This window comes from Apodemus sylvaticus, chromosome 12 (assembly GCF_947179515.1).
Source record: "Apodemus sylvaticus chromosome 12, mApoSyl1.1, whole genome shotgun sequence".
Taxonomy (NCBI): domain Eukaryota; kingdom Metazoa; phylum Chordata; class Mammalia; order Rodentia; family Muridae; genus Apodemus; species Apodemus sylvaticus.
This window is the reverse complement of record NC_067483.1, coordinates 38319623-38422431: the sequence shown is the minus strand read 5'-3', so window position 1 is coordinate 38422431 and position 102809 is coordinate 38319623. Positions and strand designations below refer to the sequence as shown.

Below are 102809 nucleotides of genomic sequence, written 5' to 3'. Positions count from 1 at the left end.
TCCCAGAGAGAGATGGGAAATTTAAATAAGAGAATCCTTGAAAGCTGATGGAGTCAGCAACCCTGGCACACCCTGTAGCGAACAATAAAGAGACCCTATTCAAACAACACCCAAGGCAAAGACCAACACCCAAGATAGTCCCCCGTCACGTGCAGGCCTGTGGTACACAGGTCCTCCCACCCACCTACACACATAAAGTTACAAAGTCACCTGGGACAAGGTTGGTTAAGTAATTGACCTAAGCAATGTAGCAATCATCTTTTTGACCTAATTAGTCCCGCCCTACACAGAAACCTTTTGGACTACGGCATAAGATTTCTTTCTTTCTTTCTTTCTTTCTTTCTTTCTTTCTTTCTTTCTTTCTTTCTTTCTTTCTTTCTTTCTTTCTTTCTTTCTTTCTTTGTTTTGGTATATTTTTTTGGGGGGATTTGTTTTTTTTTTTTTTCCGAGACAGGGTTTCTCTGTATAGCCTTGGCTGTCCTAGAACTCACTCTGTAGACCAGGCTTGCCTCGAACTCAGAAATCCGCCTGCCTCTGCCTCCCAGAGTGCTGGGATTATAGGCATGCGCCACCACTGTAAGCCCGGCGACTTTTTTTTTCAAAGATTTATTTATTTGATATATGTAGGTACACTGCACTGTCTTCAGACACACCAGAAGAGGGCATCAGATCTCATTATGGATGGTTGTGAGCCACCATGTGGTTGCTGGGATTTGAACTCTGGAAGAGCAGTCAATGCTCTTAACTGTTCTCTACAGCCTGGTAAAAGATTTCTAAACTCCCTTTCCTCCGAACCTGAAATCCTAACCCAGCTCTTTCTGAATTTTTATTCATCTCAACTCCTACCTTGAAAACTGCCTTGTTGGATGGGTGATGTTCACCTGTGAGCTCAGCTCCTGGGAGGTGGAAGCAGGAACACTGGGTCTAGCTCAGTGTAAATGGAGGTTTCAGCTGCATTTCTGGGATTGCTAAACAGTATTTTTCTTTCTGATTTTTTTCAGCACTGTAGATCAGAGCTTGAGTATTAAAAAAATGGTAAGTGCTCTACCACCGAGGCACACCTTGAGTCCCATCTCCATTTCCCGGGGTGAGTAGCTTTAATTTTTTTTCTCCTTAGAAATATAGGAGTAGGAGTTGGAGAGATGGCTCAGCGGTTAAGAGCACTGACTGCTCTTCAGAAGGTCCTGAGTTCAAATCCCAGCAACCACATGGTGGCTCACAACCATCTGTAATGAGATCCGATGCCCTCTTCTGGTGTGTCTGAAGATAGCTACAGTGTACTTACATAGAATAAATAAATAAATCTTTAAAAAAAAAAAGACATATAGGAGTAATTAAGGTTGTAGCTCAGTTGATAGAGTGCTTGCCTCATATGCATGGAATCCTGGGATTGATCCCAGCACTGCCTAAACTGGCCTCAGTCATATGTGCCTGTGATCCCAGCACTCGGGAGGCAGACACAGGACAACCAGAAGTTCAAGGCCATCCTTGACATGCCCCACTTCCACCCCACTTTTATACACTCAGGAGAAGACTGTCATCTTTTTAAATTTTACTTAGATCTTTTATCCCATTCATTTGTTCATATACACAAGGTTTAATGCTTTGTAGGTTAGATGCAAAGTCATTAAAACATGGGCCCTTCTTGCTGGGTGTGGTGACATAGGCCTAAGATCCTAGCACTCAAGATCACAAGTTCTAGACCACCTTGGGCCACTTAGTGAGTTCTAGGTCAGGCTGAAGGCCATAGTAAGACTCTGTCACAGAAAAGGTAGCTTAGTGGATAAAGACACTTGTCACCAAATCTGATGACCTGACTAAATTCCTGGGACCCACATGTTAGAAAGACAACCCTGCAAGCTGTCCTCTGACTTCTACATATTCATAGGTACACACACACACATGAAATAAATAAGTAAATAGTTTTCTTTTTTTTTTTTTTTTAAGGAAAACAATAGGGGTCTGGAGAGATGGCTCAGCGGTTAAGAGCACTGGCTGCTCTTCCAGAAGTCCTGAGTTCAAATTCCAGCTACTACATGGTGGCTCACAACCATCTGTAATAGGATCTGACACCCTCTTCTGGTGTGTCTGAAGACAGCTACACTGTTCTCATATTAAATAAATAAATAAATAAATAAATAAATAAATAAATATTAAACAACAAAAAAGGAAAACAATATCTACATATGATACATGTATGATTCCTTTCCCCATAGAAGTCAGTCAATTAGAGCAAGAGAACTAAACTAACAATTACACGCGCGCACACACACACACACACACACACACACACACAAAGAGAATATGTGATTTATAGTCACACCCCAGTTACCATTAGCTCCTACTAGCAAATGTTGGAAATTAGGATGACCATTACCATCCCTGAACTTTCACATGACCTTGCATGTGATTTTTCTGTGTGTGAGTGTAAGTCGTACCATGGCACACATATGGGGGTCAGAGCACAACTTTAGGGTTATTTCTCCATTCTCACCTTGTTGAGACCAGGTCTCTCGTTTCTACTGCACTACATATACTAGGTTAAGAAGCCCAGTAACCTCCAGCATCCTCTTCCTCCACCTCCTATCTCACTGTTAGAGTTCTGGGATTGCAGACACACCATCATATGAAGCTTGTTGTATTCCAGGGAACTTTGGTCATCAGGCATGAACCAGTGGTATTAAATTATGATTCTCTAGAATTAATCCCTATGTTTGACGTGAGCCATACAAAATCTACATGAAATTTATTATGAATTCACCAATACTCTCCAGTTTACTCGGAAGGATAAATGCCAAGATTGTTTTGTAAATGTCTGAAGAACAATTAGAAATACCTTGCCTGAAGATGCCAACATATAGTCAAAGACATTGCTATTATGCAATGTGCAGCACATTATTGACCATGTATGAGAACAGTGGACTGGAACACTTATTCTAGAAACACCCTTATTTAAACCTTGGGTTTTTTTTTTTAAAGATTTATTTATTTATTATATGTAAGTACACTGTAGCTGTTTTCAGACACTACAGAAGAGGGCCTCAGATCTCATTACAGATGGTTGTGAGCCACCATGTGGTTGCTGGGATTTGAACTCAGGACCTTCAGAAGAGCAATGAGTGCTCTTAACCACTGAGCCATCTCTCCAGCCCTAAACCTTGTTTTTATTGAGCTTTCAAATTAGATAGGAAGCAACAGAGTATTTGATGAACACTGATGGGATAATCACCTGTTTTAGGGAAAGGATCTCTTACTTAAATTGAGTAGCACTGGGGCACAGTTCAGTCTAGAGCACTTGCCCAAGAGACCCTGGGTTTGATCTTTAGCACCACAAAATGAAACACTGGGCCTCTCTTTCCTTCTTTATCTCTTTCTTACAGTCACTGTGAAAATAAAAACCAGTCTGCATGAGGTGCTTAGGAGCATCTGTGACTTCTAGCCACACCCGGTTACCTTTAGCTCCCACCAGCAACAGTTGCAAATTAGTTACCACCCCTGAACTTGGCAAACAAGCAATTGAGACTCTGCAATTCACTACATTTGATGGTGTCTCTCAGGACAACTGGCCACTGAAATATTGTACAAATGCCTGTAGTGCTTACTATTTAGGCTGCAGTTGGTTTGCCCCAAATTTCATAACTCTATCCCTCACACGGATGTGTCCTTAAGTGCAATATATCTTATATCTATCACAAACCAAGAGCTTCAAATCCTAAAGGACTCAGTTCTGTTTCTCTAAATGTCTGAGCTTAATTTCCAAAAAGGTTTTTTTGTTTGTTTTGTTTTGTTTTTTAGGCCAAATGTTTCCCAGAAACCTTAGTGACAGAGTAGAGCCGGGGAAGGAGAAGACGTGCAGTTATGTCTTGGCTCAATTACAAATGCAACCAGCTGCCTTGCAGTCAGTCAGATTTTTTGAGACATTTGTTCCCTCAAACATAAAATAGAATTGCTGTTGTTCTTATTTCAAAGACAGTTTAAGAGGCACACACACTTTGTAGATCTGAGTGACAAAATTAGGTATCGGTACCCAGTTCTGAGTCATATCCTGATAAATCATAAAACTCTTCTGACCCTCCTCTTTCCTTCTCCCTCTTGGTCTCCATCCAATGGAATCAGCTCATGACTTGAACGTGAACTGTGTGTGAAGGTATCAAAATACTACATGTTGTCCACTAGGCATTGTAAAGAGCTTGTGGATAATTAATTTCACGTTAGCTTGGCTAAGCCAGGGTCCAGGTATTAGGCCAAATGCTATTTTGGCGTTTCTGTGAGTGTTTTGATGAGATCACCATTTAAATTGGTAGGCTGTGTAAAGCAGACAGCCCTCCCTAATGTGGGAAGACCTCAGCCAATCAGCTGAAGGTCTGAATAGAACAAAAGGCTGCTTTCTTTCAAATATGAGAGAGTTCTGCCTGACAGCCTTCAATGAGACTGGAATAATGGCTCTCCTGGATTTTTGACCTTCAGGCCCACATTGGGACTTTTGGACTCAACAGCACTCACAGTCATGTGAGACAGGCCCTTATATAGGTATGTGCACTGTTATGCTGAAACTCTCCAGATGGTTCTGGAAACTACAGCAGAGTTTCTTTGAAACAGTCATAACTAGACATAGTCTGCACTTACTTTTTTTTTTATGTCTGAAATGAAAATACATGGAGAGTTCTTTTTTTTAAAGATTTATTAATTATATGCAAGCACACTATAGCTGTCTTCAGACACTCCAGAAGAAGGAGTCAGATCTTGATATGGATGGTTATGAGCCACCGTGTGGTTGCTGGGATTTGAACTCAGGACCTTTGGAAGAGCAGTCGGTCCTCTTAACTGCCATGGAGCCCCACATGGAGAGTTCTAATGCACGGTTTTCTAGTGACTTCTTACCTATTCCCACCTGCAGCCTTGGGAGGTATTTTGGGATGGTGCTGATGCTGATGGTGAACATGGTGGTGGTGGTGATGACTATTGCTATTGAGATAGGGCCTTTTCTTATAACCCAGACTGGCCTGGCACTTGCAATCCTATCTCAGATTCCTAAGTGTTGTTATAGGTTTATGATACCTGGCTAATCTCTGTTTAACCATGAGTAATTTACATAGTTGAAGAATCTTCTGGAGACCCGTAACCCTAGAGGGGTATGATGAAACAAATGACAGGTTTAAAAAAAGTCTCATGGGCTGGACATAGTGGCACATGACTTGAAGTTTAGGCAGAGGGCAGAGAATTCAAACTCTCTTAGAGTTTGAATCAAGTCTGGTCTACCTAGTGAGTTCCAGGCCAGCTAGCTACAAAGTAAAAAAAAAAAATCCTTAGATAGGATGGGTCAGTGTCCCAAAGATACAAGACAGAAGGTGTAAAGAATGTGTAAAGAATAAAGTTAATCTGGAGATAATACATACACCCGTGATTTTAGCACTTAAGATGTTGAGGCAGGAGGATTACTCAGAGTCTGAGGCCATTTTGGGCTGTATGCAGAGTTCCAGGCCAACCTGTGCTACAGATTGAGACTTTGACTCAAAACGACAATAAAAACAGGGAGGAGGGAAAGTTAAAAATGAGGAATTCAGTCATACTATACACAGTCACTTACAGAAGCCTCGTGGGACAATTCTGCCCAAGGCATGCCTGTTCTCAGCCATTGATTGGGTTTTTTAGAAGACATTGTGGAGTATTCTTGCCTTTTCTTATTGGCCAACGATTAGCTGAGTGATTGGAGGGGCTTTATTCTAAAGAATGTATCTTTATAAAAAGAAAATCCTTATTTTAAACAAAGTATCCTTTGTCTATCCCCGTCCCACTCCACTCCTCCCATACACCTCTAACATTTCCCTTTCTACTTCTTATGCCTTTCTGTCTCTCCTTTTTTCCTTTGGAAACCCAATGCGTTCAGTTAGTGCCGCCTGCTGAAAAGCTGACATCTAGTTAGCTTGATCTGGCAGGGTCTTGTGAGAGTAACCATAGCCACAGTGAGTTCACAAGCGCAATGCCCCTGCCTTGTCCAGAGACAGCATCTCACTGCACTCTTCCCAAGCCGCCAGCTCCAATCTTCCTTCTGATCTCTCTTCTTTGATGTTCACTGAGCCTTGCTACAGGACCAGTGGTGGTGTTGGTTGATACAGATGTCCTATTCGGGGCTGTGCACTCAATAATCACTTAATCTCAACAACTTAATAAGTTATAACTCTCTGCATTAACTGTTAACCACTACAGAGACAAACATCTCTGGCCAGTGTTGGAGGCAGCACTGATTTATGTGTATAAACATAAATATTTAGAAGGCAGTTTGGCGGCATGTCTGTCTATTTAGTGAGGTAACTGTAGATGGTTCCCCACTAGGGACTATGGTCTTCCCACGCATGTGCTTTTAACTAACTTTCCAGTATCAAACATAGATTTCCTCCTATGGAACAGGCCTCAAATCCAATCCAAAAGTACCCAGTTACTTCACAACCTTTGTGCCGCTATTGCACTGCAGACATGTCTTGATTGGCAGGCCAGTATTGTAGCGTGGAAGGTTTGCTGGTGGTTGTTCTCCCCCATCTGCCTGCATAGCGCCTCCTGGCACTGTGAAGGCTATCCAACAGGGAAGAAGACTTCAGTCAGTTTAAGTTTGGTTTGTCTATGTCCTGCAGTGAAAGTATATTGCATCGTTAGCAACAGAGCCTCGCAGTGTAGTTCTAGGGGACAACCAGGAGCAACGGCAGTGGCCTGTGTTGTTTTGGGGGCCTTTGGAGCCTTCCTAACACATAATTTATAGGGAGCTATCCCAAGTCCCGCACTGAGATTTTCATTCAGTCACTCACAACTTCTGGGAGATGCATCATCCATCCATGCAGAATACCTTTATCCAAACTCTTTTTTAGCCTATTTTTTTTCATTTCTTTTATGTGCAAAGTGTTTTGCCTGCAAGCACGACTGTAGATCACACCTATGCAGTACCTCTGCAGAGATCAACAGAGGGCATCAGATCCCCTTGGAATGAAGTTATGGCTCTTTGTGAGCTACCATCTAAGTTCTGGGAGCCAAACCTGGGTCCTTTGCAAGAGAAACAAATGCTCTAACCACTGAGCCACCTCTACAGCGTCTATGCTCAGTGGTTAAGAGCACTTGCTGATCTTGCAAAGGATCCAGTTGAGGTAGGTCCCAGAACTCACCTCCATCTCTGATTCTGTTCAGATTCAGGGGACAGATGTCCTCTTCTCAGTTCCAACGAAGCAGACATGCATGTGGTAAACACATACAAGAAGGCAAAACACTCACACCTATAAAAAATGAAGCATAAAAAAATCATATTTTAATTTGTTCACAGAGTGGCGGATTTCCACAGACTGTTAGCTTTGACATCTTCCCTCCACACTGTCTTCCTTACCAGAGGAAGCCTTGAATCCCCAGTATTTCCTCCTCCTATTTTCCTATCATACATATTCTATTTCTATTCAATCTCTCACAGGCCCTTTCTAGCTTCCCAGGCTCCACAAATCTAAAACTTCAAAGCTCGTTTCCACGTGAGATGAACACACATCGTTTGTCTCTCTGGGCCTGGTTGTCTTATTTGATATAGTATTCTCTATCCATTCTCTTGCAAATTTCATCTTTCTTTATAGCTGCTGTTTTGTCAGATAGAATAGCAAGTTTGGCTTGTTTCCTGGGACTGTTTGCTTGGAATACCTTTTCCACCCTTTCATTCTAAGGTAATCTCTCTCTTTTATGGTAAAGTGTGTTTCTTGGAGGCTCCTGCTTTTGAGACCATAATATTCACAATTGTTACGGAATGCTATGTGCTGGCTTCTGCCATATTGTTGACTTTGTAGTTGTGTTTTATAAAAAGAAAGAGGAACCAGGATATGTTTGGTAGCAGCGCTGTGCTATGTATGGTGAGGTGGGAGGGGGTGCCTCCGTGGGCCCGTGCATCCTTTCCCCTGGATATAGTATGAAATAGAGTTTATTTAGGGCATGAGAAGGGGTGTTGAGGAGGGGATAGAGACAGAGAAAGGAAGAGAGGCACACAGAGAGAGACAGAGAGAGAGACAGACAGAGACAGAGAGAAAAGAGGCTGGCCAGGAACATGGAGGGGGACGGAGGGGGAGAGAGGGCAAAGGGGCAGGGAGAGAAAGGGGAGAGAGTAAGAGGGTAAGAGAGTGAGGACAGCCCCCTTTTATCCTGAGTCAGGCATGCCTGGCTGTTGCCAGGTAACTGAGGGGCGGAGCCTAGAAAGGATGCTAACATTTGTAGTGTTCCTTTCTCTTCCTCATTGCTTGCTAACATGATTTATTTTTTCCTGTGGCCTCATTATGGATAGAATTATTTTTCCTCTTTAGTATAAGTGCTTTCCTCTTCAACTGTCTTCTGCAGAGCTGGCTTGGTAATCGTAAATTCCTTTCATCTGTTTTTATAATGGAAAGTTTTTGTTTTCCTTTCATTCTTCCAGCTAGCAGAGTATTCTGGGTTGGTGGTTGTTATCTTTCAGGACTTGAAATTTATCACTCCAGGGACTGGAGAGATGGCTCAGCGATTAAGAGCACCGATTGCTCTTCTGAAGGTCCTGAGTTCAAATCCCAGCAACCACATGGTGGCTCACAACCAGCTGTAATGAGATCTGATGCCCTCTTCTGGAGTGTCTGAAGACAGCTACAGTGTACTTACATATAATAAATAAATCTTAAAAAAAAAAAAAAAAAAAAAAAAAAAAGAACCAGGTAGTGGTGGCGCATGACTTTAATCCTAGCACTTGGAAGGCAGAGGCAGATGGATTTCTGAGTTCGAGGCCAGCCTGGTCTACAGACTGAGTTCCAGGACAGCCAGAGTTACACAGAGAAACCCTGTCTCGAAAAACCAAAAAACCAAAACCAAACCAAACCAAACCAAAACAAAAAAAAAAAAAAGAAAGAAATCTGTCATTCCAAGCTCTTCTTGTTTTTAAGTTTCAGATGAATAATGGGCTGGTCTTCTGGTGGGACTGCCTTTCTGTGAGACTTGGTGTTTTTGCTGTTTTCAACACACTTTCTCTGTTCTGTACTTAGTGCTTGCTTTAATTGTCGTCTGACAAGAGGAGATTCTTTTCTGGTCTGGTCTGTGTGCTGCCTCAGGTATCTGGACTGGCATCTTTTTTCTAATGCTAGGGGAATTTTCTGTTACTATTCGTTTGAAAATTTTTCTATGTCTTTAGGATGAGATTCTTTTTCTACCATTTTTTGTATTTATAGACTCCTTTAGATTTATATATCTGGTATTTTTCTTCCTTTTGCTTGGCTTATCTTTGTTATTGGCTGTATTGTTTCAGTTAACATATTTACAGTGTTCAAGTGGGACTTGGATGTGGTAGTGTTGAGTAAGTAGTTCAGAAAATAACTCAGCCCAGGAGCTCTGGGTGCGTGGTGTAACTCCATAGGATTCCCCGAGTGAGGCGTTAACTTGGAGAACAGCTGCATCTATGGGATGTTACCACTGTGCAGCAGAGCAGGCAATCAGCGACAGTGGCCCCTTTAGCGTCACTAACTCTCAGGGACAAGCAACTCAGGACAGTGTGGAGTAGATTCAGCAAGGAGGAGGATGAGTAAGGCAGAGAAAGTAGGAGATGAACTTTGATAATAGAAAAGGAAAATTGAGGTCTGTAAAATGTAGCTAGGAGGAAGTGCCTGTGGAGCCCACAGATTTTAGTGGTTGTTAAAGCTAATGGAAGGTTATAATTATATTGTGGAAAATTTTAATCCTAATCCAGTGTTTCTAACTGCCTTGATCATTCAGTTCCTGCAGAAATACACACAACTTTTATTTTTTATAATAAGCCTTAAACAACACAAGGCTGTTCAGATATCCACCCTCTATGCAATCACGATCTATTTTCCCATCCTAACCCTGAGTTATTACTGCCTATGTCTCATCTAGGCTGCTCTTAACTGGCCAGCCCTCAGGGCCCCGCTTTCATGACTCACATAATCCAGGGCGGCTTCTCCTCCATTCGCCTTCTTCTCCCTCCCCTCCTGGTTCTCCTCTGACCCCAAGACTGGAAATCCTAAACCCCGTCGGTGTCTCTTCTGCCCAGCTATGGGTTGTTGGCATCTTTATTCACCAATCAGAAATAACGTGGGGTCAGGGTCACAGAGTGTCAACTGGGTCGATGTGAGGACTCGTCTCCTCTCTGAGGCCACCAGGTCTTGAGGAGCCAGTATTAGAATCCAAACAGCTCAGGCCAACCCAGTAGATAGTTAAGCAGCTAGAAAAAAACAGTCTAAGGAACGAGAGAAAGAAGAATAGACACAGGAAGACGATGGGGTGTTTGAGGTGTGGTAGAGAACGGCCTACTGTGGACTGGTGGAGAAACACACACACCAGTCCTAAGACCTGACTGAGCGGCAAACAAACAAAAGCATTTATGAGACACCTGTGCAAGAGTAGACATTTTTTAAGTTCTAGAAAACAAGAGGTGAAAACAATCCAATGACTTCCTGGTGCAGCTGCCCTGAGTTGAAAGGCCAGGTGGCCATTTCTCTCCGGCTCTAGCAGGTTCCATGAGGCAGGGTGGCAGCCTCGGTGTTTTGGGGGTTCTAACACATTTCTGTTCATACTTTGGTCTCCTATTTGAGTCAGGGAGTGGATACGTGTGCTGTTTGGAGGGGAAGCTTGTCCTCAGAGGGGGACTATAGCGACGACGACTGTGTGTGCACACGAACACGGCAGTGACGACTGTGTGTGCACACGTACACAGGGGCTGGAGATCGGATGTCTTCTTGGCTGCTTTCCTCCTGACTCGTTGACCCAGGCCCTCTCGGTAGCCAGCCTGGTTGGCCAGCAAGGCTGAGGCACATGCTTGCTGCCTGTTCAGCTTTGTATGTGAGGGCTCAGGCCCTCAGACTGAAAAGCACATTAAAACACGTTAAAGACTAAGCCTCCTCCCCAGCCCAATAGTCATATTCTAAGTATGTTACCAAGCTGGTTAGTTTTTTTTTTTAAATATTTATTTATTATATGTAAGTACCCTATAGCTATCTTCAAATACCCCAGAGGAAGATGTCAGATCTCATTATGAATGTTTGTGAGCCACCATGTGGTTGCTGGGATTTGAACTCAGGACCTTTGGAAGAACAGTGTTCGTAACCATTGAGCAATCTCTCCAGCCCCTAGTTTTTGTTTTTTTGTTTTTTTTTTTTTTCCTTGCAACTTGACACAAACTAGGGTATTCTGGAAAGAGGGAATGTCAATTGAGAAAATGCTTCTATAAGCCTGGCCTGTAGGCAAGTCTGTGGGGCATTTTCTTGATTACTGATTGATGTGGAAGGGCCCAGGCCACTGTGAGCAGTGCCAACCAGGGCAGGTGGTCCTGGGTTGTCTGAGAAAGCAGGCTGAGCAAGCCCTGGGGAGCAAGCCAGAAAGCAGCACTCCTCCATGGCCTCTGCTTCAGTTCCTGACTCCAGGTCCTGCTTGAGTTCCCGCCCTGACTTCCCTCCATGAGGAACTAGAAGCTGCAGCATGGAATAAGCCTTCTCCTCTCAGGCAGTGTTTAGTCATGGTACTTATCGAAGCAACAGAGAGTGAAGCAGGTTTATCAGCAAGGGAGCAGCGCCACGCCTGGCCCTAATCACTTTTCACTACGCTATACCTCTCACACATAGCAACATTTTCTTCTAACTCATTTTAGTTATTTTATTTTCTTATTTATGAGTGGGACAGAAGAAAAGCATCAGTTATAATTGAGTTCCTTCTTTGAAGCAATATTTCTTCATCCAATCTTCGTGTGTGCACGTGTGTGCACGTGTGTGTGTGCACGTGTGTGTGTGCACGTGTGTGTGTGTGTGTGTGTGTGTGCATGTAGTGAGCATGGGGGAGGTCAAAGGACAACCTTTTAGAAATCAGTTCGTTCCTTGATTTTGAGACAGGGTTTCTGTCTTTGCACTATGTGCTCCAGGCTACCTGGTTTGCTAGTCAGCCTGCCCACTGTTTCCACCCAGCATCCTGGCATTCGAAATGCTGGAATTGCGGGTGGGTGCTGGGCTTTTTTTTGTGGGCTCTGGGGAGAAAATTCAGGTTGTTGCAGTGTTTTTACCCTCTGATCTATCCATCTTCCAGGCCCTCAGTTCTTTCTTTAGTGAGGATTAGGATTAGAATGTCTACCAACTATGAGAGACAACCTAGACAGGCTGTCAAGCCAGCATAGAACAATGCTCAAAAAGTCAGCAAATGGGAAGGAAAGCATTTCTATCTTTTAAAACGGTCACAGCCATGCTTAGTACATGCTTGCAAACTCAGCAGGAATCAGGAGTTTTAGGCAAGCTTGGTCTACATGAGACTCTGTCTCAAAAAAAAAAAAAGCACAAACAACAAAATAAAATGGTTATATCTTCAAGCAATATTTTTTTAAATTAAGAATTGAATCAGTAGCTGGGTATGGTGGTGCATGTCTTTAACCTCAACATTAGAGAGGCAAAGGCAGGAGTTTTCTGAGTTCAAGGCCAGCCTGGTCTACAGAGTGAGTTACTGGACAGCCAAGGCTACACAGAGAAACTGTGTCTTGGAAAAAAAAACTAAAACAAAAAAACAAAGAATTGAATCATCACAGGCCTAAGCGACCAGTAGTAATAAGTCAATAGTATTTACACTCCTTTAAAACAAGGTCTTGGGTTGAGGCTATAGCTCATTTGGGAGAATCTTTGTCTAACATGCATGATGCCATTGTTTGATCCCTTCTCTATAAAGACTGGATGTGATAGAACGCCCCTGAAATATCAGCATTTGGGAGGTAGAGGCAGAAGAATTAGAAGTTTAAGGTCATTTTATGGTTACATATCAAATTTGAGACTGGTCTTGCAAGAAGGAACCAAACTGAAGCCATTTTGAATAAAACTTCCATTTTGAATAGGACTCAAAGTTTGAGTTCCCAAGACTTCTCTGGGTAACTGGCATCCTGCTTGGCAGAGAGACATGAGTGCTAGGCATGTCTCTCTGACACAGTTGAACAACCAATGGGAACAGGACAAAGGTACCACAAAGACATGCTCCTAAGGGCCCCTCCTTCCCTAAATCTTGATTGGTGGGAAAATGTCACTGTAACTTGGCACAGATGTTTATGAATTTTGGGCTTAAAAACTCTGTTGCGTGGCTGGTGAGATGGCTCAGTGGTTAAGGTCACCGACTGCTTTTCTGAAGGCCCTGAGTTCAAATCCCAGCCACCACATGGTGGCTCACAACCATCCCTAACAAGATCTGACGCCCTCTTTTGGTGTGTCTGAAGACAGTTACAGTGTACTTGTATATAATAAAATAAATAAATTGTTTTAAAAAACAAAGCAAAACTCTGTTGCATTCTGGTTCCAGGTTGCAGTTCAGCTCCTGAGTCTGTTCTGCGTTCCTGATTGATCACTAGCAGCCTGAATACAAGAAGTTTCTGTCACCTGTTTACATATGATGAACATTTGAAGATGCAGTCAGCTCCCTGTCTGTACTGTTGTCTTTTTTTGCTGTCTAATTAAATTAAAGATCTTATTTCACTGGACTCTGGAGACCGCGTGTGTTGTTTTGGGTTTTTGGACCCCGGCAGTCTGATACACAAGACCATGTCTCTAAAGGCCAAACAAAAAAATCCTTTCCATTTTCCCAATACTCTTGAACTAATAGTATAAAACAGCCTGTTAACAGTTAGCACACACAGGTTTAAAAAAAAAAAAAAGAAAAAGAAAAAAGAAAAGCTTGCTGCCCCAGGACCCGCATGGTTAAATGAGAGAACAGACTCCCGTTGTCCAGTCCTGCTCAAATCTTTCCACCCAGACAGGACACATGAATAAATAAATGTGATTTTAAAAACAATAAAAACAAGCTCTCTGACCCTCTTTTCTCTCTCTCTGACCTTTCTCCCTCTCTCCTTCTCCCTCCCCCCTTCCCCCTCTCCACACATTCCTGGCTGGCCTCCCCTTTTTCTCTGTTCTTCTTTGTCCTCTCTCTCTCTACTCCCTTCTCAAGCCCCCCTTCCCATGACTCAAATAAACTCTATTTTATAGTAGAAAAATAGAATAAATAGGATAGGATAGGATAGGATAGGATAGGATAGGATAGGATAGGATAGAATAGAATAGACAGAAAACAAAGGCGGGATTCCAGAAGCCAACAGGAGAGGACAGAGGACTCGGTCTGGGTTTGGGGATGACATCTCTCTCCATCGCCCAGGCTGCTTCACTCTCCCCGTGCTCCAGTGAGACGCAAACACCATTGATGCCAGTTGCCTGGCCTTTGGGCTTCTCTCTCTCTTTTTGTTTTTGTTTTAAGATTTATTTATTTATTATATGTATGTAAGTACACTGTAGCTGTCTTCATACACCAGAAGAGGGCATCAGATCTCTTCATGGATGCCTGTTAACCACCATGTGGTTGCTGGGATTTGAATTCATGACCCTCAGAAGAGCAGTCAGTGCTCTTAACCGCTGAGCCAGCTGGGGAGATGGCTCAGTGGTTAAGAACACTGGCTGTTCTTCCAGAGGTCCTGAGTTTAATTCCCAGCAACCACATGGTGGCTCTCAACCATCTGTAACAGGATCTGACGCCCTCTTCTGGCATGCAAGTATACATGCAGATAGAGCACTCACATATATAAAATAAATATTATTATTATTATTATTATTGTTTTTCGAGACAGGGTTTCTCTGTGTAGCTCTGGCTGTCCTGGAACTCACTCTGTAGACCAGGCTGGTCTCGAACTCAGAGATCCACCACCCGGCTGTGTGAGTCAGTTCTAACACGTGGGCCCCTGGGACTGAACTCAGGTTTTCTGGTTTGGTGGCAAGTGCCTTTACTCACTTAGCCATCTTGCTGGCCCTGAGAATTATTTTGAAACCCAGATACTAGGGCTAGGATATACATCAGTAGCAATGTGCCTGCCCAGCATGTACAAGGCCCTGCGTTTAATCCCCAGCACCACAAAACACAATGCACAAGTGATAGTTTTTATTCCTTCCCCAAAACTCATCTTATAGTTGAGGAATGAGGTGCTCATTGTCACACAGGAAACACTAACTATAGTACATGGGGCATCAGCAAGTCACAGACAACACCTGGGAACAACACAAATGCACACAGGTCCCAGGTAGCCATTCCCAAGTCACAGTAGGGCTCCTTTCCAGGCAACTGGCAAGAGACAGGTCAAATATTCTCTTTTTTTTTTTTTTTTTTTTGATTTTTGTTTTTTTCGAGACATGGTTTCTCTGTATAGCCCTGGCTGTCCTGGAACTCACTCTGTAGACCAGGCTGGCCTCGAACTCAGAAATCCACGTGCCTCTGCCTCCCAGAGTGCTGGGACTACAGGCGTGCGCCACCACCGCCCGGCTGGGTCAAATATTCTCAACAGGACATTTTTATGTTCAACCAACAGGAAGAGATGGAATGACGCAGAGACCCAGATGGAAAAGGAGTCGAACAGAGCTAGCAGCACGTCCAGCCAGAGGAGGCCTTGGTCTGGAGACTGATGTAGTTCCCTTGGGTGGACAAAGACATTACATCTTCTCTGGAATTGTTCATCATCTTTTCAACGAGGACTCTTAAAAAAAATAACAAAAAACAAACCAGAAAACAAGAAAAATGAGCCCAAGAAGGTAGGTGGAGAAAGGATATATAGCAGACATTGTGCTATCACCAGGCAGCACTGCACAAAGCCACAAGGCGTAAGCACCTCTTTGTGCTCACTTATCTTAGGGAAGATGGCATCCCAGTGGCTTAATCTGTACATTTTCGCTCAGAAATCATAAGAGAGAACCCATGGGGCCACAGTGGACAACTGTTTGTGTGCCTGTCTCTGGAGCACTAGGAGCAACTCACCTCATGGCCTCATTAATATTTTTGTTCTCCTTGACTGATGTTTCTGTCCAACCCGTGAAACCGTTCTCTTTACTGAACCGGTCAATCTGGTCCCGGGTCACTGCCCAAGGGGAGAGATCACTCTGACAAAAATAAAACAAGTGGTAACACCGCAATCTTCATAGGAGTCTGTGCATTTAGAACAGTTTTCAACCAATGGCTGAGAACCCCAACATCTAAAATCTACAGTCAACTTCTTCCTTAAAAAAAGGTCACTCTCAGGGATGCCCAGATGGCTCAAGCTCTTCCAGAGGACCTTGATTCCCTACACCACCAAGTCAGCTCACAATGTCCTGTAACTTCAGACCCATGGATGCAACCCCCTCTTCTGGACTCCTTAGATGCCAGACACATACATGGTGCACAGACAGACATGTAGGCAAAACAATAAATTAGGGAGGAAAAAACAAAACAAAACCATTTCTCAAAATCTCTTTAAAAGAAAGAGGAGGTGACTCTTTCAACTTGAAAGGAACAAACAGGTATGCTCATGTGTTGATGGCCAGTCATGGGGTGCTAGTTATAGCACCTGGGCAAGAGAAGTGAGGTTATGCCAGGCAGTGGTGGCACACGTCTCTAATCCCAGCACTCTGGGAGGCAGAGGCAGGTAGATTTCTGAGTTCGAGGCCAGCCTGGTCTACAGAGTGAGTTCCAGGACAGCCAGGGCTACACAGAGAAACCCTGTCTCGAAAAAACCAAAAGAGAGAGAGAGAGAGAGAGAGAGAGAGAGAGAGAGAGAAGCAGGATTGTGAGTTCTAGGCCAGCCTTGGTGGATAACACAGGAGCTATTTTTAAAAACTAAACAAAACAAGGTGGACATGCTCAGAAATACAGGGCCTTTTAGATAACTTTACTCTGCCCACTGAGAGATGCCAGGGGTCAGTTACTTAAACTGGCCACACACCTTGTTGGCCAAGAGCAGGCAGGGCACTGGCTCCCCACCGGGCAGTGTGAGTTTGCTGTCCAGATCCTGTTTCCATCTTTGGCTGTTGCTGAAAGTAGTGGCATTGGTGACGTCAAACATGATGACACAGGCAGAAGCATCTCGATAGTAGAGTCGTGTCATGGATGTGAAACGTTCCTGCCCTGGAGAGAAGAGAGAGCTCTCAAGCAGGTAATTCTGAAGGTGAGCACCTCTGGGACCCCAGGACCCTCCCTTCACTGGAGGTAAGGCATCTGTGTATATGGTAGGGAAGACCCCTCTGTCTATCCCATTAAGGGATTAAACTCAGTCATTTCCACTGCAAGAGTCTGTATCCAAACTGTGATGTCCAAATCCCTGTCTGCCACTTCTATCTGTGTAACTTCAAGAAAATCTGGCTGAGCACTTCAAATCTGTCCTGTGTAGAGTAAGATAAAAGCTTTCACAACAGGGCTCGTGAACCAGTAAGTCTGAACTATGAAGAACAGCATATAATAAGGGTTCATCATAGCCGGACATGGTGTCGCACGCCTATAATCCCAGCACCTGGGAGGCAGAGGCAGGCGAATTTCTGAGCTCGAGGCCAACATGGTCTATAGAGTGAATTCCAGGACAGCCAGGGCTACACAGAGAAACCCTGTCTCAAAACAAACAAACAAACAAACAAAAAAACCAAAGGAAAAAAAAGGGTTCATCATTATCATTGTCCCTAGTCCCTATTTTCTGGAGATCTTGTTTCTCAGTAAAGTCAGCTGAAGATCTGGCACCCACTCTGCTACTGGGAGAACATCCACCTTTGGATAATCCACCACCTTAGAAGCTTTTCCACCCACGCACAGATGGCACTATGTCTCTGTCTTTGGAGCAATACATCTCCAAAATCATCTCAAAAACTCAGAGCAGCTCAAACTTGTAGCTTCAGGAAAGAAAAAAAAATGTCATCTTTGCCAACTCATATTCATCTTCCCCCTCCCCCCACTCCAAACAGCTTGCTGGTTAAATAATTCCTTCCCTCGTTACTGTCTGGGTTTCCCACTTTACCTGCAATATCCCAGAGCTGTAGCCGCACCATCTCTGAGTCAGACCACTGGAGAACCTTCAGAGCAAAATCCACTGAAAATATATGAATATTATACTTTCATAAAAACATGTCTTTACAGTGGTTCTGTGAGTGAGGTGAAGGTATTTGTCACCAACCCTGACAACCCAAACCTATAACTGTCCTCTGACATGTGTACATGTATGCATGTCCACACATACATGCGCACAAAGTAAATGTTTTTTTTTAATCCCAGCATAAGCTCAGATCAAATAAATATACAGTGACAACCCCAGGATCATGACACTCCAATTAGGTTTAAGCCTTCAGGAGATGGAGACGAACCCCGAGGTGTGTCCACACGGTTAGGACACACAATTCATACTCTCCAAAGGGGCTTCAGGGCTTTCTCGTCTATCAGATCAAATTATTTTACACTGATTATCTCCATGGCTAGGAACAAGAAAGTTATGGGAATGGTTATGACAATTATCCCTGTTCTCAGGTTAAATGGTTTCTAGGAGGCTTTTTAGGGACAGGTTCTCAAGGAAAGAACGAGGGGGGAGATGGAGGAAAGGAAGTTGAGGTAGATAGCTTTGTGTCTTCCACCTCAACTTCACTGTTCATATCTAATCAAATAGTATTATGAGAAAACACAGTGAAACCCTCTGTATCCTCCTTAAGGCTGTGCCAATTATGTCCGGCAGGTTCCAGTTAAGTAAACAAGATGCCAGAGGTCGATACATGGATGTTGCTTAAGAGCTATGCTGATTCCCCCATTGGTCTGCAGATGCCGAAACTTCTTGAGATTGGGCTGACCAGCTATTCCAGGGGAACCTCCCAAAGTTGTGTAGTACAGCCTAGCTTCTACTGGAGATCCTCCTGCCTCAACCTCTTGAGTGCTTGAATTAAAGGTAGAGTCAACCATACTATGCTGGGAAAGCTATTTGTTAAGGAGAAAAACAGAATCATTTCAGTATGGAAATATATTCTTTCTTCTACATCTATGACAGAAGACAAAACATGAAAGAATTTATAATAAACCCTGGGAAAAACAAACAAATCAAAACTTGCCAGAATCAATTATATTCATACTGTAGGAAAACTAAGACCACTGGTAAAAATTAATTTACAGGACATTTTTAACTGAAATCCATGAGATAAGGACTTGTATTTAGGAGGGGGGGGCAAAGTAGTCAGGAAACAGTCTTTGAAACGTTAAATCCTTAATTTTGCCAGATACTTCCGAAAAATTAATTAAAAATATTTTATAGTGTATGGTCGTGCCACAGGGCTCCCGTGGAGGTCAGAAGACAACTTTTGGGAGTCTCTCCCATCAATCTTGTGGGATTAGGGAATCCATCTCAGACTTGGCATAAAGCATCGGTACCCACTGACCCATCTTCTCTCCTTTGCCCTTTGCCAAATATCCTTTTCATTTCAAAGTAAAGAGTTAGTTTAATAAGTCTTCCATCTGTACACTGGCACCCACTTTCGAAATCTGTGTGTAATTAAGTGTAATTTTACTCTTTCATATTACCACCTTCTTAACTACCTTCTACTTGTGGTGGTGTGTATTTGTGTGTGTGAGGACTGGGGTCGGGGGAGGACGGACAGTTCAGTACTGGGAAATAAATGAATTAACTTTTAGTGCTTCTTTCTCTCTTCCTCCCTGCCTTCGCCAGTGTGAAAGAAGATAGACCACTCAGGGTGTATTTCACATTCTCTCGTGAATTCCTCACATTTCCCACGAAGTTCACGAATTACACCATAGGGCTCATCGGACCTGACCAGAATCTGTCCTCTGGTCTTCCCCACACCCGGTCCTTCTGACTGCTTAGCTCCTGGGCTTTCCTCCTTAGGTCAAGTCGGCTCTTTCCTCAGCACCCGTCCGATGCTGGTAGGAAGCAGGGTAATTGCCTCAGCCTGCACTTGAACCGGGGTTCAGCTGCCTTGGCTCACTGGAGAAATTGCTCTGGGCAGCGCATGGCTCCGGGAGGGCGCTGCTCTTTGATGTGAATAACCTCGGCTCAGACCTCTCCACCTTCACCATCTTTCACCTGCATACTTTGGCCCTAACTTTTGAAAACCCCTTAGACGCGACCTCATACCCAGAGACTACTGGCTGCAAGCCTTGAACCCTGCTCCTAGCCACCCGCGAACGCTCACCTCCCACAGTGGACTTGTAGTGCTTGCTGAAGCTGTCCTGGGAGTAGCGCTGGACCAGAGACGTCTTGCCCACGGCGGCGTCCCCCACCACCAGCACTTTAAACAGGTGATCTCGGCTGCCCATGGCTAGTGGTGGGGAGAGGTTTTTGTTTGTTTTTCCGGGAAGTCGCTTATTTTAACCCCTTTGGCTCCCGGGTTCTCTTCCAACTGAAGTCAGGCATCCCCACCCTCGGTTAGTTGAAGCTTCTCTGACTGGAAAGCAGAAAAGGAAACTTTTGCACTCGGCCTGGACGCGCTTCCTCCCCGAGCGGCCGCAGCCTGGGTGGGGCGGGTACGAGCTCGACCCCAAGCGGTTGGCACTTTCCCGTCAGGGACCTACGAGCAGCTCGCCAGCCTTGGACCGTGGCCAGCACCTTGCTTGGAGAGGTACAGATGGCCTAGACCCTTTCACCGACCGCACACAAAATTGGGGATGTGCAGAATCCTTGTCTCGGTCCAGCCTCTGGCGGCGCACTTTCCGTCTTCCGTCAAAAGTGTTGGCAGCCCCGCGGCTCAGAGTACTACATTTCCTAGTGTGCCTCATGGTAAGGCGACCAGACCAGTGTGGCGACTTGCCGCGTGCGCTCTTGGGAAATGTAGTTTCCTGGTTTAGCTAGCGCAAACTTACATAAAAGTTTTACGGTTTTCAAATTTTAAAGAATTAGAAATCTATTTGAAAACAGTTCTAAAATTCGGCGTGGAAGCGCAGTCTTGTAATCCAGGCCTTGGGGAGATGAAGACAGGAGGATCACAAAATCCAAGTTCATCCATCACCTTCTGCAACAAGTGTGTTTAAGGACCCCTGACCTCACCAGTTCTTCCCCCCCAGGCCAAGACAAGAGGTTGGAAGCAACTTCGGGCCACCTTGCACTACATAGACTATTCTCTTTCCTGTTTAAATCTGTCCCCTAGATGCTTGCTTTCTTTCTTTCTTTCTTTCTTTCTTTCTTTCTTTCTTTCTTTCTTTCTTTCTTTCTTTCTTTTTGTTTTGTTTGTTTTTTGATTTGGTTTTTTCGAGACAGGGTTTCTCTGTGTAGCCCTGGCTGTCCTGGAACTCACTCTGTAGACCAGGCTGGCCTTGAACTCAGAGATCCGCCTGCCTCTGCCTCCCAGAGTGCTGGGATTACAGGCATGCACCACCACCGCCCGGCCCCTAGATGCTTTCTTAAAATCACATTTTAAAGATTTCCAGATGCCTTTTCTTAACCATATTTTAAAGGTTTTATAATGAAGATAAGCTTCTCCATTAATAAAAGTTCAGGTTCCAAGTGAAGTCCATTTCCTGCTGTCTTAACTACAGAGTCAAATCTCGTGCCTTGTAAAGACGATCTCATATTTTCCATATGACCAATAACAGGCACATTCAGGGACATTTGACCAAGAGATCAACCTTTAAAAAAAATCCATGTCAAAAGTCAAAACACGTAATAACTAGCTATAGCAATAGCAATGCAGAATATGCAAGAGACAGTTCCTTGTTGACACTTCCACATTCTCACACCAGCCACGCATACCATTTGAGTCCCAGGGCATTTCATTTTGTTGCTGCTATTGTTTCTGAATACTCATAAAATGATTGGCAAATATTTTAATTTTCCTACCTGTAATTTTCTTCTGCCCTGCCTGTCCTTTAGATAGGAATTGTGGCTAGTAGAATAAGCTTCACATTTTTTTTTTTTTTTGGCTGTGTTTTGTTTGAGAGAGGGTTTTCTGTAGCCTAAATTGGCTTGACTTCCTACATACAACTTTGAACTTTTAATTCTATTGTAATACTATCCAGTTTTGTAGTTTGGGGGATTAAATCCAGGCATGCTAGGCAAGTCCTCTACAAATGGAGTTACATCTAGAGCCCTTTTCTCTTCTCCCTCCTCCCTGTTCTCATCTTCTCCCTCCTCCCCGTTCTGATCTTCTCCCTCCTCCTCTTCCTCTTCTTTCTCTTTTCTTTTGACAGAATCTCTGTAGCCAAGGCTGGCTTTGAGTTCCAAATCCATTTGCTTCTATCTCCACTTCTACCCCCTCCACAGGAGTACATGCACACCATAGCCAACTTGTGTGTGTAGGTGTGTTGTGTGTGTGTTTTGTGTGTGTATATGTGTTGTGTGTGTGTACATGTGTGTACTCACATTTACATGGGGGCTGGTTTCTTCCATCACTCTCTCCCTTCCCCCACTATTTTAAAAACTGAAAATTTAAAGTTAGTAAACAAAGAAATACTTTCATTACAACATTTCTCTCTCTCTCTCTCTCTCTCACCTATCTATCTATCTATCTATCTATCTATCTATCTATCTATCTATCAATATTGAAGTTCTCTGTTCCAATCACCACTTTTGCCAGCCCGGCTTCCTCTACTCAGTTTTTAAGGATTGCATTAGCTGTTACTGTTTTGACATGTTTGGCATTTATTGCCTTGTGCTTTTGTGCTGCTGTTTCCTCTTTCTTTGCTCCAATTCTCTGGTGATCACTTTTTAAATTTTCTTTTCAGGGATCTCCCCATCCTATCCCTTTACACATTTCCTAAAGATTGGTCTCTGGGTTGATTATTCTATAGTCTTTAGAGTAGTTCTCATTGCCTCAAGTATATCTGTTATCACTTTGTTTTGTATCTCCAAATAATTATGTTTAGTATTGAGAAAGGAACCTCCTAGCTGGGCGGTGGTGGTGTACACCTTTAATTCCAGCACTTGGGAGGCAGAGGCAGGCAGATTTCTGAGTTCAAGGCCAGCCTTGTCTACAGAGTGAGTTCCAGGACAGCCAGGGCTACACAGAGAAACCCTGTCTTGAAAAAAACAGAGAGAGAGAGAGAGAGAGAGAGAGAGAGAGTGAGAGAGAGACCTCCACTTGGAGAGATCCACCACAGACTTCCTTTTACACATCACTGCAAAAATCTCATTTCTTGTCTCTCCCACCATTACAGGGAGGCTACTAGCCTCATCGTTCATACAGAGTCCATATTTTGAGCATTATTAATTCTTTTTATATACATCCATTCATCTCAAATCTCAATCCTTCCTTTTAAAAAGTTAGTCACCACATCCTTATTCTTAAAAACTTTTCTCGATGTCACCTCTGAGGGTCTAAACCAACACGGGGAATCATTCCTGTTGTCGGTTGGTTAGCAGAACTAGATGTTAGGACCCACCCTATTGCTGAAGACACCACATGCTTTGATTGCAGTTCGTAGAGAAGTCAAGCTGGAACTGAACTGGAAGCTGCATCTCTGCCAGCAGGGGCGACACAGGCTGCTGGGGAAGGGGTGTCACTGATGGTGAACCCTATATGTGTGCTACACTCAACTCTAAGCACGGTGTGTCCAGTGGTGCAGTAAAGGTGTGACTGTTCTGGGGACAACCAGTCACTTGTATTGTTATTTTTACTTTATGTGTATGAGTGTTTTGCCTGCATGTATGTCTGTGTACCACATGTGTGCTGCTCTCCATGGAAGTCAGAAGAAGGCATGGGATCCCCTAGTAGCTATCATAACCAACTGTAGTTACAGATGGTTATGAACCTTCATGGAGTGAGGTGCTGGGAATTGAACACTGGTCCTCTGGAAGGGCAATAAATGTTCTTAAATGTTGAGTATTTTTAAATTGGATTTGAGGCCAGCTTCCTAACAGGCCATTCATATCTCTTACTGTAAACCTTGTCAAAAGCCTGTGGCTGAGGACACCTAAGGCCAATGGGAAAACTACTATTGTTGTTTTGCAAAATGGATAAGTTGTGCCTGTCAAACAGCCTTATAAGTACCTATATTTATTCCAACTGATTAGTGCTGTCAGTGTTGGTATGGGATGCTTCTTACAGTGGGTGATGGTTCATTGCAGAGATCTCTACCTGGTCAACGGGCTGAGAAGTGATGGGGTACCTATATTACCCCAATCAAGGCACAGGGAACACGCTGCACAAAAGGTGATAGAAAGAACAGAAAAACTAAAGGAAGAAGTAGGTGGGCCGTTGTGTAATTCTGTCTTCTAGCTGTTGTACTAATGAACACACGAACGGCAGCTGAGATCCTCTGTACAATACCCGCTAAGACTGGCCCCACTAACAGTCCGTATGGAGCAGGGAGCGACTCATGAAGTCCTTCCATTCCCCTAGGAATTGGCAGCTAATGGTGTCAGGGGAGAGGTGATTTGTTTGTTTGAGACTGGGTTTCTCTAGGTAGCCCTGGCTGCCCTGGAAGCCTCTATGTAGACCACTCAGGCCTCGATCTCACAGAGATCTGCCTCTGCCTGCTTCTGCCTCTAGAGTGCTAGGATTAAAGGCTGCCACACCCAGCAATGGGCAATATTTTTCCAGTGGTGTAGCCACTGGTAAGGTGCCCATGCTCCTGTAACTAAGCTCTCCATGGTCCGGCAGGTAAACCTGATTCAACCCTTGTGGGTACCACAAAGATGAAGAATGAAAATGGGGATTGACATGAAAGAGAAACAGAGTCAGTGGGAGTGAGAGTGGGAGTGAGAGGAGAGGAGGGGGTTATTATGACCAAAATAATGTTATGTATGTTTGTATGCATGTATGTATGTGTGCATGAATATACACACGTATGTATGTATGTATGTTGCACACATGCATGTATACATACATGTATGTGTATATGAATATACACATATATACGCATGCATGTATGTGTGCGTGCATGTATGTGTACAAGCATGTATGTGTGTATGTATGCATGCATGCATACATGTATATATGTGTGTATGAATGTATGCAGGTATGTACACATGTATGCATATATGTGTGTATGTATGTAAATGTTATAATAAGTGCTGGGGAGAATAGAGTGATTATTTAACATTCATTAGGCCATGGGTTTAATCCTCAGCTACCATAAACCAGCTGTGGTGGTACATGCCTTTAATACCAGCATTTAAGAGTTAGAGGCAGGAGGATTCAAAGTTTAAGGTCATCTTTAAGGAGTTTAAGGCCAGCAAAAAACAGAGAAAAAAAAACAAACAGAAAATGTCAGGAAAAGGAGATGAAAAGATCCTATCATCCTAGCTTTATCTACATGGCACAGCCTAGAGTCACCTCAGAGGAAGGCAGTGAGGATTTATCTAGATCAGATTGGTCTACCTGCAGGCTTGTCTGTTGGAGGACTGTCTTGCTGATTGGTATAGGAGGGCCCAGCACAAGAACCCCGTGGTTCTTGGGCAGTTGGATGTAGATGTAAGGCTCGCTATGCACCAGCCTGGGTGGGTTATAAGGCAGTGTCCCTACATAGTTTTTGTTGTCCTTCTGTCACTGGTAATGGCGAGTGGAATAGTATGCAGTCCTACTCTTGGGTCCTTGCCTTGACTGTGAGATGAATAAATCCTTTCCTCCCCTAAGCTGCTTTTGATCCGAGGATTTTATCACAGCGACAGGATAAAACTCAAACAGCCAGCTCAAATTAGGACAACATTGATACGGTGATTCTTTCAGTTTGAAATCACTTTAGGAACCTGAATCTTCAGGAAGTGCCATTCGATCAAGCTTTTCCTGTATGCAAGTCAGTCAAAATAGTCTTCAGGGTGGGCTGTCCTTCACAAGTCAAGGCTACGAAACAGCCTTGGTCACTAGAGACTGGTCACTAGGGTGGTTTGAGCCTCAATAAGCGCCCTCTGAAGCACCTTCCTTTCCCCCAGCGTCTCTGCCCTGGAGACGACAGCTCCTTTGCCTAGATACCCACTCATTCTCTCGCCCCTCCCCAAATGTGCATTGCCTTTTGTCTAAAATGAATACCACCTCCCGCTCTCATCAGTTCTTTGGCCCCTACTCTCTTGTTCACGTAAATTTCTATTCTTTGACTTTTGTTAATCAGCCTTTATATAAACTGGCCTCTCAGACCAGGTTAAGCTGTCATTGGAAACTCTAGTGGCACCGCTGGCTAACAGAACTTACTTAGAGCTGAGGTTGGGAAAACAGATGTGTCTCACCCATACTGAGCAACCCAGGGATGGGTTCAACACTCTCCATGACCTGAGGACGTGTTGTGCAGTCATATGTTTATTTTCTCTTTAATTCACCCCAGAGAAACTTCTCTAAAGCGTTATTGTTTCTTCATTGTCAACTGACCGTCTTTCCCAAACTGACCAGCCATTCCGGAAGTATTCAAAGTTTTCTATGCACAGGTTCCATCCTCTTAACCAACTTACCAACTTTATCTTGCCCAGTCTTAAGTGGGAATTGCCCTCTTCCCCAAAAATGAGGTCCTTTATGTTTTTTTTATTTTTAATTTTTTTGTTTTTGTTTTTGTTTTTTGAGACAGGGTTTCTCTGTGTGTCCTGGAACTCACTCTGTAGACCAGGCTGGCCTTGAACTCAGAAATCTGCCTGTCTCTGCATCCCAAGTGCTGGACTTAAAGGTGTGTGCCACCATTGCCCAGCTAATTTTTAAATTTTTAAAAATTTGTTTGGTAGTGTCCTATTATGTAGCCCTGGATAAGTTGGAATTTACAGAAATCCTAAGCCTTCAAGTGCTGAGATTAACTACCCAGCATAAACTACTACAGAAGTCTCCTTTATCCATGTTGTCACACACACACACACACACACACACACACACACACACACACACGTCTCCACCTCACCCCGCCCCTTCAGGTCTCACTATCCAGGTGCTTGCTGTTTGATAAGCAGGCACTCTACCACTAAGCCATACTCTCAGCTTCTAAAGCCCAGCTCCAATTTTGACGTTGTATATCTACCTAGGAAGTTTCACCCATTGAAACATTCTTCATGCTTTCTCTACACAACTAAATCTTCCTATACTCTGAAAGACTCAAATTTACTCTGCCAGTGGTAGTACAGGTCTTTAAATCGAGCACTTGGGAGGCAGAGGCAGGCAGATCTCCGAGTTCCAGGACAGCCTGGTCTATAGAACCAGTTCCAGGACAGCCCAGGGATAGTAGAAAAACCCTGTCTTCAACACCCCCCCCCTCCACTGCCCACCTGCTAAAAGAGAGTTTCAAACTTTAGCATGTTTAAGAATCCTCTAGGGTTTTGGTAAAAAGGCCTCTGATTCTGTAAGTATCTGTGATTCTCAGACCAAGTTCTAAATTGAGGAAGCCTCCGAGGGTCTGATTGAAGAAGCAGCTTTTCATAAATTGTTACTTTGGGGATAGAGAGATGTCTTAGTGGTTAAGAGCACTGACTGCTCTTCCAAAGGTCCTGAGTTCAAATACCAGCAACCACATGGTGGCTCACAACCATCCATGATGAGATCTGATGCCCTCTTCTGGAGTGTCTGAAGACAGCTACAGTGCACTTACATATAATAATAAATAAATCTTAAAAAATAAAAATTAAAAAAATTGCCTCTTGTTAGTGTAGCCAACCTTTCTACTTATGTCTTCTTCCATTTTGTTGCCATTCTGTTTGACTTTTGGTTACTTAACTATGTAACAACTGGGGTTTAGAAATGACTCAGCTGTTAAGAGCACCTGGTAGCTGTGCCTGAGGACCCAGGTTTTAAGTTCCAACACCTGCATGGTGGCTTAAAACCATCTGGTGGTGCAACCATCTGTAACTCCACAATGACTTCTCAGGCTGCTGTATGCAAGGTGGTGCACTTATGTGCAGGCAAAGCAGCCATACACATAAAAATAATAAAGTATTCAAGAATGTGTATATATATATATTTGAAATTATGTGACAGTTTGTAATTATTTGACTTACAGGTAACTAGCATGTTGCAAACTTAAAGCGCTCTTTAAAGGTTTGTGTTTGGGCCAGGGCATCTGGGAGAAGAACTACTTGTAGATTCATAAATAATAAAGGTTGGGGGGTCAGGTCTTAAGAGGGAATATATATAAGTCTGCTGCTCCCCAAAGTCACAGGGTTTCTGTCAAAAGAGAAATCATAGGCCAGGCTTGTAATCTCAGCACTTTAGGAGGCAAAGGCAGGAGAATAAGAAGTCAAAAATTCAGGGCTAGAGAAATGGCTCCAAAGTTAAGAGCACAGTCCACACTTGAAGAAGACCCAGGTTCTGTTCCCAGCATCCACCTGGCAGGTCACAAACTCACAACCTTCTGTGACTCTGCTTCGAGGGATTCAACGGCCTCTTCTGATGGGATTGGGTATTTTCAGGGTGGAATGGCCTCTTCTGGCCCCCACTGGCACCAGACACACAAGTGGCACACATACACTCGTGCAGGCAAAGCATGCGTAAAATTTTATTCAAAAATCAGAAGTTAAAGGTCAACTTTAAAGTCAATAACAAAAATGAAAGAGGCTTAATCTTACTTCTTAGATGGAGACAGGTGTCTTTCTTACTAAACTGTCATTCTGATTGAGAGTTGTAAAGACAAGACAGGAAAATACATTCAGGGCCTGGAAATCTGCGTTGCTCGTACAGTTCTGGAACAGAGTTTGGAACCAGGAACAGTGGTTGCCTTTGCACGGTCGCCATCATTCTTTTGATAGATGTCTGCATTCCTTGTTTCTCACTTTTTGCTTCTGATCTTTTGTTCTGAAATATGTTTTTGACTCTGCCAAAGAATACAATTCACACCAGCTTGTTCTTTCACTGGGTGTATCAAGGATGATGGCCTAATCTTGATGGTCAGCGTATGGAATTTAGAATCCCCATGGGAACATGGAGCAGGGCAGAGGTCCCCCAGCTCAGAGATAACATTAGAGAAACTGGAAATGTTAATAACAAAGAGTGTCTCCTCAACGGAGGAAATAAATACCCGTTTCCCACCCAGAAAGCTGCGAGTGGATGCTGCTAATGATCTGGTGACCTTTGCTATGGGTGGAGCCAGACCTCACCCAGGTCTACCAGAGTATTTATCTCAGATGCTCCCTCCCTAGATCTTTAGCTTTCAGCTAATAGAACTCATTCTTTGGGGAGATGTCACATACTTTATAGGCTGTTATGCTATCTCCATCAGAGACCACACCAGATCCTAGGCCCTTAAACTCTAGAACCTGTCTTCATGGTTAAATGTATTTTGTAGAGGAGTTTCTGTGTAGTCACTCTGTAAGCTTTCACTGTGTACCTGGAACTGTAATCATTATTGCCTGGAAACTTCTTCAAATTGTACTGTGTTTAAATACGCCGGCAATGTGCGGTTGCCTGGTGTCAGACTCTCTAGAACTTTGACCCAGCACCAAGTTGGGCTGAACTGAGTTTTTCCTTCTTGCTTCACCAGGTTCATTTCCCTGCCTGCCATGACACCCCACACCCCATGGTAGGAACAGACTTCTTGGAATGTCTTGTGGGAGTTTTCAGATTAGATTAAATTAGGTAGGAAGACCAAGATTACAAGTAGGTGACACCATCCTGTGGGCTGGAGGGCCAGAGGAAGAAGAGGGAGGGTGCTGAGAATGGCTGCTCTCTGCTTCCTGACTGTGGACACAATGTCACTAGTTTCTGTCACTCTAACTTCTCTGCTAGGATAGACTGTTCCCTGGGCCTTCCTGCAGAATCAAGGAAATCACACTAAATAAAATTAGTTTCAGCTCGATAGTGACATCTAATAGTATAGATTTCTCCATCTTTATAGGTTTCCAAATACCTTTTCTCATTTCTCCCTACCTCTGACTCCTTGGTACGGGTTCATGTATGGCGCTTGGTTATTATCTGTAGTCAATGTTTGTCTCCATGTATCTCTCTCTGCCTTTCTTCCTTCTTTTTACATTGCTGAACTGGAACCCAGAATCTCGTGCACATTAGGCAAGCATTCTGTGAACTACATCTTAGCTCTCTTAGGATTCCTTTATTTTTAATTTTTAATTTTTTTATTTTTTGTTTTTTTCCAAGATAGGGTTTCTCTGTGTAGCCCTGGCTGTCCTGGAACCTACTCTGTAGAACAGGCTGGTCTTGAGCTCAGAAATCTGCCTGCTCTGCCTCCCAAGTGCTGGGATTAAAGGTGTGCGCCACCACTGCCCGGCTCTCTTAGGAGTCTTATAACCTGAGATTATGCTGAGCTCAATATAGGATTCAGTAGCAAAGTGTTGCTATTTACATTAAAATTAAATGAAGTAGAATACATTTTAAGACAGTTCATCAATTACCTAGCCACTTTTTTTTGTAAAGTTTATTTTTGTTTTATTTGTATTAGTGTTTGCCTGAATGTCAGTGTGCTATATACTTGCAGTTCCTATAGAGACCAGAAGACAGATGGTTGCCCTGGGACTGCAGTCACAGCCAAGTGTGAGCCAACTTGTGGCTACTGGGAACTGAACCTAGGTCCACTGAAAAAGCAGCCAGTGCTCTCAAGAACTGAGCTATCTCTCCAGACCCCAACCTACCATTAAAATACCTTGGGCTAGCAGTTACTACATGGGGCAGCTCAGGTATTTTGATGGTTAATTTATATTTTAATTAATAGATGAATTATTTTGTGTATGTATGTATGCATGTATGTATGTGTACCTTCATGCATGTGGTCAGAGGTCAGTCCTGGGGACTCAGTTGGCTCCTTCCACTCGTTGAGTTTAGGGGATCAAATTCAGGTCATTCAACTCGAGTCACAAGCGTCTTTACCCACTGACTCATCTCACTGGCTTAGTTGATTTCTCCCTTTGTTCTTGCCATTCTGTTTTGGTCACTTAATTATATATTGTAGTTAACACAAGTAACTAGAGTATTGAGTGACATAACATCTCATGTTGCAGCCCATGCTTGCCTGAACTGTTTATACAAAATAAATAATTATACACTTATAAATATAGTTATATAAGATATTACTATATAGTATATAAATATAAATGCATGCATTTTATATATTATATAAATTACATATAAACATAATTATATATAAAATATATTTATATTATACAAGCATTATATTTTAATAATATTATTAAATAATAATATATTATTATAAATATTTTATATGAAATGTTATTATATATGAAACATATAAATACGTTACTATATGTTGTATACAGAAATATATTATATATAGCTACATTATATATTATATATACATGTATACATATATATATGTTTACATATATGACATATAAGGTGCCCCAACAACCTGGGTCCAGCAACCTAGAGGCAAAGGACAGACCCAGAGAGTGGAGAGGCTGTGGGTTTTCTGTAGGCATATAGCTTTCCTGATCATGTTTGTTTTGTTTATTTGCAGTGCTAGGGCTTAAGCCCAAAGTTCCCTACATGGGAAATAAATAAAAAATTACAATAAATAAATAAATAAATAAATAAATAAATAAATAAATAAACTAACCTGTTCTTCTGCCTCCTAGGCTATGGTACCAGGATTTGATTGGAGCCATGCCTAGACAGTACAGCATGTGCCTGGTGTGTCTGTGAGGGGTTTTCAGAAAGGAGTAAGGGGGAGAGTGGCGATGTACGTGAGGGGCGTCATCCCACCAGCAGAGGCCAGGAGAGAACAAAGGGAGAAGAATGCGGAGCCTGCTGGCCCATGACGTGTTTTAAAACAAAATGGCAAAGGTTCGATTTACCCAGTGATTAGATGCTTGGTGAAAGCCTGCCAGCTCAGAGAGGCCGAGAAAGCACCCAGCTGGCCTTCCTGCTCCACCGACTTCCCAGAAGGAAAGGGCTCCTTCTCCGGGCTGCCTAAATACCCTTCAACTCAAAGGCTCTCCTTTCTCTTTCCTCAGTTTTCTTAGGTTCACTCCCTGTCAACTGGTTGCTTGCTCTGTCTCTGGACATAAGGCTGACTTTATTTAACCCAATTTATAGAAAGCTCTTGGGTTAAATGTGTGTGCTAGGGCTGGGCCACACTACAACAGTTTTTTTTTCCAGTTTAAAATCTTGGGGTTCACAATGTGATCAAATATCCTGCAGCGAACTCATGCATCCTCTCTGCTTCCTGGTCTCCAGGGGTACAGCCGCTCTGCACCTCCATATTCCTGCCTCTGCCATGCAATGAAACCGTGAGCCGAACTAAGCCTCTCCTCTTTTAAATTGCTTCTGCCAGAAATTTTATCACAGCACAGGAACCTAATAGAGACATATACTACTTCTGTCACTACAGAAATTGCAGCAACTGCCACCCCAACCTTGGTTTTAGACAAACTTTCTGTTGGATTCCATAGCTGCCTGCAGCTATTACGAAGTGGGTAGCTGGAACAGAAGCTGAGGGATGGATAGGGAAGGTGAGAAAAGAAATAAGGGCTAAGACAATGTTTCACTGATCGAGGCCGGAAACTTTAATGGCGCCAGACCTTTTAACAGTTTGGGCAAACCCTTCCCCCCCCCCCCTCCAGACTCCAGGCTGAGTTCCGGTGGAAGTTGTCTAGCTTCACTTGGAGGTCCTCATTTTGACTGCTCCGGCAGCTGGGTGGGTCACCTGCTTAATTTTAGGAATTCCTAGACCTGGAGGAACAATGAACTTAACCTTCACTGAGCTTCTCCACCCTAGGATAAAAATTCCTGCTTTAACCTACTTCCCTATTATGTCCTAAAGGCAGATTCCTGCCTGAAGCCAGGGATTGTCCTTGACCAAAGTCAAACTCCGACCTAGTGCATGACTGCCCCAATATGGCTCTGTACAACTTTCACTCTGTAGCTTTGGCTGTCCTGGAGATCACTACTTAGGCTGGCCTCAGACTTAACAGAGATTTACTTGCCTCTGCTTTTTTGCTGGATTTAAAGGTATATGCCACCATTCCTGGCTTCCCTTCTTTCTAAATAACATTGCTTTTCTTCTTAAGAGTAAGCCAGCAACCTGGGCTAAGAAGACAAATTCTGTCTCCAAAAAAACAAACCAGACTAGTCCAGTCATCTCAATAGAAAGTCTCCCATCCAGGACTGTACGATTGTTTCCTCAAGATTAATAAAACCGGAAAGGAAAAACATTTTTGGCAAGTGCCTTCCTCCGAGGATGTGGTATGCATTCAAGTTGCTACTGCCAGGCAACTATTGGTGATGCCTACAGTATGCAGACAACCAACACTTGCCAAAGACATGACCTTGTACCAGACAATTGCCTAAGAGCATAGGGGTTTGACTTCAAGCATCCAGACCTTGGAGATCCACCGCTGTCCTAGAAACAAGCGAGGAAAAAATGCTTTGGAACTCATAAGGTGACCGACAAAAGGCTCAGCAGAGCCTGAAACGGCTGTGGGTCTTTTGCAAGCATATGGCCTAGGATCTCCTGATCGTGGGTTTTTTGTTGCTGTTGTTGTTTGTTGTGCCAAAGATCAAACCCAGGGTTTCCTGCAAAGGATTCAAGCACTTGACCGACTGAAACCAGTTCCAATCATAGTGTTTTGGTGATTGCTTTTGGGGAGAGGATGCAGTTTGGTGAAATGCCAGCCAAGCCATCACCCTGAGGCTCCATGACAAAGGTACCTAGGCAGATCCCTGAGAGAGAGGCTGTGGAGCTTAAGGGCTAGCTGCTGCCCTCTCTTCTGCCAGTTGGTGCCCAAATCTAGGGCAAGTTTTGAGCCTGGGTGTAGCTGGGAATCATTGAAAATGTTTTTACAACACTTGTTGACAGATTGACTCATTCATTAAATATCCTCCCTCTTGTTCCAAATAAGGACTAGAGAAAAAAGAGAGAGAGAGAGAAAGAGAGAGAGAGAGAGAGAGAGAGAGAGAGAGAGAGGCAGGAAACAGAAGCTAGAGAGTAATTGAGGCTTCAAAACCGAGTCCATGGCTGCAGCTGCCAGCAGGGCTTTGAGAGAATGGCACCTGTCGAAAGGTGGGAGGGTTCTGTTCTAGCTTCTGCTGTTCTTTGCATGAATGCATTTGCTCGGAAGTGAGAAAGCAGAGATGGTCTGTCCTGTAGGCCATCCACAGCGGTCCCTGAAATCACCCTGCCTAGGAGTTTGGATATACCAAAGGGCTATATGGGTTTATAAACATAGCCAAAAAAGTGTTGATCTATTTAGCATGGGTGACAAGAAGAGAAGCCTCTGCAGGCATCCTGGCCACACAACTTAGGGTTTCATATGGCAGAGGGACCATTCTTCCTGCAAAACTGGGTTCTCTTAGGTGTCTCTACTGCAGACTCGTGCAGCCAACCACCGCTGCCATTGAACTCTGAAGAACTGAACTTTCTGTTAGATCTCCCAGGTACCTCCTCATCAGCCGCTTGCCCGGGAAGTTTGTGTCTAGAGAATGATTGGCCTTTTCAGCCTAACATATCCGTTCTGCTCACAGACCACTGACATTTAGCCTCCTACATACCTTCATGACTTTACCAGTCTGAGTCAAACTCCCTATACGAAATGATTTCTAGGTGGGGCTGGGTTCCTGAGTTTTGGAAGATGAGGTTGGGCTCAAGGCCCTGGTGCATTTAACCAGTGCAAATCTCTGTGCAGCTGGTTGGTCCTCCTCACTGTGGGAGGCTGGGTGCCACTTCTGCTGCCCTCCTGTCTACTTCTTCATATTATCCAAGCTCTATATTTTGGATATTTTTTCTTTTCACTTTGCTTGTAAATATTCAACCAATTTAACCCATGTTCGATCATCATAATGGCAAAAGCTTCTGTTTGGGGAATTTTCTGTCTGCCCATCTGTCCCATGAGGAGGCACTGCTGCCCAATTTTGAGGACTTATAAACTAATTGTGATCAGAAGCTGGGATCCAAGTCTGTCTACCTCTAAATATTAGTATTTGAAACATTAAATTGTGACTGGGAGTGGTGGAGCGAGCCTTTATTCCCAGCACTCTGGAGGCAGAGGCAGGTAGATCTTTGTGAGTTTGAGGCCTGGTTTATAGAGTGAGTTCCAGGACAGCCAGGGCTGTTAAACTGAGAAACTCTGTCTTGAAACAAACAAACAAACAAACAAACAACCTCTAAGTTGTGTATGTGGGTTAGGAAGATTTCCCAGGGGAATGTATCTTCCACCTGTTCTCTGTGGAAGGAAATTCTGTTTCAGAATTTCCTTATTCTGAAAGTTGCAAGAAAACTCTTACTCACAAAGTTAAAAGAACAAGGGAATGATCTGACAGGGAAGGCAGCCTGGCAGTTGTTCCAGGATATTTGATTATTGTTCATAGAAAAACCTCATTGTTAGTAAAACATGAAAACCTAGAAAGGTACTGTGTTTGTCAGATGCGGCTAGGTGTGTCCTGGAGAGACAGTTTGGGTGTGCCTCTAGAAGCCTCCATTGGTAAGAATGCTAAAGAATGGAAATGCTCTGCTTATTTTAAGGCAAATTGCTTGGGAGAGAATTTCTGGTCTTTGCTCTATGGCCCGAGGCAAAATCATCTGGTTGGCCTTGTGTTGCCCCCACTGAGAAGGTGAAGCGGTTTGGGCCCCACTGACTTAGCTTGAAGCTCTGCCTTTGTGAAAGTGAAGTGGCTCAGCCTGCCAACGGTGTAGGACTGAGAGACTTTGATAGCAATTGGAAGTTTGAGAGCTCTGCACTGGATTGAGTTTTGGGTGTGCACTCTCTCTTTTGGTTTGGAAGAGTTTCTTGGAAGGAGCTCCAGGTAAGAGATAGGGATTTTCTCTTTGGGCTTATAAGAGCCACAGAGAAACAACTGGCAGGACCCGGGTGAAACAGGATTCTAGGAAAGAGAGCTAAGGAGCCCACTGGGTTTGGAGGAGCTCAAGAGAACGGTAGACTAGCTTGGTAAAATGACCCATATAGACTAGCAATTCAATTGTAGACTAAGGCTTGTAAATAGATACTTTGTATATAGTTAGGAAAACAAAGTTACTGCTGACTGAGCTAGCAGGTGTTTACATTAGCTCCCACCTCAGGTGTCATTTATTGGTATAAACATTAGATACATTTAAAAAGATCAAATATTATAGGCAGTCCTGTCTAGTTCGAAGTAGTGCTTTGGGTAAGCCTGATTCATCCAGAGAATTCTGGCTGTTGTCTTTCACCTTGATAGAGGAAAAATATAACCAAATGCTAAGCCAATGAGAAATACAGAAGGCAGAGGCGTGAATGGACACCCTGTGGGTTCTGTCCTACAGCATAGGAAGCACGGGGACACAGTGGTGATACTCTTGTCTTGGGGATAGGTCTCCAAGAGTCTTTGGGGCAATGGCTGATACCCTCTATTTTTCTGAAACCATTTAGCCTCTGCCTTTCAAATTCTGAGATTATAGGCATGTGCTACTGTATCTAGTTGGCTTTGTTTGTTGAGAGTCTGATATAGCCCCAGTTGGCTTCAGACTTGCTGAGGATGACTTCCAATCTGGAAATTCCTGCCTATACTTCCCAAGTGCCGGGGATAGCAGGTAAGACCACCACTGTGTCAGGGAGGGTCACATGCGTGCTGCAGAAGCACTCTACTGATTGAGCACACCCAGCCCTGGCCTTCTAACTTTTTTTTTTTTTGGTGGGTTTTTTTTTTTTTTTTTTTTGATTTTTTTTTTTTCCGGAGACAGGGTTTCTCTGTATAGCTCTGGCTGTCCTGGAACTCACTCTGTAGACCAGGCTGGCCTCGAACTCAGAAATCTGCCTGCCTCTGCCTCCCAGAGTGCTGGGATTACAGGTGTGCGTCACCACCGCCCAGTGCCTTCTAACTTTTTAAGAATGACAGCAATAACTAGACTGTGTAGTCATACATATGGAACTACACGTGAATACAATCATAACGTCTTTCAAATTATGTTTAAAAGTCATTTTCTTGATCAAACTGTCCTTACTTCTCTGCAGTTTCAGATTTATTTTTAGTCTCTTTTAATCTTCTAAGTCAGACATTTCCAGAGTAGTGAAATTAAAGCAGTTTATGTTTAGATAATGTAAAATGCAGGACAGTGCACCTAAAGTGCTGAATTTTAGCTGAAGGGGATGACCAATTTCAGGACTAAATTTAGAAGACCATCCCCTGACTGCTTGGCTGCCTGCAGGATTGGAAGGGTTGTCTGTAATTATGTTTCAAAAATATCATCCGAGATAGGCTGTGCCTGGCAGGTGTGTTTTTGAAGAATCCCTTGGGAATACTGTCTATTCCAAGAATCTGCTGGGAACTACACCAAGCCTGACCCCACAGCACATAGCATTATGTGATAAGAATCGCTGCTGAGTGCTTTCCGGTCTCTGAAATGATTCTTCAACAGCTCTGGTCCAGGACTAGTTGAAGTAGCTGTCTATCTTGGGCTAGACAGCGTGGGCCCCTCCCCCTCTCTGTGCATTTTATATTTGGATGGTTTTGAGGTGATGTCTCATTATGTGGCCATGGCTGGCATGGAACTCACTATGTAGACCAGGCTGACTTTGAACTTGGGGCAATCCTCTGGTCTTTGCTTCATGAGGGTTGGGATACAGTGTGGCATCACTTCTGGCCTGAAAGAAGCTGTGTTAAGAAGGCTAGTTGGTGGTTTGGTTTGGTTTGATTTGGTTTGGTTTGGTTTGATTTGTTTTTTCAAGACAGGGTTTCTCTGTATAGCCCTGGCTGTCCCAGAACTCGCTCTGTAGACCAGGCTGGCCTCAAACTCAGAAATCTGCCTGCCTCTACCTCCCAAGTAAGAGAGGACACGACCACAACGGAGCAGAGTCCAAGAAGCCTACAGCACCCAGTATTCCCAGGCGGTCTCCCATCCAAGTACTAACCAGGCCCAACCCTGCTTAGCTTCCAAGATCAGACCAGATCAGGCACATTCAGGGTGGTATGGCCATAGACCTACTTGGGGTTAATAACAAATATTTTGCAATTAATTTGTTGTCTGAGAAAAACTGAGCTAACACACACTTTAATAATTTCAGCAGTGTTTTATGTTCCTTATGAAGGGGTGCCTTGGCCAGTAGCTTCATCTGTCTACAACATAGTAGGAAGCACTGGACTGGGAGAAACTTGGCTTGAAACACTGTAGTTGGGCCAGATAGTTAATCTCTCTTCTTCTGTTTCTGTCTTGTAAAATAGTGATAATATCTCCTCATAGCTACTAGAAATATTAACATTGTAAATAAGCTTACTAGTTTAACAGTATACTGTATGGCACAGCATGATGGATGGTAAAAATAAACACTCTGTAAATTATTGACAAGCAATTATCTTCTGATTAACCCTTAACAGTCTTACTAACATGAGTACTTTGAAGAGCTAGTTCTAGAGCCCAGGGCAGATAGAGGTTGATTCAGCACAAGATTTATGCTATAGACTGTTGTGTGGTACCTTGTAGGGACCCTGTCCTTTATGGGTGGTGGTTCTCTGCAAAGGGCGTGGCATCAGATAGACCCAGCTGAGGTTATTCTCTGATTTTGCCTTTCTTTTCTTTCTTTCTTTTTTTTTTTTTGGTTTTTGGTTTTTGGTTTTTCTAGACAGGGTTTCTCTGTGTAGCCCTGGCTGTCCTGGAACTCACTCTATAGACCAGGCTGGCCTCAAACTCAGAAATCTGCCTCCCTCTGCCTCCCAAATGCTGGGGTTACAGTCATGCGCCACCACCACCCAGCTACCTTTTTATATCTGACTCATCACACGTCTGTGTCTACCTGGGGATGTAGCCCAGCTGTTAAGAGTGCATCTATGAAATCCAGGGTTTGATCTACAGCACTGCATACATTGGACATGGTGGTATATGCCTGTAATCCCAGAGCAAGAATATCAGAAGTCCAAGGTCATTGACGGACCACTGGTAAATTCAAGGTCAGGCTAGGCTAAGGGAGGCCCTGCTTCAAAACAAAATGAAACAAAAACAAAACAGAAACCATCCCTGTCTGCCCCCATCCTATAATATGCATTTCATAAGCTGTGAGGTCAGCTTCTAAGGCTTTTGGAAACTTTTTCAGTTCTCCAAAATATCAGCCTGACTTTTTACCCCTCACTCCCTTGTAAAATGGCTTTCTCTTCCCCTCCTCCCTGCTACTGTCTGACCTAATCATCCCTGAGGAAGAGGGGTTTCCATGAACCCCATGGCTCGATGAGGCCTTTCTCAGCTTCCCCTGCAGAGTCTGGACACTGCTCATTGTTGCCACATTGTTGTCTGCATTGTTGCCACTGATACGGTTTAGATAGGGAATGTCTATCCTAAAGGCCTATGAATTAGACTTGGCCCTCAGCTGGGCACTACTGGAAAGTACTGGAAATTTAACAGGTGGAGCCTAAGAGGTTGTTTTTAGGTCATTGTGGGTATGCTATGAAACAGAATTCCCCCTTGTCTATTTCCTGGCTGCCACAAGGTATAGTTGGCCCTACCCTGGGTTCCTTGCCAACATCTACGTCAGAAGTGAGAAACAGTAGGGCCTATTTACCAGGTCCTGAAATCTTCTCTTAAAAACAAAACTAATTTTTTAAGTGTGTGTATGCACATGCATGTGTCTATGCATGTGTCCATGGAGGCTGGAAGAGAGCATCAGGTTGGAAGGTGCCTCGGGTGGGGGCTGAAAACCACCCTGTTATCCTCTACAAGAGCAGCCAAGCAAAGCACTTAAGAGCCAGTCTCCAGCCCCTTCCGCTACTCCCCAACCCCCAGACAGGGTTTCTTTGTGTAGCCCTGGCTGTCCTGGAACTCACTCTGTAGACCAGGCTGGCCTCGAACTCAGAAATCAGCCTGCCTCTGCCTCCCAAGTGCTGGGATTAAAGGCGTGCGCCACCACCGCCTGGCTTTCCCTTTTTTTAAATATGTTATTTTAGGTTTGTTACAGCAATGGAAGGCTGAATAACATAATCCACTTTTAATATTTCATAGTACACATACACACACACACACACACCATCATCATCATCTCACACCTATCCTTATAAACAGGGTATAATTCAGGTTAGGAAACGTTAAGAAAGGAGCAATGATTCATGGAGGGTCATATAAAATCTAAGTACAATTCCTTTGCAGCCAGTACATGGTAAATACTCAAGGTTAAAGCATTTCTACACTGATTAAGGAAGGAATTCTAATCCGATGATGCTGGTATCACCTGTACAGTTAATGCTGGGGTGGTGGTGGGGGGCAGGGAAGAGAGCACAGTCTAATATCATTGAACACAATGTCTCTGCTGTCCCATAGCATCATGGCTTATTTCTGAATAGATGTGTGTTTTCTATTATATTCTAAGATGGTTCCTCACTTGTGGCACACTGGCCCCTCCCCACTTTTGAGGTGGGAGCGGGAACACAGAACAGGGTCCAAGGAAATGGCCGAGGCTGCTTTTTGATGAGACACACTGGGACACAAGCCATTGAAATAAACTTCCATTTTATTTTACCAAATATAATTTATCAGTTAAGTCGACATTTGTCAATTCAGTTATAGTAACTATAAATAATTCTCTTAAGACACACTTCTGTAACTTTTGAAGGATATGAAAGTAAACCAATTTTGTTTCTTCCACTCAGGCCAAAAGTACATGCAATAGGTGCAACCCAGTGGGAAGAGATGAATCTTCTCCTGAAGTCACTCTCCTGTCACTCCAGGCCCCTCTACTCACACGAGCTGAGCCTGGGTGTGCCTACCTTTCTGTTTTCTAGGCAAAGGAAGAAGGATGCTTCAGTTTCCAGACAACCTGATCCAACTCCAGATGTCAGGATAGGGCAAGTGGCTGGGGACCCTGGGGCCGCAGTCTTAGGGTATGATGCCTGTACTAGAGTCTTGAGTTTTGAGGTGGAGTTAGGCCAGAGGGAAGAGCAGAAGCAAGCCCAGAACGACACTGATCTGCTTGACACAACTCCAACTAGACACGCTTTATGAATCCGTCCAATGCTAAAGTTCTGAGTTCAGGTGATGTCAGGGAAACGAGGCTCAGAAGTCTCTAGGTGTAGGCACAGTATTGGTAGACAAAGGGCTCTGCTTAATCCTTTCCTTGATCTTTTAGGCTACACAGGGGGGGGAATTTACGGGTTCCTGACAAACAGCCTGCACCCCATTGGTTGAACAGTTTGGGGCACGTGTAGGGAAGGGCTCTGGTTTTCTTCTAATCATGGACAAGGCAGATACTGAAGCAGCCTACTGGTACCCAGCTTGCTAATTCCAAGCCCTCTTCTAAGTGTGTCGTGAAATGTGGACAGGAGAAAAGCTGAGGGAGGGTATTTGAGGACATGATACTGCCGGAGCAACGGGGCTGGCAAGCACTGCAGTTAGGGGCTGACCTGGCAGTTACTGGCAGGTCAATGCCTGGCACTGTACCTAACACAGTAGGCACCCCATAACGACTGCTCAATGAAGAATTATCGCAGGCTGGTGCTGTGGAAAAGGCTCATCTGGCAGAGGCTGAGATTTGCTGAATGAGTGAATGGTGGATGCATGTCTGTGGGCAGAAGCTGAGAGAAAGGCCAATGGAGCCCTGGTGTGATGGAATGAGCGTGTTAAGGAAGTAACAGAGGCCAAGACTGACTACGTGGTTATGTCACGAGAGACAGTGGTTAGACACCCCCCAGATTACATCGATCTCCAGGTCACTTGCCACAACCCATTGTCCTGTCCCCAATCTTAGAAGCCCATCTGGCAAGCTGTGCGGATATGGAGTACATGGAGAGAATTGAGAGGAGGCTTGAACTCAGTTCTCTAGACTCAGGGGGCACGTGGACCTTTGGAAACCCACGGATGACGTGGATCTGTGAAGGGCCCAGGCCACCACTCATTTGGCTGGAAAGCAATCAGGCAGTCGGGCAAGGCACGTGTGTGCAGATGGGCCCGACTCTGCGGGCAGGCTGGTTTGGAACAGGGCTGTGATTACAAGAAGCTGAAGCAACTTTCTCCTGCCCAGTGCTGTGAAGCTGGTCCACTTCTATAAAAGTACACGCATGTGTGGGAGTGTTAATTATCCCGCCTCCCTCTGTTCAACCAAACCCCAAAACAACCCAGAGCCCACTTAGAGTTTCTCATTAGGGCCGAGGCTGAGGTTGCTAAAGCTAATTGCGAAGGTCCCCGGATGCTAGATGGGATGCCAAGGTCCCAATCTACCTCCTCTGGAGGCACCCACCGTGGAATTGCACTTGGTGATTGTCTCGAAAGACTACTTTTACTGCTTATGTCAGCGCACCTGTCCTTCCCGAATTCTTTCTATCCAAACTTGGCTCAATGTATAAAAATTCCCATTGAAAATAATGAGAATCTGGTATCAAAGTGAAGTCCCAGAAAGACGTGGGAGTGTAGTATAGGGTCGGGTAGGGAACCAAAAGGGAAAAAAAAATCCAAATAGAAAGTGCAGAGGGATGGGGGAAAGGCTGAGTGGCTAAGCTAGTCCCCAACATCTGTGTCTCTGTCCCCAATGAGCCAGAGGACATGGAAGCTGAGTGCCAGGAGTCCGGTGCCAAGCAGGTCCCCCAAAGCAGTCAAGTACGGGATGGAGAAGTTGTCAGGGTCCAGGCCCCGGCCCCACATCCAGTGCACCATCCAGTCTGCGATGTACAGGAGAATCAGCACCTGGGGAGACAGAAGGCTTCTGCCTGTAGCCACCCGCTTTCTGCAGGGGGAGCCAGAGGCCAAACGATTGGATCTGCACAGTGGATCATAAGGCTTGGCTGGTCACCTTTTTACCAGGATAGCTCACAGTAAGCCAGGAGCTTTCTAAACTAAATCCTGCCCTTACAGGAAGGCTGCCCTTCCAATTCTGGGTCATATCATTCTTCAGTTACTATAGTTCCTACCATGTTGGCCTCTCCAGGAGCCTGGCAGGTAGAGCTAGTTTCTTTTACAAGGCCCTGGGTATCAGCTGATTATACAAGCTGCTTTCTCTTCACCCTTCCCACCCTGCTGTTTATTCTAACACTCATCTGTAAAGCAGGTTTATGAGCAAGTCAGCTAAAAATGTCAGTTATAATGCATAACAGTTCAAAAATACATTTTGGGTTATCTACTACGTTGATTTATTTGCTCCCTCGCTTCTGTTCTGTAACTATAGATGGTTGAGAATAAGTGAGATCACAGTATAGTTACTGGGCCCAGGACCAGTATTACCTATCGCCTGCAGTGGTGAGTTGGTCACAAATGTACAACCTCAGGCCTAACACTGAACCTTGTGAATAGGAATCTGCATTTTAGTAAGAATTACATGCACTCTGCCATGGGAGCAGCCCTCCATCTAGGACATTAATACCTGATTTAGGGGTCCCCACAGGACCATGTCTATATGACAGTGAGATGCTTTCTAACCATTAGGCTGACACAGTCATCTAGTAGGGTTTATTCTTGACTGTATTTTGTAAAGACTGTAGTATGAAAATTCTGCCTTAAGGGACTTGGGGGAAGAAGCCAGTGCCAGTCACTGTTTTTAGGTAAATGCGGTTATTTTGTCCTCTTTGTAAGGAAACAAGAGATGACTATTCTAGAACCTTTCTCACACACACATACCACCACCCCCACCACCCCCTCTGCTCTGCACACAGCTACTTTGTACTCCTGTGGCCTTGGCCCTGGGTGCCACCCAGCTACCCTGGAACCTCACAGCCTTTGTGACAGCTGCAGAAGAGTGTGGCCTTTTGCCTTTTGCATATGTACTAGGGTGGAAACAGCTGTCTTCACATTTTAGCCTCCTGAGTAGTACAAGGACACATACTGGGACAGGTGGCAAACGGACCCGGCAGAACTTTACAGGGAGTGACTGTCACCACACTGCCTCTCCACAGTCGTAGAGAAGGAAACACAGCTAATGACCACAGGGTCATGAGCCCCACGATGGGCAGAGGAACGGGGGTACGGCTTTCAACCCGGGGAAGGGATCAACTGAGACGCCACACAAAAGGCCTTTGGCTTGCCCATGCTCCTTCCCATCAGCATTTCACCTGACCACACCTGCAAGGGAGCCTGGGGAACTGGGGAGCGGCTGCTGGGGGGCAGCGGCATACGGCTGATTCTCAGCCTGGCTCTCGCCAAGATTCTTAACAAACAACTTTTCTAAGTCGGGGTTTTGGAAGGAAAATTGCTTACGGCTAAATTAACAATGCCATGGGAATACCAGAGCATTACAGGAAGGCAAGGCTGGATGTGGATGTCTTGAAGGTGGATTTGTCTTGTACGATGGCTTTGATGCTTGTTCTAGCTGTGAAAACCCTTATTTTAAATGAAGCCCAGCAGAGGACAGGGTATAGGTGGCTCAAGTCCAGCTGCTGGGCACCCTGCGGCTGGCCTACTCCTCTCACTTTGAAAGTGTACCACCGAGGCGGAGGAGGGACACGACCAGGCTGAAGTCACAGATGGCAGGAATTCTTCCAGAGCCACTGTCTATCCTCCTAAGTCCTGGCCAGAGAAGAAGTAGCAAGAGACCAGGTCCAAACCTGGGGTTCTTACTCCATGTGGCCCCTGGGCTGTCCCCTGCTTCTGCTAGGCCATACCTGGAGCAGTGCAGCTGTCATGTAGAAGATGATGAAGATGAGGGTGAGGGTGGTGTGCCCGCCCTGCATACAGCTGATGGTGTAGAGAAACACCAGGTGTCCTGGGACCACGAGGAGGAAAAGGACCCGGGCAGAACGTGAATTCACGTCTGGAAGAGGAGAGAGGAAGATGGGAAGAGAGGCATTAGCCCCAGGAGGCCACAGGATGGTCAGTGCCGTGGTCTAGGTCAGCACACAGCTATCTCTCCAGGGTGTTTTGGGAAAAGTCAACGTCTCATCTGGGCTTCACTCTTCAGATGAGCAGGCACCACCCAGCAGAGGAGAACCTTGAACCTGGGCCCCAGCTGGCTCTCTGGTGCCCTCCCCCTCCCTCTAAAGCAGGAGTGGACCTGGGGAGGGTGAGATGCTATGGTTACCGGGGCTGAAGAAGGTGGTGCATGGGCTGGGGCAGCGGCGAGGAGTTGGCTCAGAGTTCTCCCCTGGTGTGCCGTTCATGTGGAGGAAGGTGGAGATGCGGCTAGCCTGCACAGCCACCAGATTGCCCCCGACACCTGCAGAGACACACACAGGACTCAGACTTGGAGTAGGAAGGACCGGGAGGAAAACACCTTGTTCTTTGTCCCGTATCTGTAGAGGCCCTGTCTTCTACCTTCACTAGGGTTGTGCTGACATCACTGCGTGGCTTCTGAGGGACTTTCTATGGAGCATTCAGCTTCCCTTACATGCAGGTGCAGTTGTCCCACATACCCTTGAAGTGGCTCTCAGAGCATTGGCAGGGGCATGGCCTGACTGCTGCACGTGTGTATGTGTGTGTGTGTGTGTGTGTGTCATGGACACACACCTACTACACAGCAGGCTCCAAGACTCTCCTTACCTTCACTTAATCTGGAGCTAACCCAGGCACTCGGCACTCACATACCCACCCAATAACCAACCAGCTTTCAGTGTTGAGTGTGACCTCTAAACTGGCCCTGTGCTGGTAAACCGCTGGTTAGTTCGCCTTTACCGTCACCCCCCCAACCTAGCCTCTGTACCCCACGGCTTTACCCTGAGCCCTGAGAGGTGAACTGTGTTAGGCCGCACACCAGTCTCTCTTGCTGGAGAGACTATTTAGACTTGTGCAGTGGAAGGTCCCAGCAGGTAAACAAAGAGAGGCGTTTAGTGGGTTTTTTTATTTTCCCTCTGGATCTTTTTGTGCTTCTGGCAGGAGCTTGGTCTTGCAGGGAGCAGGGTGAAATTCTAACTGGGTTCCCTTGGCCCTTCGGGGCTGGAGGCTGTCATGTTGCTAATTTCTGGGTTTCTCACTGTCCCCTGTTGGTCCTTTCTCCCCATCTCTATCTTTATTAGGTCTTGTTCTCTCTGGGCTAGATTCTCTGGCCTGCTGGAGCCCTGAGTGACACAGAAGCCAGCTCCCCTTTGCCCCCCAGCAGCTGATGCTAAGGGCTCACCATTAATCACAGGTGTGAAGACAGCCATTCCTGCAAAGTTGGGGTCCGAGACAGTCTTGTCCAAGATGAGGCCTCCCACACTGTAGAAACACGAAGACAAAACGACATGAAAACCACTGAAGGTTCTGCTCCAGTCTCTGGGATGAGAGGCTTAGGTAGGCCTAGCTAACCTTAGGGACGGGGACAAGGAGAGCAAAGCGTCTTCCGGGAGTCTCCCCTTTCAGTCCTTAGTTCCCGTGCATGCAACAGTTGTCACTCATAATCTCCTGACTTGGCGCAGTACCTCTGGTTAAGAAGGGTGAGCACAGCGCCTTCCCGGGAGGGTCCCTGTCTCCTGCCTGCTCAGCACTGATTTCCTCTATGGTAATTGCACTGGCTCCTCCCTGAGGGGACCAGCTCTCTCGAACCTGGTTACTTTGCTTCAACTGCAGCTAAGCCTGGGCCATCCAACCAGACAGCTGCATTTCTAACACTGATTCAAGGACAGAACTGTGACCAACTGAAGAGGAAGCAGTGACACTCTATACTGGGTCCTGGTGCACTGTTGGGGGAAAGCCTCTCTGTCCTCTTGCTGGAACTGGGAGGAGTCAGAAGAGTGAGAACTTGGACAGCTGACCCCTACAGAGAAGGCAGAGCCATAGAGAGTCCCCGGGTCCTGATACTGCGTGTGTCTCAGAATGCAGTTGCTTTTTAGTTCCCAAGGTCAGTATGTTCTGCTTTGGAATGAAACCTAGTAGAGAGAGCACCTGTCACTTGCAGTAGGACACATGGCTGACACTAGTGATGCATTCCCAGTATTTCTCCCCCTCTAGGGGTTCAGATGGGGGTCTATGCTGAGGTAGGAGTGGTACAGGGGATGAGAACCCAGGACCCCCAGCCTACCTGCTGATGGCCATAGCAATGATGACAGGCTCCCAGCCTGAATACAACACCTCCTTTGTGGCTGGGCTTCTTCGGGCCAGCACCACCCAGACAGGCAGCAGGGCCACAAAGAAGGCACACACCAGGGGATAGATGTATCGCCAGTGCTCTGTGGGGGCAAAGACCAGAGGAAGATAAGCACCACGGCCCTAGTACCCAGCTTCCCCCAGCGTAGGCTGTAGATGTCCTGAAAGACCAGCTCATCCACAGATATTCTACCCTAAATGCCTGGATGCAGATCACCTCTCCTCATCAACCTCATACTCGGGACCTGATGAGGCCAGCTTTCCCATTCTGTAGAGGAAGAAATGAAGCAGAGAGCTACCCAGGCACTATATAGTTTTTGAGACAAGGTCTTGCTATGGTGTCCAAGTTGGCCTCATACCATCTTCCTGCTTTCCCCTCTTGAGTAGCTAGGATCATAGGTGTGTGCTCACTGCCACGCCCAGCTGAGGCAGGCAAGTTAACAGAGGCAGAGACCAGACTATGTCTCGAGGTCTGATCCCAGAAACCCCCACCTCCCATCCTCCTCTCCAGTTTGCAAGCAGATTCTAGTCTTCCATTCTTTCCTTTCCCCTCCCCACAGCTCAAGCAGGGATGAGTTCTGATTCTGCCCCTCCTCCGGTGCTTGCCTACAGGAACTGACATCAGTGTCTATCTAGCCTTGCTACCCTCTGCCCCGAAGTTGTCACAAACTGTTCACACAGTTAACAATACAGAAAAAAAATCTTCACACGCTTGCAAAATGGTCCCTCTCTCTCCCAATCGCACCCACGCCGTTCTCAGTGGCCGTGGCCTTACTCAGTTCCAGGTAGAGTCCCCAGCTGATGCCTGAGAGGAGAGCCAGGGTGATGAGGTCGCCCAGGCTGGCAGCGATGGGCGTGGCCACATTGTCTGGGTTGATCCCAATCTTTCGAGACCCAATGATGACTCCGATCATGATCATACCTAGTGAGGAAGGAGAGGCAGGCCAGGTAGGGTGAGAAGGGAAAAAGGACATTAATAAACAAAAGGGGACGCGGGCATGCAAGGCAGAGTCAACACCTTGGGAGTGGCATCCTCCCCACCCACCCCCTCAGCCTTCCCTTCCTTACCCAGGACCAAGGAGGCAATGAAAGCTGTAGCCACACTGCTGGCGCACAGCAGGAAGGCATGTGGGATGCTAAAGTGGCCATCAGGGATCCAGCCAAAGACCACGGCTGCGATGGAGGCCAGGAAGCCCACCACGGTGGCCTGTACCTGGGGAGAGGTGTGGTGAAGTGAGCAGAGCTCCTTAGCCCAGGTCACTGAACACCCAATGGATAGTAGTAATTCCTAGCCCTTAGGAGGCATGCAGGGCTGGGCTCTCCAGTCCTTGCAGGCTGGAAGGATGACTCTCTTTAGTTTTAGTGCTACCCTAGAACAGGGGAACGTACCCTACAAAAAGCCAGACATGTTACTGGCTGGTTGGATGTTTCTCTGGAGATGGGGAGAGAATCAACAGCCCAGAGATCTGTCAGAGTCAATACCCGGGATTCAAGGGGGAAGACATTTGATCTGTGTGACCTCCTGGGAAGATGGGACAGCAGTGGCAGAGGACACTCTTAACACTTGCAAATCAGATTCTACTACTGCAAAGATTGGTGGAGGCTCAAAATCCCCCAAACCACCTAGTGCCTGGACACGTGATGTGTAAGCTGCTGGAGCTCTCCCTGTCTTGGCCATTTTCCTGAGTAACTAGTCACCTCCTAGCCTACTTTGCAGATGCCGGAGAACCACTTAGGATCCCGCTGGGCTGACCCAAGCCTTTCAGGGATTCCTGACTAAGGGGATGCTTAGCCTATTGTCTCTGGTCTATGTTTTCTTACCTGGATAAGGGCCATATTCCCCGTGATCATCCGCCAGAGCTCCTTAGGTGTGTCCATTTGTCCAATGTTGGCCTGGAAGAGGAAGGGGGAGGGGCTGGAGCAGGCTGCACAGGGCTTGGGGCTCTATCCGTTAGACTGGGTCAAAAAGCAATGCAGACAGCCTAAGGCTCTAAGGCCAGCACAAGACAGCATCCATGATAGGTGCATTCCAGGGCGTGTGTGGGGGCGTGGGGGGGGGGCTGTGGCAGATCCCATCCTGTCTTGTTTATCCAGGCAGCACGTTCCTGCATGGGTCTGCAGGACTCTGTGCTGGCTCTGAAGCAGTTTGTTCTCTTAGAGAAGGCAAGGTCAGTTGCTGGCCCAAGGGCTGAGGCTGCCAGCATTTGGAAAGGAAGGAGTGGGTTGCACCAGCCAGGAGAAAGGAAGAACAAGTTGGGGTGGGTGAGGCTGGCTGCCCTCTACACCATCTTCTCCAGACTTGGCCACAGGGGGACATGCCTGGTCCTGAGTTTTAACACCTCTTGCCTCCGGCCCATGGCTTTCTCATTGGGCTCAGTCCACGAATGTCTGTGGCTGATAGAAAGGATTTCGGGAGGTGGAAATGCCTATTCTCTTGAAGAATAAGCTGCCACGGGAGGTGGGGGGTGGGGGGAGGGGATGGTTTGAAGGGATGTGGGGATGGCCTGGCTCTGCTCCTGCCCAGCTGCAGAGTAGGGCTAGAGATCAGAGGAGGCCCCCACCTGTGTGGCTGGAGGGACCAGCATGATGCCTGCCTGTCAAAGCTGCACAAACAGTCACGAGGCAGGTTGCAAAGCAGGAGATGGGGCAGGCATCCAGGGATGGCTGGGACATCCAGAGCCTGAGCCTGGGAACCATTCTGGGCAGGGAGCCCCTGCCCGGGGACAGGACACCCAGTCTGGGATCTCCCTCCACGGCTTCCCGCTCCTCCCCAGGCCCAGGCAGTTGTGCGGAAACCTACTAGTCTCCATGTTGCCCGAGATCTTCTCCCTGCCCCTCTCCCCTACTGCCCATAGCTAGGACACTCACTGCAGTAGACAGTCTTGACGCCAGGGTCATTTCCAAGTTCCCTTTGAGCCCCAGCAGTGCAGGCACCAGGATGAAGACCTCTGTCACCTTCTGGAAGACCTCCCAGTGCTATAAGATGAACACAGAGGCCAAGAATTTCAGTCCCTCAAAGGGGCAGGGGCAGGGGCAGAAGAGGGAAATAGGGCCACCAGGAACAAGCACAAGAGGCACCTTACCTCCCCCAAAGAGGCCTAAAAGTGGACAAAGTCCATGAATTCCAAAAAGCACAGCCTAACCCCCATCTCAGAACAGGAGAGACCCCTAGCCTGACTCTTCCTGCTTTCACAGGGACCCCCACAGTGGAACCACCCCAAGGCTTTTATACTCTAGAATTCCTTCATGATATACTCTCAAAAGAGCACTCTGCAGCCTCCTCGCCTCCATCCAGTTGTTCTGTGGCCTCGGCCTTGGGAGGTGTTGTCTCAGCTGTGGAGAGCGAAGCTCCACCGGGCTGGGGCCGGGGTGACTAGAGCGCTTGTTTGGTTTCTATTTCCAAGGACTTTGGGCCTCAGCCACAGTGACTTTCCCCTAGCAGGCTCTGAATTTAGACGGTGCTTCTCCTATGCTGGTCTGCAAGGGATTTCTGATTCCTTTCTATACTCCCAATCTCATACTAACAAAAGCAAATACACCCCTGTTGGGAGAGGCTGGGCCTGGAGTCAGGAGACATGGGTTCTAGTCCTGGGTCAACCAGTCCTGGCACTCCCACCAACTTCTTTGGCTAACATATGCTAATGCATTTTTTTTCATTTAGTCACCTCAACAAGCCAATGAACTTTTTTTTGTTGTTCCCATTTTGCACATGAGAAAACTGAGGCTCAGAAAGTACTGCCTTAGTTACTGTAGCAACCTAGGTTGGCCACTGAAAGGTCCCTTAGTTGTAACCAAAACTGAGGATCTCCCTAAAAAAGCTGGCATTATCTCGCTGCAGCCCCCCCCCCCAACCCTAAAGAGTCATTGAAGCCTGCATGCTTGTGAGGGGGGAGGGGCAGGCAGCAGGTGGAAGTTCTTTAGGGTGTCTGGAGACAAGGAGCTGTAATGCACAAGCTGTTCAGGGGCTAGACCAGAGAGCTAGCTCACAAGACAATTCCAACCCCCCTACCCTACTGCTAATGAACAAGGCTGCCAATCAAAACTACAGTGAGATGTCACCTCATACCTGTTAAGACAGTTAAGAGGACAAACAGAAAATACTAAGTATTGGCACAGACGTGGACATGGGAACACTTATGCATTAATAGTGGGCCTATAAAATGTAGCTACTTTGAAGAACAGTAAGACGGTTCCTCAGACTAAAAATAAATTGCATGTGTGTCCGCAGTACTTGGGAGGTATAGGAATTTCTGAAAGCTCAGGGCCAGCTATCTACATAGCAAGATTGTCTTTAAAAATAAACAAGCCAGGTGGTAGTGGTGACGGTGGCACATGCCTTTAATCCCAGCACTTAGGATCCTGAGACAGAGGAAGGTGGATCTCTGAGTTTGAGGCCAGCCTGGTTCACAGAGAGTTCTAGGACAGCCAGGGCTATATAGAGAAACCCTGTCTTGAAAACCAAACCAAACCAAAAACAAATCCCAAACTAATCAACCAAATAAATAAATAAATACCCAAATATGCTGGGGAGATGGCTCAGTAAAGCGCTTGTTGCACAAGCCTCTGTTCTTGAGTTTGGATCCCCAGCCCGCACATGAAAAGCCAGGCACAGCAGTGTCTGTAACCCCAGCACTAAGACTTGCTGGACCCTGAAGATTAATGAGCCACCAGCTTAGTCAATCAGGAAGCTCCAGGTTCAGTGAGAGACTCTATCTCGAAAAACTAAGGTAAGAGATGGGTCTGGAGAGATGGCACAGTGGTTAAGAGCACCAGCTACTGTAGCAGAGAACTGGGGTTCTATTCCCAACACTCACATAGTGGCTTGCAACTGTCTATAATCCCAAGGGATTTGACACCCTTTTCTGGTCTGTTTAGAGGTATCATGCATGCATGTGATACACAGATGTGATGCAGGTAAAACAACCATACACAAAAAAGACACACACACACAGAGTAACAGAAAAAAAGTCCCAAGTTGACCTCTGGTCTTCATGTATGTGCACATACCCACACAACATGTACACAATTCATGTAATACACACACACACAAATGAACAATTATATAAGTAGAATGGCCATATGGTTTAGCAATTCTATTTCTTCTCCTATTTATCCCTGAGTCCTAAGTATTTATCCAAAATAACTGAAAGAAAGCAGAATCTTGAAGAAATATCTGTCCACTCCTGTTCATAGCCTCATGTATTCATGACAGTCAAGAGGACCCATAGCTGAGTGGACCAGTGCAATATGGTATACAAATCCTGAAGTATGACTCTGCCTTGAAAAGGAAATCCTGTCCCATGCTCCAACTGGATAAATCGTAAGGACATTCTACCACAACCGACAGTCATGACAAGACAAATATTGTATGAGTCCACTTATGTAAGCTCTCAGTAGTCATCACATTCACAGAAGCACACACACACACACACACACACACACACAGAGAGAGAGAGCAAGAGAGAGAGAGAGAGAGAGAGAGAGAGAGAGAGAGAGAGAGAGAGAGAGAGAGAGGATGAATTGTGGTTGCTAAAGGCTTGAGGGCCTAGAGCGAACAGGATACAGAGTGGAGGCTGAGAACATAGTTTACACACTTCAAGATGGTTACAGTGTAGTTTTGTGTTATGTGATTTTCTGCAACATTAAAACCAAATAAACATACCAACAGCCCAGATGATGTATCTGTAACCCTAACATTCAGAGACTGAGGCAGGAGGATTGGGAGTCTGAAAATAGCTAGAGGTACAAAGAGAACCTTGATCACAAACAAACAACAAGAGGCACAAGGTTGGCCAGGGAGCAGAGATGAAGACACTGGTGGTCCTATAAGGAGAAGACGTTGCCTTTCTGTTAGTGTTCTTAAGAGTGTGTGCAGTGAACAGGAAAGATCCAGAGAATAGCTCGTTTCTTCAGGGCTGCAGCATAGCCTCGTCTGAGCTCCTGGGCCTAGGATTCTTTGTAGCAGCTTCTAAAGGACCTGGACCCTCTGAAGACTCCCATGAAGGAAGAGGCACTCCTGACTCCATGGCAGTTCTGACCTTTCCACCACTGCTTTTCAAACACTGGGAAGGGTGAATTTCTTCTGCCTCCCAGGCAGCCCCTGTGAGGTGCCTTATGAGCCCTGGGACTGTTACTCTTGGACAAGGCTGGGACATACACCCTTGGGGATCCAGCTCCCTTTAGCTGAGACCTAAGCGAACCTGTTCCGCTCATAATGGACAAGCAGTTTCAGAGAGGGAAGGATTCTTCCCCTTCCTTAACAAGTGTGGGCTTAGTCCGGCAGTGGTGGCGTACGCCTTTAATAGAGAAAAGAGTAGAGGGAAACACAGGAAGTATATCAAATGTTTGTAAGGAGTACAGCATGTCTTTATCATCAAGTTAAAAAAAGAAAACACAGTGGGGCGTGGGGCGGGACAAGCCTGATGATGAGACTTGTTGTGAGTGAGTCTAGCCTGGGCTACACAGCCATAAGATCCTGGAGAAAAGAATGTATACAGTTCAGTTAACTAGGGCTGGAGAGATGGCTCAGAGGTTAAGAGCACTGACTGCTCTTCCGGAGGTCCCGAGTTCAAATCCCAGCAACCACATGATGGCTCACAACCATCCATAATGAGATCTGTCGCCCTCTTCTGGTGTGTCTAAATATAGCTACAGTGTACCTACATATAATAATAAATAAAAATCTTTAAAAAAAAAAAAGAGCTAGGTGGTGCCTAGATGTCTTTAATCCCAGCACTTGGGAGGCAGAGGCAGGCAGATTTCTGAGTTCAAGCCCAGTATGGACTACAGAGTGAGTTCCAGGACAGCCAGGGCTACACAGAGAAACCCTGTCTTGAAAAAACCAAAAAAAAAAAAAAAAAAAAAATGTTCAGTTAACTCCCTTAGCTGTCACCCTAAGCACCCCTAATTTTCTCCTTCCAATACTTACACGCCCTCTGCTTTGAGCTAGAGGGGGATCTAGAAGTTGTGGGGTTTTGGAAGGGATGAGAAGGGGTGTATCAGCAAGGATCAGGGCCAGTAGCAGCCCCCTGCAGAAGTCTTCCCAACTCACAGAATACAGCCTGGAAATCGTATTACCTGACCTTTTGGCCCAGCAAAATCCTAAGCTGGCACCTGGGACCTAAGAGCCATTCCCATATCTAGTTCTCCTATCCACAAAACCCTCTCAGAGATGCAGCTCAGGCAGGAGATCTGTGACTGTATACTTGCACAGGACTCTGGGAAGCAGAGCTATCCAGAAAGCAGGGTGGTCCAGAGGTTGGGGATTTAGGGTGGAGCTGTAGAGAGGAGAGTGGTTTCTCTTACTTCTTTGGCCTAATTCCAGCCCATCCGATTCACCCTGGCAGGGAGTGTCTGCCCTTGAAGTCAAACCAGTCAGCTAAGCCATTAGTCAAGCTACCACCCACACCTTCCTGAACCAACCAGCATGGAACAGGGTCTGGGAGACTCTGCTCAGCTTGCTGGGCAGAAGGGAACCCTTGTGGATCTTTACTGCTTCTCGGAATCTTAGCCTCTCTTCCTGTGCTCTCTCTCCTCGGTTCCTGACAGTCTACATGAAAGGCATTGATCAGACAGCTACTCCCACACTTAAAACTAACCCTGCCCAGAGCAATCACCCCAAGCCTCAGAGCTCCGAGATCATGCGGTGACTCCTTCCTTGGCCATCCAACCTGCTCTTCCACCTGTAACCTCATCTGGCCCAGCCTCCTGCTCCGGAAACAGATCAGCAAGAAGTCAAGTCAGGGTGAGGAAAAGATAGAATCAAGACATTAAAATGACACCCCACACCCACACCCATTCTAAGCACAAGGCACCGAGCTGCTCAGGAACTTTTCAGGTAATCTGGGGTCAGGCTAGATCACAGTTTCTGTCTGCTTAGAGGCTCATCCCACAGGGCATCCTGGAGGTGTTCAAGCAGAGGGGCCTCGGGGCAAAGCCTGCGTGTCCAGAGCTGTGTGAAGCGCGAGAAAAGGAAACGGCCCTGATAGCACACGCAAGGCAGAGGAGGTGGTCCAGGGAGACAGGAACTGAGTGGCTTGCCCAGGGGCTCCAGCGCCTCCTGGAAAACAGCTCTGTCTCTGTTTCCCTCCCATACCTTTCCTAAGGCCTTGCAGCCATCTACATTCATCTTTAAATTTAAGGTATGGGGGGAGAGGGAGGGGGAGGAGAATGGCTCTGCTTGTTGGGGGTGGGGTGGGGTGTCTACTCTCTGGATACTCAGCAAGTAAGAGTGCATTAAAACAAGGAGAGCCCCCCACTCTATTGCAGTTGAGAGGTCCTATGAAGATCACATTCCACCTTCTAACCCCCATTCCTCATAAAGGCTGATAGGTAATGGTTGTGATGCCCTGCAGGAGCCCAGGAAAGGGCTGGGGAAGGGCAATGAGGCACAGGCGTCCTGAGGCTCCCATGCAGTCTCTTTCTGAAGCCAGCACTGGGCTTGCTCCTTTTTCCCTTGCTGATTTTGGCTGCCGTGGGCAACGGACTGCCGCCGCCGGCTTCTCTTCTAATCTCGAAAACCCCTCTGCTCCTTATGTCACTGTGGAGGCTACTACACGCAGGAAGCGAAGCAAGGGGTCTGGCGAGACAGAAGCGGCTCTATAGGAAAAGTCCAGTCTTAGCTGCAGTGGGAACCTTGGGCCAAGGAGGCGTCTCTGTCCTGTACACTGACTGCTGATGCTCTGGGACCTTGAACAACCAACAGATAGCCCTATCTAGGCAGGCACTTTGAGACTCTCCAGGTTATTTCATCCTGTGAAAGGAGGTGTGACTCCTTTCAGAACACAGGTGTGACTCCTGTATCTAAGAGCATCAACCATCCCTGCCCCCAGCCGGGCGGTGGTGGCGCACACCTGTAATCCCAGCATTCTGGGAGGCAGAGGCAGGCGGATTTCTAAGTTCGAGGCCCAGCCTGGTCTACAGAGTGAGTTCCAGGACAGCCAGGGCTATACAGAGAAACCCTGTCTCGAAAAAACCAAATCCAAAAAACCAAAAAAAAAAAAAAAAAACCAAAAAACAAACAAAAAACCCGCCCCCTCCCTCCTTCCATACCACTCCAGTGCTGTAGCCATCTGTGGGTCCTGCTTTAGCCCAGCTGTGGTGGGACCATGGAGGGGAGGGGCACACGGACAAGCCAGTCATTGTCATCTACACCAACTGAACCCTAGCTCTGGTATGAGCCAAGATGCCACACCGAGGGAGATGCCAACTCTCTGTGGGCATGCTAGGCAGCTCCAGGTCCCCTACAACCTAGGGCATAAAGCAAGACATGAGAGGGCTGCTCCTCCTCTGAAACCCTGACCCCCTGTCAGAGGTGGAGGGCGAGGGGTAGGAGCGCTGGCTCCTGCTCTCCCTTTGGCTCTTGTTCTTTCACTTTAAAAGCCAATGCCAATCATTCTGGTTCCCAGTCGGCCCTGTTCTTCAAGACAAAACCAGCAGGCTCCTCAGTCTTAAGCCAGTCTGCACATCCCGGCCATAATGAAGGTCACAGCGGTTACTGACCCGGGCTCTGGGGGAGATGACCAGTGGTATTTCTATGCCATAGTTTCCTATCGACAAGATGGAGATTGATGCCTTTTTCCTACTTTTTAGGCTTACAGGAAAAAAAAATCCCATTACCCCACGCTATCATCATCATCATTATCATCAGAAACTGAGCTAAACATCTCCTGGCTCACCACAGGACACTCATTCTGTAGGCTCCTTGTTTTCATCTTGTGGTGCTGGGGATAGAAACTGGGGCTTTGTGCACGCTAGGCAAGCACCATACTGCTGAACTACACCCACGGCCCTGAGGCTCTTTGTAGGCATAAATCGAGAACCCCCAAATGGTAAGAATGAGAACCAGGGCCTCTGAAAGGAGAGGCAAGGCAGACGACAAAACCAGTCTCATGTCTTCTCCCCTTCTGCCTCCCCGCTGCTCTCAGCCCCAGGGAGAGAGGCAACCAGCGGGGAGGAGCCCCAAGCTCTGGACTGGCTTCCTCCCTCCCGTGTAGGAACAGTCCTCACAGTAACAGGTTTGAAGAGAGGGAAGGCAGCGGCAGGCTCTTGCAAACTAGAAATATCATTCTCATTAGTTTCCAAACTTGCAGAGTTCTCCTGTCAGACTCACGGTCTACATGGACATTAGATACGGCACCTACAACCAACCACCTTCAGTCACCTGAGGAGGGCCTAGGAACCTCTACCGCAGTCTCTGTGTGTACGGCTTGGGTGTCAGCTGGGCATATACGGAGGTGATGCTGAGCCTCATATCCTTTTGGGATACGCCATTGTGAGGGAACCCTGGGGCAGGGTGTGGGGAGTGATCCTCAAGGACCAATCTCCTTCTGCCCCTGTACTTTGGAGTACCCAGGATAAAGCCGGCATTTAGCAAGCTCTAGATATATCCTGATTAGCACTGGTAGAAAGCTTTGAGTGTCTCACTGAGCTTCACAAGCTTTTACCTCGAAACAAGACTTTCTCTTTCCCAACCTGGAGACTCTTGCTAAGTCAGGACTCACAATGCACTAAATACAGCTTGTCCCCACTCTGGCTCTCAGTGCCCAGGTGTCCTACCAACTCGTACTGTTTTGTCTATCCAGTATCCAGTATCCTCACAGAGTTTCCTGTTTGCCCAGAACACGTTTGTGACCGACATGGAGCACTGACGCTTCTGCCCAGGGCAGGTTACATTCTGTTCCCAGCCACAACACTCACAGCCTCTTCAGATCTTGTACCACCTTCCCAAACCATCCTCATTCACCAGGGAGACTGTGCCAAGGATGCACAAAGATCAGGGAAACAAAATGCCTTAAGAGCTTTCTCACTGGGTCTGAGACCCTCCTGACAGCTGAGTAAATTCCTGCCCAGCAGGGGAACGGAGGAGACTATCGTTGGTATCCTTGAAACTTCCAGAGAAAGGAAAGCAGGCATAAAGAGGAGACCCTTCTAGATGTCTCCTACTGAGCTGGAATCAACAGCATGGAGGAGGCATAGCAGGCGACAGCCCTGCTCCCCTCTCCCCCCCTGGCCTGAGCTGCGGAGTCACATCTGTTACTGTTAGGCAATACTGCTCTGACCATTTCCCTGGGGCTATGTGGCTTCTCTCTCAGAAGGTTCTGCAGTAAGTAACAGAGATAGCGATGACACCAAGGATGTCATCCAAAGGGAAACAGTATTCTAGGAAGCAGCAGCTGCTTCTGACAACAGAGGTGGAGAGGAACTTCCAAGAGTCAGTTTCCCAGAAGGCCAAGGGATCGGGTGAGTGGAAGCCACCCCTCCTCAGGTCTTACCTGCACAATGTCCAGCACCATGCCAGCTGCCACAGTCCCAAAGCCTGCCAGGAGGAAGGGGAACAGCACTTGCAGTCCAATGGAAAAGGAGGTCTCCTTGAGCGGGGAGGGTGGCGCTGGACGCCGGTCAGTGCTAACATCGTCGTCACTGCAGTTACTCTGGCTCCCGTTCTCCAGCAGGGCGTCCTCCTCCCGAACTCCCTTGGCGTTAGCTCGAGACTCAATCACTACCACCTCCACCCCAGCCCCATCGGGCCCCAGGAACTCTGAGGTCCCAGCCAAGGGCTCTCGCCCAGGGCCATCCGAAGAACAGGGAGAGGGAGAAGGGCCAGTACCGTTCGGCTGGTGGATGTCCTTTGGCTCTGGCTTAGAGGACATGACAGGCAGGGAAGAGAGGAGGGGAGAATTTATTTATTTTTCTTTCTCTCTCCAACTCTGACTCGGGAAAGAACTTAGTCTTGGGGTGAACCCAGGCTTGACTGCCGCAGGACCTCTTCCCACGGATCTCCACTCCTACCGGGCACTGTAAAAACTGATCTCCCGAAAGATAGCCCCATCAAGCAAGGCAGCCCGGAGCTGGAAAGAAACACAAGTCTTCACCAGATGCAGCAGCTGCCACTAGGGGTTTTGGGTGCCTGCTCCCAGCAGTTGGGTGCTGTGCCAGGGGGAATCTTTGGTTCTCAGTGGCCAGTCCCTCAGAGCAGGAGCATGCAGAAGGAAAGAGCTCAACCTGAGTCTGGAGTGCCTCTCTTGTGAAAAGATGGATGCCGTCAGATGGTTCGGAATGGAGCCTCGTTCTGAGGCTCGGGCTTCTTCCCACTCCTGCTGGGTGCCTTCAGTTTCTCACAGCACTTTGGTTGGGCTCAACTGGTCCCTGTATCTGCTATCTTTCCCCTCTCTTCCAGAGATGTCTTCCCTTCTTGAGAAGATCTTGTAATTTCTCAGTTGCCTGGTCCTTAAAGTCACAAGAATCGGTGTGGAACACCTTATGTTGGGAGAAAGGAAGAAAAGAAGAGAGAATGTTGGTACATAGCAAAAACCAGTTCCTACAGAGGCTCTACAGAGCATGGGGCAGTCTGTTACAGGGGTGGCTATTAGCTGTTCTCCTGCTGCTAAAATGACATTGTCCTGCCCCACTTCACGTCGAGGCCCAATGAGTTCTATTCCTAGCAGACTCCCAGCCAGCAAATTGCCACCCAAAAGGAAGAGGCTTTATAGGAGACCTTGGCCTTGCCTTCTGAGCAACCTGGGGTGGGCAGGGATATGCTCAGGAGTTGTCTTCTCAAATCTTGTCAAGAACTCTGTATTACTTAAGTGTAGTCCCTTAGTGGAAAAGTGACAGATTCAGATATAAACACCTTACGCAGTCACTCTTCTTGAGTGACTTATTACAAGACAGCAAGTGCAAGACAGGGCAAACAGGCAGAGGCTGATCATTGAGAGCAACACCCTTAGGCTTCTAATTGTCCTAGCCCCCAGCCGGGGAAATACCAGGAGGACACCCCAGGCACCGGGGCAGGGCAAGCCGGCTAGATCAAGGCCAAGAACCAGAGGCCTACTACCTACTCTTGCCCTTGAAAGTCAAGTGTTACAGAAAGCAGAGGTTAACCCTGGTTCAGGCTGTGTCTACAGTTCTGTCTATGCTTGGCCCTGTGAGCTTGTCGGATAGGACATGGCAGTTAACTAGGCTGAAGAGACAGAGGGTGAAACTACTGTTTATTACCTACATTTTTGGTTACCTAGACTCCCCCTTTCCTCTAGAGTTACTGACAAGTCGGGCATAGTGCAGTTCTTATTTTGTTCTCTCTCTCTCTCTCTCTCTCTCTCTCTCTCTTTAAAAAGATTTATTATTTTATGCATATGAGGGTGCAGTTCTTAAAAACAAAAATATCGGTAAAAGGTGTAGAAAGAGGAAAGAAAAGCAAAGGCAGGCAAATCCTAGTGTCACAAGCTAATATGCATTTACTCCCAAATCATGTCTCTGTCTTTCCCTGCCCAGATTTTCTCTGCTTAAAGGAGTGAGTCCCCTGGAAGTGCCTCCAACTTGATGCATTTCACCAGCATGGCTCTCAATAGTGGGAAAAAAATTCCAGAGGGTTTTGCAGGTATAATGAACAGGCTGTTAGTATTCCAAACACTCACAATTCGTCAACTACAGTTTGGTTAAGGCAGAATCAACCTCAAGGGCCCAAGTTATGAGTCTTCCATCAATTCGGTCACCAGCCAAGCCACCTTAACACAGCACCGTTGTTTTCAAAGATCCTCACTGGTCAGCCAAGAGGAAACACTCCGTCTGAGTCCACCGCCCCCAAGCCAGCAAAGTTTCTGAGTTCCTTCGCTAAAACCTGACACCCCCACCCTTCCCGTCTTTCTGGCAGGCCACTTTGACCTGGAAGGGGGGTAGCAAGGGGACAGGCCAGTCTCTCAACTACATCTGCAGGAAAGCCACCACCAATGGGCCTCAAGCTTTAGGACGCCGCGTCTCCTTTCCAGGCGGGGATGGATAAAAAAGCCCGGTTTAGGTATCCCCAACTACAGGGGTGGGGAGGAGGAATAACTAGATGGTTTCCGCCGCCGACTCCCTGCAACTCAACACTGCAAAAGCACTGCGTCCTGGAAGACCCCCGCCCTCCTCTCCCTCCCTCCCAGACCCAACAACACTGACCTGCGCTTCGCTGGGGAGAAAGGGCGCCTGGAGAGTGGAAGCAGGGGCCCGCGGAATCGGGGGATGCAGGGTACCCCCTCTTCTCATCACTCCTCCCCCTCAGCCGTCCTCCTCGAGCCCCCGCGTGTGCCCCGCTACACCCCCAGCCAAGGCGAGCGTCCAACCGCGACACCCGGCTCGCTACATTTCGCTTCTGCCTTCCTGCGAGGCCGGCGCTCCGATTCCACGAGAGGAGGTGGCCTGGTGGGGGCAGGATATTCCGCCTCGGGCCGGTGGGGACCGGAATGGACCTGAGATGCCGAGCTCACTCGTCCCCAATCGCCTCTTGCCCGAGGACTCGGACAAGAGTGTTTGGCTGTGGGTGGCAAACGTGATCTGGGGCAGAGCGGGTGGTAACCCCCCTCCATCAAAAAAATAGATTCAGGATGGACAACTGCATCAGCCAATCAGAGCAGGAAGAGGGGCGGGCCCGCCCAGGCCCCGCCTATTTCCCCCGCGTTTCTTGAGCTGGGGGCGGGGTGAGGGGGAAACGCAGCAGAGTGACGGGAACTCTGAGTTGGAGGGTGTTGTGGGCTCGCTGTGCTCAAGCGCGGGCGGGTGCTGCGCGCCTGAGTTCCCGTGGCCTCTCCAGGCGAGCGTTCTGCTACGCCTGTACTCCTGAATCTTGACTCTCTAGTGAGCCTCTGGGCCTCCCAGAAGACCCGAAACCACCCCTCTGAGCCGGCCAGCTGGCGATCGCACGGGCCTCAGCAGCCATCGAGTGTTCCTTCCCCGCGCCCAGTCCCTACCTTCTTCCTGGGCACAGTTCCTATTCCTCAGGCTCCGCATCTCTCTTGGACAGGTTCCTTGTTCCTCTGGGCGACTGACCGAACCCTAATCTGCCTTAATAAAGTTCCTGCCTTGAAAGGGGTGGGGATGGCCAGGCTGAAGGGAAAATTTGTTTGACTCATGCCTGGGGCTACGCACACCACTGAGGTAAGGGCGGGGGTTGCGGGGAGCAGGCTTCCTTTGACCCAGTCGTGGCCCCTTGGGAGAGGTGTCCACATCCCGGGCGGGCGAAATGAAGGCTAACTTTCCCTGACGCACCTCCTGGGATCAAAGAGGAGAGTGTTTTCATCCTCGCTTTCGCCACTTCCTCCCTGGGGTGTCTTCATCTCATCAACCCGAACTCAGTACCAGTTCTCTTTGGGTTGTTTTTGTGAAGGGGATGTGACCTCCCTATAAAGGAACTCCCATTTCCAGCCTTTCTTCTTTCATCTGTAGAGCCTATGACCAGAGGTTCCTTTCCTGTCCCTTTCTTCCCACTCGCCTTGGCTGGGGTGTAGCAGGGCACACACTGGAGGAGGACGGCTGAGGGGGAGGAGTGATGAGAAGAGAGGGTACCCTGCATCCCCTGATTCCGCGGCGCTTGGGGATAATTGACCATATCTCTAGACCTTTGATTAAAGGAGGTCTAGATGTATCTAGGAGAGAAAGAGAGTACTGGCTACTGGCACACATGCTCTCCAGCACCGGAGGGGGCCATTCCTTTGGACAATGATGACAAATGTATCCACAAAAACCTGTCCCCACCTGCTAATCCAGCAGCCTCCGGTTCAGCTCCACTGCTGGGACTTCAAAGGCCTCTATTTTATAAGGACCCAGAAAGCAAATGTTAGTGTAGTAGAACCCCAATTTTGGCTTCCCAGCCAAGTCTATGTTTGGATACGGAAGTTACTCCTAGATTGGGCAACACTAGGTCTCTGCCAGAAGGACCAGTTTTGTGAATAGTGAGTATAGACTGGGAGGGAAACTAAGACTGTTATGGCTACCTGAGTGTTGGCAATCTTAGCTCTTGGGAAACAGAGGCAGGAGACTCTACAAAAATGAGGTCATCTGGGTCTACAGGGAGAGTGCCCGGATAGTCAGGGTTATACAGTTGAGACTCTGCCTCAAGGCCAAAAACTTTCACCCAATAGCAACTTACGAACGAAATCTTTGTCCCTGTCTTATTCCCATCCTCCCTTTTATCTACGTGTAAAGTTTTTCTTTTTAATCAAAGTAAGCGGAACATATGAGAAAGTGTGTACAACTTATAGAGTATAGACCAACTCTATACTCTGTAGGCTCATGTAGCCCACCACTACAAGGAAGAATTCAGTCATTACTGCTGCCCCAGAATCCCTCTTCCCTAGGGTAATCTCTGTCTGGCAATGTTTATTTTGTCTGTCAGCATTCAGACTTTCTCTAACAGAACCACTGAGGAGGTACGATTCTGTGCTTTCTGTCACGCATGCATCACATGTGGTACCATTTGTTAATTCATCTTCATTGCAGTATAATGTCTCTAATCAAGCACAGGGCAATTTGCATCTGTTGATGCAGATTCCAATTGTTTCCAGGTGTTGTTATTTGACTGATCTACTATGGCATCTTTTTGTTTTTGAAACATAGTCTCTCTGTGTAGTCCTGGTTGTCCTAGAATTCACTCTGCAGACCAGGCTGCCTCAAACTCCCAGAGATCTGCCTACCTCTGCTTCTGTTTCTGCCTCTGCCTCTTAAACATTGGGATAAAAAGCAGGTGCCACCCAGCCTGAATTTACACACTGGTACATTAGAACAGGGCGGGATCATAGATAGGCCAGGCAAATGTTTAGTTTCAGGAAATACTACTAAATAATTTTCTGATGTGCTTTTTTCTAATTTATGTTCATACTAGGAATGCCTTATTGTTTCATAACCTTATGAACACTGGTGCCACCAATCTGAAAAGATTAAAGTTAATAGCCGTTCAGTACTAGCACTTAAGACCCAGGCAGAGAGAGGTTCTTCTCTATGGGTTCAAGGCCAGCATGGTCCCCATAGTGAGTTCCAGGCCTGTCAAGGCTACCATGATGAAACCCTGACTCAAAAAAACAAAACAAAACAAAAACCAAACAAAACATCCACCATTCTAGTGGATGTACAGTGGCGTTTCCTGTGGCTTCAGTTTGTATTGCCCCAATAGCTAATGAGATTAAGCACCTTTCCTACACATTTCTTTGCCATTTGGATAGTTTTTAAGTATTAATCAACTTTCCATTGGGCATTTTGACCTTTTTTTTTTTTTTAAGGAGTTCATATATTTTGGCTATGAGTCAGTCCTTCATTAGCTTTGGGTATTACAAATATTTCTTTAAGTCTGTAAGCACAGAAGACATTATTCTGGGATATCCTAAAGTGCCAGGATCACTGGGTCAGAGTTATGACCTTCATGTTTTGATCACTTCTGTACCTCTGCCACCTGGCACACAGTAGGTACTCAGTAAATGTGGCGAATGACTGATGGGAGATAGATCAGAGACTGGCCTTGATAGTGTGATGGGAGATAGGAGACTGGCCTAGGCAGTGTGACTGATGTTATGCTGATTCCTAGAGTTAAACAGCAAGGACGCCTAGGGGGAAGCACGTTTCCTTCCAGGCCGGCCAGCTGTAACCTTGGGAAGAGGAAGACATCTCATCCCTTCTGTGCTGAGGGCAGAAATAGCTGCAGTTTGTGAAGTGAGAAACACGGATGTGGGGGGCAAAGGTCACAGATGAAAAGACAGGAATTAGCAGCAGGTAGCAAGCCAGCCAGCTAGATATGCCAGGCAAGACACAGCCACGAGTGTCAGGAAGATACTGTGGACCTCTGAGCTTATGATCCTTTGTATGACACAGACCTCCATGTGCCCAAAGAGCTAACACACTCCTCATCTGGCCTTAAAAGGCACTTGCTGTATAAGCCTGGTGAGGTTCAACTTCTAGGACCCATGTAAAGGTGGAAGGAAAGAACTGATCTTACAGAGTTGTCCTCTGACCTCTGCGTGTGTGTACCTGCTGCCCACATGCAACTAATAATAAAACATTAAGTTATAAAGTCTTTTTAAAATTAAAGTGGTTTTTTTTTTTTGGTTTTTTGGATTTGTTTTTTTCGAGACAGAGTTTAGAAACCACCGCCCGGTTTAAAGTGTTATTTTTTTATTAAAGATTATGTGAATGTGTGTGCCGGTGTCTTCACATGGAGGGCAGAAGAAAAGTGGAGTTGGAGTTACAGACGGTTGCCAGCTGTAGTGGGTGGTGGGGAAGGCATCTTGGGGTAGCCCTTTTCCCGTCTCGCTTGGCACTTGCTTTAATTCACAGTTCATTCATTCTTCTGTCCCGTGGTTCTCCAAACTCCATGGCCTTCCTTCAGGTACAGCTGCTGACCACTCAGAACTTCTTTAAGACAAGCTTTGGGAACTGTCTTGATGCATCCTAAAGTTCCAGAGCCCCTCGCCAGCATGCCACAGTCACAAGACTAGTCCAGCATGGCTGGAAATTTTCCTGACTTTTGTTTTTCTGAGAGCGTGTGCCCCCCTCCCATTTTTCCCCTTGATGTAAACCCTCCCCACTGCCACCCTCCCAGAGGTCACTTCTTTCCTGCCGCCTGGAGCTGAGGTGACGTCCCCTTCCCTTCCGGCTTCATTCAGTTCGAAGAGGATGTAGGGATGCCGGTGGTATGGGGGTTATGGCCATCTGTTCCCAGCTCTCAGAACTCCTTGGCTTCTCTCTAATTGAACCCTCAGTTCCCAAACCTTCCTTGACACCCATGCTGGTATTTCTTCAAGCAGAAGAGTTCAAGGTATTTCACAGCATTCTGTTGAGCGTAGCTGGGTAATAACAGTGGGCACAATCATCCAGTGAATTATAACAGGCATTTGGAGAAGACAGCATTGAACGTGTGACTGGAGTGCACGTGTGAGTACAGGTGCCAGATGAGAGGGCCACTTAGCTTCCCCTCCCCCATGCATATAACCATCCAGTGTCACCAAAACAGTGTGGCAGGATAGAATGTGCTGCAGCTCTAAAATTCCATGGGTTGAATCATGCTTAGCCACATGTTAAATACATAGCCTTGAGTTAGTGCCTGTATTAATTTCTGAGCCACATCTCTAATGGGGGGTGGGGAGGAGACATGAGCACCTTTCTCCAATATTCTGGATTAATGAATGGCAACATTGCATTTGGAAAATTCCCTCACAGAGTCGGATTGTTCTGATTTCACACACACAAAAAAAATGAAGATCCAAAACCAAGCACGAACCAGGCAGGGTCAGCTCATACTTTCTGAGCTTCACATTAATGAATTCTAAACTTTGCAGACTGCAAAGAGTTAAGGATTGGCAGTCTCGGAATAAGGGTGCTGGTCGGGAGCTAATAGGACTACATTCCTGCAGTGAGTGAGAGACTGGAAACTTATATGAGGTAGCTAGGGAGAACATAACCTGCAAACCACAGTATCTAGCTCAAACCATCTTCCGTTTATTCTGCTTTGCGTAACCATCTTTAATTTACCAAACTGGTCCTGTCATAGGGATCATCCACGGGTATTTGTTTGAAAATACAGATTCCTAGCCGGGCGGTGGTGGTACACGCCTGTAATCCCAGCACTCAGGGAGGTAGAAGCAGGTTGATTTCTGAGTTGGAGGCCAGCCTGGTTTACAGAGTGAGCTCCGGGACAGCCAGGGCTATACAGAGAAACCCTGTCTCAAAAAAACCAAATCCAAAAACCAAAAAAAGAAAAAAAAAATACAGATTTCTGACCTCTGAGAAATTTTGTCTACAAAACTTTGGGAAGATGGGTCAGAAAAACGGATTCTAATAAGGTACAGGAGATAACACTCCTGATCTGACTAGTCTGAATAGCAGGGCCTAACCCTGGAGGCTTTCAGTTGTAACTTTGTATTAGAGTCTCCAGGGAGCTTTCACAGACACACCCTTCACCCTTGCCTTTGCCTGGGAAGGCTGGGTCAGGCTCAGAAAGTCTTCAGTGGCACAGGGGAACTCTAACCAGATCTGACAATAAAAATTCATTTCCTCTTAGTAATTATGCTATGAAGATGTTTGCTGCAGTATAAGGAGAGTGGAGTCAGTTGATGGAGCACCAAGATAGGTAGATTAAAAAGTAACAGAGGTTAGTCATTAGGGAAATGCAAATCCAAACCACAAGATAACACCTGGGATCTGTTACATTGTTTCATACAGGTGGTAGCAGAGGAACAAACCCAGACAATAACAGCACCGGTCAGTGTACATTACTGGTGGGAAGGTAAAGGTCCTGGCTGCTGTAGTGATCACGTGGTGTAGTCTCAAAGTTAAGCACAGCATCTCTGCATCATTAAGCATTTTCACTAAGTGCTTGCCTAGAAGCATTGAAAGCAGGGGAGAAAATCGTTCTGATTAAAAGGGAAAGATTGAAGTGACAATCAAGAGAGACTGGGGCATTTGCAGAGGACAGCATTAAGTGTGTGCCTGGGTGCCCGTGGCAGGTATAGATGTAAGGGGAGATGGCTACTTACACAGCCCAAGATTTCTTTCATATATATTTCTTCTTCCTTCCGTCTCCCTCCCTCCTCCTCCTTGTCCTCCTCATCGTCTTTCAGTTGCTGGGGATGGAACCTAAGTCTCCATGCATGCCAGGCAAGCCTTTTGTCACTCACTATACCTCCAGCTCCAAGAATTTTGTTTTTTTGTTTTGTTTTTTTTCCGAGACAGGGTTTCTCTGTGTAGCCCTGGCTGTCCTGGCACTCACTCTGTAGACCAGGCTGGCCTTCAACTCAGAAATCTGCCTGCCTCTGCCTCCCACGTGCTGGGATTAAAGGCTTGCACCACCACCACCTGGCTCAGAATTTTTAAAAGAAGTTTATTTAGTGTGTGTGTAGGAGAGTAGGCACACATGTGCCAGCCACACTGGTGTGTGTGTGTGTGTGTGTATGAAGGCCAGAGGATGACTGTGGGATTTAATTCTCTCATTCTATCCTGTGGGTCCTGGGGATTGAACTCTGGTGGTAAAGCTTGGCAGCAAGTGCCTTTTATCCACTAAGCCATCTCTCTGGCCCACAAATGTCTTATTATAGCACATTCATTTTGTCTCCCAATCTACATCACAAAGTCTTTGAGCATAGACATGTATATATTTTTAATTGTATACATAAAAGTTTTTGAATTTAAAAAGTTCTGTGATGTCATTTTTGGGTCAACAAAAAGGTGTTTGAACACCTGTTGTTTTCATTTCTCTTGACCGCACGCTTTGAAGTGGGACTGCAGGGTAATATGGTAATTCTCCGTTTAACTTCAGAGGAAGCGCCAACCGTTTCCACAGCTGACTCCACAGCTGCTGTGCCATTTCACATTCCCACCAGCGAATGCACGAGGCTTCCAATGTCTCTATATCCTTGCCAACATTTGTTATTTTCCACTTTTTTTGATTAAGGCCAACCTGGCGAATATAAAGTGGTCTCTTGCTGAAGTTAAAATTTGCATTTCCCTAATGACTAACAACTTTCACATTTACATAATATTTTCCATTGCGCCGCCTCTGGTTTCCACTTGTTACTACACTGCAGCAGCTCACTTCACAGGCTGGTTATATCAGCACCATTGCCTTGATATATCACAGTTCCTAGGAGATAGTAAATCCTGGAAAGGCTTAGGTAGAAGGAACAAAAGACAGGACCCAAGACAGGGTCTTTGCTGAATTTCTTCTCCCTCCCTCATGTAGGAAGCCCGATCTAACACTGCTGGGTTTCAGAAGGTCTCGAGTGCCCAGCTGCTCCCTCATCTGAGCGTTCTCTCTCAGTTCTCTGTCCCATTCATCTCTGAAGTTTCAGCTGGAACAGATGCACAAATATAGAATGAGGCGTTCTTGTTTACACTTGGGCTACAGCATCATGTGCCCTGGCCTTCTAGCTTTAGAATGAACCGTGTATTATAACCATGATGTGTCTAACACCCTGTCCTTCGGCATTTATACCCTTGTTGATGGGACAGCTAGTAGCCCTGAGTATACATTCCTGATTGATTAAACTCCAGGCAAACATTTCTCTCTCTTGCTCTTATTTAAATTAATAAACTAAAATAGTTACTATGTTGGCCTCTCTTGTAATTGTTTGGAAGTAGGTATATATTAAAAATATGGGGGGGGGGGAGATAGCAAGAGGACTGTGTGGTTAAGAGCACTGGCTGCTCTTCCAGAGGACTAGAGTTTGATTCCCAGCACCTATATTATGACTCACAGCCATGTGTAACTCCAGTTCTACAGGATCTAGTGCCCTCCTCTGGCCTCTCCAGGGACTACATACATGTGGTACATAAGCATACATGCACATGAAACACCTACATGTATGAAATAAAAATAAAGGAAAATTAACTTAAAAAATACGTACCGTCTTGCAAATTCCCATGCCATCCTTGCGGGGTGGATGGAACACTAATCTTTGTTTTCAAGTTTGGAGTGTCTACTTGCCAAAGCAAGTATGCCCTCTGTCTTCAGAAAAGTTAAACATGTCTGACTGTCAGAGGGCTTGTGGGTTGTGTTGTTGTGAACTACAGTAAGGTATGGCTTTGGTACAGGGAAGAACTGAGTTGTCAAGTGCTCAGCTAAGACAAAGGAAAGTTTGTTATAGCCTCCCCTGTCTTAGTTAGCTTTTTATTGCTGTGAACAGACACCACGACTATGGTGACTCTTATAAGGACAACATTTAATTGGGGCTGGCTTACAGGTCCAGAAGTTCAGTCCATTATCATATCATAAAGGCGGGAAGCATGGCAGCATCCAGGCAGACACGGTGCAGGAGGAGCTGAGAGTTCTACATCTCATCTGAGGCTGCTAGTAGAATACTGTCTTCCAGGCAGCTAGGATGGGGGTCTTAAAGCCCACACCCACAGTGACACACCAACTCCAACAGGGCCACGTCTTCTAATAGTGCCTCTCTCTGGGTTGAGCATCTACACACTGTCACCCTCAGGGGCCTTTCTTCAGATTGCGGGTTTCAGAAAGCTTATCCTTTCTAAGGCTAGAAAAGGAAGTGAGACAAGTTCCCTCTTCCTCCTCCCTCCAGGCACTTGGTGCTCATTAGAGGTGTGACTGTTCGCCCAAGAGGGGAATAGAGCTGAACCTAGAGAGTAGGAGCAGGGAAGACATGCTGGCAGACATGGGAGAAGTGTGAATTGGGAGAGGTGTGAATTGTGAGAGGTCAGCCCAGGAAACAGAGCTGGAGCAAGGAACTAATTCCAGATGAAGAGGAATCTTTGTTGTGTCCATCTCCCCAGAGTCGCAAGGAATAAGCCAAACCCCATAGTTTGGTAGGACTTGGGAATTGGGACTTCCTTTTAGTTCTAGAGCTGACCCTTAACATTCTGTCACCTTGGGCTTTGGAAGTCTGTTTTCAGAACTAGCAGCCTAGAGTAGGAATTCGCATAGATCCTGCCCTTAACTCCTGTGTGGCCTTGGGCAGCCTTGGAATTTTTAAACCTGGGACTTCATTTTTATAAAATGGAGCAATAGATCATTCAAATTGTGCTCCTCTGTTTTCTGTTTCCAAGAACACAATACCACGAACAGGGTTGTGTTATAAAGAAAGGTTTACTTTGGCTCACAGCTCTGGAGTACTAAAATCATGTGGGGGAGCACTTAGAGATGCACAAGAGATGGAATAGGACTTCACATGGTATGAAACAGGGAATACATGTGTGAACCTGTCAGTCTGCTGCTCTCTCCCTCTCACCCCATCTCTAATTTAGTGGAGTACTGTGACACATGTATTCATGATGCATTGTCCAAATCAGACTAAATGTGTCTATTTTCCCAATACTTTTCTTTTTTAAAGATTTATTGTTATTGTTAGTAAGCAAACTGTAGCTGTCTCCAGATACACCAGAAGAGGGCGTCAGATCTCATTACAGATGGTTGTGAGCCACCATGTGGTCGCTGGGATTTGAACTCAGGACCTCCAAAAGAGCAGTTGGTGCTCTTAACCGCTGAGACATCTCTCCAGCCCGGCAAACTCTCTTCTTAAAACGCCATTAATAAGTCAAGAGTGGCGCTCAGCCCTATGGCCTTGTCTAATCCTAATAACCCTACAAAGGCAAGCCCCAGTCGCTATGTTCCCTCCCTGTGAATACTTTCCTCGTGTGATTTAAGTTTACAACATAACAAATGCGGGGTACACACTCATGCCGCAGTAGCTGAGAATTATATAAGAAATCAGTGGGGAGTGGGTGATGCAGGATCAGAGAACAAAGGTGAGTCTGGGAGCAAGGTTTGAACAACTGTAACCACTCAGAATGGAGCCCGTCTCTGTAGGAAGGAATAGCGATAGCGTGCCACAGGGCTGCAATAAGGTCTATAAGACTATCTCGTGCTGGGCGGTGGTGATGCACACCTGTAATCCCAGCACTCTGGGAGGCAGAGGCAGGCGGATTTCTGAGTTCGAGGCCAGCCTGGTCTACAGAGTGAGTTCCAGGACAGCCAGGGCTACACAGAGAAACCCTGTCTCGAAAAAACAAAAAAATCCAAAAAAAAAAAAAAAAAAAAAAATCTCTTAGGGCTCTGCGCAAAAGCAAATGGTTATTTTTTTTGTTCTCCAGCTTGCCCTCCAACAGAGGCTGAATAAGTACTGAATTGGCCAAAAAGGGAGAGTGAGGGGAGGAATGTGAATCTTAGCAGGAGTAGCTAAAAAGCTTGAATAATCCCCACACTGTTTTTAATGCTAACAATTAAGCCAGTGCTTCAAGTTCATAACCTGGGAGGAAGGAGAGGACTTGGGAGTGAGGGAGACGTGAATCTCTGAGGAGGGGGCAAGCAAACCTAGAACTATCAAACCCCTGGGAGACACAGGAGGTCCTAGTCTGGAAAAGGGAAAAGAGGGAACCTTTCAAGCTCCACTTCTGTGTCTGTCTCCCTTTGTGACCTCGGCTCCCATGTGATCCACAAAGCAGAGATGCTGGCCTCGAGCCAAGAAATGCTGCTTTCCAGTGCCCCCCACCTGGCCGCTCCTGGCACACTCAAATATGCCTAGGTTTGAAGTCCAGAGAGAAGACAGGAGCTCTGCTCTACTCTAATAGTGGCTGCCTCCCCTTGCTTCTCTTGCCCCGGGAAGAGCCCCTACTCTAGTCACCCCCTTCCTTGTCCTCCACTTCCCCCTTGGTCATTCTGAAACGGGACATACCAGGGCCAGGGCGCTGCTGGTTGTGAACGCCGCTGCTGAGAAGCAGGCTCTCCAGTGTTCCCCTCACACTATGCCAGGGAAATGCTTCCTCAGATTAGTGCTTCCTGGGGTGGGGCCCGCAACAGCAGGTGGCAGGAACAGGGCAGGGAAGGGGAACAAAATCCCAAGAGCCCACACCCCTGGGGTTCTCTCTCAAAGTCTCCACCTCAAGCTCACCTGTCAGAGACCATTGGACGTTCACTACACAGACCCCTTTATCTGACTGTGATCACAGGAGCATCTCAGTTTGAGTCTTAACTCCAGATGTGGAATGAACTGGAGGCTGGAGGGAGGAAGCAGAGGCAGGAAGAGAGAGGCCAAGGGGCAGCTCCCGCGTCGGAGAGAAGACAGGAGAAAGGAAATTCTAGAAGACAGTCCAGCTCAAGTACCTGAAGTCAACACTCTTGTCTATATTAAAACCTGCTTGAGGGTTTTCCAAAATCTGTATTTGTCATGACAGACTGGGAGAGTGGAATAGTTAGTAACCAGTATGGCACAGGCCAAAAGGCAGGGCACACCAGAAGGCAGTAGACGCGGCTCAGAGGAAGAACGCGGATGTCAGGAGGACATGGCCAGATTTGGTTCATCTCCCTTCCTCCTGACGTCACTCCCTGATGAGTGGAGGAGGGAGCCAGGCAGGTGGACTCTGGGCTACAGGAAGGTTTCCACCAAACCTTTCATTAACACCAGCTCTCTCTCCTTAGGTTAGTCCTGGCCTAGCACTGGGCACCCCTCACCCAGCCGGATCCTTGCCTCATAGTTCATGCAGATGAGGGGCTGGCTGGCTGTAGGTGTCTGCATTTTGGATGAACTCAAAGATGAACTTCACTTGGTTCTGGTAGTTCTGAACAGAAATTTTCTCATTGATTCCATGGATACTGAGGGAGGAAGCATTGAGGGGAGGAGACATGTCAGATCTGACAGCACAAGAGTTGTCACAGAACACCCTCCTTGCCTCCCTACACCTGCCCCCCCCCAGCCCCCATATGACTGATCTTTGGCCTTCCATGGGGGGCAAAGGGAGAAATGTCACTCAGTTTACGTGTGAACCAGCGGTGATTTCTTAAGGACCTGTGCTCACGGACAAGAACAGTGGGGGAAATAATGACTAAACTCCTAGGACTTATCCACTCCTCTGTTCTGAGGTCCGTTTCTCCTCTGGGAGAATTATCTTCCTAATTCTTTTTCTTTTCCTTAGGATAGAGTCTCCTGCTAGAATTTTCTCTAAGGTTCTGCTCACCAGGAGTAAGGAAAGGCAGAGAGGCAACATTTCACCATACCTCTCAAGTCTCTACCTAGGAACCCTGCTACCAGATTTCATGCTCACGCACAAAGTACAAAGACAAAAAGAAACAGAGGGATCACCCTCAATTTTAACAAACAAACCTGAAAACAAGAATACTATGCTGTTTGGTTTTTGAGACAGGGCCTCTTTATGTAGTCCTGGCTCTTTGGGAGATTGCTATGTAGACCAAACTGGCTTTGAAGTCACAGAGATCCTCCTGCCTCTGCCTCCCTTGCCTTGGGATTAAAGGCATGGACCACCGTGACTTGCTTGTTGAATGCTATTCTTAAGAGCACATTCAAATACTTTTGCTCTGTTTCAAGTGATCTGTGGTGTGGTGAAGAAATCAGGTCTGCTGTGACAGACTGCAGAAGGCTAAATCGAAATTGTCTTCCCCAATTCAAGAGTCAAAATTTGCTGAAGAAACTACAAAACAGTCACACATGACAATTAAGATTGGTGCTCACATTTTGGATTTCCATAGTAATCCTTCTGAGAAGGCAAATAACATGCCCATATTTGAATTTGCTTATTAAAGAATGTCGGTGGGTCTCCTTATTTTATAGGTGGAGAAAGTGAGGTCCAGGGCTGAGCATTCTCCATTCTTAAGTAGGAAGTACTACTTAAGGGTCTCTTCCTCCTCCCCTTTCTAGACATGGTTTTGTACTGCCTGGTTTTGTGTGTCAACTTGACCTGAGCTGGAGTTATCACAGAGAAATGAGCCTCCCTTGAGGAAATACGTACTGTAAATTTTGTACCAGCATGACACAAGCTAGTTATCTGAAAGGAGGGAAATTCAACTGAGATCCATTTATAGGGCATTTCTTAATTAGTAATTGGTGGAGGATGACTTAGTTTATTGTGATTAGTGCCATCCTTAGGCTGGTGGTCCTGAATTCTATAAGAAAGCAGCCTGTGCAAGCCGTGATGAGCAAGCCAACAAGCAGCACCCTTCCATGGTCTCTATGTTGGCTCCTACCTCAAGGTTTTTGCCCTGTGTGAGTTCCTGTCCCTATTTCCTTTGATGATTGTACTGGCTGGTTTTGTGTGTCACCTTGACACAGGCTGGAGTTATCACAGAGAAAGGAGCTTCAGTTGAGGAAGTGCCTCCATGAGATCCAACTGTAGGCATTTTTTCAATTAGTGATCAAGGGTGAGAGGGCCCATTGGGGGCAGTGCCATTCCTGGGCTGGTAGTCTTGGGTTCTATAAGAGAGCAGGCTGAGCAAGCCAGGGGAAGCAAGCCAGTAAGAAACATCCCTCCATGGCCTCTGCATCATCTCCTGCTTCTTTTTTTTTTTTAATTTTTTTTATTCGATATAATTTATTTATATCTCCTGCTTCTTGACCTGGTTGAGTTCCAGTCCTGAATTCCCTTGGTGATGAACAGTTGTGTGTAAGTGTAAGCTGAATAAATCCTTTCCTCCACAACTTGCTTCTTGGTCATGAATTTGTGCAGGAATAGAAACCTCTACTAAGACAGTTTCGCTACATAGCTCAGGCTGGATTTGATTATTCACGGGGCTGGAGAGATGGCTCAGCAGTTAAGAACACTGTTTGCTCTTCCAAAAGGCTTGGGTTTGAATCCTGGTTGGCTTGCAACCATCTGTTCTCCAGTGCCCTCTTCTGGCCTCCAAAGATAATGCATGAAAATGGTGTACAGATACACATGCAAGCAAAACACTCTATAATATAATAAATAAATACTTTTTGAAATGGCCATCCCTGTGTCTCAGTCTCTCAAGTGCTAGGATTATAGGCCACTACATCCAGTTTTACCTAAAGATCTTATTTTCAACAAGTTCTCAGCAATCATCTGATCTCCACCTTTTAAAAGAGGAGTATGCTTGTGGGGGGAGGTTATCCCCACAATTCCTGGAGCAATGATGCCAATCTGGTTTCTATAATTTCTCTAGTTTGTCAAAATTTGGCTTTCCTCTATTCTGTAAGTCATGGAAATGGGAAAGGACAGATCAGATATACCTCCTCTCTGCTTTGCTGCCTAACCATGTTCCACTTACCTTCTGAAATCCTGAGGCTGCAGGAAAATGGGGTTGAACCGGTACATGCCATTGGTGATGCTGGCATAGTGTCGGGTATCTGTATTGGCAATACAAATGCCTAGAAAAGGAAGAGGAAGAGAAAATGGACTTTATGTGAGCATCACAGCCAATGAGGTGAGGGAGGCTGGCTGACTGACTGGGAGCTAATTAGGACCGTGGGCCACTGGAGAACCATGTCTGAGAGTGACACTTCTTAAGAGCATCTGCCTAGGACTTTTTTTTTTTCCTTTGAGACAGGGTTTCTCTGTGTCCTGGAACTCCCTCTGTAGACCAAGCTGGCCTTGAGTTTAGAGATCCTCCTGCTTCAGCCTCCTGAGCGCTGGGATTAAAGGCGTGCACCACCACTGCCCAGCACCTAGAATATTTACTTTCTAAGACGCCCATTTTCAAATCCTTACAAAAGCTTGAACTTTAACAAGGAACATGGAATCCCCTGGAACCCCCATGAGATAGCCCTGAGGGGTTCAAATCTCTGTTCTCATCTCATGACGCCCAGGAAGGCCAGTGCTTTCGTTTTAACCCCATAGTCAAGGCCCTTTGCTGTATGAGACATCAAGACTCTAGAGAGATCACTAGGCCTTTATTGCATCCTATCACCTAGGACAGAAGAAGTAAACAGGGTGGGGCACTTTACTAAGATAAAGCACAATCCCACCTCCAGGAGCAGGTCTCATCTTCTGAGAGATGACTCTGTCCTGAAGGCAAAGTTAGGGTGGGAATATCATAGGAAACTCCTCCTAGTCTCCTGCTATCCCAAAGGTGGATAGGACAGCCAGCTGGGCTGGGGTTTGCCTGGGATAGACATAACCTTTGGGAAAGGGCATTCCCAGAGTCATTGAAAGTGTGGTGAGAGCCAGGCGGTGGTGGCTCTGGGAGGCAGAGGCAGGCGGATTTCTGAGTTCGAGGCCAGCCTGGTCTACAGAGTGAGCTCCAGGAGCTCTTTTCAAACGCTTACCTGGGTCTAATTCTGTGCTTTGAGGATTACTTCCTGTTGGTTTTCTCTACCCCTACTGCAGCCTGATCCTGCTAATGGGATTATAGCTCCAGGCATAGCAGGGGTGAAGGAAAGGAGCCTTTGAGGATGAGACTGGAGCACACCAACTGTGAGATTCAAGATCCAACTAGAATCTGCCTTTTGGAAAGATGCTCCCGGAGGATTTTTGGCACAGTGATGACTGACCGACTTCCAAATCTCTGGCCCTGATTTGTGGACATAAGCGAATGTGAATTCCGGTGTCCAATTCCTTCTGTGTAGGTTTACTTGTGGCTTCCTATGAACATCTCCAAACTCTGGATCTCACAATAGGTGTTCTAAATGGTATGAAGTTCCCTAGGAACTGCCAGATTTGGATGGTATGCTAGAAGACGGGGAAAGTGCACAGGGACCTGCAGGCATTAGACTGAAGAGAAGTAGGTTTAAGTGCCCTGGGCTGAGAGGCTTTTCTGGGCTAACATTCTGAGTCCTGCTGCTGAGCTGTTTGCTATTCTACGATGGCGGTGAGGTAACTCCTCCAGGAGAGGTATATTCTAAGCCAGTCAGTCCTCTCTTGATGTCAGAGAGGCATAGATCATTGCTGCCTAGGTTAAACAAGTACCTACATTCAAGTGACCTAATTTATTGTTTTTGTTCCTTTCCTGTTTGCGTTTTTGCTTCCACCCCAAGGGGAAAATATATTTCCAGGGACAGAAGCAGCCAGCTGTTTCCAGGATGAATGGCTGTGTTGAGGGTAGGGGAAGGGGCATCAGATAGGAAGCAGTCCCAGCTACCACCAGCCACCAGCCACAGCTGATGAAGTCATTACCAGGGACGATGATATTGACTTCCGGGAAGACAGATTGTATGGTCTGTTGAAGCAGCTGGTAGCCCATGGCTTGGTCATCGGAGGGGCTGACGGGCAGGGGCTCAAAGGATCTCAACACTCGCAACTGGACTCGGTCATCAGCCACGATTTTCTTGACAAGTTCTAGGACCTTCAGTGTAGGAACAAAGAGGGTTAGAGTTCTCACTGATCTGCCTTTTCTCAGCACCAAATTCAGATCTTTTTTTTGTTTCAGCAAGGTAGCACTCTGGAGTTTAGAGGAAAAGCTGACAGGTGTCTACTGTAGGACCCAACCTTTACCACCTGGCTGTGTGTGAGAGCTGGCACTTCCTAGAAAGCATTGCAGAGTTCAGCTAAGTGTTTGAGGGGATTGTCTGACAGCTATGAGTCAGATGGGAAACTGGATAATCTGGATATTGTTCTTTCCCTGGGGTTGTGAGCCATGGCCGTGGTAAAGTGTAAGAGACGGTAGGATGGAAATCTCAGTCATTTCAAGGGGTGAGCCTGCTCCAACCCGAGAGTCTTGGAGGGGTCTCCACAGAGCCACCCCCCCCACACACACACTCTTGAGCTGCAGTCTATTTATTTATTTAAAGATTTATTATATGTGAGTACACTCTAGCCGCCTTCAGACACACCAGAAGAGGGGGTCAGATCTTGTTACGGGTGGTTGTGAGCCACTATATGGTTGCTGGGATTTGAACTCAGGACCTTCAGAAGAGCAGTCAGTGGTCTTACCAGCTGAGCCATCTCTCCAGCCCCTGCGGCCTATTTTTAATCAAACAGGCTGAGCTAGAAAGCTGAACTCAGCACACACCCACAATCAGTGTGGAGTTGGAGTTGAAGTTGTTCCCCCTTTGCCTCTTTTTCTTGAGAGGGACCATGAGGAAACTCCCAGAAAATTGAACCTGAGGAGACTAGGGGAAATCCAATGAAATCCTTGGTCCCAGGAGAGTATAGACCAGTCCCCGAGGCTCAGGTTACAGGAGGAAATGGACCAGGAGGCTTACAGTGGCTCCCAATCCAGTCAGACACACAACAAAAAGCTCAGTATCAACCATGTGGATCAGTGGTTGGTTTGAAGCTGCTTCTCTCTGGTGCCTCACAGTTGGAGATCACCCATAGTTTGGAGCACTCATCCTAGGCCAATGGCCTCTAGAAGTGTGGCAGAAGCTGCATCTGGAGAGAGCAGTGAAGGTTCCCACATCCAGCTCAGAACCCCATCGGAATCAAAGCAAATGCCTTTCGGGGAGTAGGGGAGGGTTATAAGAACTCATTTCATTCAGATCAATTTTACCCCGCCACTAGTATCCTCAGTGCTCCCAATACCAAATTCACAGTTGGTATGGCTCAATGGAAGAATGCTTGTCTAGCAAGCACAAGTCCCTAGGTTCAAGTCCTAGCACCTTAAAAAACATACACCCACCGGGTGGTGGTAGCACACGCCTGTAATCCCAGCACTTGGGAGAAGGCAGGGGGATTTCTGAGTCTGAGGCCAGCCAGGGCTATACAGGGAAATCTTGTCTCAAAAAACCAAAACCAAATCAAAAAAAAAAAAAAAAAAAAAAAAAACCCAAACAAGCAAAAACCATACACCCACCCCCACACATTCTTCACACATATTTTTAATCCAGGAAAAGGCTCCAAAGTCATCCCCTATGCAGTAGATAGGAGCTATGCTTGCTTTTCTTGCTTCAGGTCACTCTAGAGGTTACTACATCTAGAAACTGAAGAAGATATGAAGATTGGTTCCCTTTAGTAAGATTCATTCCCTATCTACAATATTGAACAAGCCAAAAGTAATAAATGTAGGATACTTAAGCTGTAAAAGACAAGAAGCAACAAAAATAATAAATAACAGGTGTGTGCCACTAAGTGCCTTGCCAGTTGTATACAGTTAGTAGTGCAGGGACTTGGTGTCTATCAGATACACTACTGCATCCTGAGTACAACCAGAACAGGAGGCAAAGATCAGGAAAGCATTCATCTTAGGTGGACAGTCTTGTGCTGAACCTGAAGAGAGGATATGGAACTGGTAGATAAGAGGCAAGAGATATTCCTAGGGTGGAAAAGGATGGGGGGAGAAGGCGTGGCCAAATGCTGTGCTTTAGATAATTACTCAGTGGTGTGACTTGAGGCAAGATCCAGACTCTCCATACCTTTGCTTGCTCAACTGTTACCAAGAGCTGAGATTCTTCTCCATGTTTATGTTCTGCTCAGTATAGTATGTACGGTATGAGAGAAGGGAACGGGGTTAGGTGTTACAGGAAGCCATGCCTCAAATTCATCATAAAGAAGGTAGTCATAATCAATGGCTAAACAATGAAATGGTATATATTGATGACCGCCTGTCATGGGTTTTCCAAAAAGTAGCTTATAAGGTTGGATGGAAGCCAGACTTACAACCATAAAGACTTGACCAAATTTTAAATAGCCAACGTGCTTGCCTTCAACAAACATAACACCAGTGAGATAGGAATATAACTCTACACACAAGAGGACACCACAGACTGTGGGATGTGCCAGGACTGTCGACTGAGAACTAAAAGGGTAACCTTGAAGGTCTCCCCCCCACCCCCCACTGAGAGTCCCATTACTGTGCCTCTAATTACTGCTGAAGGGGTTGTGTCTATTACAAACAGACAATTATTATAGCTCAAAGTGGCCTCTAATTTACCATCTTGTATCAGCCTCCTGAAGGCTGGGATAAAGGTGGGTGGGTCCGGGCTGGGTGTGGGTGAGCAGAGAGGCTGGAGGACCTGTGCGTTCCAGGCCAGTGGGAGTTATATGGTGAGACCTTGTCTTGATTGGGATATAAAGTATTAAATAAATAAAGAGGGGGAGGGGAAGCACATCAATATGCTCAAGCTAACACGCCACTGCCATGGCATTTAACTCTGCTTACGTCCCCTCTGCCACTGCCCAATCACTTGGTGACACCGCAGCTGGTTAATCATTCCACTCCTTGCTCGAGGCTGTCTCTTCTCACCAACATGGACCCCAGATACCATTAGAATGGGAATCTTGTCTCACCACTACCCCAAGTACTTAGAAGAATGTCTAGCAGGGTCCAGGGGTGCAGGCTTGTAATTCTATCTACTTTGTAGGGGGATAAAGAGTTCAAGGCCAGCTTGGGCAACTTATCTAGGCCCTGTTTCCAAATAACAAAGTGGGAGAAAGTGGGGAGAGGCCGGGGACACAATGGGAGGGCCTTTGCCTAGCATGTGTGTGGCCCTAGTCACCGACCTCTAGAGATTGTGGGCAAGAGCAGATGGAAGAAGAGAATTGTGGAGCCCACTGGATCCAGCGCGATGCTCTGAACATGTGGCCCTGGACAAGAGAGGTGACCAGGATAAATGGGTCCCGTGAGCTTTCTAAAGGATGGAGACTTTCCATCTCTCACTGGGGCACGTGGGCAGGGTGAATCCAGGGGATTCCAGAGGTGTCATCAGGCAGACCAGGAGGGGGAAAGTGCCAGGACCAGAGAGATGAAAGCTCTGCTGGTGGAAAACAGCCTTTGGAAAAGGATGGCGTTAAAATGGGGTGGAAAAAAAAAACTGGTGGAAAGCTCAGCTGAGGACATCCAGTGATTTCCTGGTCCCGTGAGCCTCTGGGAGAGGATAAGGTTGGCACCTGATGGGAAGCAGCTGAATCCAGGAGTCACACTGAGCTCAGTTCCCTTCCCCAGGGCCAGGCAGGCTGCTCCCCAACCCGAATCTGAGAAGCGCACCTCCCTCCCCACACAGGGACAGATGAATCTTATATAGGAAGAAGAACTCTTAAAAACCATCAGGTAGAAATCTAGGTGTGTCTGCCCCTTATGGATATGATCGGAGCTCCTACTGTATCTAGTATGTTACCCATCTGCTGTGTGTTGACTTACCTGCTTCTTTCATTTTGCTGTTATCATTTTAAGTATGTGTGTGTGTGTGTGTGTGTGTGTGTAATATACAGATCAGAGGTTGATGATGTCGGGTATTTTTCTCTATTCTCTGCCTTTTCATTTTACTTTCGACACAAGATCTCACTGGGCAGTCTTGTCTTATGTGGTGGTTTGCATAAGAACGGCTCCCATAGGTTCATATATCTGAATGCCTGGTTATCGGGGAGTGGTACTTCTTAGAAGGATTAGAAGCATGTCACTGGAGATGGAGATGAGAAAAGCCCAAGGCAGGCCCAGTGTCTCTCTCTTCCTGGCGACTGTGGATCCAGATGTGGAACTCTCAGCTCCGTCTCCCTAGCACTAAATCTGCCTGAATGCTGCCATGCTTACTGCTATGATGATGGGCCAAACCTCTGAACTATAAGCAAGCACTTCCTTTCTATAAGAGTTGCTGTGGCATGGTGTCTCTTCACAGCAATAGAACACGGACTAAGACAGCTGGAACCTGCTGTATACACTAGGCTGGCCTTGAGCTCAGAGTTTTACCTGCCTTTGTTTCTCAAGCACTTGGGCTAAATGCATGCTCTATCTCATGCTGGGCTGAGAGCTCGCCAGCACAGCTAGACTGACCAGTAGCCAGCAAGTGCCAAGGATCCTCCCAACTCTGCTCCCCAAGTACTGGGTTGCTCCCCAAGTGCTGGGTTCCGGAGGTGCACTGCTTGCCTGGCTTTGCTGTGGGGGTGGAATTCAAACTTAGGTCCTCGTGCTTCCTTCAAGTACTTCCTACTGAGCCATTTCCCCAGCTCCTGCTACTCCTCACTCATCTACTTGGTTTCACTGTTGAGCATTTAATATGAGTACTATATCATTCTACCCTCTAACTCCTCCTATATACCCACATTCTTTCGAAAATTCATGGCCTCTTATTCCTTATTATTGTTTCTCTCTCTCTCTCTCTCTCTCTCTCTCTCTCTCTCTCTCTCTCTCTCTCTCTCTCTCTCTTTCTCTCTCTCTCTCTCTTAGCTGGTACCAAGCACACAGCAATCCCACAAGCCATTCTAAAGATTTACTATTAATCATTTGTATTTGTTTCCCAAACCAGATGTCTCCCATGCTATGCAGTTGGTGCATAGGGGCTTTTCAAACCAAAACTGAGCCTTAGATATTGAGGGGCCTACTACCTGATGCTGGACTTGCTCTTTGGAGCATGCGTACATACCTCCTGGACCGTCTGCGAAGGGTGAATTCGGAAGTTGATTGTAGCCTGAGCCAATGGCGGGATGACATTCTCCTGCACAGAGAACCATGTTATCTCATCTGAATCTCTTCCAATAGCTGGCCCCTGTCCCACCTGGAGGGAGGAGCAGAAGCTTCTGCCCTCCTGGTTCAATCTGGAGTCTGACCTTGTCTTCTCTCAACCCTACGCCTACATACACTTTTAGGGTCTCTGCTTTAGGTGAGAGCTTTGTACCTAATAGTCCTGGAGGGGTCACGGAATAGTTTGGAGCAGGACCACTCTCCCTGCAACTGCTAGACAACTCTGTCCTATGCCATTGGGAGGCTTCTGGACACCCTGGTCATTTGTTTTAACATTAGTGCTTGTTTGTAGAGGAAAACCCAGGGTCTCAAGGGTCTCTACTATAGTATGCTGTGTTTAACCGCTGAAGAGAACATAGCAGTGGTGTTCTTTTGCATGTCTGGTTACAAATCAGTAGGAGCTCTGATCATGTCCTTAAGGGGCAGACACACCTAGATTTTTTTTTTTTTTTTTTTTTTTGGTCTGAACCTATGACTAGTTGGAGAAGACAGGCTATGGGGCCATTTCCTCTATGTCTTGAGAGAGATTTTCTTTATTTTTCTATGAACTGCTAAAAAAACCCAAAAAGCACTGGGTATACAAACTGGCAGTGTGGTTTTTGAGCACCTGCTACCTTACTGCACCTCTGCTTTCCCAGTGGACAGTTAGTTGGGGTGATGCTACTTGCATAGTTCTAATAGAATTAAATGTAGTACCCCACAAACCCCATGGAGAGAAAACCACAGGTCAAATACAAGAGCATAGGACTAATATATATTGGTGCATAACTGTTGATACATGACTATTTGGAGGAGCAGCTGGTGAAGACAATCTGGGTTGGGTCAGGGTTGCTATGCCAGAAGTAAACTTGGAGGCATCATCCACTTGTATCAAGGCTGGGACTGGGTGTGGTACACACATCTTTATTCCCAGCACTCAGGAAACAGAGGTGGGCAGGTATCTGGGTTTTAGGCCAACATGATCTATGCACATAGCAAATTGTAGGTTAGCAAGGGCTACACAGTGAAACATGTACACAAAACAACAAAACTGCAAACCCTATCAAGCTTGGGTTCCAGGTTAGTATAGTTTCTCCCCATCATGTGGCACTTCTGGAAAATGATGGCCCCTGGGGCTGTGCTGGCAACACTGATGGCTGTGGGAGGGTCTAAGTCTCTTCAAAGCCCAGTGCTTCCATTGCATAGACTTGGTCCATTAGCAAAAGATGCCTGTTACTAAACAGTGCAACTGCAAATGAGCGAACTTACTAAAAACGAAATGCTGTCTTCATGGGATCAAAGCTTATCAGATTAGTGATTCTTAGTTCTAGGAAATAAGCCGCATATGGAAATTATGTTTACTGATTTTGGGAAAGATATCATAGATTTTATATGAGGCAAGCGAGTATCTTTTTGAACATATACCAGGGGAACTTACATTAATCATCCATTGAATTAATTTAATCTTTTTAATCTTTAAAAACAAAGACATTTAAAAAAAAAAAAAAGAGTCTACTTGGCTGGTGATCTCACCCAGGGGTAGAGCTCTCACTGGGTAGAAGGTTTGGTCTCTAGCCCTACCAAAAAAATAAGTGAATAAAAAAAAAAAAAGAGAGACCTTTAAGGGTAAAGAAGATTTGAAAGTTTTAGTGTATATGACCAAAGTGCTAGGGAACTATACAACAAGTTGAGTTATATAGGTTAGGAGACCCAACTCCCCTAAGCCCCTCTACACATACATAGATTGATGTGACCAGCACCCTCAGTGGCCTGTAGACCTTTGCTGGGGCCTTTGCTCTTGAGGCTTATCCAACTGATGGCAAGGAAGAGTAGCAGGGGACAACACTAGCCCTTCCTGTTATTCACACTACGGCCACAACAGGAAGGGAAAAGCTACAGATAAAGTCAAGGGATGGAGGTGCAGGTGTGGCTGGAGGAACCGGATCATGATACCTTGATGCCTGCGTTGAACATGGTGAGGGCTGTGGTAGTTCTGACGAGCGCATTTGTTATAGGATTCCTCTCCATTAGCCTGAACCAAAAAGACCGTGGTTAGACCTCAGGAAGAACTGGGCAATGGAGAGAAAGGGAAGCTTGGGATTTCATTCTCTTTTCCAAACTTTAGAGATCTTCAACCCCAAGAGAGACATGAGCTATACATTAATAACATGAAGTATCAGTCGGGCGGTGGTGGCACATGCCTGTAATCCAAGCACTCTGGGAGGCAGAGGCAGGCGGATTTCTGAGTTTGAGGCCAGCCTGGTCTACAGTGTGAGTTCCAGGACAGACGGGGCTACACAGAGAAACCCTGTCTCGAAAATACCAAATCCAAAATAATAATAATAATAATAATAATAATAACATGTATCAGTGACTGAGGGATGACTGGTCAGGCCACACAAGCCAAGAAATGGGCCTGGAAGCAGGTATTTGAGATGAGAGATTTAGAGGAGTAAACGTAATCTATTACCTGCTCACAATGGGACGAAATAGCCACAGGTTCCCCAAGACTATATTGGCAGGGAAGGAAAACTGAAAGGGAAGGAGGAAGGTTAGCAGGAGGAAGGGGGTCAGCAGAGGGGGGACTCTGTTGCTGAGGCCTGAGTCTCTCTCTACTTCAGGCCTGCCTTGGGGCCCTCAGAGCTCAAGTGCCCACTGAGGTCAGCTGGCCCAGTCTGCATGAAGCGGGATCCAGGCATTTTCCCACCTGGGTGGGCACATCTGCCTATTTGGAACAGTTGCCCTGCATCCTGGAGGGTGAGTGGAGCCAGCTCTCACGGGGACCTGGGTAAGCTAGGCCATAGGGCCTCAGAGATGGCCCATGAGCTGCAGACAGCAAGCTCCTTCTTGGCTAACTGCTGGCTGGGAATAGGTGAGAATGGACAGAGACCTGACTGACACAGCGGCCATTCATTACCCTACAGCTCCTTTTCCACCCCCTTTTCTGCTCTTCTACCACAGCTGGCCAGGAGCATGCAATGCCCCTCCCTCACCTCATTTGCCAGTAGCTTCAGTGTCTTCTTCAATGGCCCGTTTCCAAACATGTTTGGCAGTGGTGTCTGCTCCAGTCTGGAAGAGAAACGGAGTTCTCAAGATCACACATCTCCCAGACCAAGATCAGCGTCTTGAAGATAAGGGAGATGAACCGGGCGGTGGTGGTGCACACCTGTAATCCCAGCACTCTGGGAGGCAGAGGCAGGTGGATTTCTGAGTTTGAGGTCTGCCTGGTCTATAGAGTGAGCTCCAGGACAGTCAGGGCTACACAGAGAAACCCTGTCTCGAAAAAAACAAATACAAAAAAAAAAAAAAAAAAAAAAAAAAAAGGTAAGGGAGATGGGCGTTGTTTTGACAACCTTGCTCAGGCCTGAGCCTGCCTGCCACCCCCACCAACCTGAGCTGAGGAACCAGAGCTCCTTCCCTGGTCACAGCCGTGAGTCAGGACCATGTCCTGCCTTTGTGCTGCTCTCTGAACCCTGTGTCCAGTCTCACAGTGCTTACTAAATTGTGCCAGGACTGCCCATCTACTGTACCAACTGGGCCTTCCTTAGGAAGGGGGGGGGCATCTCATTTTTTTTTTACTGTATTCCCTGACACAAAGCCTTGATTCATGGCAGCTATACACATCTGATGAACATGGCTCTCCGTTCCTCACTATTGCTGTGAGGAAGCACCCTGACCAAAAGCAACTCGGGAAGGAAAGGGTTAATTTGGCTGCCACTTCCAAAGTCACAGTCCATCACTACAGGAAGTCAGGACAGGAAATCAAGATGCGTAGGCACCTAGAGGCAGGAGCGGATAGGATACAGAGACCACGGAGGGATGCTGCTTACTGGCTTGCTTTCCATGGCTTGCTCAGCCTGCTTTCTTATAGCCCCAGCTGAGGGGTAACACCACCCCAAATGGGGTGGGTCTTCTCACATCAACCACTAATTAAGAAAATGCTGTACTGGTTTTCATCCAACCAGCTCTTACGGAGGCATTTTCTCAGTTGGGGCTTCCTCCTCTCCAGTGACTCCAGCTTGTGTCAAGTTGACAACACTAGCCAACACACTTTCTTTTTACTTTGCTAAGAGAATGCAGACACAGGTAGTGCTGCTCTTTCAGACCCTGATTCTTCATCCATGGCCAGTGTCCCTTATTTATCTTTGTCCTTCTGTCAGAGCAGCTGGAGAATTTAGATAGCTTTACTGGCCACTGTCAACTGCGTGGCTAGGCTCTGGACTACCAGGGTAAGGCTAAGGCTTGGGTTTTGTCTACTGGTTGCTTCATGCCCTCTAGTTGTACTGATAGATTTGTTTTTTTGATCCTAGGACTGTTTTGGGTACTGGTGGCTTTGTCCCTCCTGTAGCCTGCACCTCTTCTTCCCCAAGCCAACTTCAAGCAGGAAGCACAGGCTGCCTCTCCAGTCTCAGGGTGGGTAAATGCTGGGTCTTCCATCCAAGGCCGTCAAGGAAGCAGAGCTGGGAGCTGCTTACCGGCTGATGGCGGCAGACAGGATACCAATGCTTGTCTCCTTTGGGGGAGCTGAAGAGTGGCCTGGAGTCATGTTCACTTGCAGCATGAGGTTAAGGGAACCCTTCTCAGTGACTGAAATCCTGTGGGAGAGGATCAGAGGTTGAGTTCTCAGGCTGTCTCCCCACTGAGTTATCCCACAGAACCACAGGCCCACCTGTATGATGTAGGAGGTCAGATTCTTGCTGCTTTGAAAAAAACACCAGAAGAAGTCTAGGACATGTTGTAAAGGAGACGGAGTGACAAACAGATATCTGAGCGGGCCTTACAGATGGCGGGCTTGAGTTAGCTCAGAGTGATAACTCTGCAGAGGGTGGAAGGTCGGGGGTCCTCACTTACATAGCAACCGGCTTCTTGAGGTTCGGAATGAAGTCTTCCAATATGAAGCTCCCTTCATCCACGAGGAAGGCTAGCTGGACACCCCTTGCCTGTAAGAGTGCTGAGATCTTCTGAGCCCCCTTTGTCCCAGACACCTGTAGACAGAAGAGCCAAAACCATAGTCTTTCTCAGCCAGAAACAGACACAGGGAGGCAGCAAGTGCAGATTCCCTTGTCACTCCAGAATCTTCCTTCCTAGTCTTATTCTGTGGGGCGGGGCCTGAGAAGATTGTCTTGCAGAACTGTTCAGAGTCCCTCTGGGCCCGACTAAGTTCAGAAATGAGACTGGGACCTAGACAGTGAAGCGATCATCCAGGTTTAAAGCCAGTGTTTGAAGAAAACACTCAGTTTTCTTTCTTTTATACTTAGGTTTCCTGGGGTAGAATTTCCAGACTCTCTGTTTGCCTTAGATATTAGCAGGAGTTTGAGTCTGGTACACACTGTTTCGTGGAACCCCTGTAGCTGATGGGTATATTGGATCAGGGTAAAGCACCCCACCTCCAGAAGGGGTCCCGAGACAGGTACTGAGTAAGGTGGTTTACCTCCTCATCATGGCCCAGAGCAATGAAGAAAGATCTTTTGGGGCTGTAGTTTCTGATCAACAGGAGCTCCAAAGCGTGTAGGATTGCCTAGGATTCAGAAGAGAAAAGCTCATTAACTAGGTTGGGTGTCGGAGGCATTCCTCAGGGATGGTGGAACTAAGATGTGATAGACTGACGGGCTTTCAAGAGAACAAATTCAGGTGACCCAGAGCTCTGTAGAGACCCCTTACCACCCAAGAAAAGCATCTATTTGTCAAGGTCTGCTGAAAGGGCCCCTGTGCGGGGGTGGGGACATCATCTTCCCCCAATTCCTACGTGGCTGAAAAGTCAAGGTTCAGAAAAATGGAGTAAAAGACTGATAACTACCACCCAGGCCTCCTACAACCAATTCTTTCAACATAACCTCCTTCCTCTCCCAAACCAGCTGAATTCTCCCATCCCGATTTAACCCTGGGCCCTAAGTCAGATAGGAAGCATAACACTCCAGACCATCACAGAGTTTTTGTTGTCCAGCGCACCCCGGCCGTGGATGAAGCCATTGCGCTCCAGGCCTGAGAACGGGGGCACCTCCCATCCTTCTTCAGAGACAGGAACCACATCGATGTGAGCCATCAGCATGTAGGGCTGCAAACTGGGGTCTGAGCCTTGGACGGTGAACAGGTGGCTATACTGTGCCACGACTTCATGTTGGACAAGGCTGCTTCGGAACACTGTAGGAAAGGCTTGAGGAGAAGGGGTGAGAGGCAGTCAGCAAGGCGGGGCCTCAGGGCGGTTTCCTTCTGTTTCCTACCATTTCCTGCTCCCAAGTCTTTTTTTTCTTTCTCTCTGTATTTTTTTTTTTTTTGATTATGAATGCCCTTTAGGGATCTAAATTCTGATCTGTCTATTCAGTTTCTAAACTTCCTCTTCCATAGATGTACATACATTTTAATATATATGTAATATATATACACACATATAAGTAATATATGTAATATACAATATATTGTACACACACACACTGGTATTCCTTCCAGGATCAAATCCCTCTTTCTTTTTTCAAGACAGGGTTTCTCTATGTAGCCCTGGCTGTCCTGGAACTCACTCTGTAGACCAGGCTGGCCTCAAAGTCAGAAATCCATCCACCTGCCTCTGCATCCCAAGTGCTGCTATTAAAGTTGTGCACCACCACTGCCTGGCAAACCCCTATTTTAATATGCTGTTTAAAAATGTGTCATTAATTATTAGGTCTGGAGAGATGACTCAAAGGTTGAGAATATTAGTTTCTCTTGTAGAGGACCCAGGTTCAGTTCCCAGCATCCATATGGTGACCCACAACCATCTGTCACTCCAGTTCCAGGGGAATCTGACACTCTCCTTTATCCTCTGAAGGGTCTGTACACACATAGTGCATAGACATACACGCAGGCAAAACACACACACACACACACACACACACACACACACACACACTGTGGGTAATAGCTCAAGATCTGACTCATTCTAGCCTAACATGCTATCACACATTAACAGCTTTACAGGAATGCAATTGTTTCTGATATCCAAATTACTCAAAGATAAACATGATCACCATGTACAAAATCCTAAGATCTTTTTAAGAAAACTTCCTGGCCAGGCAGTGGTGGCACACGCCTTTAATCCCAGCACTTGGGAGGCAGAGGCAGGTGGATCTCTGAGTTCGAGGCCAGCCTGGCCTACAGAGTGAGTTCCAGGACAGCCAGGGCTACAGAGAAACCCTATCTAGAAAAACCAAAATAAACAAAACAAAACAAAACAAAAAAAAGAAAAATAAAACTTCCTGGTTATATGCCTGCAATCCCAGGGCTCAGGAGGCTGAGGGAAGAGGACCTGAGTTGGGGGCCACACAATAACCTCTTGTCCCCAAAAGAAAACAAATGAGGGTGGGGCAGACAGAGAGAGAGAGAGAGAGAGAGAGAGAGAGAGAGAGAGAGAGGGTCATATGCAAGTGTCTTAGGCTTACTATTGCTGTGATGAAACCCTAAGAGCAAAGCAACTGGAGGAGGAACCGGTTTAATTGGCTTACATTTCTTTTACCACTGTTCATTAGTGAAGAAGTCAGGATAGGATCTCCAACAGGGTCAAAACCTGGAGGCAGGAGCTGATGCAGAGGCCATGGAGGGGTGCTACTTACTGCCTTGCTCCCCATGGCTTGCTCAGACTGCTTTCTTACAGAACCCAGGACCACTAGCCCAGGGATGGCCCCACCCACCGTGGGCTGGCCCCTTTCCCATCAATCACTAAGAAAAAAAAAGCCCCACAGGCTTGACTACAGCCCAATCTTTTTTTTTTTTTTTTAAAAAAACTTGGAAAACTTTATTTTACTTTTATTTTTTTATTTTTTTTAATTTTTTTTATTCGATATAATTTATTTACATTTCAAATGATTTCCCCTTTTCTAGCCCCCCCACTCCCCGAAAGTCCCGTAAGCCCCCTTCTCTTCCCCTGTCCTCCCACCCACCCCTTCCCCGTTCTGGTTTTGCCGAATACTGCTTCACTGAGTCTTTCCAGAACCAGGGGCCACTCCTCCTTTCTTCTTGTACCTCATTTGATGTGTGGATTATGTTTTGGGTATTCCAGTTTTCTAGGTTAATAACCACTTATTAGTGAGTGCATACCATGATTCACCTTTTGAGTTAACTACAGCCCAATCTTATGGATCATTTCCTTGATGGAGGTTTTCTTCTTTTCATGACTTTAGCTTGTGTCAAGTTGACATTAAACTATTCAGCACAGCGAGTTTTTATGTTTTTGTTTTATTCTGTGACAGGCTCTCACCACCAAGTCTAGAAACTCATGAACTTCCTACCTCAGCCTTCCAAGTTCTGAGATTGCAGGTGTGAATCACCATGTCTAGCTTCTTTTTAATACTTTCAATCAAAGGTTGATTGAACCCATACATATAAAATCCACGGATATGGAAACAGTTGTGTTTACTATTTTAAAAATTATTATTATTACCTACTTTAAAAAATAGGTGTTGTGTTTTGCCTGATTGTATGTCAGTGCACCATGTGTGTGCCTAGTGCTCATGGTGAGTGGAAGAGGATGCAGGATCCCCTGGAATTGGAGGTACAGGTGAGCCTGAGTCACCACGTGGATGTGGGAATTGAACCTAGGTTCTCTGGAGGAGCAGTAAGTACTATTAGCCAACAAGCCCTCATCTTTCCAGCACCTGTACTATGTATGCTTTAATTGGCCATTGGTGTAGAGATGGATACGTGGATTGTTTCCATTTTAGGCTATTAGAAATAATGCTGCCATGAGGAAAGAGAAGAGGGCCCGGCGGCGGTGGCGCACACCTTTGATCCCAGCACTTGGGAAGCAGAGGCAGGCGGATTTCTGAGTTCGAGGCCAGTCTGGGCTACAGAGTGAGTTCTAGGACGGCCAGGACTACCCAGAGAAACCCTGTCTCGAAAAAACAAAAACAAACAAACAAACAAAAGCAAACAAACAAACAAACAGAATGTGTATGGTAGTGGGGGGTAAAAGTGCAGGGCATTTAGACATTTGCACAAGAGAGTGAATCCTGTGTGTTACTTGTTAACGATAGAGTTCATTAACTGATACATATTTAGGGAAAAGGTTGGCAAATCAAACCCCAAACCCAGTTAGTTCCCAGTTCTTAGGTCCTCAAAAGCTAATCTATAGTTCTCACTTTGCCCTCCACTGTGTAATGTTTGGATTCACCCTTTTATATATTCTTTGTACAAAGTAAAAGGTAACCCCAGAGAAGGTGACTGTCTTCTATTAATGACAAAATATATTTCCTTATTGCCAGTCAAGGACAAAGTCTCTAGTTTATGTCTGCCACCCTTAGGCCTCAGCTTGTAACTCACCTTTGCGGATGTATTCTCCAAACTCAGCAAGGGCTGTGGTGTTGGATTTCTCGTAGCTGAAAGACACTGTGGGAATCTGGATGGCACCTGTTGGGATCCAGCAGAGATGGGGGATTAAAGTTGATAGAGGTTGCATGTTTCTGATAAAAGCCTGAACCCACAGCTGTAATCCCAGCACCTTGGAGGAGCAGGGAACTGCCCCAAACAGAAGACAAAACCAAGATGAAGACAAAGAAGGAAGGAAGGAAGGAAGGAAGGAAGGAAGGAAGGAAGGAAGGAAGGAAGGAAGGAAGAAAGGAAGAAAGAAAGAAAGAAAGAAAGAAAGAAAGAAAGAAAGAAAGAAAGAAAAAAAGAAAGAAAGAAAGAAAAAGTAGGGAGAAGAGAAGACAGACAGATAGGTAGATGGTAACCCAATAGCTTGTAGAGGGCTATTTACACTACGCTCTGGGAAAACTAGTCCCAGGCATCTCACTCCACTATATGCACAATTTAGCTCCCACTAAGAGTTGCATTTGGTCCCTGTTGGCCTGCGTATGTTTGCGAAGGCAGGTTTTTTGTTTGTTTGTTTGTTTGTTTTTTTGTTTTTTGGATTTTTTGGTTTTTTCGAGACAGGGTTCCTCTGTATAGCCCTGGCTGTCCTGGAACTAACTCAGTAGACCAGGCTGGCCTCGAACTCAGAAATCTGCCTGCCTCTGCCTCCCAGAGTGCAGGGATTACAGGCGTGTGCCACCACCGCCCGGCCCGAAGGCAGTTTTTAAATTAATGCACCACTTAAAGAACAGAAAAGAGAAGTTGAGCCCAGAGGTCACAAGGCTTCTCAGGGCCGGGCAGCAGGGGTGACGCCTGTAATCACAGCACTTGGGAGGCAGAGGCAGGCGGATTTCTGAGTTCAAGGCCAACCTGGTCTACAGATTAAGTTCCAAGACAGCCAGGGCTACAGAGAGAAAACCTGTCTCGAAAAACCAAAAACCAAAAAAGCCCAAGGTGTCCCAGGAGTCTACACAAATGCTCCTTACTCCTGAAAGGCCAATGAGTTAGCTGTCTTGTTAAGTCCTCGTTTTAAGGGAGAACTACATATTACACCCCTGGAATAATTCATTCTCTTCAGAAGCACTGAGTCCTACTGACTCTAAAATGTTATCCAGAACTTAGCCTTTGCTGGAGCACTGGGGAAGATCATTTAATGAAGCCGCAGAGATTTAAAAGGTTAAAAGATTTAGAGTTGGCCGGGCACAGGTGGCGCATGCCTGTAATCCCAGCACTTGGGAGGCAGAGGAAGGCAGATTTCTGAGTTCGAGGCCAGCCTGGTTTACAGAGTGAGTTCCAGGACAGCCAGGGCTATACAGAAAAACCGTCTCGGAAAAAAAACCAAATCCAAAAATCCAAAAAAAAAAAAAAAAAAAAAGATTTAGAGTTGAAAGTGCTACAAATGCTTGTTGGAGGCAGGCAGGGGTAGCTTGGGTGCCAACAGTGCTGGGAACAGAGAAGCTGGAGCCTCCAGGCTAGGCAAGGGAACACCGAACGCGAGTGGCATGCAAGACCAGGGCAGTGTCCTGAACGCTTGCGGGAACGCTGGCTGGGCCCGCCCAATGTGTGGAGGGTGAACTCCAGCCTTAGCCGAGAGCCGTCCCTCTGGGACTGAGGAACCCACATCTGAGCACAAGGGGGCGGAGGTTCACCTTTCAGCGCCTCTTTGATAGCGACGCGCTCCTCCTCGCTGAACTGGGAAGGGATCCGCGATGCCCCCAGATTTTCCCTGCTCCCAGGGCCGGTGGATCCGAAGACAGAAGCGAAAAAGAGAAGGAGCGTAGCTGCCTGGGCGAGCAAGCTCATGTGTTTCTCTCCAGCCATGTCTCTCTCCTGGCGCCGCCAGTCACTGGAGTTTGGACCTAAAAGCTTGAAGCCTGACTCGCTGCTGACCAATCATAGGTTGACCTGTACAGCAGCTAACCAATCAAGAGAGCGAAGCGACCCGCCCTTGCGCTACTGCCCTCTAGGCAAGGGTCGGGACTAGCCGCTCTTGTTTTGGCATTTTCTGTTTGTGTGTGTACTCGGTGGGTTACAGTTTTAATTTCATCATAAACTGCAACAGAGTGTCTGTTAATAGGTACTGCTTTGACATACCAGCTCCGGAGAGTTTGCTCCTGTTTGAACCTTTTCTTAGCATGCTGTGTCCTTGTGTCTTCCTCAGGAAAAAGAATAGAAATATGTAGCGGGGGGGGGGGGGGGGGGGGCACTAGGGGTAGCCACTAGAAAATCCCAGACGCCAGGGAAGCAAGAGGTTCCCAGGACCCAACGGGGATGACATTAGCAGAAATACCTAACAAAGGGGGCGGGGGAGATAGAACCTGTAGAGACTGCCTCCAGTGGATAGGCACGGGCTCCCAGTTGAAGGTTGGGGCCACCCACCCATCTCAAAATTTTAAACTCAGAATTGTTCCTATCTAAAGGAAACACAGGGACAAAAAAATGGAGCAGAGATTGAATGAAAGGCCATCCAGAAACCACCCCACCTAGGGATTCATCCCACCTGCAGACACCAAACCCGACACTATTGTTGATGCTAAGAAGCACTTATTGACAGGAAGGAGCCTGGTATAGCTGTCCCCTGAGAGGTTCTGCCAGCACTTGACTAATACAGATGTAGATACAGCTAATCATCAGACTGAGCCCAGGGACCCCAATGGAGGAGTATGGGGAAGGACTGAAGGAGCTGAAGGGATTGCAATCCAGGAAGAACAACAATATCAACCAACCAGATCCCACCCCGCCCCCATAGCTCCCAGGGACTAAACCACCAACTAAAGAGGGACCCATGGCTCCATCTGCATATGTAACAGAGGATGGCCTTCAATGGGAGGAGAGGACCTTGGTCCTCTGGAGTCCTGTTGACTCAGCATAGGGGAATGATAGAGGGATGAGGCAGGAGTGGGTGAGTGGGTGAGTGGGTGGAGGAGCATCCTCTTATTGGCAAAGGAAAGGGGGGATGGGATGGGTTTGCAGATGGAAGATTGGGAAGGGGAACAACATTTGAAATGTAAGTAAATAAAATAACCAATAATAATAATAAAAAGAATTAATACAGTATAACAAGTCCTTTCCTAAACCTTTGAGATTTAAGCTTACCTGCCCTGGGGTTTTCCTTTTAAACTCCAACAAATTGTCCCCCAGTTTCTGTTTGAGTATATTCTTTGTCCTCAAGGTTCCATTTGTGATGGCTCTTTAATTCTTTTATTAATAACACCAAGAACCCCAAGAGGGGACTCTGATTTTCCAGGTATAATATGATGGGACTCTGAACAAAGGTCTTTCCTTGCTGGGTGGTGGTGGCGCATGCCTTTAATCCCAGCACCTGGGAGGCAGAGGCAGGCAGATTTCGGAGTTCAAGGCCAGCCTGGTCTACAGAGTGAGTTCCAGGACAGCTAGGGCTACACAAAGAAACCCTGTCTCGAACTCCCCACCCCCCAAAAAAAGTCTTTCTTTCCTTTAATTCTTTAATTGACAGAGAAAACAAAACACAGTCCCGCGCCTCTAGACAGCACCAGACAGGTTTCATTAGTATATTTTATTCATGTATATAATATATTTTGATCAAATTTACTTCTAACACCCTCCCCTCTTCTCTCCCCTTCTCATATCCATTGATCACTTCTTGTCCCAACTAGTCTCAGTCTGGTGTGTGTGTGTGTGTGTATGTGTGTGTGTGTGTCCAAGAATGTGTGTGTTCTAATGGGTTTAATTAGGGCTACATCCAAACAAGGCAAGCATGCATTCTGCCATAATCTACGTCCTTGTACCTCCCCCACCTACACGTGATCAAGCCTAAGGGCCAAACAATGCAGTTTCAGGATGTGAAAACATTAACAATAGCCTCCAGCATTTTTGGAAGTATTTCTCCTGGAGCAAGGCTCTCACAGGCATTTTTGTTTCATGCATCTCTTAGACACAATAATTAAAACATAACTGGTTCTTACATCTGCCCTCTTGAGTTGTATCCTGAGTCAAATCCTTGACTCCAACAAGGGTACCTGCTTATATTGGGATCCAATAACCATTGGCTTAATGGTAGGATGTTTCTAATTAAGACATTAATGGCCGGGCAGCGCACACCTTTAATCCCAGCACTTGGGAGGCAGAGGCAGGCGAATTTTTGAGTTCAAGGCCAGCCTGGTCTACAGAGTGAGCTCCAGGACAGCCCGGGCTACACAGAGAAACCCTGCCTTGAAAAAAACAAAACAAAAACAAAAGCAAAAGACATTAATGATGCAAGAGCCAACAGTACCTAACAGAGCCAGAAGGGTCAAAGGCCCTGCAATGGCTGGCTTCCATTACCACCTCGGAGGAGCCTGGAGGTGAGACTGAGGACAAGCCTTTCATTCCATCGCAGCCACCCCCTCCTTTATGCAGTGCTTTCTTAATACAGCCAGCTTATTTCTAATCTAATCATTATTTCTAATGATTCCTGAGTGGTTTATATAGAAACAACATTGTTTTTCCTTATAGCCACATAATACCTCCTTGTTCTGCCTAAAGCAGGTCAAGTGCCTTGTCATATTGAAGAACTGTTTCAGTTAATGATCTACCTGTGGATAGATCTGGGTCTATTGGGTTTTTCCATAGGCACCTTTGCTGGTATGTGATGGGTACTATAGGTGGTCATTTTACCCTCTAGGCCAGGGAGTTCTCTTTTAACTTAATTATTCTAGCCAGTTAAAGATATGGGGTGGCATATGGCTCTTAGATACTGCTGATCTTAGGGTGCAGTTGTCAGGGCCCAGGGAGACTGGAATGCTGGGGTAGAAGCTGGGCAGAAGCTGGGCGGGGATTCAGGCAATGGGGCATTCATCAGAAGCAGCTGGTTATCTGCCCCAGCTGAAGAGACAGGGAACAATCGAATGAGCCAGGCTGGTTCACAGTCAGCTTTCAGCAAATCCAGCACTCACAGTTGTTTGCAGTCTGCAGCTGATTCCTCTCCATTAGCCTGAACCAAAAAAGGCCATGGTTAGACATCAGGAAGAACTGGACAATGGGGAGAAAAGAAAGCTTGGGGTTTCACCGTCTTTCCTAAACCTTGGAGATCTTGAAGCCAGAGAGCTATCCATTAATAATATGAAGTATCAGTGGCTGAGGGATGACTGGTCAGGCTACACAAGCCAAGAAATGGGCCTGGAAGCAGGTATTTGAGATGAGAGATTTAGAGGAGTAAACGTAATCTATTACCTGCTCACAATGGGACGAAATAGCCACAGGTTCCTCAAGACTATATTGGCAGGGAAGGAAAACTGAAAGGGAAGGAGGAAGGTTAGCAGGAGGAAGGGGGTCAGCAGAGGGGGGGACTCTGTTGCTGAGGCCTGAGTCTCTCTCTACTTCAGGCCTGCCTTGGGGCCCTCAGAGCTCAAGTGCCCACTGAGGTCAGCTGGCCCAGTCTGCATGAAGCAGAATCCAGGCATTTTCCCACCTGGGTGGGCACATCTGCCTATTTGGAACAGTTGCCCTGCAGCCTGGAGGGTGAGTGGAGCCAGCTCTCACGGGCACCTGGGTAAGCTAGGCCATAGGGTCTCAGAGATGGCCCATGAGCTGCAGACAGCAAGCTCCTTCTTGGCTAGGGAATAGGCGAGAATGGACAGAGACCTGACTGACACAGCGGCCATTCATTACCCTACAGCTCCTTCTCCACCCGCTTTTCTGCTCTTCCTCCACAGCTGGCCAGGAGCATGCAATGCCCCTCCCACACCTCATTTGCCAGTAGCTTCAGTGACTTCTTCAATGGCCCGTTTCCAAACATGTTCGGCAGTGGTGTCTGTTCCAGTCTGGAAGAGAAACAAGAGTTCCTGGCTGGTACATAGCAAAACTATGGATGTACTTCTGGGCCTTTTAGATAGGCCCACTGGACGGGTACCCTGACTGCTGCACCTAACACCCCTATTCATCTGGGAGATGACAGTCTGGCTATTGCCCGAAATCCAGAATGGCAGTTAGGGTTACGTCCTGGGAAGGAAGGGTGATGAAAACAGGAGGTTTTCAGATCTCATTACAGATGGTTGTGAGCCACCATGTGGTTGCTGGGATTTGAACTCAGGACCTTTGGAAGAACAGTCAGTGCTCTTAACCGCTGAGCCATCATCTCTCCAGCCCCTTCTGTATTATTCTTATATTCCCTGTTTTCTTTTATCCCTCTCTTCTCCTTTCCCTGATATACTAGATAGTAGGAAAAAAGGGCAGAGGAGAAAGTAGGAAAGAGGATAAAGAAATCGCTGAATCTAACTTCCCTCATTTTGTTTTGTCCCTGACCAAGAAACTTGTCATGAACTTTACTAAATGACAACAAAGATCCATCATCCATTGAATGGTCAAAACCCATCCATCCCATCTCTTGGGAATGGGGGTGTCGCCCTCTTAAAATTACTTCTTACTGATTGGGGGCACCAGTTTCCATTTTGTGGGCCCCAAGATAATTGGAATATTGGTCATTCTTAAGAAAGATAGCTATGGTGGTGGTGCACGCCTGTAATCCCAGCACTTGGGAGGCAGAGGCAGGCAGATTTCTGAGTTTGAGGCCAGCCTGGTCTACAGAGTGAGTTCCAGGACAGCCAGGACTACACAGAGAGACCCTGTCTTGCAACAAACAAACAAACAAACAAACAAACAAAGTATATAAAACTTGTGTTTTTTTTAATCTGGGAAATGAATGATAAAAGGCAGGGTAGAAACCTTGATTTGAGATTAAAAATGAACTACAACCTTTTTTTCTAATTTAACTTCTAAAGTTTGTCTCTACTTTTCATTTTCTCCCTTTCTTCTATCTCTGACATCTTAGTATCTTCCTTATTTTTATTTATACAATTTTCTATTTTTTTCTTCTAAGGTTTATCTTCACCTTTCATTTTTCTCTTTTTCTAAGTAGGTTTATTTTGATCTCTCTTAGAAAGGATACATAAAATTGTAGTTTAGAGCTGGCCACAGGCTTCCTGACACTGCTGCTGCACCACGGGAGGCACATGGCGGGCATGGCGCTGGCCCTGGTGCCAGCACAGAAGCAGATGTCCTGGTTTTACTGACAGTACCTGCTGGTCACTGCGCTCTATATGCTGGAGCCCTGGGAGTGAACCCTGTTCAATTCAATGCTGGTGTCTGTTGTGGGGATGGCCCTGTACACTAGCTACGTCTTCATGTCCCAGCACGTTGTGCCAATACTGCATTACTTTGAAATTGTACAGTGACAAAGATGTGTCCAGTATCCAGAGGTTCCTGAGGGAGATCCACCTTGTGAAGTTGGAATGAGACCTCATTGGACATAAGATGCACTACATGTCAACATAGCCAACCTTATAACCACAAAGACTAAAAACTTCATGAGTAGAACAGGAAAAATCATCCTGACTCATGTGTTGTATTCTTTCTTTTTAATTTTAAAAGAGGCTCTTATATAGTAGCTTTTATCTATTTTAACATTGTAGTCATTTGTACTTTGGTATTGGTATTTTTTGTGTGTGACTATTTCAATATTATCCAGTGAAAGCTTTTCTTTTGGGGGGGGGGTTCTTTTTTTTTTGGATTTAGTTTTTTTCTAGACAGGGTTTCTCTGTATAGCCCTGGCTGTCCTGGAACTCACTCTGTAGACCAGGCTGGCCTCGAACTCAGAAATCCACCTGCCTCTACCTCCCAAGTGCTGGGATTAAAGGTGTGCACCACCACCGCCCAGCTATATTTCTACTCTTGGCCATGGTTTTGTACGAAACAATATAGAATTTGGGGACAGGAGGGAGGATACTTTGAGAACTGCTTAAAAAAGATTTATCTGCAAGCTTGACCTCAGTCCCTAGACTCTTAAGAGCTTTTGCTCTAAAACTATTAAAGTGTTCCTTAGTAATGAAAAAGTAAAGATCTTGCTAACATTAATACAAGGGACATATTTCACCTTTTAGATATTAAATTCTTATGCGGACTTATTTCCAACTGACTTTGAGGATTCTGTGATGGTGGATGATGGGTGGCAAGTCTTGTGGGACGCTGAGCTACACTGTGGAGATTTTCATAGGAGGTGTATCAGATTCCTCTGAGGCAGTATTGACACTGTATATGCTTAAGAGTTAATTTGATGATTGTAACAGGTGAGACACAATGAGATGAATTGCTCAGAACCATAGCCAAAAGAAATGTAAACTTGCTTAAAAATCCTTTCACTCTTTGTCTTTTTTAAAAATGGCTTTTATTCCTTAGATGTAAAATGACTACTTATTTTTTTTGATGTAAACTCATTAAAGTCAAAGAAAAAAATGAAATTGTAGTTTTTACTGGAAGTACAATAATTCATATGCTGGTAAGTGAAACATCAGAATCGTGGGAATCAGATGCCCTCTGTCATTCATTTTACTCTATTTTTAATTAATTAATCAATCGATTGATTGATTGATTGATTAATGTTTCATCCCAATATCATTCTCCCAGTACCCCCTCATAGGGATCCTCCCTCCATCCCCCTCCTTCTCCTTTGAGAAGAAACCTTCTGGGTGTTTCCCCCCACTCCTCAGCACAAGTCACTCTCCCACTGAGGCCAGACAGTGCAGCCCAGTTAGGGAAGGGAAACTACAGGCAGGCCACAGATTCAGGGACAGCCCCTGCTCCAGTTGTTGGTGGACCCCCATGAAGACCAAGCTGCTCATCTGCTACATATGTGTGTGGGTCCTAGGTCTAGCCCATGCTCCCTCCTTGGTCGGCGATTCAGGTTCTGGGAACCCTCAAGGATCCAGGTTAGTTGACTTTGTTGGTCTTCCTGAGGAGTCCCTATCTTTTTTTGGTCCCCTCGATCCTTTCCCTAATTCTTCTGCAAGACTCTCTGAGCTCTATCTAATGTTTGGCTGTGGGTCTCTGCATCTGTTTCCATTGGCTGCTGGATGGAGCCTCTCAGAGGACTGCTATGCTAGGCTCCTCCTGTCTGCAAGCATAACAAAGTATTATTAATAGTGTCAGAGATTGGTTCTTGCCCATGGTCTCAATTTAGACCAGTCATTGGTTGGCCATTTCCCCTGTCTCTGCTCTATCTTTGTCCCTGAACATCTTGTAGGCAGGACACATTTTGGGTCAAAGGTTTTGTCCTTATCCATCCATTGGGAGTTCTGCCTGGCTACAGGAGGTATGCCAGTAACCAGCTTTGGCATCTGTGAGGTGGGTAAACTAGTTGGCAGACAGCCAATGGGAGTGAGTGCTTAGAGCCACTGATGGGCTTGGTCCAGACACTGGGGGCTGCTGTCTATGGCAGCCAATGATTAGAGAAATCAGTCAGCAGACTTTTCTCTGAGGGAACAAAGCTTAATTTACTGGAGTTGACATTCCCTGTAGCCAGCAAAAAACTCTGAACTCCTTGGGGCTGGTGAGAAAGAAAAAGCAAGAGAAAATTCATACATACATATATACACAGAGTAAATGAATCAAAAGGTAGATTATAATAACTTTATGCATATAGATATATGCATGCAGACAGACAGACAGACATATACATATTCACACATAGAATGGATGAAGCAAATTTCAGCAACCAGGCTTCAAGCATTTCATACATACACATATGTACACACATATATACACATACCTGGTGGATGAGTGCAACCAAGTTCCAACACACTCTCATACAAACTTTACATATGTGCATACATACACATAATTGATGGATAGAAGGAACAATGTTCCAACAACTTTATTCTTTCTTCTAAAGCTTATATATCCCAGCAAAACCTTTTAAGCAGTATAAAATTTCAATGTGATCAATGTGATTACATTTTAGCTTTCTTCTAGTAAATGACTATGAAAAAACCCTTTGTTCCCTAATGCCTTTACAAGAAATAACATTATATAGTACAGGTAAAGAACACCAATTATTCCCAAGAACTCACATACATTCATAACTAAGCAACTTGTTATAGATTAACAAAGTGTAAGCAAGAAAGATAGTTTTCTCAGCCAGTTTCTCTTACTGGAAGGCAGCAATTTGATGTTACAAAAAATCAATTATTTTATTATCTATCTTAAAAAGTAATATTATAAGAGTCTTAAAGGAATCACAAATCTAAACTTTTATATAAAATCAGTCATATTAACTTTAAATCCTCAAAATGCACATCTACTAATCAGCAATCCTTATCAGGAAACTGAGGGAAAAAAATGGATATTTTTCATGAGAGTCATGTCAGCCAGTGCTGCTAATGTTCTTGTTTTGTAACCTTAAAAGGTCCCTAGCTTAACTAATAAGAGTGTGGCTTTCTGGACTTCAAAATGTTCCCTAAGATTTTGTACATCAGAGTCAGTAGCACAAACATCTTTTTTGTTCTTTTTTTTTGTTTGTTTGTTTTTCAAGACAGGGTTTCTCTGTGTAGTCCTGGAACTCACTCTGTAGACCAGGCTGGCCTTGAAATCCGCCTGCTTCTGCCTCCAAGTGCTGGGGCATGTACTGCTACTACCCGGCTAGCATAAACATCTTAACCTAGCTTCACTAACAATTTTATATTTCCAAAAGCTTTTAAGGGTGGTGGTCGTAGCTGGCAATCCACACCATGCTAGGATGATGGATAAACCATTAATCTGCTCCACCAGCAATGCCTAAAAGAGATCAATCACTATTGTTGTGAGCACCAGAGATAATGCCCAGTGAGCCCCGTTAGGGTTTTCATACAATTCTTAGTTTAAGGGCAGCAAACAGAGCAGAACTCACGAAATCCTCAGGACACATAGTCCTCTGGGCTGTTTATCAAAAGAGGTGCACCCACTGTGACTGGGCTAAAGAGTGGGCCATATTCCACGAGTTCTAAAGCCACTTGTCGCTCCTCCTACATGACCTTGGCAGAGGCGGTCACTTCAGGATCCATTCACTGCTAGGAGTTTCAGATAGAGTACCCCTCCCCCCAACGCCTCCCCCTGTCTAGGTCTTGGGCACATTCTAGAGATCCCCTACTCTCCCTACAACTGTTCTCCACCCCCAAGCTACTCCTCTCCCCATCCCTTTCCTCACCAGCTCCCTCCCTTCATCCACTTCTGATATTTTTTTAATTTCCCTTTCTGAGAAAGATTCAAGCATGTTCCCCTTTGATCCTCCTTGTTATTTGGCTTCTTTTGGTCTATGGATTGTAACATGTTTATCCTGTACTTTGTGACTTTTATGCACTTATGAGTACACACCATGCATGTACTTTCAGGTCTGGGTTACCTTACTGTGGAGAGCCTTATTAGGGTACCGTGCTGCCTGGAACTTGAAATTGACCAAGGACTAGGACTTCAAGCAGGAAGCTGACATTAGGGCATAATAGGGAAGTAGGTTAAGGCAGGAATTTTAATCTTAAGGTGGAATGAGAGAAGCAAGCTTCAGGCAAGATTTTGGGCTTGGACCAGGAAGTTGGCTTAGGTATTTTGGTCATTCTGACAAGCCCTTGGAAACAACTGTCCCAGGACTTTGCTTATTGCCTTGACAATTTTGTTTTTACTGTCTTGCTTGTTCCTCATTGTACTACCATTGATCTTAATTCCTGCATGTAATTAAATTGGTATAAAAGTGGATTGGAAATTATTAAACCCGCCTTCAGTCTTAGTACTGACTGGGGTCATGCTGCAGTTTTGTCTAATTGTCTCTTTCTTTTCAATCCTCACTCCTGTGCTGGAGAACCTATTGACTGACTGAGCAGGCTTGGTCACCTTACTCAGTATAATATTTTCTAATTCCATCTAT

The 102809-nt window shown here is 46.2% G+C and overlaps 3 protein-coding genes, 1 non-coding gene and 1 pseudogene across 6 annotated transcripts; 1 reads left to right on the top strand and 4 right to left on the bottom strand.

Annotated features, from left to right (window-relative positions):
• Window positions 1-14910: 14910 nt before the first annotated feature.
• Rab29 (RAB29, member RAS oncogene family) lies at window positions 14911-20534 on the bottom strand. 2 transcript variants are annotated; one of them, XM_052200728.1, is made up of 6 exons: window positions 20341-20534; window positions 19962-20213; window positions 17795-17866; window positions 16736-16917; window positions 15793-15914; window positions 14911-15514 (listed from the first exon to the last, which is right to left on the bottom strand). In XM_052200728.1, the coding sequence occupies exons 2-6, from the start codon at window positions 20083-20085 to the stop codon at window positions 15400-15402; spliced, it is 615 nt and encodes a 204-aa protein (XP_052056688.1). In that variant the 5' UTR covers window positions 20086-20213; window positions 20341-20534; the 3' UTR covers window positions 14911-15399. The 2 variants fall into 2 exon arrangements, with proteins under 2 accessions (XP_052056688.1, XP_052056687.1); XM_052200727.1 differs by having other exon boundaries at window positions 19962-20534.
• Window positions 20535-37401: 16867 nt separating this feature from the next.
• Window positions 37402-37520, bottom strand: LOC127697928 (5S ribosomal RNA). The gene has a single exon (XR_007980598.1). It is a non-coding gene; the product is annotated as a 5S ribosomal RNA (ribosomal RNA).
• A 2492-nt stretch (window positions 37521-40012) lies between these two features.
• On the bottom strand, window positions 40013-61291 carry Slc41a1 (solute carrier family 41 member 1). Of its 2 annotated transcripts, none has more exons than XM_052200009.1 (11): window positions 61224-61291; window positions 57771-58755; window positions 49366-49473; window positions 48319-48390; window positions 47566-47710; window positions 47273-47419; window positions 46433-46580; window positions 45551-45630; window positions 44519-44653; window positions 44103-44251; window positions 40013-42195 (listed from the first exon to the last, which is right to left on the bottom strand). In XM_052200009.1, the coding sequence occupies exons 2-11, from the start codon at window positions 58146-58148 to the stop codon at window positions 42010-42012; spliced, it is 1548 nt and encodes a 515-aa protein (XP_052055969.1). In that variant the 5' UTR covers window positions 58149-58755; window positions 61224-61291; the 3' UTR covers window positions 40013-42009. The 2 variants fall into 2 exon arrangements, with proteins under 2 accessions (XP_052055969.1, XP_052055968.1); XM_052200008.1 differs by lacking the exon at window positions 61224-61291 and adding an exon at window positions 60436-60839.
• Window positions 61292-70774: 9483 nt separating this feature from the next.
• Pm20d1 (peptidase M20 domain containing 1) lies at window positions 70775-92968 on the bottom strand. Its single transcript, XM_052200010.1, has 13 exons — window positions 92776-92968; window positions 91097-91183; window positions 87729-87961; window positions 87240-87326; window positions 86660-86793; window positions 86284-86403; window positions 84802-84877; window positions 84279-84340; window positions 83762-83840; window positions 81732-81803; window positions 76612-76780; window positions 74768-74867; window positions 70775-72340 (listed from the first exon to the last, which is right to left on the bottom strand). Exons 1-13 carry the CDS (start codon window positions 92945-92947, stop codon window positions 72217-72219), a joined length of 1515 nt encoding a protein of 504 aa, XP_052055970.1. The 5' UTR covers window positions 92948-92968; the 3' UTR covers window positions 70775-72216.
• A 5126-nt stretch (window positions 92969-98094) lies between these two features.
• Window positions 98095-98316, top strand: LOC127697136 (serine palmitoyltransferase small subunit A-like; annotated as a pseudogene).
• Window positions 98317-102809: the final 4493 nt, after the last annotated feature.

Bases quoted from the DNA above. Each gene is read 5' to 3' on its own strand.
- Pm20d1 (XM_052200010.1), bottom strand. From the start codon at position 92,947: ATGGCTGGAGAGAAACACATGAGCTTGCTCGCCCAGGCAGCTACGCTC. The intron at 91,184-92,775 runs GTGAACCTCCGC...GGATCCCAACAG, and splicing joins TATCAAAGAGGCGCTGAAAG to GTGCCATCCAGATTCCCACA. The intron at 87,327-87,728 runs GTCTGGAGTGTT...TCTGAATCCTAG, and splicing joins ACAACAAAAACTCTGTGATG to GCAATCCTACACGCTTTGGA.
- Rab29 (XM_052200727.1), bottom strand. From the start codon at position 20,085: ATGGGCAGCCGAGATCACCTGTTTAAAGTGCTGGTGGTGGGGGACGCC. The intron at 17,867-19,961 runs GTGAGCGTTCGC...ATATATTTTCAG, and splicing joins CTACAAGTCCACTGTGGGAG to TGGATTTTGCTCTGAAGGTT. The intron at 15,915-16,735 runs GTGTGTGGCCAG...TATTTTTGTCAG, and splicing joins GCCTGCTCTTGGCCAACAAG to AGTGATCTCTCCCCTTGGGC.
- Slc41a1 (XM_052200009.1), bottom strand. From the start codon at position 58,148: ATGTCCTCTAAGCCAGAGCCAAAGGACATCCACCAGCCGAACGGTACT. The intron at 46,581-47,272 runs GTAAGGCCACGG...TTGCCCCCACAG, and splicing joins GGGACTCTACCTGGAACTGA to AGCACTGGCGATACATCTAT. The intron at 44,252-44,518 runs GTAACCATAGCA...CTCCTCTTCCAG, and splicing joins CACCACCTTCTTCAGCCCCG to ACGTGAATTCACGTTCTGCC.